Source organism: Meles meles, chromosome 16, assembly GCF_922984935.1.
Source record: "Meles meles chromosome 16, mMelMel3.1 paternal haplotype, whole genome shotgun sequence".
NCBI lineage: Eukaryota > Metazoa > Chordata > Mammalia > Carnivora > Mustelidae > Meles > Meles meles.
Window position 1 is genome coordinate 57,769,476 of NC_060081.1, and position 141,940 is coordinate 57,911,415.

General features: G+C 47.3%; 4 protein-coding genes and 1 pseudogene across 8 annotated transcripts; 4 read left to right on the forward strand and 1 right to left on the reverse strand.

The window, feature by feature from the left end:
- The first annotated feature begins 22,295 nt into the window (after positions 1-22,295).
- BPIFB1 (BPI fold containing family B member 1) lies at positions 22,296-40,378 on the forward strand. The gene is made up of 15 exons (XM_045981832.1): positions 22,296-22,410; positions 23,502-23,643; positions 24,286-24,393; positions 25,108-25,257; positions 26,271-26,352; positions 30,164-30,227; positions 31,962-32,047; positions 33,059-33,238; positions 34,081-34,134; positions 34,617-34,775; positions 35,213-35,280; positions 35,806-35,851; positions 36,910-36,973; positions 37,897-37,973; positions 40,256-40,378. Exons 1-15 carry the CDS (start codon positions 22,296-22,298, stop codon positions 40,286-40,288), a joined length of 1,428 nt encoding a protein of 475 aa, XP_045837788.1. The 3' UTR covers positions 40,289-40,378.
- Positions 40,379-44,694: 4,316 nt separating this feature from the next.
- Positions 44,695-62,491, forward strand: LOC123926998. Its single transcript, XM_045981413.1, has 15 exons — positions 44,695-44,803; positions 45,895-46,111; positions 47,230-47,334; positions 48,505-48,636; positions 49,403-49,487; positions 49,585-49,648; positions 50,085-50,170; positions 51,028-51,210; positions 53,439-53,492; positions 54,445-54,600; positions 55,350-55,417; positions 55,643-55,688; positions 57,507-57,570; positions 60,096-60,175; positions 62,385-62,491. The coding sequence occupies exons 1-15, from the start codon at positions 44,695-44,697 to the stop codon at positions 62,415-62,417; spliced, it is 1,482 nt and encodes a 493-aa protein (XP_045837369.1). The 3' UTR covers positions 62,418-62,491.
- Positions 62,492-63,274: 783 nt separating this feature from the next.
- On the forward strand, positions 63,275-88,049 carry LOC123926628 (vomeromodulin-like). Its single transcript, XM_045980572.1, has 13 exons — positions 63,275-63,488; positions 70,993-71,087; positions 73,764-74,043; positions 77,063-77,570; positions 77,888-77,989; positions 79,697-79,852; positions 82,006-82,021; positions 82,452-82,598; positions 83,435-83,557; positions 83,884-83,951; positions 84,197-84,227; positions 85,829-85,889; positions 87,988-88,049. The coding sequence occupies exons 1-13, from the start codon at positions 63,275-63,277 to the stop codon at positions 88,047-88,049; spliced, it is 1,863 nt and encodes a 620-aa protein (XP_045836528.1).
- Positions 80,819-80,904, forward strand: LOC123927313 (annotated as a pseudogene).
- A 10,787-nt stretch (positions 88,050-98,836) lies between the features above and the next one.
- Positions 98,837-135,259, reverse strand: CDK5RAP1 (CDK5 regulatory subunit associated protein 1). 5 transcript variants are annotated; one of them, XM_045980077.1, is made up of 14 exons: positions 135,156-135,259; positions 132,331-132,645; positions 129,169-129,272; positions 128,632-128,666; positions 127,595-127,695; positions 125,267-125,477; positions 124,349-124,469; positions 120,641-120,871; positions 118,030-118,127; positions 116,456-116,511; positions 114,045-114,175; positions 111,435-111,584; positions 104,260-104,400; positions 98,837-99,115 (listed from the first exon to the last, which is right to left on the reverse strand). In XM_045980077.1, the coding sequence occupies exons 2-14, from the start codon at positions 132,620-132,622 to the stop codon at positions 99,035-99,037; spliced, it is 1,752 nt and encodes a 583-aa protein (XP_045836033.1). In that variant the 5' UTR covers positions 132,623-132,645; positions 135,156-135,259; the 3' UTR covers positions 98,837-99,034. The 5 variants fall into 5 exon arrangements, with proteins under 5 accessions (XP_045836033.1, XP_045836034.1, XP_045836035.1 ...); XM_045980078.1 differs by having other exon boundaries at positions 135,097-135,251; XM_045980079.1 differs by lacking the exon at positions 135,156-135,259 and adding an exon at positions 132,818-132,838.
- Positions 135,260-141,940: the final 6,681 nt, after the last annotated feature.

Here is a 141,940-nt window from a genome sequence, read left to right on the forward strand (position 1 = left end):
ATGACTGGGTTTGAACAGAGTCTAGGCATGAGTTACTCTCAAGTCCTTTCTTGGGACTTAGGCCAGGCATTAGGTCAATACTGAGCATCCCCCTTGGCTGAGGTTCAAGAGTCAAGCTGAATAGGGACAGGGCACACAGGCCTCATACCATCAGCCCGGGTCCTGCTGCCCTCTGACCGTGGCACCAAACTGCCTTCCTGTCGGGACACACATCTGCTGCCCGTCTCTGAAAACTATTTTCTCACTGCTCCCTGGACTTCTTCCTATAGCCTACAGAGGGGTCTTTCCCCTCTGCCAACAACTTCAATTCCTAACTAACTAACTTAAATACAAAATAGTCTGACAAGCAGCCAGGTCAATCAGAACACATTCATGGTTTTAACTAGTGACAACATTTTCACGTTTTAAAAACTTTTTAGAAGGATGTCAGTGATAACGGCACATGAAAGACCTCTGAAAATTCTCTCCTACAGGAAAGCAATGAGAAAACTACCCCCCCAAAAACTGTTAAAAACAGTTTTTCCAGAACTCTCGAAATTCACTAAAGGCTTGCAACAATCTGGGGTGTGCTTATTCAGTAAAAACTGCTGAATCTGGGTAAGGACCGTGAGCTTTGTGGTGTTTTAGTTTACCCTAGTCCCATCTCCCACTCTCCACAGAAGACCTGAAAACCCAAAGCCCACAGTCTTGGTGAAAATCAGTAGCCTGGAAGCCTCTGGAGACAGGCAGAAGAGTACTGGAACAACTTCAGAGCCTCATTCCCAGAATACTGTCATGATTTGATCTGCCTTGTTAGTTTCCTGTAAGATCTTACTCTCCAGGGTGTCCTGACTTTGGACTCAGAGTTCACCCAGCAGAAACAGCCTCTTCCCCAAGGACGTTTGTCAAAATGATAGATCTTAAGACTGGTAGTTTCTAACTCTCCAGCCAGTCTACACTCAGGCTTCAGCAATTTGTCATAACTACACTGTAGGTGTTCCTACCCAGTAGCCCCTGCTTCGGGTACACTGATCTTGGCTATAATTCTATGTGTTCACCTATCTCTCCAGACCTGTGAATGGCAGTTTGCCCTATGACCTCAGTTCTTTGACAGGCCTAAGAGAGTTGCTGATTGTCTATGTTGAGCTCTTTTCTTGTTATGAGGATGGGAGTGACAACCTCCAAGCTCTTTACATGTTGGCACTGAGATGGGAAGTCTGGGGTTTTTATAGTTTTCACCAGTTATATTTGTTTCCCTGGAGGATGGGCCCCCAGGGCTCCTCAAACCGCCATCTGGAAAGTGAGACTTGTTTGGAAGTTGTCAACCACTATTCCTTCAAATTTATTTCCCGCACGATTCTCCTCTCATTCTGAGACTCTCATGGCATGGATGTAGATCTCTCATTATAGACCCACTGGTCCCTGTTCATTTCTTTCAGCTGTTCTTCTTCCCCTTACTCAGACTGGATCCATCTCCAATGTGTTGTTGCACCAGACACTTTTAATGTTATTATATGAGACTCTGGATCTTGCTTAAATCCTACAGAGAATGTGGGGTGGTGGGGGGGTTGGCTTAGCGTGCAAATGACCCAGTTAGATTCAGGCTAAACCAGTTAGGTTCAAGTTCGAAAGTGGCTTCTGCAGGCTGTGTTTTAAAACGGGGATTTCTGCTACTGTCTTTACTCTTAGAGGCCCCAGTTCCTACTTTTTGGATCAGAAAGAGAGGACTTCTCTTGGAGCTTTTTGTATTCACACCTGTGCATAGTTCCACGCTTCACACTGCCTTTGAGTCCAGGATGAAAGATATGGGAGGGATAAAAACCCAGGAGACTCACCTGTGGATCACTCATTCTTTCAATGATGACTTCCTTCCTCAGTCCACCTGCCACCATCCATTGTTCAGACTCCTCAGAGAGCCCCCCGCCCTCATTCACTGTGCCCAGGCTCATTCCACAGGAATGACATTCCACAGTTTCATTCCACAGGAAAAACAAAGTAGAGGAAGCTTCCTCCATCCGCCTCAACTCTCCAATCTGCCAAACACGATGGCTTATGGCAGATGATGGTGGGCTATCAGTAACTTGACCAAGTGCCCTCCTGGTCACAGCAGCTTTACTAGAACAGTGGAATGCAGCCTCTGGTGTTCGGTATGCAGTTATTTATCTGGAAAATGTGTTCTTCTCAGTCCTCATCAGATAACCACTTAGGAGGCGACTTGCGCTCACTTGGGATGGACGATGGAATACAATCAGTCTTGCCCCTGCTCTCTGTCACAAAATATAGTCTGAAGAGGTCCCCTCATGTTCATGTTCTAGCTACTATTTCTGTGTCGGTTACCCCCAAGATTAAGTGGCTTAGATAGCAATACTCATTTCATGATGTTCCGTGGTTTCTGTGGGTCAGAAACTCAGAAAGGTTCAAGGTGAAGCTCTGGTTCATATTCTCTGCGATTGCAGCTTTACTTGTAGTCACTTCTTTAACCCTCCAAACAGCCCTTTGAGGGAGGTATAGTCATGACTGGCTTCCACTGGCAGAGGCACAGAGAAGCTGAATAAAATCCCTGAAGTCACCAGCCAGGACAGATGGGACTGGGGCAGGAGCAAGGCAGCCAGACCCACAGAAGGGAGGTCAGAGGAGCCACTACTCATTCCCCATCTACCTCCTCCTCCCACACCCCACTCTGCTCCCCTGCACTATCCCACAGCCCCCATAGGCATTGCAAGGAGAGGCAGGAAGAGCAACAGCGGACTCGTGTTGAGCCCCAACTCTGTGCCAGGCTCTGCTCTGAGCATTTGTTGTAGATTAATTTCATTACTCCAATAGCCCTGGAGGACTGTGTTGTTATTGCCAAACTTCACAGATGCAAAGCCTGAGACACAGAGAGATGGAGTCACCTGCCCAAGGACACACAGCTGGTAAGCATGGAGCCAGGATTCAAACTCAGGCTGTCTAGCTCTTAGGCTCTGTCTTGTCTCTAGATAAATTCACCTACAGCCCTTGGGGAGAAGAAGTAGTCCCCCCAGCTAAAGAAGCATCAAAGAATTTGCAGGGAGACAATTTAAAGTGGGACATTAAATAAAGGTAATGGTGGCTCGTAAGTGGCAGAAGTTGTAGAGGTGAAATGTGAGTGACTGGAATCTAGGGAGCTTTCGGAACTGTCCTCCAGCACCTGACTAGCCTGGCTGCGGGATCCCCTGAAGTCCCCAGGATCCTAGCCTTGCGCCAGCGCTCAAACACGTCCTGTGACCACTAGGAGGCGCTGCTGCAAGGCAACCCAGTGGTCACCCTGAAGCTATAACATTTACTTAGCATCTTGCTAAACCATTTCGATGCAACATCTTATTTAACCCTCACCGAGATAAAACCTCTAAGGCTCAAGATCATAGAGCTAATGGCCAGTGGATCCAAGATTTGAATCCCAGAAGTCAAACTCTGGGGCCCAGGTCCTTTGCCAGGGGTTGCAAATTCACGAGAGTGCAGCCAAATCTGGTACTTTGTTTTACTTCAGATTACTTCAAATGCTGATTTTGCTCCAACTGAGTGCGACTGTGAATGCATTCACCATTTCCCCCAACCCTGTCACACCAAACCTTCCTATGCTATTGAATGTGTGGTCCCTAAAGTAGGGTTGCCAGATTTACCAATAAAAATGCACTAGATGGGGCGCCTGGGTGGCTCAGTGGGTTAAAGCCTCTGCCTTCGGCTCAGGTCATGATCCCGGGGTCCTGGGTTCGAGCTCCGCATTGGGCTCTCTGCCCAGCAGGTAGCCTGCTTCCCCCTTTCTCTCTGCCTGCCTTTCTGCCTACATGATCTGTGTCTGTCAAATAAATAAATAAAATATTTTTTTAAAAATGCACTAGACACCCAGTTAAGTTTGGATAAACAAAGAATTATTTTTATAAGCAAATCCCAAACATTGCGAGAAATGTATTTAAACCAAAAAACTATTCATCTAAAATTCAAATTTAAATAAACTTGTATTTTTTCTGGCCAAAATAATTAAAATGACTTCCTGTATTTTTTCTGGCAACCCTACCTTACAGGCATATGTCCTACAAATACCCTCCAGGCATGTACAGCTTCTGCCCCATACTTCACTCCCCCACAGCGGGGAACTGACCAGGCACCTACTTTGTGCTAGCTTCACGCAGGGTCTAGAGCAACAAAAGGGCTCTGCAGCAGCTCCAGGCTGGGTCCCAGCAGCTCTACTGCCGGAGCCTTGTGATCGACAGACCTCATGGTCCTAAAAGTATCTGCGATAGGTGAAGATACCACGTGAGGTTTCCGGCCAACCCCGGTAAGGGAATCACAGAGAAGACCGCTAGAATTCGGGGTCCAGGCCAAGCCATCTTTAGCAGCGATCTGTATACTATTAGAAAAACAACTCCTGACATGTTCCTGAGCCCTGGTAGAGAAGGGGCACCTGACCACAGGGCATGATGTGACCGTGGGACCAGGACTTACCATGCCCTGGGCACATTATCCACCAAGTCACAGAGTCAGGCAGGACCAACAGCCATCCGTCATCAGACAGACGTGGTACGTCTAGTTTGGGCTTACGAAGACCCCCCCGGGCCTAAGTGAGCTACATGACTCGGACCCCTCCCGTCACCTGTGTCGGCTCCTCGTGTTGCACCAACACCTCTCCCTCAGTTCACAGCTCTGGCCGTAAGGCATTCCCCATGACCCATGGGCGGAGGAGAGAAAAGCCGGAGCTCACAATAGCCCCACTCAGGTGTGACCCTGGAAGAGCGACGAGAAGGACATCCTCAGAGGGCTAAGCTGCAGGCTACGCACGTTGTCATCCACTTTGAGAAAAGAGAAAAGTGACCCAATAATTATAGTCTCAGCTGAAGCAAATGACTTAATAGCTTAGTCAGGGACCTGGAAGAATAAGATTTCAAGACTGGGGACAGCGAGGTGGATCTAGTTAACTGTCACTGAACATACTGGCCTGTTAACAACAAGAACCAACCCTGAGCCCGGGTATGGGAGCGTCCATTCAGGGGACCAGCCAGCCACTTGGGCCAGTGGAAGCATGGAAGATCAGGGCAATTTTGAATGGACGGCAGAGGAGGGGGACTATGAGTGTCCGTCAAGGCCTCAGAGAGGCAGTGGCAACATCAGGTCCTCTGGTTTGTATTGTGAGTTTCCCTGAGTGATGGTTACCTCAGTCTGCTAGGGCAACCATAACAAAATAGGACAGACTTGGTGGCCTAAACCACAAAATTCATTTCTTCAGGGTTCTGGAGACCAGAAGTCCAAGATCAAGGTGCAGGCAGGACTGGTTCCCCCGATGCCTCTCCCCTTGGCTCAGAGACACCCACCTTCTAACAGCTGCTTCACATGGACGTCCTCTGTGCACTTGTGCCCTGATACCTCTCTGTGTGTCCTAACCACATCTGTCACTAAGGACACCAGTCAGATGGGGTCAGGGCCACACGATGGTCGCATTCTAACTTAATCACCTCTCTAAAGATACGGTCTCCAAATACCGTCACAGTCTGAGATCCTCGGGGGTAAGAGTTTCAACAAATGAATTTAGGAGGAACACAATGCAGCCCATAAGAGTGACCATCCAAAATCCTGGAGCCCCGTGCCTGGGTGGGAAAGCACTTAGAATGACAGTGCAAAACACAATATGATTTGATTCTTCTATGATTATCGTAAAAGGAGGCATTCTTTCTGGAAGGATAGACAAGGAAGCGTTTACAGTGATTAAAGCTCCAGGCAGTAGCCTGGGTTGAGGGTAAGGAGAGTATATATCTGTGTTCTACTCAATATCCTTCTGTGCTGGTGGAATATTACTCTGTTCATGCACGACTTTTCCCTCAACGTTTAGTTACTGTAAAAATATTCAAACGTTTGACATTTGAAATAATTGCATAAGCACCTACATATCTACCACCTACTTTCAATAATTAACAGTTCGCTATGCTTGTCCTACCACCTGTCAGTCTGTCCATCCTTCCATCCATCCAAGCATCTTTTTCTTGATGCATTTTTCAAAGCAAATTGCAGATAGCAGTTCACTTTATCTTTCAGCACTACATTTCATTAACTAGAGTTCAACAGTTGCTTATGTTTTTTAACTTAAGATAAAAGTTATATAGCATGAAATGCACAAATCTTTAAGCGTATCTATGTATCTTTTTCATGTCTGTTTCTTTAAATTTTTTTTTTTTAAAGAGTGCGGGTACTGGCATCCATTGAGCCACTCTCAGTCAACCCTTGTGGAGTCCCCACAGTCTGCCCCGCAGTGTGGCAGCGTGCTGGGGGGACATAGTGGATGTGACAAAGTTGTGCTTCCCAGGAGCTCACAGTCCAGGGCTGGGGACAGACAATCGGTGCATAAGTGAGTAAGTAAAAAGGATCACTGAAGACTGCGAGGGGATGAACGGAGAGAGCTGGCGCTGTGCATGCAGAGAGAAGGAAGAAAATGCAAGAAGGCCCAGAGGAGGGGCCACGTGAGCCAAGGCTGAGTGGTAAGAAGATGCCCAGACCCGTCTGAGCTCTGACACCTCCTGGCCCCGCTGTTTCCTGGGGCAAGCCTGCGGGCCTCCCTAGGCCTGGGTTTTCTCGCCTGCGTCACAGGGATGGTCCTCTCCCTCCCTCATGGGGCTGCGGTGAGGATGAAATGAAGGAGCTGCTGTTCCCCCCGGGGCCCAGAGAGCATGCGCTGTCAGCAGCTCTGCCCCCAGCCGCCGCTGCCTCTATGCTTGTCAAGTGCACCCTGAGCCCCTCAGGCATGCAGCCTCTGTGCTGGATGCTGGAAACACAGGAAGGAGTCAGAAGGGTGTCCTCTCTCAGAGGGGTTCCTAGTCTAGAACGTGAGGTCATTACAGAACACGGTGATCAGAGGGGCAGGAAAAACAGCTGGAAAGGACCTTTACGGCACAAGGGAGGAAATGACTTCCTGTGAGTGAGATGTCCAGGAAGGTCACCTGTGGCGAGTCTAAAAAGACTACTGGGAAGTCATCAGATGAGCAAGGGCAGGAGCACATTCTAGGCTGAAGAGCCAGCCATGTAGCAGAGATAAAGGAACAGACCTGCCGCGTGCAGGAAAAGCACGCGCTCAGGCGAACACAGGAGGGAAACGAAAGGGGAGGCTGGACAGAGAGGGGCTGGACCTCGGAGGACTCAGAGCCAAGGCTGAGTGAGGGCCTTTCTCCCAAGAGCCGCACCCAGCCAGCGACACGCTTTAGGAAAAGATGGCATCGACACGCTCCCCAGAAAGACTAAAAGTAAAAGGACCAACAACACCATGTGTTAGTGTCAGAGCGGAGCAACCAGAACTCTCACATACTGCAGACAGAAATGTAAAATGATACCGATGTTACAGGGAGGGAAGATGGGTCTGGCCATGGCTACCTTGCAGACAGAAAATTTGAGGAGGCCCGGCCAAACCGGGGAGGTCAGCAAGGAGGCTGCTGCAACTGCCCCAGGCAAAAAGTGAGGGGGCCAGACGTGAGGCCAGGCCATGCAGGGGAGAGCAGGGAGACCAGAGACACCACGGGTATGGGGACCCAGGAGGCAAGAGGGGGAGGCGAAGAATGAGTGGAAATAGGCCAGAAGCCAGGCCCTCTGTGCAAGGAAACTCTGGAGTGGCCTCTCCCAGGAGCAAAAAATGCTGCAAACGTTGCTCAAATGTACTGAGAAGCAGGGTGGGAAGCAGGTGCGGGGTGGGGGAGTGCACCCTGAACATCCCTTTCCCGTTCAGTGATGCCCCCACCTTCAGGTGAGTCTGCTGGTTCACCTTTCCCCTCCCCTGGAGACTGGGTGACTAAGTGAGTAAATGTTAGCACAGGAACTTTATCCACGTGGGTGACTTCAAGCGAGGTGCCCGATGGGTCCCCCCGCTCCCTTCCTGGGCCCCAGGAAGTAGAGATAAGCAAAAAGCAAAATAAGTAAAGGAGATTAAGAGGGACAAACTTACAGTTATAAAATAAATAAGTCATGGCGATAAAAGATACAGCAAAAGGAATGTCGTCAATAATCTTGTATGGTGAGAGATAATAACTACCCTTGCGGTGAGCATTGTGTAATGTAAAATGGTGAATCACTATGTTGTACACCTGAAAGTGACATGCTATGTTAACTCTATTTTCATTTTCAAAATGTGAAAAAAATGTCCCATAGAAACTGTATTCACAATAATCCTGAGCTGGGAACAGCTGAACAGGAGGGGGAAGGAAGAAACAGGTGGCTCACTCATACAGCCCTGTGCATCCGTAAACAGGAATGGCCCGCCAATGGCTACAACGGGCGGGTACATAGCAGAAACATTAGGCTGAGCGAGACACAGTAGAGGACAGGCTGTATGTTCCATTTACATAAAGACCAAGAACAGACAAAAGTAAGCTAAGGTAGTTAAAAAAAAAAAAAATCAGAACCCACCCCCATGGGGGCTAAGGAGGAATTGGGTACAGGGCATAAGGGAATCTTTTGGGGTGATGATGAAATTCTATATCAAGATAGGAGTTTGCATTATATGAGTATACGTATTTGTCAAATCTCAGTAAATGGACACTTAAGATCTGTGCTTTTCTTTATATGTTGAAATGTTTTCCACTGCAGCCCACAGACTGGGAAGTCCCCAGGATCTCTTTAATGGTTCCAGAGAGTTCTCTGGCTAAAGGTTGGTGCCACATCTGTTGAGCAATGTGGACCATCTTATCAAAAGGAATATTCCTACTGTGGACCCCTGCATGGCTCAGTTGGTTATGCATCCAACTCTTGATTTCAGCTCAGGTCATGATCTCAGGGTTGTGAGACTGAGCCCCACGTCAGGCTCTGCACTGGGCATGGAGCCTGATTAAGATTCTCTCTCTCCCTCTCCTTCTGATGCTCCCTCTCTGCTCACACCCTCTCTCTTTCTTTAAAAAAAAAAAAAAAGGGGGGGGTGCCTGGGTGGCTCAGTTGGTTGGGTGGATGCCTTCGGCTTGGATTGCGGTCCTGGAGTCCCGGGATTGAGTCCCGCATCAGGCTCCCTGCTTGACGGGGAGTCTGCTTCTCCCTCTGACCCTCTCCCTTCTCATGTTCTCTCTCTCTCTCTCAAATAAATAATAAAATCTTTTAAAAAAAAGAAAGTAAGTAATGTCTCTACCGTATTTAATGTTTTTCTGCTTCTTTCTGTGTGTGCAAGGTTCCTTGTGGGGTGTGATAATCGGGGCAGAGACAGAAGGTGCCCCTAAGTCTGGGCCTGTCTGTTCTGACTAGTCACCTCCACTGTAATCCTCAGACCCTTCTAGCCCCAGTTCCTTCAGTGATGTGATCATCAACCTTTCTGGAGACAGACCCAAGGAGCCAATCTTGGGGTCAGGGCAGTGTGACACCCACTTCCCCACCAGCACATCACTTTGATTTTATTGGGTTGAACTTGGGCATCCTAGGAGAAGCAGCAGGTGTTGGATAAACCAGCACCCTCCAGGTGCCAGAAGTCCAAAGAAAGGTGGACCTTGGCCTTCCTCCTAACTGAAAGCCCACGTACAAACAAACGGTGGACTCCAGGTAATGATATATGTGCTGAATTACTGGGAAGGGGGCTGACAGCAGCAACTTATGAAATGCATCAAACAAATAAGATGGATGGGCAGGATTTACATGGTGTTATCTGTAAAACTAAATTTGCTTGGGCACCTGGGTGGCTCAGTCGGTTAAGCATCAGCCTTCAGCTCAGATCATGATCCCAGCATCCTGGGATTGAGCCCCACATCTGCTCAGTGGGGAGCCTGCTTCTGCTTCTCCCTCTGCCACTCCCCCTGCGTGTGCTCTCTCTCTATCAAATAAATAAATAAAATATTTAAAAAGAAAGAAAAGAAAACTTTCATAAGAAAATGTTACGGGAAGGGAGGATGAGTCTAGCTATGGCTACCTTGCAGACAGAAAATTTGAGGGGGCCAGGCCAAACCCAGGGAGGCCAGCGAGGAGGCTGCTGCAACTGCCCCAGGCAAAAAGTGAGGGGGCTAGACGTGAGGCCAGGCCATGCAGGGGAGAGCAGGGAGACCAGAGACACCACGGGTATGGGGACCCAGGAGACAAGAGGGGGAGGTGAAGAATGAGTGGAAATAGGCCAGAAGCCAGGCCCTCTGTGCAAGGAAACTCTGGAGTGGCCTCTCCCAGGAGCAAAAAATGCTGCAAACGTTGCTCAAATGTACTGAGAAGCAGGGTGGGAAGCAGGTGCGGGGTGGGGGAGTGCACCCTGAACATCCCTTTCCCGTTCAGTGATGCCCCCACCTTCAGGTGAGTCTGCTGGTTCACCTTTCCCCTCCCCTGGAGATTGGGTGACTAAGTGAGTAAATGTTAGCACAGGAACTTTATCCACGTGGGTAACTTTAAGTGAGGTGCCTGATGGGTCCCCCTGCTCCCCTCCTGGGCCCCAGGAAGTAGAGATAAGGAAAGAGCAAGGCATTGTCAGTTCAAAGAGATTCTAAGTCCAGAAAATGTGCAAAGATGTTCAAGAACTCACTTCATTTGGCTTTTAGAGCCTCTACTGATACCACTGGACACAACTGCCACATGGTAAGACATTAGTAATCTGGATCGCCCATACTTAGAAAGCACTCCAAAGCACTTCTTGCTATGTGATTGATAGCTTGGTGCGGGTCTTCCAGAAGCTGGGTTGCCTCCCACAGTCAACGGGAATGAGAAAGTCATTCACCTTCCTATTCTTTCTCAGTCCTTCCAATAAGAAGGGCTCAGCAGAATGCTAGAATACCTTCAGCAGCTCTCCACTGGACACGCTCTCCAAGCGCCCTGAGCAGGGAGCATGGGGAGCCAGAGTCCAACAACGTGATCCTGTTTGTTGTCACTGTGACTTTAGAAAAAAATACGTCACCTCTCGGAAGGCGACTCATCCAAACCTTATCCGAAAAATGAGGATAAAACAGTGCCCAGTTGCAGGCACCGGTGTGGGGTTAAATTATTACATTGGTTAATAACGTAAGCAAAGAGTGCGTAAGTGCTCAATAAGCTTAAGTACAGCCAGGAATCTCCTCTGTAGCCGCTACCGCAGCGCTGTTACCTCCGATTTATGGGAAGCAGAGTTGCTTTTGCACTTCGGGTACTGTTAAACAATTTCCTGTCAGAAATAGAAAAATCAAACGTGATTCCCACTCACCCAAACGCGTGTTGAGTGGACAGGAATCGTAGGCCTTGGCAGATACTGCAAAATGTGAAGGCAGATGCGGCAGGCAGGTGAAGACGGCACAGGAACGAACGATAGGCACGTGGGAGATGGCGGTGGGAAGACGGAGCGCAACTTCGGAGTCCGATGGACCAGATCCTGGCCTCTTGTCCCGGTAGCTGTGTGACCTTGAGCAAGTCACCCCACCTGCGGGCACCTCCATTTCCTTATCTGTCCAATGAGGGGAGCAGTAGTGATCGGGCTGGCTGCAGGCTCAGGCTGGCAGGGAGTGCGCGCTCAGAAATGGGAAGGCCATGCCTATTCTATACCTCTGTCACCCCTCCTTCCATATGTAATTAGCCCCCCAGCCGGGTTCCAAAGTCAAACACGTGAAAGGTGGAGGCTAAACTGGGGGAGAGTTGCCTGGGGCGCAAGTGCGCATGCGCGTCCGTGCGCATGCACGTATGCATGCGCATACGTGCATGTCCGTGCGCGTGCATGCACGCGGTGTTGGGGGAAGGCGTCGAGTTCCCAGGTTGCTAAAGCCGTTCAAACCCTCAGGGTACTCTGATGATTGAGTCCCAGCATTCCATTCCTCCCATTCTCAATTTTTTTTTTCTCTGCCCTCATGACTGAGACAAGTGAGCGCTGTGTTTTTTACATCTCCTTGTCCGTTCCTAGCTCACGCTCTCTCTCCCCAGGAGAATGCGAGCCCTGGGAAGGCAGGGGGCCATCTGTTTGCTCCCTGCTATGCCCAAAGCACCCAGAATTGTGCCCACACACAGTTGATGTGTAATACGATTAGCTGCCCGCCAACTGACTTGCTGGCTGACTGCATCTGTCTGTCCCGCCAGTCCTGCGCTAGTAAAGAGAACCCACAGAGTCAGGAAGAAATATTGAGGACAGACCCCTAACCTGCACCCCCTGCGCCAGGCAAGTCTCCAGCTGCAGGTGTAGGTGCCTCCCTGGATCTGCCCTGGGGCTGCCAGTGAGGCCTTCCCTACCCTCCTGACCTGGCCACCCCTGAGACTCTGTCTCAGAAGATGACCACTTGGGGGAAGACAAGGCTGAACCTCTGAGCCCCCAAAGTAAGGCTCCCTTTTTGCAGACTCAGCGGCTCCCAGAGGTCTGATCCAGGGGCCCCCGTCTCCTAGGTGAACTCCCATTTTCCAGCCCATACACACACAGCCAGATCCGGTTTCTAAGGACAGATGGAAATGCCAAAGGATAGTTCTCATAACATCCCCCAAGTTGTAAACACCACTTGGTTTTTCCTTTTTCCAGGTATAGCTACACAGTGTCCATAATATCGACTACAATAATCATAATAGAAAGCTTCATGTTAAGAGCACCCTCACACGACCTTGCTTCGGCTTGAAGTAAGCGCTGGTCAAGCTGTCCCAGCTCAGCTTCCCAGCAGCACTGCCATCTGGGGCTGGGGACGGAGGGGGGCGGTCTGGGGCGGAGGGGTGTTAGTTAACAGGGTGCTGGAACACAACTGGGGCTGGGGGGGAGGTGCGGGGTGGGGGTGTTAGTTAACGGGGTGCTGGAACAGGGCCTGGAAAGGGAGTGAGTCCTAGTAGGGGGGGGTTCCCTTCAGTGTCCACAGCTGCTCGGTAATGAGGACAGGGCTTCTCTGGCCACACATTGGGCCAAGACCGCGCGCGCGCATGTATGTGTGTGTGTGTGTGTGTGTGTGTGTGTAGCAGAGTATCACCTCTCAAAGCACCAACACCTGCGCTCTCCACAGGACTCCCCAGCGCCCTCCTGGGCCTCTGAGGTGGCACAAAAGAGATGGACAGAGACAGAGGGAAAAGGACAGAAAAAAGAGACAAAGACATGCAGAAACCAACTTGTGTGTATGTGAGAGAGAGGGAGGCCCCAGGACGGCTGGACCAGGGCGTTCAGACAAACAGGGTCCCAGAGGCCTGGTTTCAGGGCACAGACCAGACTGGGCCCCTGCCCTGACGGGGGCCCCACTGCAGTGTGCGGCATACTTGGGCTTGCCAAGGAGCTCCCAGGACCCCAGCCCCACTTCACCTCCAACCTGTGGTCGGGTTTGTGGTGAGAATGGCCCCAGTCCACTTCCCTGACACCAAATCTGTTCCATCGCTTAGATGAGCCCCCATCACTCTCCAAAACCCATCTCCTTCTTTTCCTCTCCTCCCAAAAAGCTCCCCTCTCCTAGCCTTCATTCTCAGCCTCTTACTCTTATCCCCGAAGACCAGATCGAATGTCACCCCTTCCATGAAAGCTTTTCTGATCTACCCTCCTCCCCAGTCGATCAGCACGCACCCTCTGCGCTGTTGGCAACCGTCCCACTCTAGGTGGGTGTGGACCCCCATCGCAGCACTGATCACCTACCTGCTTTAGCATTTGACACTCTTTGCCTATGTTCCACTCTCTGGCCCTGATGACAAACTCTGGGCCACCCTCCATCACGGCCCTTGCCACGGCGGGCCTGGGCCCACCTCACTTAAGGCACTATCTCCATGGGCTTCCCCTTCTTAGAGCACTTACCACCATCTAGCTGACCTCCACCCTATCCCATGCTGCCAGAGTGGGGAAAGAGCCTGGCCCTCTGCCTGCATTGACCTCTCTGTCCCTCTAGGACACACACACACCCCTTGACTGTGAGCCCTACAAGGGCAGGACATATTTGGTCTTTGTCTCCCCAGAAGAGCTAGCTGTCTGGCTTAGCCAGGGCTTGTTTGCACTAACTCTAACCTATTCCTGCCCCACAAAGAGGGATTATGCTCGGGAGGCTGCCGTGGCGGTTCCGGGATGGCATGACTGGGCTTTTGTTGCAAAGGTGCCCTCTCTGCCCATTTGCCGGCCAGTCCGCAGCCCGCTTCCCTGGAAGCCTGCACGGCTGGGGCTGTGGGTGGCCCTGGGAAAGGAGTCCAGCTTCTTCCACAACCTTGTTCTCCACCCAACCTTTATTTACTCATTTTCAATCCATTTCATGGACTATTTGCTGATCAAAAAATCCATTCGGTGTAAAATCTTTTTAAATTCTGAAAACACAAAGAAGATGGTAAAAGTCAACTAGGGTGACACTTCCAAGAACTAAGCATCGTTCCGCTTCTGGTGAGTTTCCTTCCAGTATTTTTTCTAGACGGAAAATATTTTTTTATTTTTTTAAAGATTTTATTTATTTATTTATTTGACAGAGAGAGACACAGAGAGAGAGGGAACACAAGCAGGGGGGAGTGGAAAGGAAGAAGTAAGCTTCTCGCCAAGCAGGGAGCCTGATGCGGGGCTTGATCCCAGGGATCTAAGACGCTTAACGACTGAGCCACCCAGGCGCCCCTAAAATTTTTTTTTTTCTTAAACACAGAAGAAACTTTCCTTTTTTTCATTTGCTTAGAGCCTCTGATTTCGTTTCTCTACACTGTTTTGTGACAACTGCCTACTGGCCCACGGTTTGTTTGATGAGTCCCCTGTCGCTAGACTTTGAAACTTGGTTCCACCTCAGGGCTGTTGCACAGAATGCTGTCCTAGGCAGCCTCATGGTTCATTTTGCCCACGCCACTGGACAGTTCCCTTAGACAGAGCCTACACGGGCCCTGGGTCAGTAGGCCTGAGCCTTCATGAGAACAAATATGCCCTCGGGGATGGGCCATTCCTTACTGCTTATTTCCTGAAGCCCCTCCGCTATAAGCAAAGGTCATCAGAGCCAGCCTGGCCCACAGCATCGAGAAGCTCAACATCCTTACCTAACAGGAGGGGAGACAGTGGCCTCTCCACATTGTCCAGGTGGCTTCTCCCCACTCTGTTAGCTCTTTGACGTTTTGCAAGGGAATGCAAAATGTTTGACAAGAAGGCAGGTGGGAGGCAGCAACCGTACGGGCATCCGTACCGTTCATGGTGGTTGTTGTTGCCCCACCGTCACACTCTTCTGCCGAGTCCAGACCCTTGAGGACTCCGACGGCCATTCCCAAGCAACAGAATTGGCATAAGAGGTGAAATCTTTCTGACATGCTGGTGGCATCTTTGAGGCGAACAAATAGCCGTTGTTGTTTTTTTTAATTTACTTATTTATTTATTTGACAGAGATCACAAGTAGGGAGAGAGACAGGGGGAAAGCAGGCTTCCCGCTGAGCAGAGAGCCCGATGCGGGGCTCAATTCCAAGACCCTGAGATCATGACCTGAGCCAAAGGCAGAGGCTTTAACCCACTGAGCCTCCCAGGTGCCCCCAAAGAGCCGTTTTAAATCAAGGACCTGAGCCCTCCTAAGGGAATTCTTCAAGGAGGCTTCCTTCTTGTCGTCCAAGAGAGTAACAGTGTGGAAGTCCTCTGGATTTTCACCTGTCCAGCCCAGCCATGTCCTCAGAGACCCACAGGACCATGGACCCCCCAGAAAAGGATGCCCCTATCCCAGCTGCAGGTGATGGGGTGTGCTGGGACAAAGGGGCAGGTCATAGGCTCCACCATCAGAACTGGGTCCAAATCCTGACTCCACATTTTATGACTGTGGGACCTGGGGCACATCACTTCCCTTCTCCAAGAACCCAGTGCATCTGGAAAATGGGAGTGATAACATCCCTATTTTCTCCTCCCTGGGCCTCAGTTTGGTAACCTATAGAATGGATGTGGTCTCTCCTACTTTGACACTTTGCTGTGTCTGTGTATTCGGCTTTGATTTAACTCTTTGATTTCACACTCTCTCCCACCCCTAAGACTTCTATGGACTGGCTTAGTACAGGCAGGGGAGGAGAGGCTCGTGCTCATTCATTCTCTCTCTCTCTCTCTCTCTCTCTCTCACACACATACACACACACACACACACGCGCGCACACACACACACACACACCTTTTCCCTCTCTCTTTGGCTGCATCCAGGGATGGAGCACAAGCAGAAAGGAGAGGAAAAGGGGGCAGATTTCCCTTGGCTGATAATATTGCTAGATAGCTCTGGGGAACCAAAAAATATTTAGTGGTTTTGTGGGCACCTTCTTGGAGGTTCTTCAAACTTTCCTGCTAGGCCTCTCAAGCCGCAACCCCAGACAAGGGCAGAGGTCCTCCGATGGCTGACCACCCCCAGGCCTGGCTCTCTGGAACCCTTTCCTCACCTGTCCAGGAGACGGTGTTGCAAAGGACTTAAACCAGCCCCAGACCAGATCGCTGTCCTGTAAGTCCTTGGAAAAACATACACACAAGCTTTGACCCTGTCCAGAGCTATAATTTTCCTCAGAAGCCACTCTGCCCACTATAACTTTAGCTCATCAGTCTCTTCCTCCCAGACAAAAGATAGAATCGAGTCCATTGTATGCTCCAACTCCAGCAGATGTACCCCTGAAGCCCCTAGAGGGTCTCTAGAAAGGGCCCTCCCGCCAGGACCACAGTAGGGGCAGACACCCCTGCTCCCATCACCGGGAGAGTGAGAGGAAGGACCACAGCTGTAGCTGTCTCCTAAGAAAGATCTTCATGGGGGCACCTGAGTGGCTCAGTCACTTGGTTGTCCGACCTCACTCTTGATCTCAGCTCAGGTTTTGACCTCAGGGTCATGAGTTCAAGCCCCGCATGGGGCTCTGCACTGGGTGTGGAGCCTACTTAAAAAAAAATCTTCACAGACCTTCCTTTTTTGCCCATGATCCTTTGTCACCTCAGTCTGGGTCAGAAGCCTCCACATAGCAGTCCCGAAGCTGGTGCAACCAGTTCTCGGCTACCTGCTTGCACTGTGGTCTCGCCCCTCTTCTTGGTATATAGCATGATCTGTGGAACCGTGGTACCTCAAACAACACTTAAGTTTTCAGATTTCAGTGCTAATGAGGACACCCATCCATGGCAGTGACAGAGAAGAGCAAGAAGAGCTCTCTTTTAGCCAGGGTGGCCAGGAAAGACCTTTCCAAGGAAGGGACACCGAACCTGAGACTTGGTGAATGAGAAGGAGCTGGGCTGGGAGAAGAGCTGTCTCCTGGGAGAAGGCTCAGCATGTGCAAAGGCCCTGAAGTAGGAGTGAGAGGGGAGAGGAGCAAAGTGATAAGCGATGAGGGCTGAGAGGGGGGCAGCCGCCAACGATGCAGGACCTTGTAAAGTTTGCATTTTCATTCAAGAGCCACAGAGGCCTTTGGAGTGTTTTAATAAGCAGAGCTGTGACAAAGCCTGAGCCATGTTTCTAAAGTTAATTTGTACTGTTGGGTGGAAAAGTGGATTTTGGTAGGCAGGACTCAGAGTGGAAAGAGGGAGACCAGAGAGGAGACTGGAATGAATGAATGAAAGCACGGAAGAATTGACATATGCATGGATGGGTGGGTGGATAGAGCAGACATCTCAAGGCAGAAGAGGAGCCAGACCCCCAAGAGAGTAAATCGTTGGTGCTTTGGGGGCCCCCAGGAGGCCACAAAGATATCAGGACAGAGTCGACCAGCTTTACCCAAGACCCTACCTTCTAAATTCGGCCTTAAAGATCAGTGATGTTAATATTCCAATAATAATGCTAGCATTTACCATTTACTGAATTCTCTGATGTCCCAAGTATTTCACATTATCTCATGTGACCCACAAAATAGTCCCGTTTTATACCTGAGGAAACAGAGGCTCACAGAGAAACAGCGGTTTCCCACCGCCGCATAGTTGATGAGCCCAAGAACAAGGATCGAACTACATCTGTCAGACTCCAGAGGCTTCCTGCTGCCGAGGCATGGCAAGATGGACGCTTCAGGGGAGGGAACAGGGCATTCCAGAAATAGGACACAGCCCAAGCAAGGCCGTGGGTGCTGGAAAGACATAAGGGTGGGACAAAAAGTTCCTCAGCAGTCTGATAGGGACACCGAGTGACACCGAGGACGGGCCTCTGCTGGCTCTGGACTCCGAGGCGTGCTGGACCAACAGAGAGCAGTTGTGCGTGTTGACCCCAGCAAGTCTATCAGGGGCAAGAGGCAGGAAGCAGGAGCTGATGCAGGCCCAGACACTGGCACCGGGCTCAGGTCTCCCACAGAGGGACATTGTCCATGGGCAGCAGGCATAACCAGCCGGGGAGCCCAGGAGGGCACATTCGCTTTTCTGGAGAGGTGCCTCTCCGGAGACGTGCCCAAGGGACTGGGCAGATCCCCACCAGGCAGCCTCCCTGCCTCCCAGAGCATCTCATCTTTAGGGGTTTGGTACATTTTGCACACATGGCAGGATGGCAAATACTCTTGCCTTTTTCCTCTTGACAAGTCCAGGAAGGGAAGACTGGCCAGGGCCAAGCCACACACCAGAGGGCCTCAGGGCACTCACAGTCCCTCTCCTGTCCCACTGCACATGGAGACAGGATTCAGCAATGGCCCTCTCAGCTCTAAGCCACAAATCCAGCTTCTAGACTGGAGCAGAGCAGCAAGAATGACTCCCCAGACCAGGTCCAAAGGCCGTGTTTGCCCCCCACCCTCCCGACACTGACCTGGAGTCACTGGGGGAAAGGACAGTGGGTGGTAAAGAGCTTGCAGTCCAGACTAGACAGATTGGGCCCAAGTCCCAGCTCCAGCAGCCCTGGCTGCAGGAGCTAGAGCAAGTCGGTCACCTCTCTAAGCTTCACATGCCCTTGGGGACCTGGGGCTGCTGACACCGCCTCTGAGTGACTTGCACAGGTTAAATGAGGCAAGGCTTGCACCAGGCAGGGGGGGTGGGGGTTCTGGGGGGCTGCTCATTTGTTCCCTTGGTTCATAGTCATGCCTCATTACTCATTCGTTCCATGAATACTCACTGAGATTCCTGAAGGCAGAGGCAAAGCAAGGTGGGTACTGATTGTTGCAGAACGAGCGGCTAAAAGCACTTGCTAAGTGCTATGTGAGCACGCGCCCCAGTTCATGCTCTCAGCAGCCTGTGAGGGAGCAGCTACGGTTATCCCCATTTTACAGATGAGGACACTGAGGCCCAGAGAGGTGAAGTACTTTGCCCAGGGTCACACAGCAAAGGGACCCAAATAAGATTCAAAACTATTGTCTGGAGGGAATTAATTAATGGAGATGTGTATCCTTGGATGCATTCAGGAATAAGTGATGGGCAAAGCTATTACTTCCTTCCCCCAGATCAACTACATGGACTCAACTATGGTCATTACCTCTCTACAAAGGCCCACGCTATTACAAGCAGTAATAACAACAGTAACAACCACTCCCATTTATTGAGCACATCCTCTGTGCCAGGACCCATGCTCTAAGCACGCCCACCGTGTTCCTCTTAACATGCTGGTAGGTAGGTGCTTCTACTATTCCCACTAAACGGATGAAAAGCTGAGGCTTGGAAAGGTAGGGAATGGGCCCCAAGTCACACAGCATGGAAATGGTGGAGCTAGGACTTGGACCCACACCATCCCCAGGACCTTGAGCATCTGCCAGGCCATAGACAGCCCCGGACAGGCTTTAAAGTCTGAGTTCTGGTTTGAATCCCGGTTCTGCCGTTTGCTGATCCTGCAGGGTGGGTTCCTCCATGGTAAAGTTGGGATAATCATCCTGACCCTGGTGGGGATGAGGCTCCACTGACATGGCCAACATGAAGCCTGGAGTGGCCATTGCCACGTTGTAGGTGCTTAATATATTGTCACCGCTACCATCCCCATCAGCGCCCCCCTGGGAGTAGCTGTCCAGAAGGCAAGGAGCCCGTTCCACAGGCCACGCTGTGCCCTGTGCCCCACCCACACCTCCAGCCCGCCCAGACCCTCCTTTCTCCAAACCCCAGGAAGCTGCCTCCAGGCAGGGATGTGGTTCACCAGAAGCCACAAATATTTACCTTGGAGACCTCAGCCCAGCTAAGGTCTCGGCCCAAAGGCAAAGAGTAACTTCCCAGAGTGGGGAGCACAGGATATAAGGATAGACATCCAGACCCACTGTCCAGGTGAGGAGAGGAACAGACTGAGGACTCCGGTGTTGTCTCAGGTAAAAGTGGAAGGAAAGGGCCTGAAACCCTAGGGCACCAGGAAGGTTCTAAGCTGGAGACACCTGTTGCAGTCAGGTCAAGAGCAGGACTGAGGCTTGGTCCTGAGGTAAGGTCCCTAAGTCCACTAGGACCCTCTGAGGTCAGGGCCAGAGGGAGAGAGGCCCTCAGCCCCCTCGCCCAGAAGACGAAAGAATAGCAATGAAGGAATTGGACTGGCTGAGTCTTTCCCTGACCTGATCCCAGTGACATAAACCCACCGGGCACAAACCAATTGCTCTTTGCCCAGCCCAAGCTGGAGTAATTCTAGGGACAAGGAGGAGTATCAGACTAACCTGGCCTCAAGTTATTCCCAGTATGGGCCAGTGTGGTACATGCTGTGCTCAAGGGAAGACCAGGGACACTGTGGCAAAGGGCAGTCAAGGAAGGCTTCTGGGAAGAGGTGGCATGTCAGTTGAGAAGCCAAGCAGAGGCTGGCTGGACAAAGGAAGAGAGAAAGGCATCCCATTGTAAAGGGAACAGCGTAAGCAAAGGCCAGGAGGTTAGATATGATGTAGTGATTGTGGATTGTGTGTATGGTGCTTGGATCTGGGGAGGAAACACTTTTCCACAGGTGGGATGCTACCACAGTGCTGGCTCCCTGAGCACCTCTGATCAGAGGACAGAGTGGTATGAAAAGATAATGAAGGGCAAACAGGGTGAGGGGCTTCTTGGGCAGAAGAGCAGGGCTCAGGGCATTAGCTCTGTCTTCTGGCTTTGACTGCAAGGGGGTTCCTTCTGACCCCAGTATTAGTGATACTGTCATGATCATAATAACAGCTAACACTCATTGAGCTCTCCTGGCTCATTTAATCCTTCCAACAGCCCTGTAATTTAAGTACTATAATTATCCCTTATTTTACAGATGAGAAAACTGAGGTTCAGAGAGGGTAAGTCATTTGCCCAGATCACACAGCAAGTGGTAGAGGTAGGCCTCCAGCCAGGATCTGTCTGACCCTGAGGCCTGTGATACTCCTCTTCCACCCTCAGCCTGCATGGCCCAGACCTGCTCAGTGCAGGCTCAGATTCCCCATTCTCCCAGGGCTCCCAGAGGCCATCCATTCATTCAGCAAACGTGTATTTATTAAACAACCCACTGCATGCCAGGCACAATGGCAGGTGCCTGGGACACAATAGGGAGCAGCTAGACCCAACATTCCCCCCTGGAGCTCACAGCCCAGTCAGGAAGACAAAGGTTGAATTATGATAGCAAGTGTCTCGGAGAGCTCATGTCACTCCTGCTGAGAGACACATGTCATCCAGATTCCATGTTTGTCTTTGGCAACAAGAAATCCACAAGGTGAGCCAAGCGAGGGCTCAGATCTCAGGATCTTCCCTCCTTCTAAGCAGGACAGTCTATAGGAGGCAGAATTTTCCCTGGAGCTCAGAGGCTGAGCCAGGGTGTAAGCTGGAGAGCTCAAGACCCGTTTACAGGAGCTGATGCTCTGCCCTGTGGCGGGGATAGAGTACAGCCAAGGAGCCAGAATCCCCCAAGGTCCTCTCCCAGGAAGGCACGCAGGCCTCTCCCTCCCTCTGGCTTCCTCTCCTGAGCTCCAAAAAGCCACCTATCCCCTTTTCAGGCCCCTTAGGATCAGACAAACAGCTTTTCTGTCCTTTGGCATCCTACCTGAATACCCATTTCCCCCTGCCTCCAAACATCCTGTCCTGGGCAGATGGCAGCCCCAAAGGCAACATTTCTCCAAGTGCAGTCTGGGGTCTCTGGTTGCAGGAGAGGGGAACCTTGGCAGAAGGGAAGTGTGGGCATAGTTCTAAAGGATGAATAAGAGTCCAGCAGGCAGATAAGGAAGGAGAAAAGCGCCACGGGAAGCAGGAAGAGTTAGGACAAAGGTGCAGACAACAGGACAGAATGGGGTATGTTCTGGGAACTTCAAGCAATTTGGAATGATCAGAACTTTATAGAGCAAGAGGGAAATAAGCAGGAGGTGAAATTGACTGAGTTTGGACTATGACTATGGAGGGTTTTAAGTGCCTGACTCTATGAAGCAAGGCACTGCTTCATTATGTTCATTTGCCAGATGAGAAAACTGAGGCCTAGAGAGGCTGAGCTGAGGGTCCAAGGCCATACAACTAGCACCTAGCAGCAGACTCAATGGTCAGGCTCCAGAGCCGACACTCTTAACCACTTCACTAAACAACGTCTTCTGGACTTTGTACCCCAAGTCACCAGGTATGGTGGGCCTACCCTTGACCTCTCTGCCCAGCTAACAGATTCTTTCACCTGTGCTCACCCCAGGTTCCATCCCCTGTCACCTGCTGCTCACCGATCCCCACAAAGATGGCTGGTCCATTCACTGTCACCCTCCTCTGTGGTTTGCTGGCAGCTACGTTGGCTGGGGCCACCCTCAACCCCCCTGCAGTTCTTAGCCTCGGCCGAGAAATCATCAAAGAAAGTAAGTCTTGGGGTGCCTCCCTCTCCCTCTCGCCTGACCCCCCCCCCAAAAAAAGGCAAGTCTTGGTCATCCAGGCCGTACCACCATAAGGCAAGAGGGCAGGTGGAACAGCCCTCCAAAGGAGGGAGGGAGTTTCCCATCATTGGGAGTGTGCAAGGCACAGCTGGGATCCCGGCTCTAGGGTGAGACTCAAGTGAATGAATTGTAAAGGCTGGGAGTGTCTGTGATCTCAAGAGTCCATGAGTCTAAGATCCTCCCTTCAATTCCATGATTCCACTGGGCTCCATCTTTCTTTGTGTCCCTCCAGAGCCTCTGCTGACAGGGTTTAACATTTTGTCCACCGACAAAGGAGGAATATTTACAAGTCCCACCTCCATTATCACGGAGCAGACAAAAGGAGCAACACACAGGGACTCTGGGGCACAGCAGGAGACACACCCCGCCCCCCACCCTGTCATTCTGCCAGAGGGTTGAGGGAGCTGGGGTATTTATACACCAATTCCCATCCATCATGGGCTGAGGGTTGCTTCCGGGGCCACTTCCAGAGTCGCCTGCTCTTCACACAAGGCAAATGGGCTCTGCCTGCCAGGGGAAAAGTCCAGCAGGGACCAGAACCTGAGGCTCCCGGCCTCTCCTCTCTCAGCTTAGCACCTGAGACTCTATGGACAGCAGGCCCATGAGATGGGGTGCCAAAGAGTTGTTAGCAAGTATGTTTTGGCAACCAAACAACCCCAACAAAGCCTTGGGGGTTCCCTGCCTTCTGGCTCCGGAGAGTTTGCTGCTGGCTGGTGGGAGAGAGGCAGGCCCCTAGCGTATCCCGACCAACACTCCCACAGAGGCTGGCAATGCTCAGAGGGGTGAATGGCCCCGCCTATGCCCCCAACTTAGTCCTTATGTGCAAATGACCTATCTAGACCATCATCCTCAAAGCCACATATCACAGTAGAGGGTAGAGATGGAGCCATCCGTTCCCTGGCCTTATGTCCGGGTCCAGGCAGCCCTGGGTGATGCCCCCTCCCGGCCTAAAGCCACGGCCAAGCCATCCGTCGCACCCCTCCTGCTGGACCCTGACATCTGGGATCTGCCTCCAGGGCTGACACAGGAGCTGAACGACCATGATGCCATAGCCATCCTCCAGCAGCTGCCCCTGCTCAGCGCCATACGGGAGAAGCCAGCCGGGGGCATCCCCATACTGGGCAATGTGGTGAACTCTATCCTCAAGCACATCATCTGGTAAGTGGAACAGGACCACGCTGGGCGCTAGATCCCTCCCCCACCCCCCAACCCACTCCCACCCAGGACACACTTGGCATGATCCCTTGGCCAGTCGAGTTAACAAGAACCATAAGAGAGTGACACAGGCACCCTAGCGGGGTGACCCCAGAGGAAGGTGGCCTGGGGTAGGACAGTGAAAGGCAAAAGTGACACTTCTCGGTGGAAGTGGCAGGTGAGCCAGTGACTCCATGCTCACCAGGAGACAAGAAGTAAATGGCAATCCAGGGAGTGGGACCAGCCTGACAAAGGCACAGGGTGTGTGACAGTCACTCAGAATGGCTGACGCTCACATCCCACGGTATGGAACGGAGAGGTCAGTGGGGCTGGTCACAGAGGGTCTTCCAAGTTAGCCCAAGGCTCTGAGATTCATCTCTTAAGTGGCAGGGATCCATGGAAGCATCTTTAGCAGTGGTGGGGGGGTGGGGTTGGGGGCCAGACCATGCTGGGGAAGAGTCAGTGGATGGGGCTTAGGTCCAGTTGCTGGCTGGACACCCCTGGCTGGGCATCAGGGGAGACAGGAAAGAGTTAGGGGGGCCAGTTTTCAGATGATATTCAGTTGAGCATGAGGCATGAATCTCATCTGTCCCATGTCCCATCCAGGCTGAAAGTCACCTCAGCCAACATCCTGCAGCTGCAGGTAGAACCCTCAGATGAGGGTCAGGGGCTGACGGTCAAGATCCCCCTGGACATGGTGGCTGGACTCAACACGTGAGTGTCCCCTCAGTCAGATACGGCAGGCCCAACAGATTCATTCATGCATTGCCCCTTTCCTCCATGCAGGTATCTGGGGAAAGAATCCCAGGCAGAGGGAAGAGCAAGTGCAAAGGTCCTGAGGCAAGAGATGCTTGCTTTGTCCAAAGAATGGCAAAGAGGATAGTGAGGGGTGTGTGTGTGTGTGTGTGTGTGTGTGTGTGTGTGTGTGTGTGTGTTAGAGAGAGAGAGGATCCTCTAGGACCCAGGGAGGGTCCCTGGAGGGCACCAGACTGCAGTTGGTGCAAGAGGGTGGTGGAGCAGAGGGAGAAAGAGCATCTTAAGCAGGCTCCATGCCCAAATTTGAAACCAATTCTAAGATCATGACCCAAGCCAAAATCAAGAGTCAGACACTTAACTGATGGAGCCCCCCCCAGATCCCCCCAGATGCCCCCAGAGTTCCATTTTGTACATGTTAAATTTGAGGCACCTGTAAGACATCTGGGTAAAAAGTTGAGCATAACAGGGCGTAAGTTGCCCTGTTGACATGGGCAGAGGATTTAAACCAGGACAGGAATCCAAAACCTGAAGCTGGTGGGGTGAAACCTGGGGGAGATGAGGAGAAACCATCAGAGGATCTTGAGCTGGGAGGTGAGAGAACCAGAAGACTGAGCTAGACAGCAGGCTTGCTCTGACCTGGGACTGAGACAGTGCGGGCATCTCCACTCCCAGACCCCTAGTCAAGACCATCGTGGAGATACACATGGAAACGGAGGCACAAGCCATCATCCACGTGAACACCAGTGAGAGGGGCGATGCCCACCTGGTCATCGATGACTGCTCCAATAGCCAGGGGAGCCTGCGCATCAGCCTGCTGCAGAAGTGAGTGTGGCCGCCTCCTGCTGGGTTCCCACCACACCTGGGAGGGAAGCCGGGGGTGAGGGAGAACACTGAGGCCCAGAGAAAGAAAGGGACTGATCTCTCCTGACTCCTGAGCTGAGGATCCTTTCAGGGACTCTGATGACAAAGAAAGTTCATGACATCAAGTGCAGAAACAAGGTTGGTGGGATTTCAGGCATTCTGCCTGGAAGTGGGGCAAACATTTCAAGGTGGAAAGGAGTCCCTCAACCAACCTTGGGCGGGCCTGATTGGAGCCATGGGTAAAGATATGCTTTGGAGTCAAGCAAATCCATCACCTTCATTTACTGTCCGTGTGCTGCTAACCAGTGCGTCCCTTTGACTCAGCTTCAAGGCCCCAGTGAGACTATGAGATCAGGCTACAGCTGTAAACACTCAGCACACTGGGCATGGTCCTTCCCTCCACTCCTCCTTATCAGGAGAATGGGGAGACATGCCAATGCCATCATCCCAGTCTCCAACACACACTCTAAAGACAACCCCCAGCTTCTACTCCCTGACAACTCTCAGCCACCATCTATAATTGGCTGGGGGTCTGGAACAGGCTGTGTGACCTTGAGTAAGTGCCTTCCTCCCCTGGACTTTCTGTCTTCCCTTCTGTAAAATAGCATCATCTCAAGCTCTCTGATATGAGGAATTTGAGAGGCAGGGTGGCAGTTTGTGGGGGTTAGGGAGGGAAAAAATGAAACAAGATGGAACCAGGGAGGGAAACAAGTCATAAGAGACTCTTAATCCCAGGAAACAAACTGAGGGTTGCTGGGGGAGGGTGGGGGTGTAAGGGATTAGCGTGGCTGGGTTATGGACTTTGGGGAGGGTATGGGCTGCGGTGAGTGTTGTGAATTGTGTAAGACTGATGATTCACAGACCTGTACCCCTGGGGCAAATAATACATTATATGTTAATTAAAACAAAACAGAACAAAACAAAACAGCATCCTCTCTGACATGTCCTAATCTCTCTCCCCTTCTCTTCGGAAGGCTCTCCTTCCTGGTCAACCCCTTAGCGGACACCGTCATGGGCCTCCTGGTGCCAGCCCTGCCCGAACTGGTAAAAACTCAGGTGAGTGGACTCAGAGCCTCTCTGGCCTGAAAAGATTGCTCCCCCTGTGGGGGTGGGGTGGAACTGTAAGCTGGTGCTCAGGGACCTGTGTCTCCTTGAGTGGGAAACTTGTGGGTCTGACCACTCTTTCAGTGGATCATTGAGGTAAAAGTAATAGAACTGCCAAAAGTCACCCAAGAGACCTTGAACAATGATGTGCTGATAAATTATTAACAACTGACTCTGGGGAGGGTGAGTGGAAGGAACCCTAATTTGTAGCACTTGCTGATTTCTTTGGTGTAAACATGTGCTCCAAGGATAATTTCAAGCTACCTGTGGGATGTCACTGAGCAGAGTTGGTAAGAAACACACAGCAGCACACCACTGTATGGTATTTTCACCACATAAATGCAAATGACGTAAATAACCTCAAGAGCAATAGAGAATGGTAAAATACAACAAAATAATTAGGACAAATGAGTTTTGAGTTCTCATTAGCTTTGCATTTAGTATAACTTATTTAGTTGTAAATTTGTATAATTTAATTTTTTTTTTTTAAGATTTTATTTATTTATTTGACAGAGAGGAGATCACAAGTAGGCAGAGAGGCAGGCAGAAAGAGAGAGGAGGAAGCAGGCTCCCCGCGGAGCAGAGAGCCCGATGCGGGGCTCGATCCCAGGACCCTGAAATCATGACCTGAGCCGAAGGCAGCGGCTTAATCCACTGAGCCACCCAGGCGCCCCTAATTTAATTTTTTTAAAGATTTTTTATTTATTTATTTGACAGACAGAGATCACAAGCGGGGAGAGAGGCAGGCAGAGAGAGAGGAGGAAGCAGGCTCCCTGCTAGCAGAGAGCCCAATGCAGGGCTCAATCCCAGGACTCTGGGATCATGACCAGAGCCGAAGGCAGAGGCTTTAATCCAATGAGCCACCCAGGCGCTCCTGTATAATTTAATTTTTAATAATGTCTGGGTTTAGCCCATAGCTCAGAAATTCCTGAAAATTTAACACTTGGCCCTCACAAAGTGGTACGAGCTGGCTCATCAGCCTGTGGTCTTCAAGCATCTATCACCCCCAGGCCTGTTGGATTTATTTTTCTGAGTCAATAAATGCAAGTTCATTTTCTATGTCCCTTATATGTCACAGGTGAACTAAAACTGTAATTTTGACCATTGATTTCCACTGTAAATTCCAAGATAGTTTCACCACAGTGGGCCTCCTGGGGTTTGAAACACCTTGTCAGATAACTAATTTTTTTAAATAATAAAACATTTTTTAATCGAAAAGATGATATAATAACTCAAATGACTTTGGGGGGAAAGTGTCCATGACCCTTCCACCTTAACTTGGCAGCCATTTTCTCTTTGTAGATATACACCGTCCATCTCGACACAAGGCATTCTTCTTTTTTTTTTTTAAGAATTATTTATTTATTTATTTATTTGAAAGAGATAGATCACAAGTAGGCAGAGAGGCAGGCAGAGGGGGAAGCAGGCTCCCCACCGATCCCAATGTGGGGTTCGATCCCAGAACCCTAGGACCATGACCTGAGCTGAAGGCAGAAGCCTAACACACTGAGCCACCCAGGCACCCCAGGCATTCATATTTTTATTCCTTAAGTTATACCTATGTTCTATGCCACTGTATCATATTCATAATTATTATAACAGCCACAACATATTTAATACTTTACTGAACCATTTTAGAGACTGCTAAAAGGAATCTGAAAGTGAAGAATTCTGTAAGATTTGTCTTTTCTGACATGAAATATTTTTTCAGAAATCTTTTTCTATTTAAAGGTGGGAGGTTTTTTTCTCTTTATTTATTTTAGTGAGAGACAGGGAGAAAATGAGAGCACAGTCGGAAGGGGCAGAGGGACAGAGAGAGAGAAACTCAAGCAGATTCCACACTGGACACAGAGCCCGAATCAGAGCTTGATCTCCCAACCCCAAGATCACTACTTGAGTCGAAACCAAGAGTTCATCACTTAACAAGCTGTGCCACCCAGGTGCTCCTAAAGGTGGGAGTTTCTTAAAGTAGGCACAGCTGGAAATTTTTTCCAAGCTTCCAGCAAAATCATATTTTAATTGGCATCATACTTTACTAGCTAAAAAAATGTATTTTCCACTAGAAAATAGAGCATAAAAATGCTGTTTGGATAATATCTGTTTTTAAGAGTGAAAGTATATGAGCATAGTGAATGATATAAGAAAACTGGCATTCCATTAATCACCATGGTTTCCCACCATGAGTCAGTGGATTTGATACAATGGTCACATGAATATTTTACATGAAATGGACAGAAAAGGCACACCATGTTTAAATGTGCTGGGAACCCACCTAGAAAATGCCAAAGACCTTTTCAGTGGAAATATCTGTGTCCCAACCCTAGCTGCACATCAGAACCACCTGAGAAAGCTTTTAAAAATCCTGATGGAATTTCCTATGTAATGGCGCTAGGCAGGGCCATACTATCCCAGAGAATTCTAGCTGGTTTCCTGGAGGGTTCTAATGTTCTGGTGTACTCAGGGTTGAGAGCCCTTGGTGGAAGTGAAGGAAAGGTAACTGTGAGAGATGGTGTCAAGGTTGCCAGCGGCACGTTCCCATGAGAGACATGCTGGCCCTTGGCAGTGAATGGTGGGGGTCTCCGAGCCCAAGTCCTCCATCCTCCCTGGGTTCTGCATTGGCAGAGCAGCTAGAAGCAGGGAATGGGTTTTTCATAGAAAAAGTTAACTGTGCATAGAAAACTCTCACAGTGCACTGCCCTGGAAAATGGGCTGCCTAGAGCAGAGAACAAGACTCTGGGTTTGTTTTTTAAGATTTATTCATCGATTTGAGAGGGAGAGAGAGAGCATGAGCAGGAGAGGGTAAGGGGGAGAGAGAGAGAATCCCAATCAGAACCGACACTGAGTGCTGAGCGCGACATGGGGCTCGATCTCACAACCCTGAGATCATGACAAGAGTCGGATGCTTAACTGACTCCGCCACCCAGGAGCCAGGAGCCGGAGAACAAGACTCTTGAGTCCCACAAGCAACTGAGTCAAAGGTTTAACCTCCGCCTTAACCAAAACAGGTGAGGCCAGGATTCCATGAGGCCAGGGTTTCTTACCTTTCACATTATCGACATTCGGGTCATAGAATTCCTTGCTGTGGGAGCTGTCCTGCACACTGTGGGATGTCTACTGGCATCCCGGGCCTCTAGCCCCAGATGCATAACACCTCCCCCCGCCAGCTGTGACTCTAGAAACTTCCAGATATCCCCTATGCAAATAAATCAGCCCCCGACTGAGAACTGCTAGCAGTTTTAGTGGAAGAAGAGCTCAATAGACAAAGGGAGGTTGGAGCTAGAAACCCACAAGAGGCACAGAGGTTGTTCAGGAGTCTGGCTGGGTCTAGAGTCTGTTCTAGAGTCCCCCCGTTCTAGAGTCTGACGTGCAGAAGGAGCTTGGTAATGACTAGCTGGCCGAGTAAGTGAATGAAGAAATACATTCTCCATTTCCCTCTTATGGAAAACATGGGCTTTCGTGAACAGGACAAGGAGTCCGATGGGGAGGGCAGCTGGCTGGAAGGGTGCACCCTGGGCATAGGGTAAGGGAAAAACTACTGCAAAAAAAAAAAAAAAAAAAAAACCCAGGCAACACCGGGGGCCAGGGGACTCTGAACGGCAGGGATGGCTGGCGGAGAGACACAACACCAAGTCCTCAATCCCACAGACAGAAGCCTGGCTGGCCATGGGCACATGGGCTCAGGCTGGGTGGGCCAGGCACGGGTCGCTGTGGGGCCGTGTTCTGGCCCCTCCATCATGGAGCCTCTGCATTTGTGCTGTTGCAGCTGTGCCCCGTGATCAAGGCAGCCTTTGAGGACATGCAAGCGGACCTCCTGCAGCTGGTGAGGGGTAGGTGCCCTGCTCCCTCCCACCTCTTTCCTTTACTGCTGAGCCAGCCTCCACGCCCTGGCTCTGCCCAGGAGAGGCCTCGCAGGTCAAGCCTGAGCAGCAACTTGGCCCAGCAGCAAGTGCAATGAGCATCTGTGAATCCCTCCCAAAGATGAGCAGACGGGAATTCACCACACCTGTGATTTCACAAGTACCTACTGTGTGCAAGGGACTCTGTGAGTCAGATTTCCCAGTTCAAATCCCAGCTCTGCCCTGATTTGCTGTCACTTTAGGAAGTCCACTCCACCTCCTTATCCTTAGTTTCCTCCTCTGTAAAATGGGGTTTCTACATCCCTACATCACAAGATTGTGATGTGAGGATTAAGAGTTTACAGGGAGGCTGCCGGCACATACCAGGTGCTCTGCCCACCCAGGGAAGTGCTTACAAACAGGAGCTGAATGAATGGACAAACAAAAGTGTGATGAGACAGCAGTTACTACAGGCTATTAGAGAAGAGAAAACAAGGGAAGAGGCAAGACATGTGCTCAGGAAGGAGAACATATCTCCCTCCCTGAGAGTAGCTGGGATGGGAGGACTCAGGCTTCTTCCCGACCTCACAATTATGTGGTGCTCAGAGGTCTCAGAGTGGGAATTAGCAGGAAGAAGAAAATGCTACCATCCACTGTTTCGGGATCTGAAGAAGCTCACTCAGAGGGTGACCAGGGTGGAGGGGAAGAAGAGAAAGGAATCAATATGCAGTGAGCACCCAAAGAGCTCCTACTGGGCTGGGTTCCAGATAACTCCAGGAAGTAGCCATCATCACCCCACTTCACAGATAAGAAAACTGAGGCTCAGAGAGATCAAGTCGTTTGTCCAGGTTCACAGAGGAAATTAGTGATAGGAGAAGGCTTGACCCCACTTCTGCAAATTCCAAGTCTGGTGTCATTTAGATGTGAGCCAACTTAAATAGGAACCAGTCCTGTTCAACCTATGAGGTAATTACTATTGTATCTACCCCCATTTTAAGATGAGAAAATTGAGGTTCAAAGGTAGGATTGAGTAGCCAAGGCTACTGGGGATGGAACAGAAGTCTGTCTGGCTCCTCTGCTCCTCAGGGGCAGGGCAGATCTCCCCAGGGGAACAGGTGGTCCAAGGATCCACTCCCTGACTATCCCTGATCCTCTCCCCCCATGCCGCTGCCCTCCTCATGCTCCGCCCACCAGCCGGGCAGGTGAGACACCACTGCCACCTGGCGGCCACGCAGGGACTCCTCAGGCGAACACAAACTATCCAGTGCACAGATAGGCGTACACCAGGGATTCGGTCCTGGTGAGGGGTGCAAATCCCAGTCCCCTGGAGCAGGTAGAGAGTTATAAACAATAGTTCAGTCCTGTTCCAAACCAGGACCTTGGCATCAGACCGACTGGGTTCAAATCTATTCACAATATGACCTTGAGCAAGTCATTTTCCTTTTCTGAGCCTGTTCCCCATCTGTAAAATGGGGGTAATAATAGGACCCACCTCCTAAAGTTATTGTGAAGACTGAGTTTAAAGTGTAAGTATAAAGGTTTAGCACAGAACGTGGCACTTGATGGATGCGCAGTAAATGTCGTTCTCATTGTCAACATCGTCATTCCTTCTCCTCCTTACCAACCCCTAGGCAATAATGCAGCTCCCGCCAAAAGCAGCCCCCAAAGCGCCCCATCCAATACTGCCCTCCTCCCTCACAGAATGTTCCTCTTGTCTCCAAACAGCGCCTGTTTCCCTCGGCTCTGACCGCCTGCAGTTCGACTTTCTGTCTCCTGCCATCAAGGGTAATGTCATCCAGTTCGAGCTCGGGGTGAGTGTCACCGGATCTCGAAAGTAAAGTGGAGACATCACTGCCCTTCTTTGACTGCCAAGGACAGATATCGTGGGTCTGTTTCAGAGGAGAAAACACCACACACAGTTGGGACACACAGGCTGATTTGGGAATTCAGGCGGCCCAACCTGTCCCATGTAATCCATCCTGACAGAGGAAACCAGGAGGTGGAATCCAAGGGCAACACTCAGAGCATCGGCCCCAATGATCTGACCTCCACCTCTGGTTTCCCCAGTCAGAGCCCAGCGTATGCACGGGGGCTCTTGGCCTTCCTCTCAGGCGAGCCCCTGCCAAACCCCAAATCTCTGATGACCTTGAAACAAGAGCCCAGGACCAAGACACAGCCCTAGAAATCACACAGATCTGAGTGTCTCTCCCAGCTTCACAACTCCCTGGCTGTGGGACTTTGGGCAAGTTCTGTCACTTCTCTGAGGCTCAGTTTCCTCATCTATAAAATGGAGACAGAACTAGTCACCAAGAGGAAGATGACGTGAGGCTGCACAGGGCCTGGCAGGCAGGAGGAGCCGGAACTACCAGTGCTCTGTGAAATGTGGGGCCACACACTCACACTGGGGCTGGAGTCCCTGAGGGACCAGGCGAACCTGGACAGCGTCAGCCCAGCATTGTTTCCACGGATCCTTTGGGAAACGGTAGCAATCAAACGTTTTCATCAATTTTGTTGCAGTTTTGAATTTTCCCTTCATCCAAAGGGTTCATGAGGTATCTGAGAAGTCAAAACCTAAGTGCCATAGAAGACCTCTAGGTTTTGAAAAATCAAAGATTAACTGAGGGGTGCTGGTGGAGTCGATGTTGCCGGCCACGTGAGATCACTTATCACCTCAGGAAGGGCACTGAATCCCAAGATAAGCTTCCTGTCAGCAAAGGCACAAAGGGAAACAGGCTGAATGGTGTCATTTTCTTCTAGGTCGTTCCTGGGTAAGTTTTTGGAGTTCAAGTTCCTAGCCAGCTGTCTGTTTTGTGTCTTCTTAGGCAAAGTTGTTGGACTCCAATGGAGACGTGACCAAGCAGTTCAACAAGTCTGCAGTTTCCCTAACGGTGCCCTACCTGGACAGCACCCCCTTCAGCCTCACCGTGAGGCAGGATGTGGTGAACGCTGCTGTAGCTGCCTTGCTCCCTCCAGAGGAACTCGTAGTCCTGTTAGACTATGTGGTCAGTCTCGGCAAAGAAGGGCTCCCTCTGCTGCATCGTGGGAATGTCCTGAATCAAGGGGGCTCAAGGACGGCCCTAAGCCTCTGAGCAGTAATCCCCTGTCAGGCTCAGCTTAAATCCCTCCAGTAATAGAGAACTCACTCCCTGGTCTATCAGACTCTGCCTCTGACATAGAGCTCTAAAGCTGCAAATTCCCTCGTAACATCCAGCACCAGGCCTAGTTCTGCCCTCTGGAATCTGATACACCTGCTTCTTCTACCAAGTAGCAATCCCACTGAGCCAAAGGGCATCTTAGGTAGTGAGTAGTCCAAGGATAGCAGTCATGCCCCCACTCTCCACCGTGGGACCCATGGCAGACATCACTAATCGATCAGGATCCTTCTTACTATTGAGCCTAGATGCCAACATGGTCTCGGAATCCTTATCAACCCAGCACAGCAGACAACCACCACCAGTCAGCTGGAGTATGCCACCTCCTCCACAATGACCAATGGGGAAACTGAGGCCCAGAGGGGAAGGGGTTGGCCCAAAGTTGGTATGATGAGAAAAGGGGAATGGTCACCAGCAACCACATTCATGACTATAGTAAGAATTGGGTCACGTCTCCATGTCCTTAGGGAGCAGGGAGCTGCCCAAGACCCACTACTACCAACAATCCACAATAGAAGTCCAGGCCAGTGAGGACCCCATACCCCACAGCTGTTGACACAGAGGCTGGTTTCCACCAGTGACATTCATGGTGTCACCTCCCTGGCTCCTAGGGATCCAGGCAGTGGGGCTGCTGGAGGTGTGTCTCCCCTCTCCCCTCCAGCTGACCTGCTCTGCCTTCCCCTCATCCTCAGCTTCCTGAGCTGGCCCGCCGGTTGAAGTCCACCATCCAGGTGATCAGTGAACAGGTTGGTCCCCTTGCCGTCTGCAGGCTGATGGGTGCTTGCTGTGGTCTGTCCACTGACCTCTGGGGAGTAAAGTACATGTAGGACTGCTCCGCATCCTTCCAGCTATCCTCACCAAGATTTCAGTCTAGCAGGGCAGTGTGACCTGGATCACGTACTCAGATATTTCTGTTACAAGTGTGGTGACCAAGGATAGATTCTAGGGGTTATGAGGGCATTACTGGGGCACCTAATATAACCCAGGAAATGAGAGAGAGCTTCCCTGAGGAGAAGGGTATTCTAGATGGAGGGAGATGCAAAAAAAAAGGCCGTGAGATGGGGCCAGCAGCAATCCACTCCAGGATCGGAGAGAAGGACGGTGGCTGGACCAGGAGAGGAAGGAGGGAGGCCAGGAAGGGGACGGGGCCAGGCCACAGGGGCCACATGGGCCTGTGGGCCATTGTCAGGCCCTTGGGAGGCCTCATGCGGATCTGATGTCCTTCCAGGCTGCGAATCAGCTGGGGCCCACACAGATGGTGAAGATCCTAACTCAGGAGACCCCGGAGCTCCTTCTGGAGGGGGGCAGTGCCAAGGTGGCCCAGCTGGTCGTGCTGGAAGTCTTCGCCACCAATGAAGCCCGCCGCCCCTTCTTCACGCTGGGCATCGTGAGTTCAACTCTCTGCGGCACGAGCAGCGACCTGGGAGACCCTCCTGTTCGCTGCTCCTGTTCACCTCTCTTGCTTTGCTAACCATTTCCACCACTCTTGTCACCCAGCTCTGGTCCTGTGACTTCATTAGTTAAGCTCTTTGGGCAGTCCCTTAACTCACATGCACAGAAGGAATTGTATTAGCTCATAGACCTGAGAAGTGCAGACGGTCTGGCTTCAAAAACAGCTGCATCCAGGTGCTCGTCTTCACTCTCCTCTTCCCATCTGGCAACTTTGTTTTCCTATGTCCTGTGGTCATCCTCAGAGAGATTATCCCCTCGTGGATGTTCCCCACGCTGGTAATATCCTATCAGGTTGGCAACATCAGCAGGAAAAGCCTTTCTCCCCTTCCGCTTGACACAACCCCTGAAAGGAACGGGCTTCTCTCCCTGCAGGAAGCCAGCTCAGAAGCCCAGTTTTATACCAAAGGTGACAGACTTACGCTCAGCTTTAATGAAATCAGGTAAACGTGTAAATCATTCTCCCAGCCTGTGACCACTGGGTTGCTTTAAACACGCAGTGTTTTGAACCTCTGGGGTATGAGCATGGAGTAAAGGTATTCTGGAATGTGCAGAAAGGTGGCCTAGACTGGACTGTCCCGTTTTGGGGACCAAATGTCAAAGAGAGGCAAGGAAAGAAGAGTGGCTTTGCAGCAGCCATGGGACAGACTGACCCTGGCCATGGGAACGGCATGCCCACCACCATCCCCTCTGCCCATCCTGGATGACCCCAAGACACTGGCCCCGATGCTGACCCCATGAGCCCAGCCTGGAAGCACAGTGCTCCAGCTGCCTTTTGCTCCTCTGCCCACCTTCTCCCCACATCCCACAGACCTCCTGCTACCCAAAAGGGAGTTCAGGGGTTGCCAACTGGACCCCATTGGCACAAATAAAGCCCTACACAGTAGGTGCTCCGTAATATTTGTTGAATGAGTGAATGAATGAATGAATGAATGAGAGGCCATTCTCAAGGGCATCTTCTGTTGCAGCTCTGATCGGATCCACCTGATGAACTCAGGCATTGGACTGTTCAACGTGAGTATTAATAGATTGTCCCTGGGGCACGGAGGACAACCCAGGATGGTCCATTTGAAAAAAGAGACATTGACCAAGAATTGCTTGGAACAAGGTCACCCCTAGTGGGCTGGCCAGCCTCCACATTAACAGCCACAAAGCCCAACCTCCTTGCTTTGGTGTTTGCGGAGCACCTACTATATGCTGGACACAGCTGAGAACACAGGCATACTCACAGATACACAGATACACATTCATTTTCCTGCTGTAATACTGTGATCCCTAATTAGAAAACAAATGCCTTCTTGCCATCTCATTTTGCTCACACAGACTCATCTCAGTAACCCTGGACAGCCCCTTCCCTCTGGTCCTCCATTGCCCAAGCTGACTCAGAGCAGATCAGAGATCTCAGACTGGCTGCATCCTGTCTTCTGTCTTTGTTTTGTTTTTTGGTCCACAGGTATTTTATTTTTTATTTTATTTTTGGCTAACTTTTTTGTTTTGTTTTGTTTTTAAAGATTTTATTTATTTATTTGACAGAGAGAGATCACAAGTAGGCAGAGAGGCAGGCAGAGAAAGAGAGAGGAGGAAGCAGGCTCCCTGCTGAGCAGAGAGCCCGACATGGGGCTCGATCCCAGGACCCTGGGATCTTGACCCGGGCTGAAGGCAGAGGCTTTAACCCACTGAGCCACCCAGGCACCCCATTTTTGGCTAACTTTTAAGTGGAGAGGTTCCCACATGAAAATTAGAACTTTGACTTCACTGGAGAAGTCAAAACTCAGGAAACAGGGCAAAATTCCCTCAAGGCAGATTCAGCTAGAACACAGCAGTGGAGCCCCTGAGGGTAGGGGGTGTATCCCTCTCATGCTCCCCGACCCCCCACCAACACACCCACACACTAGGACGCAGGGCCCAGCTGGACTGGTTCTGCCCCCAGCCTGGCTGGTCCCGGGAACCCTCACAGCTCTGACTGGCAGGAGCCTGGGATTCCAGCATCTCCCCTGGCTGCCCTGGCCATGGGACGGGGCTTGGGGGACTTGGGATCCTCAGCCAGGTAACAATGCCCCTCTCTTTCACAGCCTGAACTTCTGAGAAACAGCACCACTGAGATCCTCGTCTCTGTCCTCCTGCCAAACGAAAACGGTGCGTCACTTTGCTATCCATCCCCCAACCCTCAGGATTTTGAGGGTGGGTGCTTCACTCCTTCTGCCTGCATCTCACTTTCCATCCATCCTCAGAGCCTGCTTCCAATTCTGCCTCCTCCAGGAAGCCTTCTTGGTTGCCCAACTCGAAATGACCTCTTCCATCCCCAACTTTCCAGTCCAGTTCCTTTATGAGTACCAGGAGGCAATGCCTCTGCCTCAAAGGGCTGATGGCCAGAGAGAGACAGGGGTGTAAACAGCTAAAGCATACTCGAGGTGCCTCAGGGAGCCCTGGGTTCAAGTGCTGATTCCCCTTCTTGCTGGCCACCTGGCCTTGAATAAGTTACCTTATCATCCTAACTCAATTTCTCCATCTGTAAAATGGGAAAATAAAAGCACCTTCCTCCGGCACATAACAGAGAGGATGTTTATAAGGGGCCGAAGGAGGAGCCTGGCCCAGTTGGGTCTCAACATCTCTTAACCGTTGGTGGTGTTTGCACTGTTGTTTGTGTTATTGGTGGAGGAAGCCGAGAGAAATGGTCAAATTCCTCTAACTAAGCCCCGGGTTGTGGGGGTGGGGAGAATTATTAACCTCTGCCAACTACATTTTTTCACTTCTTTATTTTATTAGAGTAGGAAACCTCAATGTATCGACACCTCTGTTGAATGACAGGAGCCCCTGATGGTTCTTTAGCCGAAGTGTGACAAAGCACGTGAAAGGAGCCCTTGGAAGGCGCCAGCAGCTGGTGCTGGAAGCACAGGGCAGGGAGATGAGGCTGGCTGGGTGCTGGGGCCAGAGGGCAGCTGAGCAGAGGCAGGAGGGACAGTGTGCCAGGCCCTGAGTTCCGCCCCCCACCCCCCACCCCCGTGGCTGCTCAATCCTACCCCAAGCCCAGCGGCCTCTGACCACATTTATTATTTCAGGCAAATTAAGATCCGGGATCCCGATATCGATAGTGAAAGCCTGGGGATTCGAGGAAGCCTCATCCTCTCTTACCAAGGTGAGTGGGATTAAATGTCCTGCCCCCAGGGAGGGCACAGTTGCTGGGGGAGCCCTGGGCTGGGAGGCAGGGCCTGCACTCCAGTGCTGACCCAGCCAGTCACTCATGGGGGGGTCCTGGACCGGCCCCTTCTTTTCTCGGGGCCTCACTTCCTCATCTGTAAGCGTGAGAATGTGAGCGTCCTAGTCTGGGGAGCATTCCCCTCCAGCCCTCTCTCCACTCTACCTGTTACTCATTCATGCACCGGTTCCTTCATGCAGTAAGTTTTGCCCCATGGTAAGTGCTCCAGAGGCACTCGCTGAGCATCGACCCTCCTTGACAGCTGCTAGGGAGGGGGGCCATAGCAGCATCACTCCCAGCCCCCAAATATTAGCGTTAATAATATTCAATAGCGCATCATTGTTTCATGCCACTGGACAGCATCTTGTTTAGTCTTCACACCCATCAATGGGGCGGATGCTGCTGTAATCCCCATTTTACAGATAGGGAAACTGAGACTCAAAAATGGCAAATCCATTTCCGAAGACACACACACAGTAGGTGGCAAAGTTGGGATCTGCACTCCGCACCAGCCCTTATAACACCTGCTTTGGGCCCCAGCTTCTGCAGGAGCCGATGACAGCAAAGTGGGCCTGGCTCGGTCAGCCAGCCAGCAGGCATTTCCCAAGCGGCTACTGTGTACCAGGCACCAACCACAACACTGAACAAAACCGCTACCTTCCGGGAGTTTCTATTCCGCTCTAGGTGGGGGAGACATTGAAAGCAGAATTATTTAGAATTAAGAAAACCCACAAGTGATTGCCTACCTACGCTGCCATGGCCAAGGTGTCCAATCCAAGGCTAGAAGGCGCTTTGGCCAAAACTTTAACTCGTTTTAGTCCTATGTCAAATCTTTAGTCCTGGAGGGAGGAGTCAAGATGGCAGAGAAGTAGCAGGCTGAGACTACATCAGGTAGCAGGAGATCAGCTCGATAGCTTATCTAAATCTTTAGTCCTTAGTCAAAGCTGTGAATTGGTATTCCTGACTTCCTGAGCTTTTTTGTTCTGGAGAAATTCAGAGAGGAAAGGAAGTCTGGAAAATGCCTCCCCATGCCACAAGGTCAAGGGTAGGAGGCTTTGTTAACTAGTGTCAAAGGCAAGTTGATGTATGACTTACTATCAGTGGCCCACCCTCAAAATCTATGTCTACCCTTCAGCTGGCTGTGATGGAGGATAGTGAGAGCAGGGCTGTGGACAGCACAGAGAGAGGCTGGAAGTCAAGACTCAGGAACTGGAGGACCAGTGCAGTCCCAGCTCTGCCTCTCTCTAGCCATGACCTTGGGCAGGTCCTCTGTCCTGAGCCCAGCTTCCTCCTCCATAAAACCCAGCAGATGTGCAAATACATCAGTCATACTTGAATGCACTACAATACAATGACCCAGTTATAATATAAGGAGTTTATCTAAAATACATATTATACTTGATTCATGTTGGGTGAGCAAGTTTCCATAGAACTGGATGGCTAGAGCTTGGTTCCATTCACATATCTCTTATGAAGGGGCATTTGGCTACTTTTTTTTTTTTTTTTTTGTCAGCTTGCATTGCATAATCCATCATTTGCACTTTGGGTTGGAAAGGTAGCATATCATTCTTTGGATCCGTTTCCAAGTTTCCTGTTTTGCTCTATTCATTTATTTTGAGTGAGCAGCCCATTGATTTCCTTTTTATAGCTTTGTAATATATGTTTTAAAAGCTAGCTGAAGGAATGAATAAACGGACAGATATGAGATAAATCAAGTAGAGTTTAGAAAGAGCTAATGGTAGAATCTAGGTGCTTAGTAGACAAGTGGTCCCGGGGAAATTCTTTCCAATCTGCTCTCTGTTTAAAAATTATAATAATAAAATATTGGGGGAAATCTAATAGGTTAAGTTCCTTGCATCACACTTAGGTTCAAAAAGAAAAAAAAAAAAGGCAGAGTGTTGTTGTTAAAAAGTTAGCTGGCTGGGACCCAGTGAATACAGCTGAATGCAGATCAAAATCTGCATTTTATGAGACTTCTTGGGGAGTTCTGGTGATCACCTGGGCTTGGGGACAACAGTCCTACACAGTCCCATCTTCTGCATGCAGATACTTTGTCTGTACCCAGATCCCTGCACCGTGTCACTGTTCACACACAGATTCTACTCCTCTGACCCTTCAAAGAATTCTGTGTACATTCAAGGTCATGATCCCCAGTGCCATTGGCCACCCCGTGGAGGGCCACCAGCATAAACACTGAATTGACTTTTTTCCTCCAACTCCAGGATTCCCTTGTGATCACTCCAGCCTCCTCTTAGACCACCAGACCGCTCTCCTCTCTCCCATGAAGACTTGGATGGTGGCCATCCAGGGTAGGCTGGGTCCCAGAGGGAGTACGGAAGCCAGCTCTGTAGACTCTCTCTTTCTTCTGCAAGAAATAAATGCCTATTTGTGACTCCTAGAGTCTGGAGTATATCTTTGTCCTCCCTCAGGAGTCATTTTGCCTCTAGCAGGCTTGGAACTAGACATCCAAGCCACATCTGGGTCATGTTTAGGCACCTCTGAGCCAATCTGGGCCATGCCCAAGCTATATCTGGGCCATGCCCAAGCTATGTCTGGGCCATATAGGGACTATATATGGAAATGTCCAGGGTCATGGTTGCCTCCCTGGACCCCAGGAATAAGAAAGCCCTCCTACCTTCTGTGTCAGCCTCAACAGCACCTAGGGTGGGATAACCTCTTTGGTGGGGGACACATTTTGTTGATCTAGATGGTGTACAGTCTTGAGGGTTCTCAGAACACGGTGACTCTGGAGGCAAATGAACTAGGCTTTGAGTCCTGGCTTGGCCCCTCAGGGGTAGTTTGACCCTGGGATGTGGCTCCCCCTCTGTGAGTCTCCATTTCCTTCTCTATAAAATGGGGAGAGTCATAGTCTTCATCTTGGAGTAGGTCGGGGGATGAGGATGAAGTGAGAGAGCAGGGTTCCTGGCACATGGGAGGTACCCGGACGGTGTCATCTCTGGGTAATGTCATTGTCCCTGTTGTTACCTGGCCTTCAGGGTGTCGGGCCTTATCACTAAAGGCCTTTCCCACTTGGACAGTGTTTGATGGCCATTGCCACCTGGCCTCCCTGATGCCAGCAGGTTCAGGACGAACAACAGGGCCCCTGTTCTCCAGACTCTGGGCCTGACCTGGTATACAGAGCCCTTTAATTACACAAGGGACCACAGGAAGGGACAGGTGGGTGTTTCAGGAAAAATCACTGCAGGGCATAAACAGATGTAAGAACAGGTGACAGCCTGGGAATGCAGCCAGGAAGGAGTTTCTCCTATCTACAGGAGAGACAGGCCGAGAGGGACATAGAAGGGTCAGGATAAGCCCTTACACAAGGTGCTTGCATAGGGTTGACAAACACTTTCAGGGCCAGGCCCCATGTGGCAGCTTCCTCAAGCATCTCCGACTCCCAGACACACTTTGCCATCCACATCCCCACACATCACATTCCATTACTTTCCTTAGTCATGACTGAGTCTGGATTAGAACCCTCTCTCACCACAAAGATGAGAAAGCCAGTCTCCCCCTTGGTGGCAGCTCCCTTCTGGCTCCCTAGGGTTGTGTGAGGATCTGAAGGGAAGGGGTACTTCCAGGAGCCTGGACGATGGGGCAGGGCCTCTAGTTTGGTTCCACCTAGTCCTAGGGATGGGATCTCTGTCCAGTGGCTCCAATGCCTGGCCAGATTGGGGCACTTCTCCAAAACAGCCCTGGCTCCCAGGTTCCAGGCACCCATGATCTCTTCCTGGAGGAGAGGTGTCCTGGAGGTTGGTGGAAAATAACCTGTTTCCTCACCCACTAGGTTAGGGGGCAACTCCACACTGGCTCCCACAGTGCCCCACAGGATGGAGCCCACCTTGGGGTCTGGCTCCTTCCCCGCCTCTTTCCCCCTCTCCTGGCCTCTCCTGGGATCACTTCTCAGATCCGCCACCTGCAGGCCTTAGTTAATGCAGGGGTCCGCACCGACCCTGCCAGCTGCGCCCACTCACAATGGGGACACCAGGACACCCATGTAAGAGGACCTTTGCACACCAAATTTCCCTTCCACTGGGTAGCCAGTCCCTTCTCTGGGACCTGATTTCAAATCCTACTTTTGCCACTGCGGACAGGCTGTGTGACCTTGAGCAAATCACTTAACCCCTCGAAGACCCAGTGTTCTCCTCTCTAAGACAGAAATTAAAATAAGTAGTTTTTTTTTTTAACCCTTCCTCTGGATCAGGCCCTGTGCTGACATCTCCATGAGTTACCTCCCTGAATCTTCACAAATACCGGCAAACACATCGGTGGATTTGTTATCACCACTTTACAGACATGAAAAGTGAGGCTTGGATGAAAAAGCAACTTGCCCGCGGTTCCACAGTTACTGAGTGACTGTGGGGATTCGAACCCAGGCCTGTCTGGCTGCAGAGGCACAGCACAGAACCATGTATGGAAAGGGCTGGCTCTACCACTTGCCTGTTCCCCACCACACACACCCCCAACACACCCCCTTACTCGCTTAGGTTCTGAGACTGACACATCCTGTATTGGGAGCCTCCTTGGCTCTCTCCCAAGAGCTGAAGGCCCTGCCCCAAGCTCCATGGCTCTGATGTCATTCCTAAGGGAAAGGACCCACCCCCAAACCCACAGAGCCCCCACCCTCCTTCCCCTGGAGGTCTGTTGGCCCTGGGCCCAGGGCCTGCCCCTCAGGCCTCAGTGATGAGCCCTATTGGTTTTGGCCAGCAGCCCCTTGCCACCTGATGCCAAGAGGACCCCTTCCTCCACTGAAGAGCTCCTCTGAGCACAAACCCTGGCCCCACCCCGCCGGGCTTCAGAGCTCAGGTTATAAAAGTTGTGCCTTTCTGGAAGGCTGGAGACAGAGACCAGGGAGACTCCGGGCAATCCTGTGATTGGAGAGGTAAGGACAAGGAGGGCACTTCTCAAATGTTTCCTGAGCACCTACAAGAATGTGGATGGGTGCACAGGTTCTTAGTAGTTCGAATCCAAGCGCTGCTACCTATGTGACCTTGGGCGATTCGTCTTTCCTCTCTGAGCCTCAGGTCTGTCATCTGTAAATTGGACTCACGATCCGTGATCCCAGACCATTGCGGTGGGGACTCAGTGATGTGATGAAGCTTTACAACGTTCTTGGCACAGTGCCTGCTCCCTCGAAAGCACTCAAGTGGAAATTGGGGCTGGTTGGGATGACTTAAGGCAAGAGGGGAGAGCTGGAACACGGTGTGATGTAAGAAGGGCAGGAAGGAGGGAGACACCCGACGTGGGTGAATTGACTGAGAAAAGTACCAAAATAGGGACCAACTAAACTCTGGTGGGACGAATCATGGGTGAATGTCAGTTCACCCTGGAAGCAAAATATGAGTGTTTAATGCCATGAGTACCAACTTTCCCAACCAAAACTTGCATATGAAAGCGAACAATTACATTTTTTATTACCCAGCATAATCACTGTTCTGAGCTCCTATGACACCAAGCAACAAAAAACTGGATGCTACAGGTGCAAGGCATTGCCAGGATTTTCTCAGGTACTTCAGAGTACACTCGGCCTTTGGGGGCCTCCTGTCCTTGCTCAGTGGCAGCGTTTACCCTCTGAGTGGCTGCCTCATAGGCACAGCATGGGGGTCAGGGGGGCTCCCGGGTGGGCCCTGCTGATGCTGGAGCGGTCTGCATCCCAGCTGGTCTCTGCCTCGAAGTCCCAGAGGCTGCATCTGCTGGGGCACAGCCTTGCCCACCCGGAGGGCCCCCTGCCTGTGGGCTTAGGGTCTGAACGATGTCCTTTGGCCACCTGGTCAGGGCTGAAGTTCAGCTGGTGAGAACCTGTACAAACATCCTTGTTGAAATATTGAAATATTTCCCTACAAGCTGGTAAAGAGCCGTGACTTCAAGCCCCCTCCCCAGTGCCCACCCCAACCAGTCTAACACCTGCCCCAGGACCCTCATCCTCTGTCCTCCGTCAAGATCAACGTCCGCAGTCCAAAGGGAGTGCTGTATCTGCTGCCATCTCACAGGGTCGCCCAGCCGCAGTAACAGCTGTGAGCACCCAGCTTGCTAAGCGCTCTGCACCTAATGTTGAATGCATTCCTCACCGCCACCATGTTCATCCCATTTTAAGGGCATTGCATGGCACCCTCAATGCAATTTTTTTTGATTTTTTATTTATTTGACAGAGAGAGATCATAGGTAGGCAGAGAGGCAGACAGAGAGAGAGGAGGAAGCAGGCACCCCGCTGAGCAGAGAGCCTGATGTGGGGCTCGATCCCAGGACCCTGAGATCATGACCTGAGCCGAAGGCAGAGGATTTAACCCACTGAGCCACCCAGGTGCCCCTGTTCACCCCATTTTACAGATGAGAACACTGAGGCACAGAGAGGTCGAGTAAGCTGCTCAGGGTCACACAGTCAGGCAGTAACAGAGTCTGGATTTGAAAGCAGTCCACACGATGCGGAAGGGCATTCCAGGAAGAAGGAACCGAAAGCACTAGGGTGAGGTGGTGAGAAGTGCAGGTAGGGCTCAAGGACTAGCAGATCTGGAGCCAGGGGGAACGGCAAGGAGAGGAAAGCTGGAGAGAGGTTCTAGGCGAGGCAGAACTAGGAGACCCTAGACAATGGGTCCCTAGTGGGCATATGGAGGTGGCCACTGGGGTTCCCAGCTCTATTCCACAGGTCATGACTGAGAGGATGCTGCTCTTCTGGGGGTCACTGTTATGCTGGGGGCTGCTGCCCCAGGCTCAAGGGAAGGCCCAACATCTGCTCTACCTGCGAATCAGCAAGAATCAGCTGGAAACAGGTAAAATTTAAGGGGTGGGCTTTAGAAGGCAAGATCTCAGGGAAGGGAAGGGGTGGAAGATGGTGCCATCATCCTCCCCAAGGCTTCTCCTCTTCTGGCCTCCCCATCACCAGCAGCAGAATTTGCCTTCCTTCACCTAGACCTGACCTCATCTTTACCCTGCTCTAATACTTGCTGTGGCTCCCCAGTACCCTCAAGAGATGCTCCAAATTCCTCACTTGGCATTCAAGGCCCTGTATCCCCGACCTCTTCCACTGCCACCTGGAGTGGAAGAGGCCGGGGATCCAGGGCTTTGAATGACTTCCCAGTCTCCTTCCCTTCCTGTGATGTTTCTTCCGTCTACAAGTCTCTTTCCCTACTTCCCAACATGGCGAATTCTGACTCATCCTTTAAGGCAAAGCTCTCAAAGTCCCTCCCAGTTTTCCCAGGCAGGACTCTCCTTCCTCTAAGCTCCCACAGCCCTTTGGTGAAGCCTCATCTATGGCATTGGCTTGATGTGTTGTAGTTATCCTATCTGTCTGTCTCTCTCCCTTTTGACCATGAGCTCCTTTGACCAATGCCTACCCACCTCCTACCCCATTCACTGCAGCCTAACCCCACTGATCTTTCAGTTTAATAAATTCACCAGACTCATTACCACCTCAGGGCCTTTGTACATGCTGTTCCCCCTGCCTCATTTGCTCTCCTCCCAGATCTTGCAATAATGGATTCCTCCTCTTGACTCAGGTCGCTCAAATGCCTCCTCCTCAGAGAGGCTTTCCCTGACCACCCTATCAAAAGTAGACCTTCACCCCAGTCATCTTCCAACTCAACTCCATTTCATTTTCTTTGTAGCACTTACTTCCAAAAATTGCCTTGTTCGCTTATCGGGATGCTGGGTGGTTGTCTGTCTCTCCCACCAGAATGTACACTCCCCACGGGCATACTGCACACTTTTCCCATTCCCTGAGCCCAAAAGAGAGTGTGCACTTAATAAATACTTTGCTGCTAAATGACTATCCAAATTGCTGACTGAGCGGGTGCCAGTGGGCGTTTGTTGAATGACTGAATGAACGGTGAGCCCCACCTTGAGGAGAGGCTCGTGTCCTCAGACATTTCAGACCTATTCTCGGAAAACCACATCCTGGACCGCATGGCCAGGATTCCCGTGACAGGGCCCACCAGTGAAGGTGTCACCATCCTGGACCACCTGCCCTTCGTAAAAGAAAGCCTCTCTAAGAAGAGCAGTGGGCTTGATCTGTCCCTGCTGGGGGACCTGCTCTCAGGGAAGAGCCTCCCGCTGCTGACGAAGCTGCTCCAGGCTGGCGGGTGAGTCTGCAGAGGCTGACTCTGGCCTTTCTTCCCTCTTCAGGCTCGGCCCTTTCCCTAAGCCACAATGTTCTCACATGTCAAATGGATCCCTGGGCGGGTGGGAGGCCCGGTGGGGGTCCTGGGAGGTTCCCTGCAGCCTGGAAGGCACTCGGCAAGTGCATCTTTCTTGTTCTAAATCTCTCCAAGCCACTTCAAATCATCCAAGGAACGAAGCAGAGTCTGGATCGAGGGTCTCAGGCTGGCGCCCCTCCAGACCTCCACACTCAGCCTCCACCTGGGTATTGAAAACTTGCGTGGTGCTTTTTAAATATTTTCATTTTAAAAAATTAAAAACATTTTAACGAATTGCCAATATGTAAAAATCAAAAGGGTTTGAATCAAAATCTAGGTTTTCTGATTGTAGAGTTTGTCAGGACTGCCGTAACAAAGTACCACGCAACAGGAATTCCTGTGGCTCACCCAACAGGGATTCATGGTGTCACAGTTCTGGAGGCCAGAAGTCCAAGATCAAGGTGTGGGCACGGCTGCCTCCACGCCTCTCTCCTGGTTTGGGGCGCTTTGCTGCCCATTCTCGTGGACAGCAGATGAGTCACCAGCTTGTATCTCATGTTCAGAAAGTACTCTGGGTTCCTCCCAGCTCGGGGAGATGCTGGGAACCAACGTCACTGAGGGGAGTAGAAGGCTCATGTCCTCCCCCAGAATGCTCAGCCAGGCAGATGGTCCATTAGCAGATGGCGGTGGGATCACCAGTCATCTTGTTTTCTCTGACTTTTGCCCGCCTGCTTCCCTTTTGCAGAATGCATATACTTGAATTCAGGCAGGCTCAAGGGCTCACGGCGCATAGACAGCCCCTCTACAGTATTCTCCCCATTTTGTAGAGGGTGATACTGAGGTCCGAAGAAGGGAAGGAACTCAGCCAGCTCTTGAAGGCTTGGGCGCTGGAACTACGGTCCCATTGTTCTTCATCTGGGCTGGGGCTCAGAGATGGGGTTGTCCCAAAGCTGTTCCTACTCCTCCTGGGGTCTGCCCTTATTCCAGCCAACCCAGACACACGTGATACAGAACTACAGCGGCCTTACCAGGCCATACCAACACCCCCTGAACCCTTCTTGCAGGCTCGTCATAGAAGACGTCAAAGGACCTGAGGTTACCCTGAGCATCCTGAGCGACAGCCTGCTGCAGGTCACGCTGCGAAACAAACTGTACCTCTCGCTCCAGGAGTGAGTACACGGGGTACTTGGTCCCCCCCTTCCTCGGTGCCTGGCAGTCCCATCCTCGTGGCTATGACTCAAGAGGCAGCTGTGCCGGGCCAGCAAAGGCCTCCTGCCTCTGTCATGAGCAGGGTCATAATAATCTTTGCCATTGGGGCGTGTTTCAAAGTCATTTTTACTGATGGAGAAACCAGGGCGCAGAGTGGGAGAGGAACCTAGCCAGGACCGCACGGTGAGGCATCAGTGCCCTCGGACCCCCAGGTCAGGGAGCATGTGTCCCGCCTGAGGACCAGGCGGGTGCAGAAGCGGGATGATCTGAAGTGGGCGGCTGCGAGCTCACCTCAGAGCTCTGCACACCGGGCCTCCACTCCCGCTCACCAGCCAGGCAACTTGAACAAGGGCCTCTGTTCCCTGGGCCTCAGTTTCCTCATCTACAAAATGGGTATGATCCTCTACCCTTGGCTGTGGTGAGCGTTCACTGCCGACCCAAGAGCTCAGACCACAGCAGACAACAGAGGGAGTTCTACGGATGGGGTTGGCACGTGAAACAAATCTTCGTTAAATGCCCTTTGGGAATATGTCCACCCCTGGTTTTCTTGTAAAAATGTGGCCTTCTTGGTCTAGCTTCCCTTTTTAATAGATAAGGGAGCACAGAGAAATATTTCTCTCTTATCATCGCCCTTGTAGTGATGGGCAGTAAAAACACAGCTTGGCCGTTGGCCTGGTGGGACTGGAGCACCATGAGCATCTGTGACTCAGCTCAAGGTCACCATCAGCCCCAGGTAATGGCCCCACTATGAGGACGCGGGCTGGTGTTGGCAGATCGCTCAGGTTTTTCCCAGGCATGAGATCCATATCTTTAAAACTGTTTATTTTTTTTTTATTTTACTTATTTATTTAACAGAGAGAGAGGTGACAAGTAGGCAGAGAGGCAGGCAGAGAGAGAGGGAGAAACAGGCTCCCCACTGAGCAGAGAGCCCGATGCGGGGCTCGATCCCAGGACCCGGAGATCACGACCCGAGCCGAAGGCAGCGGCTCAAACCACTGAGCCACCCTCTTTAACGACTCTCCTAGTTTATCATTTGAGCCCCGCAGGCAGCTGCAGGTCACTAGCCTGTGACTTCCGGCCTCCGCCTTAGGCTGAGGCTTGGAGCCTACCTGGACACACTGCCCCTACAGGGTACTACGGCTCAGAGTCATCAAGAACATTCGCATTGGGGCACGGCTGGAACAGATGGGGAACAAGACCAAGGTGATATTCGAGGAGTGCCACACCCCACCAGGATACCTAAGCATCAAGGTCCTGGAGCAGTGAGTACCTGCCCACACCTGTGCTCCCACCAGGCTGGAGCAGGTGCCAGGACTTCCAGCACTGCTCCCGCTGCCCAGCCCTTCACTGGGACTCATCGCCGGGGCTGCCTCTCCCCAGCCTCATTTTCTGAGTGACCAAGGGCATCAGGGACAGGGTCATCTCTGAGGCTGCAAGCGGCAAACACCATCCATCAGCATTTCCTCTCTCCACATTGAATGTCATGGCTGAGAGTGGGCATCCATCCTGCTCAAGTCTCAGCTTGCCTGCTTCCTAACTCAGGGGCCCTGTACAAGCTATTTGACTTCTAGAGCCTGTTTCCTCACCAGTAAAATGTCTACCAAATCCAGCCTATCAAACCCAGCCAGCATGGGGTGACTGTGGGAAAAAGACGAGCTAATCCACATGCTGAGACAACCTTAGCACAAAAACCACCTCCTCCAGGAAGCCTTCCATCACTCTCCCTCCTTGAAAATCCCAGAGACCTTTATCAGAGAGGAAATAAAGAGATGGAGGCAGAGAGGGACTATCAGAAAGAAATAAAGAGGAAGAGGATGTCTTGGAGAGGGAGCAAGAAGGCATGAAGGAGACAAAACAGAAAAGGAAAGGGTAGGGGTGGGGGAGGAGAAGAGAGACACAGGAAGGAAGCAGCTACTCTAGAGTTTCCATATTACACAAGCCCAGCAGCCCTGCCCTGGACTCCTGCATCTGGCCTCAGTTTCCCCTTCCATGGTGTCTCAGACCCCATCTGCCCTCCCCCACCACTAGGATGAACCCCCTCCTCGCAAACACAGCTCTGGAGTTGGTGACAAGAGTCCTGGATGAGGCATTGCCCTTCCTCCTGCAGAAGATAGTACGTTGTTTGTCCTCCTCTGCCTCCTGGGAGAGGGGTGTGACCCTGAGGGAGAGCACTTCGACCTGACAAGGACCCCGTCATGCCCTCCCTGCAGGTGTGCCCCTTGGCCACGACCCTACTCAACTCACTGCTGGAAGGCCTGCTGCATGTCACTCTGCGTACGTAGCTCCTGGCTAAGGAAGCGGTTTATTTTCCATTCTCCTACTGTGTGCCAAGAATGATGCTCTAGGCTCTGAGAATATGACAGGAAACAAACAAAGCCTACCCACAGGGAGCCTCTTTTCTAGTGGGGGCGAGAAAGGGCACTATGCCTTCTGACCGCGGCAAGTCATTTTCCCTTGAAGCCTCAGTCTCCCAATCTGTCAAATGGGACTAATGCTAGACCTGCAGAGCCGACTGCACTGCTGCAACAATACCTAGAACCAGGCACAAAGCTATTGCTCGATAAATGTTCGGAGTCCCAAGAAGCATAGACCTAGCCCACAAGCAACTTCAAGCTAAGCAGAGACGGAGAATAGATTTCTGCCTGCTTCGCTGCCTCCCCACACCCGTCCCCCCTTCCCCAGGGGAAGCTGAGTCCTCGTTTCGTTGCAGCCCCAGCCATCTCAGGGCCAGAAGACTTCCAGTATTACGTCACCACCACGGAGTTCACAGACGAGGCCATCCTGATGAATGTCCGGGTAGGCCAGTCCCGCTGGCCAGGGCAGACCCCTCCGGGGACATCCACTGACCTGGGGGATGACAGCCAAAAAAGGAAAGTGACGTGGGGCTTCTCTGGGTAAGAGGCAGAAAGAGGAGAAGGAGGAGGAGGAGGAGGAGCAGGTAAAAGGAGGTAGTAGGCAAAAGAGGAGGAGAGAGAGAAGGAGAGAGAAGGAAGGGGAGAGTGGTGGGTGCCTGCCCTCGGGAGCCAGTGCTGAGCCCAGAGAGTCCCACCTCAACCCTGGAGAGCAGGAGAGGCCACAGGGCTGGGTGTCCTGCGAGCAGGGATCAGGCTCCAACAAGAGGGCAGTTGGGACAGCTCAGGGGTATGGGATCATGTATAACGCCCAGCTGGCAGGGACCCCTCAGATGGGGAAACCAAGGCCCAGGGAAGGGATGAGGCTGGCTGCCCAACTCCTGTTCACTGCTCCTTCCTCCTCCCCATGGAATGAATGGTCGGAGGTGGGTCAGGCAGCCAGGAAGGGTAGGAGCGGATAGGAAGGAGGCACTGTTAACAAAAGCACAGAGAAGGGAATGGGTCAGATAAGGAAGAAGCGAGGAGCAGGGGCTTGTGAGTTCAAAACCCAGCTCCACCTCTTACCCTGTGTAGGACCTTGAGTAAGTCACTTTACCCCCTCTGGGCTTCTGTTTCCTCATCTGTCAAATGGGGACAGTTACAGTTCCCAGCTCACAGCATCCTTGTAAGGTTGAAATGAGATTGTGCACGTGTGTTCAGCACTGCCTAGCACATAGTGAGCCCTTGATATTGGTTACAGCTGTAACCAGTTGTTGATCAGAGAAGCTGTTCCCACTGAGTTTCTCCTTTGTGTTTCTGAAGCTTGTGACACCCTGCGGCCCCAGCCAGAGACCCCGAAGACCTGCCGGCCTAACCCCCCAACCTCTTCCAAAATTAGCCCAAGGCAGCATGGCAGACCTGGCTTTTGGGCTAGAAACCTACAATGACATCCTGTCCTGCCTCTACACCAGCAACGAGATCCAAGTGGACCCCCAGGACTCCAAAGTGAGTGCTCAAGAAAGAGCAATAACATAATTTTATTGCTTTACTTTTCCCATGAAGAAACCAAGGCCCAGCTGGCAGAAGTGCCTTTCTGGGTGGACCCAGATAAGTCACTTCTCTCTGGACCTCCCGGGAGAACTCCTATTCAGCCTTCAGAACCAGGCATAGAAGTCCCCCCCTCTAGGAAGACTTCCTTGAACATCCAGGTGCATTGTTTTTCTCTTCGTAACACTTATCCATTCATTCATGCCACAAATATTTATTGAAAGCCAATATGTGCCAGGCCCTGTGTACCTAGGGTCCCTGCCCTTACAGATCTCAAAGTCAAGGGGGAGAAAAGAACCTGAACAAGGAAACAGCCAGATAAGTAAAATAATTTATCTTATTTATAATAAGAACAATGGATCAGCAAGTGACTAGTGGGGACGACAGGCTGCCGTGGGTGCTGTAGTCAGTGAAGACATCTCTGAGGAGGTGGCCTGAGTGGGGATAACGAGGCACAAAAATCTGCAAGAAGAGCAAGTGCCCAGGGTTGATGAGGGGATCACATGAGGGAGAAATCCACGAATGTCACTGCCTCAAAACCCGTAGGAGCTCCTCACCACACCTAGTCTCTTCCCTGAAGTTAGTACCCTGCTGACCTCTCCAGCTCTGTCCCCTTACCCACTACACTCCAGACACACAGGCTGAGCTGTTACCCACCTCAGGGCCTTTGTACATGCTAGTTGCTCTGCCCAGAACATTCTTCCTGCCACTGTTGGTCTCAATGCAAATGTCATCTCCTCAGAGAGCCCTTAAGATAAGCCTTCCTCCTTTTCCCCTCCACTTCCTCTCTTTCTCTTTATCCTTCTCCCTTCGAGACACTGATCACACTGTGTATGTGTATGGATAGAGTTATATATACAGAGTCACGTGTATACACAGACACACGTGTACGTATATTGGGGTTTATTATTTAACTTTGTGTGTTCACTGTAGCCCCCGTTTTAAGGACAGGGACTGTGGATGGTAGAGTATGTCTACAGCACCCAGTGGGTGCCCCATAAACACTGAAATATGACATCCCAAGATCCATATCTAGAAGGGATCTAATTTTTTTTGTAAAGATTCTATTTATTTATTTGATAGAGAGACAGAGAGCACAGTAAGCAGAGCAGCAGGCAGAGGGAGAGAGAAAAGCAGGCTCTTCTGCTGAGCAGGGAGCCCGATGCGGGGCTCAATCCCAGGACCCCAAGATCATGACCTGAGCCAAAGGCAGAGGCTTAACCCACTGAGCCACCGAGGTGCCCCAGTATCTAATGTTTTTGCTCCGTTTTTTTTAACATAAGGAAACAAAGGCCCAGATAGGGAAAGTGACTTGCCCAAGGTGACCGAGCAGGTGAGATCAGGAGTGGAGTCAGGTCTCCCCCTGCCTTTCCCTCCTTCCCACACAGATAGGGCAGCTCTGGAACAGTTGTAAGTGAGCACGGTAATTCCAGGTCTGCAGAAATTCTTACACCAGTGGGCAAGGGTATTTGTGCAATGGTGCTCTTTTAGGTTTCACTTCCTACCAGGTGAAGAATAAAGTGAACCTAGGTCTCCATTAATAACAAATTGGTAGAATGAGTCTGGTTATGGTCATATAAGGCAGAACACTACGCAGCTGCTAAAGAATGGGGTTGTTCTATATATACTGACCTTGAGAGAAAAAAATAAGGTGCAGGACTACGTGGTTTGGAAGATCTCATCTGCGCATGCGTCTATGTGTGTAGAAAACAGTCAGGAGGGGCGCCTGGGTGGCTCAGTGGGTTAAAGCCTCTGCCTTCGGCTCAGGTCATGATCTCAGGGTCCTGGGATCGAGCCCCACATCGGACTCTCTGCTCAGTGGGGAGCCTGCTTCCCTTCCTCTCTCTCTGCCTGCCTCTCGGCCTATTTGTGATCTCTTTCCCTGCCAAATAAATAAAGTCTTAAAAAAAATTTTTTTTCAGCTTCGCTGCCTATGTGGCAATCTTCACAGTGAAATATTGGGGGGGGGAAGATCCCTGAAACAATAAAATGTTAATATTTCCAGATACATCATGGCGAGAAACCAGGTGATTGGCTCCTCCCATGCTCACAGTGACTGACATGCAGGTCATACATTCATTTGGAAGCAATTATACCTCACTGAACCCCACAGACACCCCTACCCCCAAAGCCACTCAGAACAGATTTACAGGATTCTAAATGCCACATTTTTGCCCTTTTTCCAGGCTGCCAAGCTCATTCAACTGTTGTCCCCAGGAGAGCGGGAGCCTGGGCCCCAGGTAGGTGTGTTGCCAGCTCCCTTCCCCTTCCAGGAGATCCCTGCCAGGCTCTCAGGGAAGAGTCTGGGATTGGGGCAGGGTTGGGCCCCCAAGCAAGCTCCATTTGGCCAGTGGTCCCTACTGTGGACTCCGAAATTCTCAGGCGCCATAAGGGTTAGAGGTGTTGACTCAAGTAGGCACTTAGCTCATCGGCCTGGCCAGGTGACCTGGCCAGGTGGCTGGCACCATGACTCCACTAGGGCATACCTACTGAGGCAGACAGGTGCGCATGTGAGCAACGGTGAGCCAGGTCCCTTCAACTACAGCCACCTAAGCTCCAGACACCCCGTATTTTATCCCATCTTTGTATGTCAGCAAACAGGCACAGCAAGGTGACCTCAGTTGCCCAAGCTCATACTGCTGAGTAAGCGGCAGAACCAGGATTTGAAGCCAGTCCTGGACTCCACAGTCCATGCTCAGTGTCCTCTCTCCAAAGGCTGTTAGAATATGGCATCAGATGAACAAACCACAATCCCAACAGATGACCCTAGCATCGCGAACTGCCGGGCTCCGTGCTAAGCACTCTCCACGACTGAATTCATCTAATCTCCACAACAACCTTATAGAAGAGGCACGATTGTCCTTATTTTACAAGTATGAAAACAGAGAGTTGAAGAAACTTGTCTCAGGCCACACAGCCGACAAGTGGTGGAGCTGGGGGTCTGGCCCCAACAATCTATGTTCTTACCTGCTACACGTGCCCAAGCAAAGGAGGATGCCATCTCACCTCAAGGGAGCGCAGGGAGGTTGAAGTAAACTCCCCAAGGTCATGCAGCAAGTTGCAGCAGAGCTAGAATACAAATTCCGAGCCCCCGGCTCCAAAGACGATCCTGTTCCCGTTCCTCCAAGCTGGGAATTAGGGAACTCCATCCTCTCTCCCTGGCTGCCCCTTTTCTGCTTTAACTTCATTCAGACTTCTAAGCAGTCCAGAGCAAGTGTGAGAGTGACCCTCAGCGCCCCCGACCCTCCCACTGTCCACACTGATGGCCACGCCGCCGCCACCGTCGCCCAGCCAGGCTCGCTGGTGCTGCTGGGGCCCGGCAACACCTCCTCTGTCTCCGTTTCCTGGGTGAGTAAGCCTTGAAATTCTTTGTTCCTCGGGGGATCTGGTTCCACATGGGGGCCCCTCGAGGGTCGGCTGACTGAGGAGCAGCTGCTCTCACGCCAGGTCTCCTGCTCGTATTCCGTCGGTCCACACCCAAACACCTGTGCCTGTCACCAGCACATTAACGTGCTTGAGTCCCCGTGCCCCTGAGTGCAGCTCTCTGTGGTCAAGAGACTGGTCATCTCTGGGGTGGCTGGCTTAGTGGGAAGAGCGTGTGACTCTTGATCTCGGGGTTGTGAGTTCAAACCCCTTGTTGGGTGTAGAGATTACTTAAATAAATAAATAAAAACCTAAAAAAAAAGAAGAAAAGAAAAGAAATCGGTCATCTCTAACCAGCAATGGAAAGTCCTATTTCTGGTCTATGAGGTGACCATGGGAATCACGGAGGCCCATAAACAACCCCCTCAAAACCAAGGCCCCCTCCAGCTTCCAGCAACAGGGATTCTACAGCTAAGTGCTTCATTGCAAAAGATTTTCTTTCTACTGGGCTGAGCCTCATACCCAGCCCCAGCCGGCCCTGTCTTCTGGGAGCGCCCAGCATGGCCAGTGCCCTCTCCCACGGCCACAGCCACCAGCAGGCAGGGTGGCGGGGAGAGCACCACGTGAGAGGGGCCAGCCCTCTCACAAGCATTCATGGGGGTCGGGGGGAAGGGAATCCCTCTAGCTGGAACATAAACTCCTCTCCCGTACTCACCTGATTTCAACACCCATAGAATCTCCTTTCGAAAGCCGTGTTTTCTTCGAGAAATCAGGAGTTAAAACTCCAGTTCACTCCAAACAGGTAATGTTGTTTGGTTTTGGATGTTCAGAAGAAATAAGAAGCGCTCTCGGTAGGGGAGGCGGGGGTTGTGGTCAGGGGTGCATCCCCGTGCCCGCTGTCAGCACACAGCAGTGTACACAAGGTCGGTGGGGAGAGGAGGGAGGAGGTTCTGTGACCGAGCCTCACTGAGCACGGCACCTCCAAGCAGCTGCCATGACCTGAAGGGTGATGTCTTTTCTCTGCTAGCACCACAGTAACCCTGGGCCCTTACCCTGCCGGCTTTGCAAAGCAGGTGAGTCTCCCCTTACCTCTGGCCTTTCCACGGTCCTGAAGGCCCCACCAGCAGGCCCGGAAAAAGGCCCTGAGTCCCCGATGTAGGCAGTTGAAAGCCTCACTCACTTTCTATCATTGATCTCATCTTGCCCTGGTGTCCCCACAGTCCGTGGGGTCAGGGGAGCCCCCAGAACTTAAACTTGTCCACTTCGCTCTTTCATACACTTAACAAATAACTACGGAGCATCTACTATGCGCCCAGCCTTATCTCAGGTACTGGGGATGTGTAGGTGAACAAAGCAAAGGACCCTTGTGGCACTGAGTCCACTCCAGCAGAGTGAGGTCAGATCATGAACAAGCCCCGTCAGGCGAACTATACATTGTATGGAAGCAGGTGCTGACGCCCTGAAAAAGTAGAAAGGATGGGGGATCGGGACGGCGGGTGCAGGTAATACTAGAAAGGAACGGCCTCACTGAGAAGGTAAGTGTTCGAGCAAAGACTGGGGGAGGGGACAGTGGGGGCATCGGGAAGAGGGAACCCAAGGCCCGAAGGCAAGGGTGTGCCCGATGGTTCAGGGGAACAGGAGGGGGCGAGGGTGGTTGGATCCAAGGGATTGAGGGGAGGTCAGAGGGTGAGCAGGGCCCTACTAGTGGGGTTCTGGTTCTTCTTGAGTGTGATAAAAGTTGATGGAGAGTTCCGAGCATAGAAGGAGCAGACTGGAAAGAGGCAGGGAGGCCATCGAGCAGGCTGGTGGGACAACACAGAGGCCTGATGAGGTTTGGACAAGATGGTGGCAGGTGGCATTGGGGGGAGTGGCCACACTTGTTCTTGAGTCCACAGGTGGAACACAGGATCTCTTCTCTCAGGGTTGGTTCTTGATCCTACACTGAAAGCTTTTCACTGCCTCTGCCTGTCTGAGGGAGGCCCCCTAAAGTAACTCCCCCTTTTCCCCACCCTGGGAACCTTCCTCCACCCTCCACTTCCACAGGACCGTGAACTCACATTCTAGCCCTTAATGGGGCAAGGCTGCAAGATGGGAAAAACAACAAAATGAAAGGGCTGAACAAGAACATGTACTGGGAAACACTTGAAAATTATCAGCCCTGCTATATAAAATTATCAGCCCTGCTCTATCAGACCTTGCTCTGGCCTTACTTGCTTAGGATCCCAGGCCTGAAAGGTCCTAAAGATTATCTTCCCAGATCAGGGATCCCTTCTGTGACATCATCAGAGGGCAGTCATCCATACCAGGGCTGCTGGGTATGGTTGCACAGGTCGTGCACTGTACAAGACACCCACACCATAGATAGTACAGGTACAAATGTGTTTATAAGTCTCCCAAATGTCTTAAAGAAAGGGAGTCTTTTCCCAATCTGTCCAAATGAGTTGGGGCAGCCCTGATCAATCTCTTGAACTTCTTAAACATCCCAGGTAACAGGAAACTTGCTATCTCAATGAGAAAATTACAGCCCCATTATCAGACAGGTCTCAGCATTAGAGAGCTCCTCCTTGGACTGACCCAGAGTTGGTCCATGTGAAGCTCTGGTCCTGTGGTTTCCTCCGGCCCAACCTATTTGCTTTCCCCTGGGGTATCCAACAGAGTTATGAAGATGGTCCCTGTGATCCGGTTGAGGGTAACTCTTTTTCAGGCCCTTTAACTTTCCCCAGGCCTTTCACTATTTGGTCATCTGGTTCCAATGCCCTTTTAAAAAGTAGTCCTGGGGACTACTTCTGATCTCCTGTGGGCACCTGTACAGTGGAGATGCCTGATTCCCATAGTCAGAATCTGACAACCCAGCCGAAGTGACCTTCCTGTTCCTTTCTCATCTGTTATAGGAAAAACGTGTGGAGGCCCTTCTCTTAGAGCTTCTGAACAGGTTATTCTTGCCCCGTCATAACGGTGAGCCCCTGTGTTTCTCCTCGTGCCCATAGACCAGAAGTTAGGAGCATCAACTGTGTCCAAAGCTCTGCAGGGACAGCTGGCTTCCGCCTGGTCCCCCAGAGTCGGTTAAGAATGGCCCCCGGGCAAGGCTGATGGAGGCGGGGGAGAGATGGAAATTTGGGGTGTGGCAGATGGGAGGGTGGGAAGAGCCCCTGGGTGCCCTCCTGTTCTTTGTCCAAGCAGCTGGTGTGGGCAGGAGCTCCGAATTGGGGTGAGTGGACAGGAAGGTCTTCTTAGGGGAGCAGGGCTGGCATCATGGCAAGTGAGAACAGGAGGGGTCCTTTGAGATGGTGGAGCCCACTGCCCAGAGCTCCAGGCTTGCAGGGTCCAGGGAGATACCACTCACAAAGGACGCCACCCAGGCAGGGCTGATGGCAAACGGGCCCTGCCTTAGGTGGTGGCTGACATGAAGCTCAGTCACAAGCTGCCAGCAGGGGGGATCTTTTGTATTTTTGAGAGATGCTGTAAACCTGGATTTTTTTGAGACATGACACCTATGTTTAGATATCAGCAACAAAATCAAGCTTTTCCAAAACAGCACTCAGTCCGGGCTCTCTCAGGAACAGACCTTGAGATAACAGAGTGCAGGCCGACTTTGGGGGAGGTGACCCCAGGAAGTGGGAGGAGCGTGGGAAGTAGGTTCTAGGGGATTGTGGAGCCCAGTCCGGCTCCTCTGCAGCACAGACCCCACTGCCCTCCCTCCCCCAACACTGCCTGGGGAACAACCGCCCACCTACTCACATGATTCTTTGGTCAGGCCCTCTGTCCTTTAAGGAATGGTAAGCTGCCTGAGGGCAAGGACCCCGTATTTGCTTTCCATTGTGTCCCCCACACCCTGTCCAGTGCCTCCCATCCAGGACACACTCAGGAAGCACATGCAGGAAGTCTGGCAGAGCTGAGCCCAGCATCTGGCTCTCTGCTTCCCTTACAGGGCATCCCTCTGTGCTCCACCTTGAAGGCTCCTGTTAGGATGGCAGAATGAGGCTAGAGGAGCAGGCAGGAGCTCAAATGCTGGTCAGGGTGAAGGGTTTGGCATCATTCCGTGGCCCACGTGGCCAGGGAATGTTCTGGGCATAAAGTAAGTAAATCTGTGTTCAAGAAGAGGGACAAGTTGGAAGTGGGGAAGAGTGGTAATGGAAGGTCTAGCAAGGCAGCCAGTGAGTTCAGGTGGGCAAGGATGCCACATGACCTGGTCAGTGCCTTCCACAGGCAGCTCATTCAGTAAGTGTATCTTAGATCCCAGACCACAGAGAGCTATGGCGAGGGATGAGAGATGGCCCAGGAGCTAGGTCTGGTTCAAGAAGCCTAGATAGTCTTGCAGGGTCTGAACACCTAAGCCAGGGGGTGCCATTCACACTGGGGTCCTGTCCATAGTTCCCCAAAAGGGAAAAAGGAGCAGGGCCAAAGCCACTGGGGAAATACAGGAGGACTGCCTGTAAGAAGCAGCCAAAGAGTAAGAAAACTGGGAGGGGAGAGATTCACAGAAGCCTGTGCTGCTGTCAATATCATCTGGTCTCAACACGGAGAGAGGATTGCAGTGAGGAGGGTTCCAGAGGCTGGGAGCTGGGAGGCTGGCGACAGGGCCTCTGCAGATCAGACGCCAGATGGGAGACCAGAGGCACATGTCCCTCTTCCTCTGTCCTGCCCCTCACCTAACTGGGCCAGAATGCACAGGGGTATGAGACCCTCCCTTGAGCCCGGAATGATGGTAGGAGCCAGGGCGAGATACGCACTGGTCAGCGCCAAGGTTGGGGCAGGAGCAGCCCACGCCAGGCCCTCGAAGTCAAATCTCAGAAACTCAGTTTGCCCAAAACCAGCTGGCCAAATGATTAATTCCTTGAAATTCAATTTACTAAATGACCAATTCTCCAAGTTTACCATTTACCAACTTAACAAAAACTTACTCCAAGGACTACCTTTCATGTATTTGGTAAATGAGTATATTCATGAATATTTTCTTGGATACATTTAATGGATATTTTCTTATTATATAACCAAATTCCCAGTGTTTTAAGGTTGATTTTTCATTTTGTACTGACTTGTGTCTAAACTTTTTTTCTGAGATGTTTTCTGTCTCTGCTAACATTCTAAAATTTCTAGGAGCATAAACATTTTCCTCCATTAAATGAGGAGAATGAAATTCACTAATAGATTCCCAAGATGCCTTCGACAAACTGAACATTCCTTAAAATGATGCCAAGAAGAGTATCTTCATAAGAATGTGTTCATGGTTACTGATATATTCAAGAAGAAATTCCCTCAAGATAGGTTTTTAATAAATGGGTGGTGTAGCTGTTTAGAGACCTGGTTTTCTGGAGTGGGGTTGCCTGATAGGGGACAGTGTGCCCTGGGGAAGGGGAGGAGAAAGGGACCATGCCAAGTCCTTTCCCTGTTCTGGACAGTGCAGCAGACAGGGGTCGGCTGGCGTGGCCCCCCCTGTGCTCACCAGGGCACTGAGCTCCCCCGCCCCACACCTTTCACAGAGCTGCTCAGAGAACAAAACCTCCCGCTGCCCAACGTCAAGGGCCTCTCCTTTGACCAGGCCCAAGTGGAGCCCTCCAAGGTAAATGCCAAGAAAAAGAGTGTCCTGAGACTCGCCGGGGAGGTCGGAGCTAGAAGGGTCTTGGGGTCCTGGGTGGCTTGTCCCCATCCTGCGAGGGCAGAAGCTGAGGCTCGGGCCAAGAAGGGCCTCACATCTATGTGGCAAGTCCTTTACCTCCCTCATCTCACCATCTCATAGGCATCCTGGATGTGAAGCCCCATTTACAGCTGAGTAAACTGAGGCTCCACAGGGCTCCACGAATCCCTCAGGGAGCCAGGCCCCAGGCTCATGGACAGCTTCAGTGCCGCACACAGGTGGTCTTCACAATGAGCTGCATGAAGTCGATATTATTATTTCGCCCAGTTTACAAGAGAGGGAACTAAGGCTCAGAGAGGCAGAGACACTTGCCCAGGGCAACAGAGCCAGGATTCTAACTGGGGTTTATCCAACTTCAAAGCCTTTACCCTTAGCCAGGACCACCCACTTCCCTAGAACTCAGGTGTCCTGACCCCCAGGACAGGGCTGTTGCATCTGGCCCCTGCTTTCTGTGAACCGCCAGAGGGTGGGAACCCGGCCGGCACTAGGCTGGCTAATTGCCCGGGAGGAAGATGAGGCCGAAGAGCAGAGGGCCACGGAAACCAGCAGAGGAACCTCAGAGTTGCTGCCAAGGGAGAGTGCCAGCTCTGAATCTGCCCTTGCCCAACTCCTTGGCTTTTATCCCACTCCTCTGTGTGGTGAATCTAAGAGGCAGATGAGGTTGGTGGGAAGGGGCAGAGCTCAGAGATGCCCTTCACTTCCCCGTTTCCCACCTTCCCCAGATTCCCACTCTTAAACAGCAGTGCTGAAAGGGCTCTGGGGGCAGGGCAGAGAGAGAATCAGACAGAACCCCCCCCCCCCCCCCCCCCCCCCGTCTGGGTGACATCGGGCAACCCACCGCCCCTCCCCCGGCCTGTTGTCCCTGTCTATAAAATCAAGATACAAAGACATAAGGTGGAGGAGAGGGTTCCCCCTCAGAAGCACAAGGAACTGCTAGGACTGCTGATTTTACCCCGCCCGACTCTGAGCCACCGTCCCAGACACAAGGTCTGAGTTTTAGGACCCTCTGCTCGTTCCCCAGTTCTGGACCCAGGACACCTGGTTCCCAGTCCTAACATTCGGGAGACACTAGAAATCTAGCTTCAGGAACCAGAAGTTAGGGCGCAGGAGTCGGGAGGAGGCAGCAGCGGTTTGTCTCATAAAATCCCAGCTCCTGGCCTGTGCTACTCCCCCTGCCATCCTCAGACCCCTCCCTCAGATCCCTCCTCTGGACCCCACCCTGACCTTGACCCTGACCCTGGCAGGGAGGTGTCATCCCGGGATGACCCTAGGTTGGGACTGGAAGAGCTACTACAGGTAATATAGGGGCTGGAGCTACTCCAGGAATGATGCCACAGCTCCTGGCAAGGTGGGCAAAAAAAAGCCAAAAAGGGCAAAGTCAGGACACAGTTCCAGCAGCTCTCTCATAACCTGACCTATAGAGGCAATAGCTCATAGGCTCACCCACTGATTCACTTCTAGGCTGCCTCGCACTGTTGTGGCAGTTACATATTACAGAACTCTAAGATGCACCACTCATACTGTGGTACACAAACCATATCACCTGGAGTTGGGCAGTGCACTATCTGCACAACCTTACATGGCTGCCCTGATCACTCCCTCATTCATTCACTGTCACTAATTTATTCTATTAATACTTATCACTGATTGCTCTGTGCCTGGCCATGTGCTGAGTGATGCTGAGAGTTAGATCCAGTCTCTGAAACCCTCAGGAGCTCCCCCTTTGGTGGAAAAACAGGTAGAGGAGCAGATGGATTCCAACAGCATAGTCTGGGCATTGTGTGTGGGAGCAGGTGGAAGGCTCTAGCTGGATGAGAGACCTACCTCAGGGTGACCCTAGCAGGACAAACCCCAATGCATCAGAAACATTAGAGGACTCTTGCTAGATAGGTTTTTAGGAAGAACTCCAGGGATTGATCTGTTCCTTCTTTCACAAACATTCCCAAGACCCTTCTTCCCCTCCCATCTATCCCCTTGTCCAGTCTGTCCCTGACTCTGCTGTCTTGCCAACAGGGGAAGTTGTACCCTTAGGACATTTACAACCCCTCTCAAGATGTCTTGAGCCACCTCAGGGAGAGCTGGTTTTATGGGCAGCAGGGACAGATAGAGCATGTCTACCTGCTTCTATCCCCAGGGTTATGTGCTACTGACTGTTCCAGAGGAATAGCCGGCTCTCACTGAAGGCCTGTCCCTCCCCTCAGCCACACGTGTTCTGGATCCTTGCGAGGCCGAGAATGGCTACAGTCACAGTGGAAAATCTCAGTTGCAATAAAGATGATTTTTGCTTGCGAAGGAGTCTGGTTCTGAGTGTGCTAAGGGATTCTGGGAGGTGGTGAGGCTACCCTGAAGTGTTCCTGTGTTCCCTTAGCCCCTGAGAGAGATATTCTGAATTCTGTCTTCAGTCTCTGAGGGAAGGGAGGCTCCTCAGAAAACAGAGAAAGAACCTGACCTTCAAGAGCCCAGGCCCTGAGAAGATGGGACAAAGAAAGGACACAGGGAATATGCATATACAGGAAAGTTTCCTGCTCGAGAAGGAGGAAGAGGAAGGAAGCAGTTTTGAGGTCCCTAAGAAAGGGGGGCTTCGGGAGCCCAGAGATATGTGGGAGGCCCCCAGCGCAGAGGAAAGGGGTTAAGGGAAGCAGCCAGACCCCTAAGGGTAGAGCCAGGTCTACATGGAGGATTATGATGCGGTCACACCCAGAGGTGTGACAGGCAGGACAGCAACTGTCTTGTGCCCAAGAGCAATGCCACCGAGGGAGAGAGCGAGGAGCCCCCCTCCCCACCCACATCTAGCCCCATGTGACCCCGGCAGGGCAGGGCAGTGAGCAGAGAAAACCCAGCTCCCAGAGGGCTACAGAGTCAGAAACATCAATAGCTCCATGGCTTCCAAGGGCAGCAAAGTGGGTAGATGCCCCCTCCCACACCTGGGCATCTGCCACAGTCCACAGTGAGTTAGGCCTGGCCCCAGAAAAAGGCAGATGAAAGGAAACTTTGGTTTGTGATAAAATCCCCATCATGGGCAGAATGGAGGCTCATAATAGTCTCTGTTTCAGGAGTGAACAGGGGGTCAGCAGCCCGGTAACCCCAGCTCACCTCTGGAAACTGGTGGGCCCATGGGGAGGCCCTCCCAGGGGCCGGTTCTTCACCCACCGCCTGCACCAGGCGGTGCCCCGCGTGGATCTGGTGCAGGGTCCCCCTGGCCTGCAGTCAGAGGCTGCAGCCCGGAGCAAACACTGCTGTGAGTTCTCTGCTTGATCCCCCGACCTGTTCTACAAATATGAACCACGAGCCCGGCCATGAAGGAAATTAAGTCCCCTACAAGCAGCCCGCAGAGAAGTCCCAGGGCGAGAGGACAGGGCCACCCCGCACTTCGGCCTTGCCGTCTCCCAGCCCTTGGTGCGTCTGCGATACACTAAGATGGGGTGGAGAGTGGGAGACACTTTCCCAGAGGAGAGCTGAATCCTAAACCTGGAATTTTCCCACGAGTGGACTAGTGGTGAGCACACTGCCTGGTGCACGGTAGCTGCATAGGAAGCACGAAACAATGGAATGAAAACAACCTCAGGACCTTGAAGACAGCGGGGATAGCCCTGGCCTGCTCCTCAGCAGGAGTGAGCTCTCCAGCCATGAGAGGGCCTGCCTATCAAGGAAACCCCTCCATTCCCCTCCTGTGACATTGACAAGTGCATCTCACTTTACAGTCCAGGCACGGACACCAGCACGGACAGTGCACGCACGGCACTGACGTGCCCATCAGATTCTACGGTAACACTGAGTGGAACGTGAGGGGCTGTGCAATGATCCCCATTTGCCCAGGCAGGGTTGCCCACACCCCTTCTGGTGCCGGAAGTCAGGACACCGGCTCCAAAGACCACCGTCCTCCTCCCTCCACACCAGATGGCCTCTCCCTGCCCCCACCTCCATCCCAGGCCTCTTCGCTCAGCTGGCGAGCAAAGAGCCCAAAACACCTTTCCCATTCACCTGCTCCGGTGGCCTAAAGTCTTCCGCAGTGGCATCACTCTTGAAGGTCTTTTTAGGGAAATATACTTTTTGAGAAGTAGTCCTCCCATTTTTTCTAAAGCGAATGGTTCATTTCCTCAAACAAAAGATTACAAAGAAAACGGATACATAAGAGATGGCAAGAGAGCGGCTCGGACTAGAACGAGACCAGGAACTAGAGGACCGCCCCTCTAGTGCCACCTTCGAACCCCCAAAGCAGACCCACCTGAGGAAGCTCTAAGCTCCATGAGGTTAGGGCACTGGGTCACCCAGGAGGGAAGCCCAGCGCATGCACCATCAAGAACCAAGGAGCAGTACGCACGGGGCAGATGTGTTTTGACAGCTAGGATAGTAACCTAGAGAATGGGGCGGGGCGCACCTGCTGGCTCTGACGGCTGAGCATACTACTCCACTCTAGATCTCAGAGTGGGGGTTCAAGCCCCATGTTGGGTCTAGAGACCACTTAAAAAAAGGAATGGGGGGAAATTCACCAGAAGAAAGAAAGGGGCCTAGAGGAAGGACACAGAAGACTCTCCCTCTTCCCCACCCGCAAGAAGGCACCACTACCCCCCAGCTGAAGGCTCTGCCTCCCCCTCGCCTGGTCCAACACCCAGTCCAGTCCCATCGTCCTGCTTTGTAAATGACTCTCACGTTCACCTGCAATACCACATGGACAAGGCATCCTTCGTCTCTCACCTGGATTATAACATCGTAGCCGGAAAAGACTTCAAAACATAACCCAAATCATGTCACTCCCTGGTTAAAACCCTCCAGTGGCCTCCCCCACAACACAGAAGAAAATTCACCGTCTTCACCACAGCCCCCAGCTTCTGCCTCTCCTGGTCTCCAGTTGTCTCCCCACCACCCCCTTCCCTTCCCTTGGTGGACACATTGGCCTTGACTTGCTCCCCACCAGGTTGCTCCCTACTGCAGGCTTGTTGTGCAAGCCATTCCCTCTCTCTCTTCCCGCCTCCCTGCATGGGTAGTTTCTTTTCATCCTTTAGATCAACTTAGAAATCGCCTCATGTGAAAGGCCCTCCACTACTTCCATTTCAACCTTCATTTCTTTCAGAACACTTAGCACAACTTATTATTTTATTGGATGGTCTGTTACTTGTTCTGTGTCTGTCTCTCTGACTACAAATTATGAGGGAAGAGACCATGGCTCATTGGCACATTTCTGGGCTTGGTATACAGTGGGTGTTTAATAAATATCTGAGGAATACATGGATGGATGGTTGGATGGATGGATGGATGGATGGATGGATGGATGGATGGAAGGAAGGATGGATGCATGGTAGATGGATGAACTCATCACCACTAATCCAGGCCCTGCTCCCATCTGAGGACACACTACTGTCAGAAATCAGAGGGGAGGCAGGGCCAAGGACTTCAGATTTTTCATTTGCATAAAGATATGTTTCAAGGAGAAAAAAAATCCTTATCTCTTTTAGGTGATACTTTAAAGCAAACAAAACCAGGGCGCCTGGGTGGCTCAGTGGGTTAATGCCTCTGCCTTCGGCTCAGGTCATGGTCCCAGGGTCCTGGGATAGAGCCCCGCATCGGGCTCTCTGCTCAGCAGAGAGCCTGCTTCCCCCTCTCTCTCTCTCTCTCTACCTCCCTCTCTGACTACTCGTGGTCTCTGTCTGTCAAGTGAATGAATAGAATCTTAAAAAAAAAAAAAAGGAAAAGAAAATTTGGGAACAGGCTACATGTCCAACAACAGAGGGGTTTTTTTTAGTGAAAAATTCTTAGTAAGAAATATTGCATAGCCATTAGAGTCATGCTTTTATTTATTTTTTTAGGATTCATTTATTTGAGATAGAGAGAAAGAGCAAGAGTGAGTGCAGTGGGGAGACTCAGGGGAGAGGTAAAGTGAGTCTCAAGCAGACCCTGTGCAGAGCACAGAGCCCAACATGGGGCTCGATCTCACAACCCTGAGATCAGGACCTGAGCAGAAACCAAGAGTCAGACACTTAACTGACTGCACTAGCCAGGCGCCCCTCACGTCAAGCTTTCAAAGAGCATTTGGTGTCGAAAGAAAATGCTCATAGAAAACCAGGATCCAAAATCACCTAGAATAAGATCCCAGATTTGAATATATATAAATGAAATTAATTCAAAAGGTTGGTTGTGATTGTCAGATGGCTTGAGTTGGTAGGATTGCACGTGAATTTTATTTTCTTCTTAATATCTTTTCCAAACATTTTATGGTGAACATAACTGATTTTTATCATAACAGGAAAAAAATGTTCAATTTATTCAATAAATAGGATATCAAACACCTACTCTGTACCACGTAAGCGAGACAGAGCAAGAACGGCTTCTGCCTCATGAAGCTTATGCGGGAGATGACATTCAACAGCTCAGCCAACAGACACGTGACTACAAATTCCAATGACGGCTAAGAAGGAAAACTGTAGAGGTACTGAGAGAAATAACAATGCAAAGGCAGCCCCATTTCAACAAGGTGCCAGAGAAGCCTTCTCAGATGCGATACATAAGCTGAGACCTGCCGGATGAATAAGTTAGGCAAAATGTGAAGGAAAGGGATCAAGGCGATGGGACCAGAATGGGGTAAGGTCCTGACACAGGAACAAGGTAGGTATATCCAAGAAACCGAAAGAAAGCCAGTGTGGCTAAAGAGATTAGCGAAAAGTGTTAGAGAATGAGATTAGAGGGGCAGACAGAGTCACCAGAAAAAGCCTCACAGGCCAGGGCCAAAAAGCCAAAAATATTGTGTGCAATGGTGAATTATTGATGAGTAATTAGTGAGCGAGCAAGAGAGAGAGGGAGAGAGAGAGAGTTATGTGGCCCAAATTATGGCTCATATATATTTTTCTTAAGATTTTATTTATTTAGGGGCGCCCGGGTGGCTCAGCTGGTTAAGCAGCTGCCTTCGGCTCGGGTCATGATTCCAGGGTCCTGGGATCGAGCCCGGCATCGGGCTCCCTGCTCAGCAGACAGCCTGCTTCTCTCTCTCTCTCTCCCCCTCTCCCTACCACTCTGCTTACTTGTGCTCTCTCTCTAGCTCTCTATCAAATAAATAAATAAAATATTTTTTAAAAAAGATTTTATTTATTTAGAGAGACAAGGAGCAGGGGGGAGGGGCAGAGGGAGAGAGAGAATCCCAAGCAGACTCTGTGCTGAGCACAAAGCCTGACATGGGGCTCAATCCCATGACCTCGAGATCATGACCATTGCTGAAATCAAGAGTCAGATGCTGAACCAACTGAACCACCCAGGCTCTTCTGCATTATGTCATATATTTTTGAGAGAGAAAATACTGAACCAGAGCTTCAAAGCAACAGACCCATAGAGCTTTGGGAGAAAATCCAACGTCTTTATTTAATCACGAGAAGTCAGAGGATTTGTCTGGAGCCATCCAAACTGACAACCCCAGGGGGCCCATATCTCTGCCCAATGCCATTCTGAAAAAGAGTCAAGACAGGAGAAAGGACAGCTAAAGATGGAGGGAACTCCCTGCCCACTTTAAACACTCAGAGCCACTGTCTGATTCCCATAACCATCACGTAACAGAAGGCAAGGAAACATTAGTCAATCTGACAGACAGAGAAACTGAGAAGTTGGCCCATTCATTTGTTCATTCACTCATTTATTCAACATTTGCTACATGTTAAGTAGAGATAGGAATAGACAAGAGAAATAAGACATGCCCCAGCCATCGAGAATCTCATGGACTAGTGGAACAAGAAGACAAATGGCATGTTCACAGGCTTTAGTTTCAGGCACATCTTGGGCTTGAATCCCCATCCTGCCTCTTCTGTGGAGAAGTCACCTAAAACTCATCTGAGCCACGGTTTCTTCATCTCTAAATGGGGATGTGGGTGATGATGAGGATGCCACTGTTGATGATGATAGTAACAACAGATTGGCGTCAGGGTGGAAAGCGTTTTCTGAGTGCTCATTAGTAGGGGTTTGGTGGTTGTGGCCACAGCCTTAGGACTCAAGTCGATTGTGCATGACCCTTCTCTCCTTCTCAGGCAAAGCTAGTTCCGCATAATGTAAAACCCAAGCTGGCTGAAACCACAGGCAAATGCCACCACAGTGACCCCTGCAGCTATATATGGAACCAACTTATTGCACTTTCAGAACAGGATGACCATTAGCAGCAATGGGTAGCCAGTGATGGCAAAGTCGTAGCAGGTGCTCAGAGGGAGAGCAGCAGAGACAAGTTGCCTGCCAGCTACTCGCCCCTCTGGGAGTAATGAAAAGCTCCTCTCGGCACAGTCACACTCACCTCTGGCCTACAAAGTCAAGACCACAGGCTTAACAATGGACATTGACATCTGTGGGGCAACTGGGTAGGAAAAAAAACAGAGCCAATACACAGACACTTGCAAACGCATCCTGGAAGTAAACACTTAGCCTTTTAAAACCTCTCATGCATTTGTGAGAAGGTATATTCACCAGTACAGTTGCAGCTGAATGTACCAAGAAAACTCTATCCTTCTACTAACAGTGAAAACTCAAGAGTGACATTAAAATATCTCTATACCTGCCTTCATTTTTTTTTTAAGATTTTATTTACTTGTCAGAGAAAGAGAGCACAAGCAGGGGGAGTGACAGACAGAGGGAGAAGCAGGTTTCCCTGCTGAGCAAGGAGCTCAGTGTGGGACTTGATCCCAGGAACCTAGGATCATGACCTGAGCCAATGGCAGACGCTTAACTGACTGAGCCACCCAGGCAGTAAAGAATCCATTTTTTTTGGTAAAGAAACAATTTTTAAAATCCATAGTTTTTATTACAAATAAGGTTTGAGTAGTTTCCAAATCTAGGGAACATCTAGGGAAATGGTATAAAATCTGAGAAAGGTGGGTGAAAAACACAACACAATAGTAAACAATGATGATGGTGATGATGATAGTAAATTATAGAATACTCACATATGCTAACCGTGGTGCTAATCTTCTTACATATGTCATCTCGCTTAACCCTTGTGACAATCCCATATAAGGACAGTATTATCCCTACTTTACGGATGAAGAAACTAAGACACAGAAACGTTGGATCACGCCCAAGAGCACACACCAGCAGGCAAGTGAACTAAGATTCACACCCAGGTCTGTCTGGCCACAAAGCTTATATGCAGAAAGTTCGCCTCCTCCTAAAACCTATATTCTTTGCCTTTGAGAACTCACAAAGTCCACTGAAAATCTCATGAGAGATCCTAAGAAATGAAAATTGACCCAAATTTTACAAGCAACATAAGAGTGTGCAAGGACACAAGTTCCCTGAAGGAGGCCCCTGTGAGTTTCTGCTACTGGCCAAGATCTGAGATTGATTACACCAGAGAAGGAAACTGAGGCAGGAATGCTGGACATGACCGCTGAGTTCCAGGGCTAGAAAGACATAGACAGGCATATAAATGTGTACGCAATATGTGTGTATGTCACTAAAGAAACACCTACGAAAGGTCAAAATCCTGATGGCTGTCAGTAGGACATGCACGGCTCAGCCAGACCTATTGAGACATCTTCTCACAGAGGCCATTAAGAATTGGTACCTGCCTTATCATCAGCACCTGTGATCTCAGCCAAGCCTTGGCCAGCCCTGAAAGGGTCCTCTCTTTCAAGAGTCAGCAGGTGAAATCACTTAGGGCTTGGGAACAAGCAGGTCCTTTTACCCAGTGTGATAAGCCACCCTGAGTGAAACAGCTTCCCATAAATCCTGGATTAGCAGAATTCAATGGCTGCCCCACCTCCTAAATCTAAAGGAGAGAAAGACAAAGAACTGGGAGGTCTCAAGGGCCACTAGAGGCTACATCCGGGATGTGCCCTTTCCCAACATCTGAAGTTGGATTCATTCTCTGGGTCCAGAGAACCACTTGGAGGTACCAAAGTCAAAGGCCACATCCACCAACAGCTGTCACAAATTATGCCTAAAAGATGACTCCATTTCCTTCAGATGTCCAAGAAAAATAACACCAAGACAGTTGGGTTTTGTCTTCTACTTATCATCATCTATAAAACTCTAGGTTCTGCCCTTTAAGAAAAGGTCAAAAGTCATTCATTTTATGCATCCGACATTTCAGCAAAACCTAAAATGGGACATTTGGCAAATGGAGCTATCGTTGAGGTTCACAGCATGAGAACCCCCATGGGGCTGAAGAGAGCCCTGCAGCAAAAATGTGGAGCCTGCTTGAGGGCAGGGATCCGGGCTAACTCCCCAGCCTCCGGTGGGCAGGAGCAGGCATTAACCAACCCCTTAGTCAACATCATCTCTCTCTCTCTCCCAGACTATTGCACTGATCGTACAGGATGTACAAAATCACAAAATTTCGAGTGGCAGGAACCTAACAGGTGACTAGACCCTTCTCTAAAATGGAGGAGGAGCCAGAGGCCCAGAGAACAGGCTCTAGAGTTTTAGGGGTCATTAAATGAGGTAACAGAGGAGAAAAAAACCTAGAATACAAATGAGCACCACACCAGGCTACAGACTCTGTTCAAGTTTTATCCCAAGTGCAATTAGGGAAAGGAAAGAGGGCTGAGCAAATTCTAGACCTCCTATGCTTAAAATTCCCCAGGCACGCACACATACTCTCAGCGGTTGCAGACACTATGTATGTTCCCATCCTGCATCCAGAGCTTCCTTCTTATCTCATACATCTGATATAAAAAAGTCACTTGACAGGAAGGCTGTCTCTAAACACTCTGTCCCTCACATCTCCACCCTAGCACTGGTCACTGCTGAGTGCTGACATGGCCCCGACACCGGAACAGGCTCCCGCTGGACTGGCACCTGGCACCCTTACACGGCCTTCCGCTCTGCCGTGCACCCAGCACCCCCCCGGCTGGAAGATAACAGACCTGTGAAGGTTTAACATAAGGAAAGGACAGATACCTGGCCTGTTCCGAGCACCCTGAACATCCCTGAGAAAGACACCAGCAAATGTCGCAGCCATTAGCAGGTGCTGATCTTGGCAGTTAGCCTGTATCACGCCACCCTTATCAGCACATTTGGATCATGCCCCTTCATGTCTGACAACTTCTGCGAGAGACACGGGACTATAAAATGAGATGCAGCTTTGCTTCTGACAGTTCATAGGCAAGAGAAGGAGGAGAGACAGCTTCTAGAAACGTCCACCTATCAACAGAGACCCATCGACACTGGCTAAGGTAAGAACTTGCTAAATCAAAATTCACGAAGTAAAGGTCAAAACTCTGAGGCTGGAACAAGAATAGGGCAGCTCAGCAGAGGATCGATACCTAGGGTTTTGTGTTGATCATCTCCTTAGCAAAGCCCCTTTCCTACTGAAATGCACAGCACTCTGCCTAGCATGGCAGATGTTAACAATTGTCTGGTAGGCAACTGCTTTTAAAAATGGGGGATCTTTTGGGGCACCTGGGTGGCTCAGTTGGTAGAGCATGTGACTCTTGATCTCAGGATCGTGAGTTCGAGCCCCCCACTGGGTGTAGAGATTACTTAAATAAGCTTTTTTAAAAATAAAATAAAACCTTTTTTTAAGAAAATGGGGGGATCTTTCCTGGGATTCTTGAATGATTCCATTCAAAGCAATGTCTTTACAATCGTGCCACAAGTTCAGTCACAGGCAGAGAATTTTATTATTTCTCCATCACAGGACACCTACATGTTGCCTTAGACACCAAATTCCAATTTCTCACAGATGAAGGTAAAATGAGAAAAATAATGACAACGTAATGAGCTTTCTCCTAAAGTCTAACAAATTCAATGTGAAAGATGTCACTGACTTCCCATTATGTCCTTCCCAACATTTGGGCAATAGCGGTTCTTCTCGGTCTTGGTAAATGGCAGGCAGTTTGATTTGGGCAATGCCTATGCATGGCAAGGGCACAGGTCAATGAGCCTGAGCTTATTTTTTTTTAAGATTTTATTCACTCATTTATTTGAGAGAGAGAAAGAGAGCACCAGCAGGGGGGAAGGTCAGAGGGAGAGGGAGAAGCAGGCTCCCCACTGAAGACCGTGGTATCATGACCTGAGCAGAAGGCAGACACTTAACTGACTGAGCCACCCAGGGATCCTGCTGAGCCTGACCTTATTAAACCTGACAAGGTAAGAAAATGCAAGCAGACAGGAACTCCAGAGTCTACTGGCTTCACCGAGGGAAAATACCCTAAGACACAAATCTCCCTATTACCTTAACGTGAGAGAAAGTCTTGAGAGAATCGCTGTAAGGGAGGAATCTGCTGGTCAGAGAAAGGAAGCTACCCTTGAGTCACACACCTGAGCTCAGAGTCAAACAGAAATTTCCTGCTGCATAGACCCAGCTCTCTGTCTTCTTGCTGAGGCTAAGTCTCCTCAGCTGGAAATGGAGTAGTAAGTATTATCTAGTTCCTGGATTTGCAGTGAGGATTACATAAGATATTGGGGACCAAGGGCTTAGCACACTGATCAGTACCTACACTGACCAGTACTCCATAAGTAGATAGGTATGGACACATCCCAATAAAGAGAGGGAAAGTCAAGTCTTACAAGTTTACACATCCACAACAGCTATGGCTGCTCATCCCTGGCCAAAGCAAAAAGAAGCCACATGCTCTGTGGTTAACAGGCCCATCCAGTTCCCTGAAATAGAAGAAGCGACAGAAAGTGGGTAAATGGGCTAACTCCATCATCAATCCACACCCAGAGGAGCCTCCTTTGCGCCAGCCAACACAAGAGTGAGGATGGTCCGATGCCACCAATGGCCATGCCTGTGCTCTCCGAGAACACGGGAACAGGCATTAAAAAGATGAGAGAAGGCCTGACATGGTCATGCTGACATAAAGGTAGCTCTAAACCTCTGCAACCTGAGATGAAATGCCAGGACAGCCCAATGACCAAAGGGGTAGATGGTGCCAAGCCTGGAACTGATTGATTGGGTGATTTAGTCCTGATTGAGCAAAACTACCTGCTGGAGGCTGGCCAGTGGGCTCAGGTGAGAACATTGCCTGCTCTGTACCACAAGGTTCACCACTGGTAAAATGAGGATATACCCTCCTTCACAGGGTTGTGTAGATAGTTTAGACCAACTGACGTCCATTTACTCTCTGCAAAGGGGCGGACACATAGAAAGCTCATACCAACAAGGGCAGTGCTATTTACTAGTTGACCAGAAGCTGGGAGAGACTTTGACCACCACTGGAGTGACACCTTTTGTGGCTGGACCATTCAAAATTCTTGAATTCCCCAGCTGATACGTCAGAAGGCTCCAAGAATATTTGAGAAAGGAACACTGGCAGGAGGATGTGGACCCTAGAGGTAAAGCTGTTGGCAAGGTTTGGCCTGTGCTCAAAGTTGCCACCAGCTGTAGACATCTTTATGCCAAGCTGAAAAAGTAGAAAAAACAAGACTTTGACTGCCATGTGATGGAGCATTTTCCAATGAATACAATATACAGACAGAATATCAATAATGTGAGTGGCACCTTTCTGCAAGAGCTGGGACCTTTGCATATGTGTATCCAATACAAAAGAACTGGCACCCCTATGGTCTCCTGGAATGTGATGTCTGACAAAGCTCTCTTTTGCAGGTATCAGTTGCCAAGATGCTGACCCTCTGGGCCCTGGTCATCACGTTGACCGTCCAGGCAGGAGCGCTTGACCTGCAGACTCCATCTTTACTGCTGGGAAATCTTCCTGTCAATCAAGTAGCCACTGAGGCTTTCGGAAAAGCCCCTCTCGATCTAACTGGAAGACTGCTCAGTAGTCCCCAGAGAGCTTCTCCATTTAGAAAACGTCAAGCTAGGACCCCAGGAGGCAGTTGTCTACCTGTGGCCAAGTACTTACTGTCCCAAAGCAACCTCGAAGAATGTAAGTAAAAATTGTTTCACCTGCATATCTTTGATTTTCCACCCCCTCACACAAACTTCTCATTTCTAAGCCCAAAGCTAATTATACCTTCAATAAGGAGAATGCATCAGTATCGCCTTGGGAGTTTGTTAACAAAGGGGGAAGTGGGCTCCACTTTCAGACACTGTGGTGTAACAGTACTGCAGTGGGTCTGAAAACCTGGTTTTCTAATACGCTCCAAGTTGATTCTGAAGTGCTTGTCTGTAGTCCACACATGGGGAAGGACTGGTCGAAGCAACCCTGGAGAAGGGAACTCTTGGATCCAGCCAAATGTCTGGTTACCTGCCTTTTATGGGACCTTTATCACCTGGACACTGCCAGGAGCTCCCACAGCTGCTCAGGGCTGCGCTCTACAGCTCATCCCCAGCACCCCCAGGTGCTTAGAATATCAACCTGGTTGACAAGGAGGCAGGAAATGGGAAATCCAGGTCCACTACCAAACCCGCTGACCAGATTTGCTCTCTCCAAGCTCCCTTCTCACACCCTTGCTAAGTCTCAGCTTCCCCCTCAAAGATGTGGCATTCTGTCCTCCAGCAGTCTCCTAGGATCAGAGAGCAGAGGAGCTCAGGAATTCCAAGGCTTGAGTGACTCTTTTTGGAGACCAAGAAAGGAGTAGGACTCATCAGCAAATGACGGCCAGGAGGAGTGCCCACAAAGCAACTGTGATGGCCTTTTGCAGCTCTGGCCTCTGCAGCCAGCCTTCCAGGATGACAGGACAGGGTGACGTAGGGGAATTAGTGCCTGCCTAATGATCACAGTGCCCAGCCCCAAAGCTCTCACATCCACTGCTATGCCTCTTCAGAAACATTTCCTCCTCTCTGCCTACCCTCATCCTGCCTTATGACAAAATCCTTGAAATATATAGAAAAGTTTCAACAGTGGTAAAAATAACAGTTGTGGGGGCACCTGGGTGGCTCAGTCGGTTAAGCGTCCAACTCTTAATTTCAGCTCAGGTCATGATCTCAGAGTTGTGAGATAGAGCCCTATGTCAGCTCCCTGCTCAGTGCAGAGTCTGCTTCAGATTCTCCTCCCTCTCCATCTGCCCCTCCCCCTCCTCATGCCCTCTCTCTCTCTCAAATAATATATATCTTATTATATATAATATATATCAAATAAATCAATCTTAAAAAAATAAAAATTAAAAAATAATAGTTGTGTACCCAACAAACAGTGATTGGTGGTGCTGGTTGTTAATATCATTGTCAGACATCAAAAACCATAAACAATATATACAACAAATACTCTTGTAGACACAACTGAGAATAAGGAATAAAACCCAGCCATAGGGCTGAAGGCCCCAGGGCTCCTGCAGGGCTGCAGGGTGGCCTCCCTCCCTCCCCTTCTCCTCCCACCCCTGGAGGAGACCTCTGGCCTGATTGTTTTTCCCTTGCCATTTCTCTATATGTTGTGGTATGTGGCTATTTCTTCTTAATATTAAAAACTGCACTACACGTTATAAACTTTCCCAAAAGGTAACCTGCTTGCAGTGTCTCAATCTTGTTTCTGAGGTCATTCATTCATGTTTGTTTGTTTTAAGATTTTATTTATTTATTTGACAGATAGATATCACAAGTAGGCAGAGAGGCAGGCAGAGAGAGAGAAAGGGAAGTAGGCTCTCTGCTGAGCAGAGATCCCGATGCGGGGCTCAATCCCAGAATCCTGGGATCATGACTGAGCCGAAGGCAGAGGCTTTAACCCACTGAGCCACCCAGGCGCCCCTCATTCAGCCATGTTTAATAAGAAAGACTTTCCATTCACTTTCACCATGGTATTCTACTAGATGAATATTCGATAATGTGCATCTATTCAATTTCCATTTTGTGTAATTCTCCGCTACTCCAAACAACACTGACCTGAACACCCTTGTGCGGGTCTTGTGTTCATGGGAAATTCTCTGCACATCCACATCACCCTCCACAGGCAAGGGCTCTGCAGAGGGTGGAGCCCCATGCATGGGACGCAGCAGCAAGGCTCCCAAAAGCCAAGGCTCATCAGCTCAACAGGGCTGGTACCCGTGAACTTCTTCCTGCTACTCTGTTGTCCTTCGGTCCAATTAACTTCTTTGCTGAGTTAGTTAAGGTTGACCACCACCCAGATGCAACAGCTCCCTTTCTGAGTTTCTTCCTCAGGCCACTGAGAACAGTATGAGAGGGTAGGACCCCATGATTTCCCGGCTCTCCAAGCTGGCTCTTGACCCTCTCTCCTTCCCCACCATCTTCTGGGAGTCCATGTCCCCCTGCCCTGCTTACCTCCAGCGTGGACACAAAGACATGGTGAGCACCTCCTCCACCCTAATGATAACAATGCTGCAGAAGGATCAGCGCTGATGCACGTGTCCTCTTAGTACGGGCAGCTTGTCAAAGGTGGCAAGACCTCCCAATGACCCACGAGGGGGAAATGAGGCCTGGAGAAGAGACTGGCACAGAACCGCACAGATGGAGACAGAAGAGTCCAGATCTATCGGCACCACCACCTCTGCACCAGCCACCTCAACCCTCCTCTGCACTTAAAATCGGCTTAATTCCTTAGTCCTGTCCCCAACCACCCATGCTGCAGGCTCTATCATGCATTCCTGCACAGGTGCAGAGACTGGGGCTCAGGAAAGAGAAGACGCTGCCTTGGGCCATTTGGACTTCTAGGAACAGAGTCTAGACCTTATAAACTCAGGGCTACTGGGCTCAAAAGCTAAACTAAGTCCTTCCATGCCATGCCCAGCTTGCTTTAGAGTAACATACTCAACACCAGGTTGGCCTCAGGTAGGTGCTAATAAATGTTAACTCTTGACAGAAGACAGGTTATCTCTGCAACGGCAGGCTGTCCTATGGGGGGCAGGGGCAGGGATGGATATATCCAGAAGGCATGACATATAGGACCTATGGGCCTCACAATTCAGAGGTGCTGGTTTTCCAGCTGGGAAGTTTCCTCTGGCTGAATCAGTTGCACAGCCAACAGCAGGATCATGTCTCTTGACCCGTTTCAGATATGAACACCATCCTGCCCCCAAAGATCCAGAAGAAGCTGATGTGTGAGAAGGTACTTCTGTCAGGCACAATTGGAAAAGTGCTATCCATGGTGTCTAACTCCGACATACTGTCTATATTAGACGTCACTTCAGCCCTCAAGTTACCTGGAGGTGATGCTCTTGGTGGTATCCTGGGCAAAGGAAGTGGTGGCATCCTGGGCAAAGGAAGTGGTGGCCTGACCTCACAGCTCCCACTGCCATCACTCTCAAAAGTCACTGACACCCTCAATATCCCAGGGGATCTGGGCAGCCTACTACCCATTGGTGCAGAGAAGAATCCTGCAAAAGGACTCGTCGACACCCTTGGTGTTGCAAATCTTCCCCTGCCCCTGAATGATGTGGGTGAACAAGCCAGCAAGCTCACAGAATCCACCCAGGATATGCTGAACAACGCACTGCCGGCAGGCATTGGAGATGCAGTCACAGGTCTGCTGGGAACTATTAACATAGAAGATCTCTTGATAGGGTAAGTGATTCCTTAATCCTAAGGTCTGGCACAAGAAGAAAGCTGCTGTTTGGGGACACTGAAGTTCAACCTCCAGCAACTTCATGGAAAGGGACAACCACATTTTCATGAAGCAATATTCTAGTTCTATGTGCCCTTTCATTGGGAAATATGTTCCTGATTTCTGGAGCTTAAAGAGCAGCGTGGGGAAGAGGGCTAGGGAGTCCCAGAGATGGATGGGTTGGTGAGTTGTTAACTGGCTGCTTCGAAGGTATTACTCCTGTTGCCCAGGCTGATTTCTGGAGCCAGGACTGACCCATGATATTGTCACTTTGCAGATTAAATGTTCAAGCCGTGTCTGTGGAAAACATGACATCAACCATGACAGGTGGTGGGATCCTTGTCCAAGCCACAACTACTGCCATCATAGGTGGAAAAGGGTGAGTATGTTTTCAGATCAGTCAACTGGGACAGCACAGACTAGAGACTTAAGATCCAGGGTCTACGGGTCAGGCAGAGACAACATAGAATAAGGTAGGATGCTTGAGGATGGGATAAACTGGACACCAGGCACAGCTGTCTCTCTCCTCTGCCCCAAAGGACCAAAGCAGGAGAATGATCCCATGGAGCCCCATCCTCAAATAGTGTAAGCACAGCCAGAAATCCACATTTCCATGTGAAATCTGCACAATTTTATACATGGGCAATGAAGAGAGAAACCTCAGAGAATGACATGTACACTGGTATTATGACTCCAAATAATCTGGAATCTCCAAGGAGAATCCGCGCACTCCACGAACACCACGGTCTGAGGCAGTAATGGGGGACGGAGAGGACTCATCCACCTAGTGGGTACTTAATACACAGCTCCCTACCAGATGTCGTGCTGAGCACAGAATGGCTAATGGCAGTCCCTAGCCTTGGCGAGCATCAGCATGTGGGGAGAAACAGGTTAACAGCGCAAGCCTAAGGCACACAAGAAGACATGAGAGGGAAAGACAATCCACACTGGGGAGAAGGCTTCTGGGACTAACACACACAGCACTAAAACCTGAGTAAGCTCCAGCCAGGCACTCAGCTGAGGCACTCTGAACTCCCTGAACCCTTCTGACCACGTCATCAGAAAAGCAGTCCTGTTTCTGGACTAGGGAACCAGTAAAAAATCAGTTACAGACCTTGCTCAAAGTCACGCAGCTGACAGAGTTTGAACCTAGGCATTGTGTCTCCAGAACCCACATTTGTAACTAGTACAGTTAGCAGTATCAGGGAGAACCATTTGTCTTCTCCAGAACGTCCGGCGTTAATGAGACCTGGCTCTGGTAAATGGTGGGTTTTTCTTACGCTGTCACCTATGCAACAGACAGCTGGGGATGCTGGGCACAGACGTGTAGCCTGTAATGGGCATCTTGTTACAAGCAAGCCTGGGGCCACCAACAAAAGAAGACTTCTTGAAGGCTGGTGAGGAGAGTGACTTTATCGGTGTTTACTCAATGCCTCCTGTCACCTTCACGAGGTGGGGATCCTGGTGATCGGGCCCATGTGATGGGAGGACTACCGACTGATGATCAGTAGACGTCTTTATTTCTTACGATCACTTCTTTTATACCTTCCACAAGATCCGAATACAAAAAGGATATAGATTTTTGTGCAAGGCCCGGGCTACATGTGAGATGTGATTTACATGCAGGCAATCAAGTGAGACAAGTGAAAAACAATGATTATCTCTTAGCTTTAAATGACAGGATCTCTTAGCTTTAAATGACAGGAGCAAGTTAAGGATTCTCCACACTTACCAGATCTATCTTAAAGGAGGACATGAAAACACTCCAGAGATCCTCTCATGTTTATTCTGGGCATTGACCCAGGAAGACTATTGCCCTCCATCTCCTGGAGTTTTCTCACAGGATTCAACAGGACCCCAGTCACTTTGGTGATGATCTGAGTTGTGTTCCAACAACCCCCCATGAGCCAAGCTCTGAATAGAGGAGGAAGGCCAACCTTGAGGCATCCTCACTGGAAAGCACCAAACTTTCCCTCTCTCAATTAATCTAGACAAACACACGAGCTGACTCCCCAAATGCCTATTGGTTGACCTGAGAGACATCCTGGAGCCAGGTCTGGTTTCACCTGCATGTTGCTCTCCACAGCCTAGCAGGACCTGTAGTCAGCATACTGGGATATCAAGTACATGGGGAAGTAACCCTGAAAATTGGTCTTTCCACGAACAACACCCAGTGTGTCAACCTCCAAGTCCAGGAGAAGGACATCAAGGTCAACAAAGTGTCTCTTCAGATAATGGAAACGTACGTAAGACCATTTTTCTCATTTTCTAGATCAGCGTGTGCCAGAATGTCCCCACTAACGCCACCCTTGGAGATGAATTTGGCCAATCCAATGGTTTGAACGATCTGTAAACGGAGGCTCCGAGAGGGTTCTCTTTTTGGGAACAGCCCACTGTTTGAAAACTGTCTTCTCTCACTCTGCCTGTACTATGCTAGGCATACTCTTTGTGTTTTGTTCTTTTTGCATAAGCAATACATCTACTTAGATCAAAATTCAAAAGATACGAAAAGCCATGTGAAAAGTCTTCCTCCCACCCAGATGCCAACCGGCTAACTGTCCTTCCTGGAAAGAACCAATGAATCTAGTCTCTTCTGCTGGCTTTCAGCAAATTACATATGTGCAGTAGCGTGCACACACTGAAAGGTCCAGATATTTCTGGACTCTGGGCTGTTTCACTTAAAAAAAGAGCTTGGAATCTGTTGCATCCATATATAAATAGCTTCTTCATTTTTTACAGCCTAGCATTCCCTTATGAAGAGGCATGCGATTTAACAGTCCTTTATCAAAGACGCATTGTATTTTTCATTTATTAACTTTTGTATCCGACTCTTACTAGTAAGGTCCCAGACAAGTCTGTTCACTATCAATGGGTATCTGAAGGATAAATCCCTTTGCATGGGGTTGCTGGGTCAGATGTCAGGCATTGGCAGTCTTCCCAGATATTGCTGCATCTTCCTTAGTGACGGTAGACAAAAGGACTCAGGTGCTTGTACAAATTAGGAAGCAGGACATCATGCAGCGGTTTCATCGGTAGATGGGTTTTTTCCCAATGTCTGGGCAAAATCTAGAAATGCAAGAATCACATGGTTCTCCACATCTTTCCCAGGCTCACAGATACTTTGTCAGAGACCCCTGTGCCTGTGCCTCTGCCTTTGGACAACATCATTTCTCAATTGTTGACAGTCACTATGGAAGAAAATGTAAGTAGCTTTGCGCAGTGGCAGTATCGTAGCCAATGAGGTTTATCCGAGGCGCGATTATTGCTAATTGGAAGAAAATGTAAGTCCTAAGAAAGAGAGCACCACCTCAGAGGGCTAGGTCACTGGGAGAAAGACAGGGAGGAGCCCTTTCCTTGGATGTAGCCTGATGCTGGGAGACACTCAACAAGGAGATAATCAGTCAGCCCTTCTGGCCCCAAAGACCCAGCAGCAGGACAGGATAATGCCTCTGGCTGGGAGAGGGAGAGGATGAGTTCTGTCAAAGAGAAGTCCAAGAAATAGGACTGGAAGAAGGGAAGGAGGATGGGGAGAAGGGGGAGAGGAGCTGGGCTGAGGAGGAGAACAGGCCTGCTGCACTTCCTTGGCAAGGCTAACTGGTGGTGATTTCACAGTTTCAAGAATCGGAATCGTGTGACATTGAGTTCAGTGATTTCAACGAATGCAAGAACTGTGAGTACAAATTCCAGACCTCCCTGAGGCTCATAGGTCAACGGAGGGCTCCTCTGGGATCCCATCAGATGACAGAGCAGAGAGTATGGGGCTGTGAGCTCAATACCACGTACCTCCAAGCATTCAAACCTCAGCACCCTCATGGCAGAAAATGTGGCAACCTACAGGCTTCTCTGAATCACTGTGACTCATTCTCTAGGATAGAGCAGGGCAAAGAGACCCTTAGAAGTCTCTTTGTTAACCCTACCACCCACGTGGTTTGCAAAGTGCACATGTATGTAGAGTTGGAGCAAGGAGCATTCCCAGTCCTCACTCCAGGGAAGCTGAGAAGCAAAAATTCCCTCCAATGTCCCCAAATATATCTGGGAGACAGGAATGAGAGGACATAGTGGGACAGTGGCTGCCAAGACTGTCAAAGCAGGAAACTGGTAACATTTCCCAAGTCCCAGAGTAGATGAAACTGGGGGCTGGGCAACAAGCCTTTTCCTCTCACTTGAGGTTTTGGCACAACAAGAATAGGGCCAAGTCCTTGTGTTGTCTTCCTCCCTGAAGCCTCCTCCCATTTCCTCCCAGAAATCTGGAAAAGCCAGTAGGGTACCAGCTTTCTGCCTGGGAGCAAGAAAGCAAGAGGTGTCCACACTGATCCCCCACCTGGAGGGCAGGGCCACCAAGAGCTCAGGGGTGGCAGGGGTCTCTTTATATACTCTCTTTCCTCTCACCTGCAGCTACTGGCTTGTTCAAGTACGAAGTTAAAAGCTCCAGGATTTCCACACGAGGTCTTTCTATCTCCTACTGTGTAAGTGTTCTTTATGCTTACAATAGAGACATCCCTGAACTCACGAAATGTATGCTACTTAAAGAACCCTTAAATAGAGGAATTCACCTGAAAAGTGAGGTTCTGTGGCTTCTCTTAGACAATCAAAAGCCTAGTGGGCCCAAGTTGGACTACATCAGAGCAGTGCTTCCTCCTTTATAAGAGGTTCCTAGTCTCCAGTCTCCACAAACCCCACAAGTTCCCACAGGCCCCTAACACGGAGGCTGGGTAGGTCTACTGCTGTCATCATTCTCATCCACTGCAGTGCTCACAGGGGGCCATACCACTCCTCGAAATCTCAGCCGGAATTGTTAGTCACACATGATGACATGGATTTTTCTGCCTTTCTTTCTCTAGGCTAAAGCCCTCTTTAGCAGTGGTATAGTCCCTGTGCTCGGAGGTCCCCTGCCACCAGATCCTAAAAATGCCAACGTTTCCCTAACTCTGTCTTCTAAGTTTCTCAAAGTAATTGTCACTCAAAGTGCCAAGCAGAGCTCTGTCAAGGTAAGCACCATCTACATGGCCCCTGGCACCATTCTCCTCTTTGTGTAAGCCTAGTCTGTCAAACCCTGAGAGAAGGTAAAAAGGAAGTGGGTTCCAGAACATTCCTCCAGAGATAAATATGAGGAAATGCTGTGGGAAGCAGACTTTCCCTTAATGACCATGTAAATGGATATTTGTTAACACTGACAAACAGCAGAGAGCAGGGACATGGAGAAACAAAGGTTTTCTGAGTGCCTGCTTTATGCCAAGGACAAAGCCAGGTGCATTCTTTACATAATGAATGTCCGTGCATTCTCACAATAGTACTAGGAGGTCAGGGTTCTTATCCCCATTACTCAGAGAACCAAAGCGAGAGAAGTCATTGGCCCACAGCCACAGTATGAACTGGAGTGGGTTTATCCACATGGGAGGTAGTCATTTGCTTCTGGCCCCGAAAGTGAGAAGAGAAGCAGTAATAACAAGGATATAATAATCACTGAGTACTTTCTATGGGTGGGGCTCAGTTTCAGCAATGTACGTTGTTTCCTTAACAGTGTCCCAAAATGATCAAGTACAGAGCGGTCTGTCACAAGAGCACAGAAAGAAATGGTTTTTTAAGTTGCTTGAGGGGTAACAGAATAGCAAAATTTTACATGTTAAATGCCCTCCTGTCCTTCTGAGAAAGGAAATGACTTATAGGAAAATATCTGGAATTAGACCCACTAGATGAGCAACTCGTACTAGAGGGCCAATAAATATTAAATAAAAGAACTGAGTGATGCACGAGTATCTCACTAGGCAACATTCTGCAGTCCTTCTTCCTCTCCATATTTTAAATGATGACTTCTTTGCAACAGATGAATAACCTGGCTGCAAGCATCACCAAAATAGTCTACTCCTTCCAGTCAGGAAACCAAATCCAAGCCACCTACTGGGTCGCTGTGGAAAAGGATGGTGAGAGTTTTGCTACTGGGAAAACGGTAAGTACTGAGTAACAAATCAGGATTGAGCTGAGAGGAGGAACTAACAGGACCAAAGGTTACATGGAAAGAAGAATGGTCTGGATAGTAAGGGGAGCTAGTATCAAATCCCTACAGGCCCAATGCCTGGGTGTCCCTAAGACAAGGGAGGCTGGTGGGCTAAGCCACGAGGGCAGAAGAGATAAATAGGTTGTCTCCTAAGACCAGGTAGTCACCACTCTGGTCCTTCCCTATGATCTTGCTGGTCATATCACAATGGGATACGTTTGCTGATTGGCCAGGTCAAGATACTATTTTTAACTCATGTTTGTTTTATATGAATGCAGACCTTGATCCTCTCCCATGACTGCAAGATTCTGAAAGACAAACTGATAGCAGACATCAAGATTAAGAGGTACTGTCTGTAACTACAAAATCCTGTCATTTGTCAGTATAGAAACAAATTATCAAGAACACAATTGAAATCACATGCATAATTATAGGAAAATCAAAATGGAGCTTTACTCACCTTAAAATTGGTTTCTCCTCTGTATCTGACATTTTATAAGTGGCTTTGAGAAGTGACTTAATACGTAAACTCTAGAATTGGTTAATATTTTTTATGTGAAAATAATTTTTCCTTGTACTGTTTCCTGACAGCTCTGAACACTCGGTGACACCCCCTGAGGCTGTAAGTGGATTCAATTTTCAAAATATCTGTATGTGAGAAATTACTTTAGGGCCAGATGCTCAGTGACACAGGGACTCTGGAAGGAAAAGGTCACACAGACTAGATCACACATGCAATGTGGAATAGCACTATAGGTTCCAAACCCAAGCCCTCTCTGGAGAGTTCTTAAAACTAATTCCCAAAGCCCATTATTGGAGTCCCACATTCAGTCAGTGACCCAAGGAAGTCCTAAATTCACGCTTTTTTAGTGTCCTGAGTAATTCTGATATACAAGGAAGTTCTAAGGTCCATTGGAAGGATGAAAAGGTAATCTAGATTCTAATCTTGCATGGGCTCATGGGGGCTGCTCAAAAATGTACCCAGCCTCCCACGGCCTCACCCTTCCCATCAGTGGTTCTCAACCCATGTTCTACGGAATGAGCACATGGATCACCAGATGAGAGCCTGGGAAGTGGAGAAATGGGGAACGTGAGGATAGGGCCCAGCAAGTGGGCTCCAGGAAATTCACAGGAGGTTCACCAACCACACCCCTCTTTAAGATACTTGATCTTACACATGTTCATGCCATTATTCAACAAATGTTTAGTGTGCACCACTATGTGCCCATGCCTAGGATACAAATGAGACAATGATGAGATCCCTGCCTCCAAGAGTGACTCTCGAGTTTAAGTGGGAAGACAGAGACAGCTTAAAATCATAAATAAACCAGGTAAATCATGAAGAGTCTAGTAGCCATACACTGTAGAGGCATATACATTGGGCAACCAGAAGTGAACAACCTTATGACTATGGGTGACTACAGGGGCTGTAGTTCTTCTATATCAGCCCTGAGATAAAGAGGAGTCAGTTGAGAGACAGACTCTGGGAGTGTCGCAAGCCCAATGATCCTTCATCTCATCTTTACTGCTGGGCAGCTTTGTAGACATGCCAGGCTCTGCGCAGGGGAAATTCTGTGGAAGGCATGGTCCCTAACCTTGTATAACTATCCACCTGACAGGAGACACAAATATTTATGCAGAAAGTTGTCGATTTAGCATACAGATGACAGAGTAGAGAGACCACCAACTAGGAGGCAGACAGTGAGTTCCCTGAGAAGATGATGTCTGAACTTAGCCTTGAAGGAGGAGTGGTTTACTACTTTGGTACCCAAAGTGGGTACCAGGCAGAGGAAACAGGATGCATCAAAGGCAGGCATCCCAGCATCATGGGCCTTTTGAAGAGGGGAAAGTTAAGTAGCATGCCAGCAGAGAGAAGCAGACCTTGGAGACCCTAAAAGGGGATACAGAGGAGGCAGTCTTAGCAACAACCAGGCCTTCCCAATACTGAATTCAGCATCTGTCTTGAGAATATGCTGCACCGCTGTGACTACAGCACTGTCTGGAACATAGTAAGACCCCAATAAACATTTGTTCAAAGAGCCACCTAAGGCATCAAAACCTACTGAAAGGCTTTGCAAAACCCCTAAGCAGAAGAGGTCCAAGGGACTGACCGAGTTCCACCTCTCCACCTAGCCTTGTTCAGTAACAGACTTCTACTGAACCCACATGTCAGAGGCACCCAAGAGACACTGAAAAAATGCTCTTCCCATCTATCTCTTCCAGGAGGATGAGGCGCAAGATGTAATGCCCGTGGTTCTGAAGAAATTTTTGTCTGCCCTTACCGGTATGTGGAATTAGTAATGCAAACACTTAGAAGAGTCTTAAGAAAGGGACAAGCCTGTGAAACCATATGACAGAATGTTCTATGGCACTGAGCACAGTATCTTTCAATCACCATCCAGACTGAAAATCACTTCTTGTTTTCAGATAGAGACTTCAGAATCTTGAGATGCCAAAACATGAAAATTAAATCTAAATGCCTCTTCTACAGGTCCTAATGAAATCTTGCCCACTAGGGGGTCTTCAAGACCAACATCATCATACCACTTAGAGGAAACATGGACCTGGATCACCTAGTCACAGAGATGCTGGAGTTTGAGACACTTGAGACTGAGATCATGAACTTCACAACCATCCAGAGATGATGGTACAGAATACCACCTGTACATATTTGTGATGAACTCTAGAGGGGTTCAAAATATTGCAAATAACACCAAAATAGTAGGGTCTTTTAGTCTTCTTAAGATAGTGAAGGCAGACATGCCTACATGTCTCTTAATACTGATTCTCTGTACATAGAATACCCACCAGGTTTCCACTTATTTCTAGGGTCATTTCTGATCCTTGCAAACTTACCCATACGCACACATAAGACTAAGAGAGTCTATGTCTAGAACCTGTCCATTGAATGAGCATGGGAACAAGTTCTCCTAGAGCTGTACACTGACCAGAGATCCTGCCGGTTGATTGTGGCTAAAATAACCCAACAAGATCACTGGTTTGTTTTTTTTTTTTTTCAACTCATATCATAAAATTCTTCTTTATTTTAGAAATGACAAATATATGGAATGTGCCACCAGGAATAACCTCAAATCCTCTAACCAAAGCCAAGGTTGAAGTACTTAAATCGGTAAGAGAGAAATATAAATATTTCCCTTTTGCACTAAGGCCTACTCTGTACTTCAACCTTCACAGGAATACAAATGGGGCCAGTGGGCCTCAGCCTCAGTCTGTTCCAGGCTGCATTATCAGCTCCAACCAAACTCCCTACTCTTTCCTAGGTAGATTCATTGCCTACTGTCCCTTTAGTCACAGGTCCTAAAACTGAGACACTCTTGGTTATATGCAGGCAAATAATCTATCCATCCCCATGAGGACTCTCATACTTTTCTGACTATGCCTCAGTCCCTTCTTTGGAAAGACTCCTACCACATATCCCTGACTCATCCACACTATTACCTTCTGTATGCTAGAGCCTTTCACTCTTTGCCACCCTGACTCTCATTTCCCTCCTTCTTCCCATCTATCTAACCTTAAAACCAGAGAAAATTTCAAAGAGAACCTGCTTCCTAAGAAACAGGTAAAAGAATGGGATTTTTATTTAAATTTGTCACCAGGAAAACAGTAAACGATGAGGGTGGAACAAGAGAAGATATCTGAGAGAGCAAATAAGTTTAGAATCTCCATCACCCTTAGATGTTCCATTCTTGATAAACATGCTTATCAAGTATGTAACCCAACTGGGAAAATAACTTCTTTCATTTTGGCTCAAATCTCAGAAGTTGTATATTCATGTTTTTACTTAACCCCCAAATTTCCCTGATTTGTGGCCAAATCAACTACTAGAGTATAGAGCAGAGTAAATCATTATTTACCTCAGTGTTGGTTTTCTGCCTCCTGCTCTTATCTGTACCTGTACTCCATGGCTCTGAGTGGCCTTGGACATATCAGTTAGCCTCCCGAAGTCAGCCTTGAGTCAAGGGATCGGATTAGATGAACATCAACTGTGTTCCAGCTACAAATGATAGCCCAACCAGAACTGGCTTCTGCAACAACAATAAAGTTATAGGCAATGAACATCCAGGGTTGAGACTAGCTTCAGCAGTGGCCTGATTCAGGGCCTAAATGATGATACCAGAATCCATCTCTTGGCTGTACATGGAGGTCTGTACCTACCGAGAGCTTCACTCTCCACATCTTTCTGGAATAGTTCAAACAACAATCACCCAGAAATAACCTCTGGGACTCCCATTAACCTGACCTGTTCCTTCCTTGAAGCAAGCACTGTGGGTGGGGGGATAGAGTGCACTGGCTAGCTCAGTCCATGCCTATAGTCAGCTTATGTATTTGAGTATAATTTGTTGTCTTTCATTTCCTCACAGAACGATCTTCAGGCAGCAAAATAAACCCAGCATACCTGATGCCAGAGAATTTTCCAGAATGAAAGCATTCTAAAACTTCTCTAAGAAATATTGAGCCAAGGACATCCTTATCATTAAAAAGCCAAGTAGAATAGTGTTCTGAACATGCCAACTACTCGTTGGAATCTCACCAACATTATCTTGAATTAACAAGTGCAACAAAAGCAAGAATCCAGCAATTTTTGGCATTCTGTAATCACTTCTTTAATAATTAACCTGTTTTCATGCAAAAAAAAAAAGGACTCCTTTGTCTTCGATTCATAGAAACAGGAATTTCATCTTGTGTTTATGACTAACAAAAGCACTATTTACTAGGGACATAAAAATTAATAGTATGAATGATGAGGCAACAAACCCAGGGTTAATTTATCTTGTGCACTACGGGACAATCCTGACAATGATTAAGACTTTTCAGGGCACCTGTGTGGCTGAGCTGTTAAGCTTCTACCTTCAGTGTACGTCATGATCCCAGGGTCCTGGTTTGAGCCCACATCAGACTCCCCACTCAGCAAGGAGTCTGTTTCTCCCTTACTCCCTCTGCCTGCCGCTCCCCCTATTTGTGCGCTCTGTCAAACAAATAAATAAAATCTTAAAAAAAAAAAAAAAAAGACTTTTCTACCCCTCTTTCCTTTCCTCTCTTTCCTTTCCTCTCCAATTCCAAGTGCTTTCTTTTTTTTTTTTTTTTTTTAAGATTTTATTTACTTATTTGACAGACAGAGATCGCAAGAAGGCAGACAGGCAGGCAGAGAGAGAAGCAGAGGGAAGCAGGCTCCCGGCTGAGCAGAGAGCCTGATGCGGGGCTTGATCTCAGGACCCTGAGATCGTGACCTGAGCTGAAGGCAGAGGCTTAATCCACTGAGCCACCCAGGTGCCCTCCAAGTGCTTTCTTTTTTGCCCCTTAGCCCAACATGAAAATCACACAGGGGATAGACTCCAACCTTCTCCTAAACAATGAGGGGCAGAGTCCAAATGCTAAAAGCTGGTTGGAAAAGAGCACAGGAGAGCCTGGCAATTCCATGAATAGGGTATCAAATGATCTGGGTTCCAGGTTAGGAATTACAGGCCATGCCAAGTGGCTGGAGGAGGAAAGCTAAGCCAAGCAGTCAGGAGACCAATATATACAAAGAGCCCCAGAAAAGTATGCAAGAGGGATACCGAGAAACACAACTATGATCTCTACATCAGGCAAAGACTCTATGCCTTGTGCCCAATGTCTGTTCTGGAACGAAAGAATTCAGATTGTGGACACGAAGACCAGGTAGGGGAAGAAGAGCCAGATACTGGGCTTGCCTCACAGCAAGGGGCAGCACCCTATAAAACAAAGGCCAAATCACACTATTACCTTCAGCCTCTTGTCCAAACTTAGGTCTTAATTTCTCCCCAGGCCATACCTCCCATAGTCAACCCCAGCTCAGTAAATGGCAATACAATTCACTCAGGTTCCCTAGGCAGACCTAGAATCATTCTTGATTCCTCTCCTTCACCAACAGACCAAGTCCCTTTGATTCTGCCTCAAGTGCTTTCTTGAACACCTCGCCCATCTGTTTGCTTCTCTCTCACCATGCCAGTCCAAGTCATCATCATCACTTACCAGGGCAACTGGTCCCCCTGCTTCTGCCCTTCCCCCCTACCATCTAGTCTCTACCTGGCAGCCAGAGTGCTCTCAATAAAACACATGCTCCTACTTAAAAACCTTTCCATCACTGTGCGCATATGGAGAAATTGGAACCCTCACGCATTGCTAGCGGGAAGGTAAAAATGGTCCAGTCTCTGTGGAAAACAGATTGGCTGTCCCTCAGAAAGTTGAAACACAAAATTTACACATGACCCAGTAATTCCACTCCTAGGTATATGCCCACAAGAACTGAAAACAGGCATTCAAACAAACGCTGTACATGAATATTCGTAGCAGCAATGTTCACAACAGCCAAAACATCTGAACAACCCAACATTTAAGATGTTCAAATGTTCACCTATAAATGGATGGATAAACGCATGTGGTATGTACACACATACATGCACACACGCAGATGCATGCGCACATGAAGGACTACTCTTCAGCCATAAAAAGGAAGGAGGTATTGATACATGCTACGATGCGGATCAACCTTGAAAAGATTATGCTCAGTGAACAAAGCCAAGCGCAAAACATCACATATTGTAGGACTCAGTATACATGAAATATTTAAAATAGGTAAATCCATAGAAACAGAATGCAAAATGGTAATTACCAGGAAGGCAGGGAGTAGCTAAGGAGCCTAACTGCTTAATGGGTATGGAGTTTTCTTCTGGAATGACAGAAATATTTCAGAACTAGATAGAGGTGGTGGTTGCACAAAATTGTGAATATACTAAATGCCTTGCCTCCATTTGAAACAGAGACTTCTAAATAAACAGAGACTTCTAAACAGGGACTAAACAAAAGAGACTTCCAGGGAAGATGGCAGAGCAGGACCCTGCCCTCACCTCATCCCACAGATACAACTAGATAACACCCATCAGTGTAAATAACCCAGAAAATTACCTGAAGACTGGCAGAAAAGATCTCCACAGGTAAATGTAGAGAAGAGGCCACACTGAGGAGGGCAAGAAGGAAAGAGAAATGGTGGGGAGCTAAATGGAACCACAGAGCTGTCCATGGGAGGGAGTGATGCTGCAGGTATTGGGTGCTGCAAGGGGAGAAAAACAGACTCTCACACCAGGCGTCCCAGGCACAGGGACCCCACAGGAAGACTGGGAAGACAAATCCCTGTTACATTTGGCTTTGAAAAGCAGAAGGGCTGAATTTCATGAGTTCTTACCATCAGAGGAGCTTAACAACTGGAACTTTAAAAATCAGCAGGCTCAGCTCTAGGAGAGCTGAGAGGGCAATAAAAAATAAAAAATTAAAGCAAAAACCTTTCAGGGCACCTGGGTGATTCAGTCGGTTGAGTGTCCAACTCTTGGTTTCAGCTCACGTCATGATCTCAGGTCGTGATCTCAGGGTTGTGGGATCAAGCCCCACGTCAGCTCCCCGCTCAGGACAGAGTCTGCCCTCACCCTCTTCCTTTGTTCCTCTCCTGCTCACTCGCTCACTCCCTCTAAAATAAATAAAATCTTAAAAAAGAAAAAACAAAACCTTCCAACCCACAGTAACAACAAACCAAGCAGATGTTGGTTTCTAATATCATTCTCTACAAAAGTAATCAGCACCCCTTGGAGAAATGGCTAATTCTAGGACTAGAGAAAATATATAAAAGATGACCCTGAAGCAGCTTATTAATTGCTGAAAGTAAGAAAGTACTCAAGGAAACCACAATGATGGAAGTATGTCAAAATTAAAGAACCAACTGAAAGGGCTGCAAAGCTGAAAACAATAGGACCAACAGAATAAACAGAGTGGTACTGGATTATAACCCAAGTATAAAATAAATAGCCAGCAATCTATACTGATATAAACAAATTATTCAGCAGATAAATGAGGGGAGAACAGTCACAGCCCCTGTGCCTGATTCACATAGCTACTTCACCTTCATGGACTTGGAGCATAACTTCCCACTGGGTAAGTCTCAGCAGCACAGTAACTTTTCTCACAGGAGCACAGTATGGAAAGGGGACGAAAGCAACTTTACAATCAAGAAACCGGACAAACACTACCTCAAGCCAGGTGATCAAGGGTGACATGAATAGTAATAAATCGTATTACATATGTACCCTTATGATGTGATGAGAATGATACTTTATTTCTGTAGTCTTCCTCCCCTAAACACGTAACTACAGTCTGATCATGAGAAAAACAAGTGACAAAATCCAATTGAGGGGCACTCTACAAAATATCTGAGCAGTTCTCCTCAAAACTGTCAAGGTCGGGAAACCTGGGTGGCTCAGTTGGTTAAGTGTCTGCCTTCTGCTGCCTTCCGCTCAGGTCATGATCCCAGGCTCCTGGGATCGAGCCCTGTGTGGGGCTCCTTGGTCAGAGGGTAGCCTGCTTATCCCTCTACTTGCTCTGCCAGCAGTTCCCCCTGCTTGTGCTCTCTCTGACAAATAAAATCTTGAAAAAATAAAAAACTGTCAAGGTCATCAAAAACAAGGAAAATCTGAGAAATGGGCACAATCAAGAGGAGAAATTCACTTTTAGAACCAAAGACATGGGGTGCCTGGGTGGCTCAGTGGATTGGGCCTCTGCCTTCAGCCCAGGTCATGATCTCAGGCTCCTGGGATCAAGCCCCACATCGGGCTCTCTACTCAGCAGGGAGCCTGCTTCCCCCTCTCTCTGCCTACTTGTGATCTCTGTCAAATAAATAAATAAAATCTTAAAAAAAAAAAAAAAAAAAGAACCAAAGACATAAATAAGCTGAAAGTGAAGTAATGGAGAAGATATTTCATTCAAATGGTAACCAAAAGACAATTAAGGAAACTAAACTAGTATTACACAAAATAAACTTTATTTTTTAAAAAATATTTTTTTTATTCATTTGTGAGAGAGAATGGGGGCGAGGGATGGGCAGAGGCAGAGGGAGAAGCAGACCCCTTGCTGAGTGCAGAGCCCAACACAGGGCTCGATCCCAAGATCCCAATATCATGACCTGGGCTGAAGGCAGCCGCTTAACTGACTGAGGAACCCAGACGCCCCCACAAGATAAATTTAAAACAACAACTGTTAAAAAGGACAGTACAAAAAAGCAATTTATCGACATGATATAACAATTATAAATGTATGTGCAATAAGACCAGACGTTATGTAGCAAACTGACAGAACTGAATGCAGAAATAGGTAATTCAATAGTAACAGAGAGCACAACATCCTACTTTCAACAGTGGAAAGAATAATTACACAAAAGATAAACAAGAAAGTAGAACATTTGAAAAACACTATAAACCAACTAGACATAGCAAACATACAGAATCTACCACCACCAACAAAATGCATATTCTTCTCAAGTACATACAGAACATTCTCTAGGAGAGACAGTATTTCAGATGACAAACAATTCCCAATAATCACGTACTTTAAAATGGTGAAATTACTGGGATTTGAATTACATTTCAATAAAAAGGGAAAAAGGGAGAATTCAGCCAAGTGGCTATAGTAGTAATAGATAATGTAGATTTTTTTTTTTTTTAAGATTTTATTTATTTGACAGAGATCACAAGTAGGCAGAGAAGCAGGCAGAGAGAGAGAGGAGGAAGCAGGCTCCCCGCTGAGCAGAGATCCTGATGTGGGGCTCGATCCCAGGACCCTGAGATCATGACCTGAGCCGAAGGCAGAGGCTTTAACCCACTGAGCCACCCAGGCACCCCGATAATGTAGATTTTAAAGCAAAAAATATTACCAGGGAAAGGTGCGTGGCTGGCTCAGTCAGTGGAGCATGCAGCTCTTGACCTTGGGGTGATGAGTTCAAGCCCCACACTGGGTGTAGAGATTACTTAAAAATAAAATCTTAGGGGTGCCTAAATTAAATTATTAGTTAAATGTCTGCCTTTGGCTCAGGTCATGATCCCAGGGTCCTGGGATCGAGCCCCACATCAGGCTCCCTGCTCAGAGGTAGGCCTTCTCAGTTTGAAAGATACTTTACTGTCCCTCCTCCACCTTCTGAAAGTGCTGGCCTTCATAAAAAGGAACTAAATTAGGAGAAAGTGGTAGTAGGGAAACTGACCAATTATAGACATCTGTTGTATTGTTTTAATTATTTATCGTTGTATGTTTTACTTCTTCATACTTCGAATTTCAAATTTTAAAATTTTAAAACGGCTTTTGAATAAAGAACTGAGGTGAAGAGCCATAACAAATATTTTCCTCAGCAGATGGACATTGAGAGCAGAAACCAATCTTCCCAGGCCAAACCAGCATCTGAGGAAGAGTTCCCAAAGGCTGCCATGCAGGCCAATGGAAAGGTCCAAAGGAAATCATGATCAGACACACAATAAAGGTTTCAGCATACCCTAATATACGCAGTCTGTTTTAGAAGCAAAATCTTTCCATGATCGTTGCCATCTGCTGAATACTTACTATTTCATAGTGCTGCACTCTTCACAAGCTATAATCTCACTAAACTTCATGTGAGATAAGCATTTTATTATCCTTATGTCACATGAGAAAACCAAGGCACATAAGAATAAAATAATTACTGAAGTTATTCTGATTCCAAATAATCTATGTTACCATCTCTTAGATTTTTTTTCATGATACCCACAAAATGACATAATGTTGGTGGTGAATGGTCCAAGAATGACTTCTCAGAGCCTACTAGTAGGTAATGACATTTCAAAAACTAAAAGTGCTAACTGAATCAGTAATCAAAAAACTCCCAACAAACAAAAGCGCAGGACCAGACGGCTTCACAGGTGAATCCTACCAAATATTTAAAGAAGAGTTAAGGGGTGTCTAGGTGACTCAACCAGTTAAGTGACTGCCTTCAGCTCAGATCATGACCCTGGAATGCCGGGATAGAGGCCCACATCACCAGGGAGTCTGCTTCTCCCTCTCCCTCCGCCCCTCCCCCTGTTCCTTCTCTCACTTGCTCACTTTCTCTCTCTCTAATAAATAAAAATAAAGAAGAGTTAATACCTATTCTCAAACTATTCCAAAAAAACAGAAAAGGAAGGAAAACTTCCAAATTCATTCCATGAGGCCAGCATTAGTACGCTGATACCAAAAACAGATAAAGGTACCATTAAAAAAGAGAGCTGCAGACCAATATTCTTAATGAACACAGATGTGAAAATTCTCAACAAAATACTAGCAAACTGAATTCAATAATACATTAAAAAAATCATTCACCATGGGGCGCCTGGGTGGCTCAGTGGATTAAGCTGCTGCCTTCAGCTCAGGTCATGATCTCAGGGTCCTGGGATTGAGCCCTGCATCGGGCTCTCTGCTCAGCAGGGAGCCTGCTTCCTCCTCTCTCTCTGCCTGCCTCTCTGCCTACTTGTGATCTCTCTGTCAAATGAATAAATAAAATCTTTAAAAAAAAAAATCATTCACCACGATCAAGTGAGATTTATTTATATTTATATTGCCAGGATGGTTCCATATTTACAAATCAATCAACATGATACATCCCATCAATAAAAGAAAGGATAAGAATCATACGATCATTTCAACAGATGCAGAAGAAGCATGTGACAAAGTACAACACCCATTCATGTTAAAAACCCTCAACAAAGTAGGTTTAGAGGGAACATACCTCAACATAATAAAGGGAACATACCTCAACATAATAAAGGCCACATATGAAAAACCCTGAGCAAGTATCACCCTCAATAGGGAAAAACTTAAGAGCTTTTCCCCTCAGGTCAGGATGTCCACTCTTACCACATTTATTCAACACAGTACTGGAAGTCCTAGCCACAGCAATCAGGCAACAAAAAGAAATAAAAGGCATTGAAATTGATAAGAAGTAAACTTTCACTATTTTTTTTAATCCAAAATGGTTTTTTTCCCTTAAATAGAGATAACCAGTAAACAATTTTCAGAACTTGGAAGTTTAAAAATGTGCATATAAGCAGCAATGTCTACAATAGCCAGACTATGGAAAGAACCTAGATGTCCATCAACAGATGAATGGATAAAGAAGATGTGGTATATATACACAATGGAATACTATGCAGCCATCAAAAGAAATGAAATCTTGCCATTTGCGACGACGTGGATGGAACTAGAGCGTATCATGCTTAGTGAAATAAGTCAATCGGAGAAAGACAACTATCATATGATCTCCCTGATATGAGGACATGGAGAAGCAACATGGAGGGGTAGGGGGATAGGAGAAGAATAAATGAAACAAGATGGGATTGGGAGGGAGACAAACCATAAATGACTCTTAATCTCACAAAACAAACTGGGGGTTGCTGGGGGGAGGTGGGATTGGGAGAGGGGGAGCGGGCTATGGACATTGGGGAGGGGAGGCGAACCATAAGAGACTATGGACTCTGAAAAACAACCTGAGGGTTTTGAAGGGTCAGGGGTGGGAGGTTGGGGGAATAGGTGGTGGGTAATGGGGAGGGCACGTTTTGCATGGAGCACTGGGTGTTGTGCAAAAAGAATGAATACTGTTACGCTGAAAAAATAAATAAAATGGAAAAAAAAATGTGCATATAAAAATGGGCATTATATACTTTTTATTGAATGTAGATTGCAGTCTGCTGAGAAAAATGGGGTGTGGGAGCTGAAGAGAAAGGAAGTTGTCTTTTTTTTTTTTTTTAAGGCTTGCTTGTGAAAGGAATAGTTGTAAAAACAAAATTGCTTGAAGCAGGGTCAGCTTTGTGCTTCAGTTTGACTGCTTCTCTGTAAACTTTCACTATTTGCAGAAGACATGGTACTCTATACAGAAAACCCTAAAGACTCCATCAAAAAACTGGTAGAACTGATAAACAGATTCAGTAAAAAGTCGCAAGACACAAAAATCAATATACAGAAATCTGTTGCATTTCTATATACCAATAATGAAGCAGCAGAAAGAGAAATTAAGGAACCAATCCCATTTACAAATGCACCAAAAATAGTAAGATACCTAGGAATAAACGTAACCAGAGGTAAAAGACCTATACTCTGAAATCTATAAAATGCTGATGGAAGAAACTGAAGGTGACACAAAGAAATGGAAAGACATTCCATGCTCATGGATTAGAAGAACAAATATTGTTAAAATGTCCACACTAGGGGCGCCTGGGTGGCTCAGTGGGTTAAAGCCTCTCCCTTCTGCTCAGGTCATGATCTCAGGGTCCTGGGATCCAGCCCCGCGTCACGCTCTCTGCTCCGCCGAGAGCCTGCTTCCTCCTCTCCCTGCCTGCCTCTCTGCCTACTTGTGATCTCTGTCGGTCGAATAAATAAAATCTTAAAAAAAAAAAAAAAGTCCACACTACCCAAAGCATCTACAGATTTAATGCAATCCCCATCAAAATACCAACATTTTTGGGGCACCTGGGTGGCTCAGTGGGTTAAGCCTCTGCCTTTGGCCCAGGTCATGATCTCAGGGTCCTGATCCCAGGGCCCTGAGATCAAGTCCCACATTCGGCTCTCTGCTCAGCAGGAGGCCTGATTCCCCCTCTCTCTCTGCTTGCCTCTCTGCCTACTTATGATCTCTCTCTGTGTCAAATAAATAAATAAAAACTTAAATAAAAAAAAAAACAACATTTTTCACAGAGCTAGAACAAAGAATCGTAAAATTTGTATGGAACCACAAAAGACCCTAAAGAGCCAGAGCAACCTTGAAAAAGAGAAACAAAGCCAGAGGTATCACAATTCTGGAGGTTAAGTTATTAAAGGCGTAGTAATCAAAACAGTATGGTGCTGGCAAAAAACAGACACACAGATCAACAGAACAAAATAGAAAACCCAGAAATGAACCCACAATTATATGGTCAATTAATCTTTGACAAAGCAGGAAAGAATATCCAATAGGAAAAAGACAGTCTCTTCAAAAAATGGCGTTGGGAAAACTGGACAGCAACATGCAAAAGAATGATACTGGACCACTTTCTTACACCATACACAAAATAAGTTTACACTGGATTAAAGACCTAAAATGTGAGGTCTGAAACCATGAAAAGCCTAGGAAAAAACCACAGGCAGTAACTTCCTTGACATCAGCTGTTGCAGCTTCTTTCTAAATATGTCTCCTGAGGCAAGGGAAAGAAAGGCAAAACTAAACATTAGGACTACATCAAAATAAAAAGCTTCTACACAACGAGGGAAACAATCAAAAAACTAAAAGGCAGTCTATGGAGAAGATGTTTGGAAATGACACATCTGATAAAGTGTTAGTATCCAAAATATGTAAAGAACTTATAAAACTCAACTTTCATGGGACACCTGGTTGCTCAGTCGGTTAAGTGCTTTTGGCTCAGTTCATGATCCCAGGGTCCTGGGATCGAGCCCCACTTCAGGCTCCCTGCTCAGCTCCCTTCTCCCTCTCCTTTTGCCTATCACTCCTCCTGCTTGTGCTCTGTCAAATAAAGAAATAAAAGCTTTTTTAAAAATGAAAACAAGGGGCATCTTGGTGGCTCAGTGGGTTAAAGCCTCTGCCTTCAGCTCAGGTCATGATCCCAGGATCCTGGGATCAAGCCCAGCATCGTGCTCTCTGCTCAGCAGGGAGCCTGCTTCCCTTCCTCTCTCTCTGACTGCCTCTCTGCCTACTTGTGATCTCTGTCTGTCAAGTAAATAAACAAAATCTTTAAAAAAAAAAAAAAACAAAAAAAAACTACAGAAAACTTCTGGTTACCAGCAGGGAGGAGTCAGAGGGACGGCTAAAACAGGTGATGGGGATTAAGGAGTGTACTTGTGAAGAGCACTGGGTGATGTATGGAAGTACTGATTAACTGAGTCACTATATTGTACACCTTAAACTAATATATTAGTCATATACAACTGTAATTAACAGTTAACTAACTTGAATTAAAATAAAAACATAAAATAAAAACCAAAAAAAAAAAAAACAAAAAACCCCACCCCTAAAATAAAATCAGGAAAAAAATCCTCTAAGTGCTGTCAGACCTAAGGGCAATGAATGACCTGACAGGCTAAAAAAAGAGGCCCATGAGGGAAATCCTCAGGTAAAATGTGAGAATAAAGTAAGGAGACAGGCAGCTAAGTCAAAATCAATAAACCAAAATATGAGAAAGTGTGGGACAGGTTTTCCCAAGCAAATGGTTCTCTCCACCTTCCCCTCCTTTAGTCTTTAACTCATAGGGTCCAGAGCTGAAAATCAAACAAGTTAGCAGTGTACACAGCAAAAATTGGGTTGGAAAACACTTAACACAGACTGTAGGGGAAAGCCCAGAAACACCAACCAAGGCAAAAATGAAGTAAAAGTAAAGACAAAGGGACCACTTTACTTTCCGTAAATTTAATGTCTGTAAAAGCTGTTCACATAGCAGCAAAGAGACATACTTCCCATCTGACATACAGTTGCTTCACCACTTGCAGTTTGTCACCAGAGCCTTGTTATCGCTTTCATGAGTGACCAGTCATATCTCCTTCCCTGTCAGCAAGGACAGCCCATGTCAACCCTAAGGCCATCCGCTCAGGTCAGCAATATGCTGAGGAGTCCTTCAGGGTGGTCCTGCAGAGAACATGTCCTTTAAGCGTCTGAGAGCTGGTGGACGTGATCTGAAAGAAAACCAGTCAGAAGAAAGTAAGGTAACCAGGACTGCACTGAATGTGGAGCCTCCAGAAGAGAGGCCACCAAAAGGAGTCTAATGGAAGTGGTGACAAGCCAGCAGAGACTGCATGGTTCCCATGTGCCCCCAGTCCTAGAAAGAAAAGACATCTGATACAACGGTAATACATATAATTTAAGAAGTCTAAAATAGTTCAGTCCCAAACTACCACTTCCCCCTCTTCTCTTGAGAGACGGTTCTTCTGCAGCACCAGCCGTAACTTTCTGGTGTGAGCTGCCCATCACTGACCCTGCCTGCCCTCCTAACCCCAGCAGTAAGCTGTGATCTAGGCATACCAGTCAAATCCTTCCTTAGGATATTTATGGCCAAAATTTGGTGAGAAAAGCTCTCTTTTCTCTCTAATTGAGAGCTGAAAGCATGTGACCCCCAAAGGAGCTTTCAGGAGAAGACAGGCAAAAATATGTAAACAAAGATGACTTCAGGCACTGAAAATGGTTATGAAGATAAAATGGGCCGTTAAGATAAAGGGAACCTGCTTTAGCTTCCCTAAAGAGAAGGCATCTCGTGGAGGTGACATTTCAGAGACAAAATGAAGGCTAAAAAGGTGGCAGTCACATAAAAATCAAGAGCCTCCCAAGCAACACAACATGTGCAAAGTCCCTGACACTAGCACTAGGTTTGAGGGGCCAAAAGGAGGCCACCAAGGCTGGAGAAGAGGGTGCAGAAGAGTGAGGGGACATGAAGTTGGAAAGGCGGCTGGGACACATCATGTAAGGCCTAAGACATCGTGCATTTCATGCTGGCTCCAATGAGAATCCACTGGAGGGCTGAAGCAGAGGAGTCAGTGACCTGATTTAGAAAGACCACTACTGTGGCGCAGACAGACTAGAGGAGCGCAAGAATGGAAGTGGAAAATATGAAGCCTTTGGAATTCTCACATCCTGCTGGTGGGAGGGCAATATGGTACAACTGCTTTGTCTAGTTCTGTTACTTACACTTCATGCGACAACAATTCTAAGCCATTTACCCAACAGAAAAGAACACGTATGTGCACTAAAACACATGTACAAGAATAGTCTTAGCAATCCCATCACAACAGCTCCAAAATGGAAACAACCAAAATGGCCATCAATAGTATAAGCCATAAACAAACTGCAGTATATTCATATAACATGGATAAATACAAACAGATGAACTACTCAACGTAAGACTTAGGAAAAGAAGACAAACAACAAAAATAGATGTCATATGATTCAATTTTATAACCAAAACAGGCAAAACCAGCAATGGCATTAGAGATTAGGATGTAGGAGTAGCTAGGCAGCTTAGTTGGTTGAGCGTCTGACTCTTGATTTTGGCTCAGGTCATGATCTCAGGGTTGTGGGATGGAGCCCCACACTGGGCTCCATGCGGAACACTGAGCCTGCTTGGCATTCTCTCTCTCCCTGTCCCTCCCACACTTCTCTAGCACGCTCTCAAAAAAAAAAAAAAAAAAAAAGAAGAGGAAGAAGAAGAAGAAATTAGGACGTAGGGAAGAAGAGTAACTAGTAGGAACATGAAGAAATATTCTATTTCTTGATCCAGGTGGTAGTTATAGGGGTAGGGTCACTTTGTGATAATTTGTCAAGTAGTGTAATATGGACAATTTTCTACCTTTATGATATGCTTCAATAAAATAATTCATCTTAAAATACAACAGAAAGGGTGCCTGGATGGCTCAGTGGGTTAAAGCCTCTGCCTTCTGCTCAGGTCATGATCCCAGAGTCCTGGGATCGAGCCCCACATCGGGCTCTCTGCTCAGCAGGGAGCCTGCTTCCTCCTCTATCTCTCTGCCTGCCTCTCTGCCTGCTTGTGATCTCTGTCAAATAAATAAATAAAATATTTAAAAATAAAATAAAATACAACAGAAAATCATGAGAAGACTGCTAAAATCTCCCAGCCAAGAAATGATGGTAGTTTGGAGATAGAAAGAGGCAGCTTCAAGATACATTCCATAAGTGAGCTAAAACAGACAGACTGCTGCCAGAGCACAGAAAAGTGAGTATCTACAATGAGTCCTATATTTTTGGCTTGAGCAACCAAGTGTGCCACTTAATACAGATAGGGAACGTTTGAAAAGAAGAAAGCTACAATGTAGAATTCATTCTATTTTGGCCATATTAAGTTTAAGATGCAAGAAAGGATATAAATGCAAATCTCTTGAAAGGATGAAAAGGGATGGAAAAGAAAACATAAGGGAGAGTGCAAAAGAACATGAAGATGTTTCCTGTACAGTCCCATGTGTGAGTGAACAGTAGGGGTTTGAGTGAGCTAGTGGAAATAATGATGAGACAATGAGGTTTCATCTGATTGTATCACTTTTCTCCAAGAAACAGGAGACAAAGACATCAGCTGAGACTAGGATTTCAATAGGTGAGTAAAGATTTAAGGAGAAAGAGTAGGAAAGTCAATTTACTAAGGAAATAGAGTAGGATCAGATTTCAGGGCCACGCTGAGTGCTCGTGTTGAGTTTTATGGTCATGAATTTGAACTGAACGCAGCTGGGTTCATGTGGCAGAAACTGTTACTTGTCTCCCAATACTTCTCCTCTTCTTCCTAACAGAACTCCCAATTATTAGCTGGACATCTGATCATTCAGAATGAAGACCACACTTCCCAGCTTCTTAGCAGCCTGGTATAATGTGTTATAAACTGTGTGTAGAACAATTATAAACTGCCCTAAAAGGAAGAGAACATGCCCTTTCCCTCTCTTCCTCCTTCCTGCCAGTTAGAATATGGATCTGGTGGCTGAAGCAACCCCCAGGATAATGGAATAACCTTAAGGATTGGAGACTACACACAGCAGAGCAAAAGATAGGAGCCCAGACCTCTGATGACCATGAAACCATCACAATCACCAATTCTGGACCTTCCATATCTAGATTTTTATGTAAAAGAGAGCCACCATATTTAAGCCTCTGTATTTTGAGTTATTAATCATCATTTGACCTAATCTGTGTAATACAGATTACCTGCATGCTTTTCCCTACTGATGTTCAGCTGCTAGGGTGCAGATGCAAAAGAAAATAACCACTTTCGGGGCGCCTGGGTGGCTCAGTGGATTGGGCCGCTGCCTTCGGCTCAGGTCATGATCTCAGGGTCCTGGGATCAAGCCCCGCATCGGGCTCTCTGCTCCGCAGGGAGCCTGCTTCCTCCTCTCTCTCTGCCTGCCTCTCTGCCTACTTGTGATCTCTCTCTCTGTCAAATAAATAAATAAAATCTTTAAAAAAAAAAAAAAAGAAAAGAACCACTTTCACCAGGGTTGGGGTTTAGCCAAATAAGCCCCAGATAAAAAAGAGAGACAAGAAAGTGAAATGTGGGGCACCTGGCTGGCTTAGTCGGTAGAGCATGCCAACTGATCTTGACATTATAGGTTCAAGCCCCGTGTTAGTGTAGAGACTACTTTAAAAATAAATAAATAAATAAACCTTAAAAAAAATTGAGATATATGAGAAAGTGGTTCTAGCGCAGCCTAGAAACTCCATGTAAAGAGAAATGGGAACAGCAGGGAGGAAAAACAGAGAAGAGTCAACAGAACCCCAGTTTCAGGGCACCTGGGTGGTTCAGTGGGTTAAGCCCCTGCCTTCAGTTCAGGTCATGATCTCAGGGTCCTGAGATCGAGTCCTGCATCGGGCTCTCTCAGCAGGGAGCCTGTTTTCCCTCTCTCTCTGCCTGCTTCTGATCTCTCCCTCTCTGTCAAATAAATAAAATCTTTAAAAAAAAAAAAAAGAACCCCAGCTCCACAGCACCGTCTTCATTTAGATCCTTCCACTAAATCTTACCTGTGGGTTTTATGTCACTTGGGGAAAAAAAAGGAGTAGCAAGTAATAGAGCATAAACTTTCTACCTTTCTTGACAGATGGAATTTTTCCATTACATAAAAGAATATCAAACTAACAATACAAGCCAGTACACCAACCTCATCTCCCTTTTCCAGTAACCCTTAGCTACAGTGAAAAGGAGGAGGGGTGGGAAAGCAAATAAAAACCAAAAAAGCAAACATTCAAAAGACAGAGAAATAAGCAAACAAGAGTGTCCTCCAAAAAAGAACAAATGGAGAAGTCTATGAGGGATTATTTCCAAATCAATCACATTGCTGTCTAGTAGCTATTATTCCACTTAGTAAATTCTTAAAGTAAGACAAAGCCCAGTTGAAACAAAGCCAGAAGGAAATAGGATCACGTAAAGTCCCCAACCAGCAATTATGTTTTAAGTTTTAATTATGTGTTTTAAGCTTTTGTCAGATGGACAGAACAGAACATCTCGCGGTGGTAAAATTTCCAGGCCAATCCAAAGAAGCTACATGCCTTCTTCAGCTGCAAGCCACGGACCATGGCTCCCATGACAAAAAAGATGTGACAGTAAGAGGAAGGACAGCAAGTAAAGGGTGAGGTATGGGGGAACAGGGCAAAGGATATAATACTAATCAGCATCAGCAGAAAAAAGAATCACCCTCTCTCCATCTCTGTCTTCTGCATATTCTTCATAGCTTCGTGTGGGAGAAGAAGCTTTGTTCCTGCCTACCTCATCAGAATGTCTCCTGTCAGTCTCTGGTTCTGGGGTAAAATGGACATGAGGACCAGAAGGAAAGGAGGATGGCAGTTACAGACAGTAGTAGATGGCAGTAATGTGGTAAGAAAAAGAGATAGGAAGAAAGTACATGGGGGGTGGGGGGGAGGAAGGGGAAATCCCACACCCATTCATCTGGATCTCCTAGTCCAGAAGTGAGGGATACCTAGGGCATCGGAGACCTCAAAGGGCATGCTCATCACTGACAGACAGACAATGAACTCACTCGGAATCACTTCCACTTCCTAGTCTCTCTGCTGCAGGGAACTGTATGCTACTGTGTACTCTAATCTCACTAAATTCCTAAAAAGAACCCTTCTAAGACAGAAGAAAGGCAAAGAAAAACAAGAAGGCATTACTTAGAAGCAGTTCAAAATTCAGTCCAAGGTGCCCTTTCATTGTTCAGGCTGAGAAGAGATATTTATTTTACTAAAGAATTTCTCCTGGAAGAAATTTCATTCTACCAAATTATCCAACCCAACATCCATTTCATAATGCAAGATAAAGCCCCAAAGGAAACCTTACCTTCACCAGCACATAGTCCCCAGGCTGAGCTCTGACCCTGACCTCAGAGTTATTAACGTCCTCCAGCTCTACATCAGGGAAGATCACTTTAAGGTTTCCATCATTCCGGCCACACAGATCAGAAGCAGAGCGTTTACTGTGCTGTGAAAAGAACAGAGAGTTATGAATCTGTCAGTTATCAGTTCCGGGAGGGCAGAAATTATGCCTTCTCTGTCTCAGATCCCTAAGGGTCTCACTTACAGAGCTCTCCTTCACCAAGGAATCACTGAAGACTGCATCTTTACTGCTGCTTCACCAACAAGGACAATGTGTGGCACACTACAGAAACTCAATAAAGTTTTGCTGACTATACGTTAATAAATGACTCAATCAGTCTTTGCTTACAGAATTACCTTCCTCAGGAATGGACTTCCAACAGTCCTAAAAGCAAGGACACATGGGTGATGCAGTTGGCAAACTGACTTTCACTATATCCAGTCTCACAGTAATCACTCAGGAATGTTCTGGGGTTGTCTTGCCTGGGTTACTTGTAACCCTAATGAACAGGCAGACATGAAATCAGAGTCCCCATCACAATGTACAGAAGATGGGGTCAGAAGAATTATAAAGCCAGTAGAATGGTATTACCTTCTAGAATATACAAGTTTTTCTCTTTCAGCCATTATAAAGTGACAAGAAGCAAATTTACCCCCTGGCCTTAACCAGGAAACTGGACAAAATATATGAAATCATTATTTTCAGATACTGAACTACAGACCATACAAGACTGTGAACCCAAAAGAAGGGAACAAATGAGATGAGCCCTCCAATGACCCCTACATTCTGCCAGAAGGCATGCGTCATATAGAAGCATGCAAAGCAGGAAGATCTTGAGGCAGAGCACGGTGGTTCTCTCTGGATTTGGGAAAAAGAGATCAGAGTTCAGGGAGCCTGCAGTAGCTAGAAACTGCAGAGCAAGTTCTAAAGAAGAGGGAGGAAAGCAGAAAAAGAGCTATAGAAATATGCACAGGGATCCTTTAAGTCCTTGATGAATACTGACACCTGCTTATATAGTGAAACTCCATTGAATCAGTCAGAGAAAGTAACCTGGAAACTGTCAGCAGATGGGCTCCCAGAGCTCATGCAAGGGTGAGAATCATCAGACCTACCACTAGACAGTCCTCACTGATTCCATGGGACATGCAGTAGTGTCTCCAGAAAAGCCACACCTTAGTAATGAGGCTAAACTATCCTTGGGATAAAAAAGCTTTTCCTTTTTTTTTTAACTTTTCTAACAAACTTTAAACATGAATCTTGAAAGGATTAAACTCAACCACAAATAATATAACTGCCTATCAGAACAAAGCCCAACACAAAATCCGAACCTCAAAAATGAACATCACAATGTCAAATATCCCATCAAAAATCACTAGATATATCCAAAAACAGAAAAATGTGACCCAGAATCAATACAAAAGTCAATCAACAAAAACAGACCAAGAAATAATAGCAATAATGGAATTATCACAAAAATAATAAACCAATTTTTGTAATCAAATTCAAAGGAAACTAAGTTTCAAAGGAAAACAAGAATACAGAAGGGAAGGTATTAAAAACCAAATGTAATTCATACAGATGCTAATATAATATAGGAAATTAAAAATTCAAGATAATAGCAGATTAAACACTGCTAAAGGAAAAAATAGTGAACATGAAAACAGAGCAAAAGAAATTATCCATAATGAAGCACAGAGATACAAAAGGCAGAAAAAAGTGAACAGTTTCAATGACCTATAGAACAACATCAAGTGGTTGGATATGTAAGTAATTGGAGTCACAGAAGGACAAAAGAAACAGAACAAGTGGTGACAGGAAGCAGGAGTACAGGAAAAATATCTGAAAAGCGACAGATGAAATTCTCCAAATTTGATGAAAATTATAAACCCACAAACTAAGAAGCCTTAACACATCACAAGGAAAACACAAGGAATACACACAAAGAAAGCCATGCCAAGACATATCAAATTTCTAAAAACAGTGATAAAGCAAATTATCTTTAAAAAGCAGCCAGAGGGAAAAGGTATTTTAGTTCTTAAACTAACACTACTTTAGGGAAACAACAGTCAGGTAAGATTTAAAAAGATTCCCTACTCTCTCCTTACAAAACACTCGCTAACAAAAGGAAAAAGAATAACTTTTCAGTCAGCAAACCTAGCTGACATCACCTTAATGAAATGTTCAAAATTATTATCACTAGTAATGAAACCATCACAACTGTATGCCACCCCAAAGAATACAATAGAAAGGACACAATATCATTTCCCTAATACGCCTGCCTAAAAATATATAACCTGAATCTTACCACGAGGAAACTCTTCAAACTCAAATTAAGGAACATTCTACAAAATAATAGGCCTGGGGTGCCTGGGTGGCTCAATTGGTTGAGCCACCGCCTTCCACTCAGGTCATGATCCTGGAGTCCTGGAATAGAGTCCTATATCAGGCTTCCCCATCTCTGCAGGAAGCCTTCTTCTCCCTCTCCCTCTGCCACTCCCCCTGCTTGTGCTCTCTGTCAAATTAATAAATAAAATCTTAAAAAATAAGTAAATAAATAACACACCTATAATCACGAAGTGTCGAGATAATGAAAGTCAAAGAAAGGCTGAGGAATTATTCTAGACTGAAGGAGACCAGACAGATAAGACATCTTTTTGCTGTAAAGGACAGTTCTGAAAAAATGGAGAAACTTAAATGGGGTTGGAGGATTGGATTGCAGAAATGTAACAAGGTTAATTTCCTGATTTTGATAGTTGTACTGTAGTTATATAGGAGAATGTTGCTGGTTTTATGAGACATATACTACAGTATTTGAGGGGGTTGAGGGCATCAGGTCAGCAAATAATTCTCTAATGAGTCAAAAAAAATTTGGTACTGTATTACAACTTTTCTGTAAGTTTATGATCGTTTTACAATAAATTTTTTAAAAGACAAGTGTTCGGGTTCCGTGATTTGAACAAATCAACCATAAAAATATAAAAATATTTGCGACAAACAGAAATAAGAACATTGACTAAATATTTGACAATATTAATAAACAACTGTCAATTATTTCAGATATGACAATAGCATTATGTTGGTTTCTTTAAGATTTTATTTACTTGTCAGAGAGAGTGAGCAAGAGCGAGAGGGAGTGAGCAGGAGGCAGAGGGAGAAGCAGGCTCCCCACTGAGCAGAAAGCCCCATGCAGGACTCAATCCTAGGATCCTGGGATCATGACCTGAGCTAAAGGCAGACAACTTCAGTTTAATCAACTGAGTCACTCAGGTGTCCCGGTCGGGTCTTTTTCTTAAAAGAGTCCTTATCTTGCACGGGGTGGCATAGTCAGTTAAGTGTCCACTTCTCCGTTTCAGCTCAGGTCCTGATCTCAGGGTTTGAGATCAAGCCCTAGATCAGGCCTGCACTGAGCTCAGAGTCCGCTTAAGTCTCTTCTCCCCATCCCCGTACCCTCTCTCCTCTCTCTAAAATAAATAAATAAAGCTCTTTAAAAAAGAGTCCTTATCTCTTAAAGATATATATACTGAAAGGTTAACTGACAAAATATTATGATATGTGAGTATAATATGCATAGGGGTGCCTGAGTGGCTCAGTGGGTTAAAGCCTCTGCCTTCAGGTCATGTCATGATCCCAGGGTCCTGGGATCGAGTCCCACATCAGGCTCTCTGCTCAGCAGGGAGCCTGCTTCCCCCCTCTCTGTCTGCCTCTCTGCCTACTTGTGATCTCTCTCTCTCTGTCAAATAAATAAATAAAATCTTTTAAAAAAAATTTTTTTAAAGTATAATATGTATAATATGACATATAAGCTACTTGCTTCAAAACAATCTAATGGGGGCAGTAAAGATGGAAACAAGATTAGCCAAGATTAACACTGTACTGACAGCTGTTGAGGTTTGTTAATGGGTACACAGGCATGCATTATACCGCTCTCTCTTTATCTGTGTATCTTTTTATTCCCCATAATTTAAAAAGGTGGGGAGGAAATGTTGTATAGAGGCTCTGGAATGAGATAGACCTGACTCAAATTCTGGCTCTGCCACACTATCTGTATGGCCTTCAGGAAGTTATTCTACTTCTCTGAATCTCTGTTTCATCTCATAAAAGGGCTAATAATAGCACTACCTCCAAAAACTGTGGTGGGACTCAATGTGCCAAGGACCATAAAGTGCACAGTTCCTGGCAGAGAGTAAGTGCTTAGTATACATGAGTTACAATCATCTTCTCTGCCACTATGGATATAGACCTGAAGGGTTTTTTTAAAGATTTTATTTATTTATTTACTTATTCACATTATCAGAGAGAATGAGAGAGAGCGCACAAGCAGGCAGAGTGGCAGGCAGAGGCAGAGAGAGAAGCAGGCTCCTGGCTGAGCAAGGAGCCCGATATGGGACTTGATTCCAGGACCCTGGATCATGACATGAGCCAAAGGCAGCAGCTTAAGCAACTGATCCACCCAGGCATCCCAATAGCAACCTGAAGTTTTATTTTTTATTTTTTAAGAGTTTATTTATTTGACAGACGGAGAAGTCAACTTTTGTCAAAGTCTACTTTGACAAGTAGGCAGAGAGGCAGACAGAGAGAGAGGAGGAAGCAGGCTCCCTGCTGAGCAGAGAGCCCGGTACGGGGTTCAATCCCAGGACTCTAGGATCATGACCTGAGCCGAAGGCAGAGGCTTTAACCCACTGAGCCACCCAGGCGCCTCACAACCTGAAGTTTTAAACTGGCCAGGACTAAAGGAAAGAAAGTCCCCTCTAAAAGACTCCTAATTGCTAGCCCTGAAAAATCCATTTATTCTCTAGCCCCAAGTGAGTACTGGCTTATGTTATATACTAAGAAATAATCTTATTTCAGTTTATTTAATTACCATAGGTTCTCTGTAAGCCTGATGAAGTTAGGGACAAAGATTAGTAAACTCTGAGTACTTATTCATTCATTCAAAAGAGAAGTACACAGGGTACCTGGGTGGCTCAGTTGGTTAAGCAACTGCCTTCAGCTCAGGTCATGATCCCAAGGTCCCAGGATCGAGCCCCACATTGGGCTGCCTGCCCCTTGGGAAGCCTGTTTCTCTCTCCCTCTGCCTGCCACTCCCCCTGCTTGTGCTCTCTCTGTCAAATAAATAAATAAAATCTTCAAAAGAAAAAGAAAAAATAGAGAGAGAAGTACACTTTTCTGTGCCTGACTCTGTGAGGAGAGCGGAATACAGTAAGACCTAATTCTTACTGGATGAAATGTAAATTGCTAATAGACATGTACATGTACAGATCTCCAGAATCACAGATGATACTCTAAATTACAAAGCATTTAGTGAGACAAACACCCTTTGGGATATCATGTTAACTGAGCTCACCATCCATCAGCCAACTGCAAGTCTAGACCATAGGAAGATCGCCTAACCCAGATGAGCTGATCAAGTACGCTTCCTGGAAACTGGAGCTGGTGCTGAGAGACACAATTTTGGTCTGTGAATAGCTAGAACTATAATATGTAAACACAGGAACTATAGGGCTGCTGTGCTCTGTAACAAAAATGAAGAAGCAGGAAAAGCTGGTCTAAGAAGACAAGAAAGTACGAGCCTAAAGGACTTCCTAGGCTAAGCACAGTCCCCCCTACCCTTGGGCTCCACAAGATACCTCTGAAGTATAAAAAAGAATTCCTTCTGGCTTAGGCTGAATGGCTTGAAGAAATTCTCACTGTTACTCACCAAAGAGCCCTAGCAAACATAAACACCAGACAATTAGTAGCTCTGATGCTACCATATCGTAGAACATGGAACGGACTCTCCTTTCTCAATCCAGGACTTGGGAAGAGTCACATAAAGGGCGCCGTCTCTCTCTTTCGCCTCCTCTCCAATGGCTACAGCATATAGCTTCACGTTCCCAAACTCACCCCCTATTCCAATCTGTTTATCACTCTCGTAGCTAGGTTCCCAGGCATGACCGGAGAAGCCTATAGGACCCTCAAACTTCCCAAAATGCAGTACATTTCTAAGAAAATGTATATATTTTTTAAAGATTTTATTTATTTGAGAAAGAGAGAAAGAGAAAACACAAGTAGGGGGGAAAGGCAGAAACAGAGGGAGAAGCAGGCTCATTATAGAGCAGGAAGCCTGATGCAGGACTACCCTGGTATCATGACCTGAGCCAAAGGCAGACACTTAACCAACAGAGCCAACCAGTCGTCCCCAAAATGTGATTTTAAAAAGACTGAAGGAGCACATAGCTGGCTCAGTTGGTAGAACATCCAACTCTCAATGTTGGGTTTATGGATGAGCCCCAAATTGCTTGTAGAGATTATTTAAAAAAAAATAAACCTTCAAAAAATTAAAATATAATAAAAATAGAAAAGGACTGAAGACAGACAATAAAACTGATTCTAAAAACATACATATGATACTGCTTCCAGAAAGATGGAGCAGACATACTTCTTCCTAATCCTTCTGCTGCTAAGTACAAAAATATCTTTCAAGAATGAAGGAGAAATCCCAACATTCTAAGATGAAGGAAGAGAATCTATTGCCAGAGTGTCTAAATGAAGTTCTCTAAAGGGAGAGGAAAAGATAAAAGAAGGAAGCTTGGAACATTAGGAAAAAAAAAACATAATGACATGATTACCTATGCAGAAAATCTCAAGGAAAATGCAAAAAAAAACCTCCTAGAACTATTGATTTCAGCAAGGTCACAGAGTATAAGATAAACACACAAAATTGAGTTATAGCTGTATACTAAAATGAGCACATGAAACACCTGAAATTAAAACATTCAATAGCAACTATAACAGCTTAGAAAAAAAGATACTATGGTATAAATCTAACAAAATACATATAGGATTCGTAACACAAGAACTCTGATAAATCAAAGAAGATCTAAATAAAAGGGAGACACAGGGGCACCTGGGTGGTTCAGTGGGTTAAGCGTCTGCCCTTCAGCTCAGGTCATGATCTCAGGGTCCTGGGATTGAGTCCGACATCGGGCTCTCTGCTCAGCGGGGAGCCTGCTTCCCTCTCTCTCTCTGCCTGCCTTTCCGCCTACTTGTGATCTCTCTCTGTGTGTCAAATAAATAAATAAAATCTTAAAAAAAAAAGTGGGGGGAGACATATTGTGTTCCAAAAAACAAACGAAAAATATATATACATATGACCTTACCCCCTCCACCAGGACTAGCTGGGTACAACCCACAGAGGCCATGTTGGCTTTTGTTGCTTCTTCTCGAAAGACAGTAATAAGTTCCTCCAAACGCCTTAATTTTACCTCTTCTGGGACATCATCTTTCAGCCTGTGATATGCCCGGGTCTTCTACAAAAAAAAAAAAAGAGAGAGAAAGAGAGAGGTCACCAAGGACTCATAGAATTCCCTTTTTTCCCCATTCTTCTTCTTTTTTTTTTTTAAGGATTTGTTTATCTTAGGGGCACCTCGGAGGCTCAGTCAGTTAGGTGTCTGCCTCCAGCTTGAGTCATGATCCCACGGTCCTGGGATCGAGCCCCACATCCGGCTCCCTGCTCAGCGGAGAGCCTGCTCCTCCCTCTCCCTCTGCTGCTCCCCCTGCTTGTGCTCTCGCTCTCTGTGAAATAAAATCTTTAAAAAAAAAAAAAAAAAAAAAGGGGGGGCGCCTGGGTGGCTCAGTGGATTAAGCCGCTGCCTTCGGCTCAGGTCATGATCTCAGGGTTCTGGGATCGAGCCCCGCGTCGGGCTCTCTGCTCTGCAGGGAGCCTGCTTCCTCCTCTCTCTCTGCCTGCCTCTCTGCCTACTTGTGACCTCTCTCTCTGTCAAATAAATAAATAAAATCTTTAAAAAAAAAAAAAAAAAAGACGTATTTATTTTAGAGAGGGGAGAGAGAAAATATGCGTGCATGCACAAGTTGGGAAAGAGGAGGAGGGAGACAGGGATAGAGAATCCTCAGACTCCCCTCTGAGCAGGAAGCCTGACAAGGGGCTTGATCATAAGATCCTGAGATCATAACCTGACCCAAAATCAAGTCAGATGCTTAACTGCCTGAGCCTCCCAGGTGCCCTCACCCCAAAGAATCCATTCTTAAGGGACAGAGAGGGATCAAGTTCATTCCACCTCCAAGTTACAGTCATATATACAAGACCCAAGCCATGCCAGAAGGGTTCTCTAGCTCTAGGAGCATTCTGAAAGAGAAAGGTAACTATGCAGTCAAGTCACATTTTTACAAGGGTGAAATTCTAAACTTAGTACATGAAAATCAGACTCAAAATTGTATTTAATTTTGTAAGAGAGAGAGAGAGAGAGAACAAGAATGGGGGAGCAGAGGAAGAAGCAGACGCCCTGTGGAGCAGGGAGCCCCATACAGGACTCAATCCCAGGACCCCAGGATCATGACCTGAGCTGTAGGCGATGTCCAACCAACTGAGCCATCCAAGCACCCAACACATTTTTTTTTAAGTTTTCTGTATACAGGTTTGTAATACAGTTGAAGAACCACCAAGCTAGATATAAGTATGGAATTATAGGAAAACCTATGTATCAATGCGTGGTCATTCCACTTGTCCTTTGAGAGAAGTACAAAGATGAATGGGTTTACTCTATTTTGTCTTATTAACAAAAACTTGCATCTATTGTGCATTTACCATTACCAAACACTATTCTCACTTCAAAGGTGGAGAAACCAATGACCTTTCTCAAGATCACACAGTTATTAAGTAAGACTGGCAGAATCTGAATGCTTGCTCTCATCCACTAGACTACTTAGGTCTCTATAACCTTAACCCTAACCTAGAAATTAGATCCCAAAGTGAATACTCATATTCAATCCCCATGGCGCTTCCACCACACACTGCACACCCATTCCCAAATCTAACATTAGAAAAGAATTTCTCTTGCATATTTGTGATGTCCATGGAAAAGCAGCAGCAGATTTGGAACCCAAATCTACTCTGAAGCTTCATCCCTGAGGTAATTCTGTAACAGACATAAATACATACAATAGCCCACTTACACTGCCTACAGAACAGTAGGCAGTAAGCTTTAAAAGACATGAATTAGCTTTGCTGATGGCAGCTGAGTGATGGTGGTGGCTAAGGTCATGGGATCCTTCATTCATCAATCAGCTTTCCTGAGCCTCCTGGCCACCGAGCCTCTTCAGCCTCCAGCCCAAACACAAAGAAAGCCCCCACTAAGTTGACTAGAGAGAGGAGATATGACCTGTGCAAATTCATCCCTACCATCAAGAAAATGGCAAAAGATCAGAATTACCCCTCCTCTGCAGGAAATACACATTACTCTCCCCTTCCTTCCTCATCTCCTTCCGCTTTATATTCCTGGGAATCCATGTACAGAGCTCTCTAGTGGCTATAAGTGGCTTCACATGGCCTAAAAAATGAAAACTAAAATAGCTGAGGATGGCTAGGAGGACAACAAGGTGCATCTGTGAAACAATGCACATCTGTAGGCCAAAAAAGTCCTGCAGGATTTTAGCTTTCCTATAAGAATAGCATCCCTACCTGCACATTCAAATTCTAAATGATCTAAACATAATTTAAAATATTTTAATGAAAATAATGTCACAAACAATCCATTTTCATCTCAAACCGCTGAACTGTATAAAACAGTAGACAGATTGATTAAATCAAAAATAAAGAAATGAGTTGGAGTGGTAAGATCCTCGTGGCTTCTCAAGAACTGCCTTGCTGCCACTTTCTGTTCTCCCCAGTTGTCTATAATCAACCAGAAACCAGTCAGGAATTCTGTTGTCATCACAGACGTAGTTTCTCCTCCAACCCAAGAAGGGCTTACCTGTCTCATACTGTAAGCAAAAAGGAAGCCCATGTTGTACTGAACTTCCCGAAGCAAAGACACCGTCTGGAGGTGATCTTCCTCCGTCTCACCACAAAAGCCAGCAATGAAATCACTGCTGAGGCTCACCCCTGCAACACATGACAAAGGACAACATGTCACTGCTGCCTAACTTCAAGAGAGGCCTTTGGCACTTGTAGGCTACAAAGGGTGGGACAGCAATTGTAAACTTTTACTGGAGCTGCTCAGCTCATGTGCAAGTGAAACAAAATAGTCATTACAGAGCAAGATGCTTATCCAGAATGTTCTCATGCCAGTTCCCATCCTTTTAGGGCACCTGGCTGGCTCAGTTGGTTAAGTGTCTGACTCTTGGTTTCGGCTTGGTTCATGATCTAAGGATCATGAGGTCGAGCCCTGTGTGGGACTCTGTGCTCAGCAATGTCTGCTTCTCTCCTTTTCCCTTGATTCCTCCCCTTGCATGCAGCACTCTCTCCCTCTCTCTCAAATAAATAAATAATTCTTTATAAAATAAATAAATCTTGGGCGCCTGGGTGGCTCAGTGGGTTAAACCTCTGCCTTCAGCTCAGGTCATGATCCTAGGGTCCTGGGAAAGAGCCCCACATCAGGATCTCTGCTCAGCAGGGAGCCTGCCTCCCCCCTCTCTCTGCCTGCCTCTCTGCCTACTTGTGATCTCTATCAAATAAATAAATAAAATCTTTAAAAAATAAAATAAAATAAATGAATCTTATATAAAGTTTTTAAATAGGGGGACCTGGGTGGCTCAGTCATTAAGCATCTGCCTTCAGCTCGGGTCACGACCCCAGGGTCCTGGGATCAAGCCCAGCATCAGGCTCCCCCTCAGCGGGAAGGCTGCTTCTCCTTCTCCCACTCCCCACCTGTGTTCCCTCTCTCACTGTGTCTTTCTCTGTCAAATAAATAAATAAAAATCTTTAAAAAAAATAAGTAAAAATATTTAAATAAATTCTTTAAAAAACATACCTTTGAAACCAATTTCACACAATGTTTAAGACTATAGGAACAATAACTATTGGGTCATTAAATATTAAGTACTACGCTTTCCTATCTATTTAATTTAATCTATGTAATTATTCCCACAATCCAACGAGGTACTATCAACTCTATTTTACATATATATATTTACATATATACAAATATATGTATATATTTTTTTTTTAAGTAAACTCTATGCCACACATGGGGCCTGATCTCATAACCCTGAGATCAAGGGTCCTGTGCTCTACTAAGCCAGCTAAGTGCCCCTTACTAACTCTATTTTATAGATGAGGAAACTGCACCCCAGAAATCCTGCCCCTCCAAAATGAAACTATGCATAATTCAAGTTACAATAATAAGAAATTTGGAAACAAATGTAGAGATTATCAACCAAATCTAAATTAAAAAGACTACAAAGTTAGGTCCTGGGATCAAGCCCCACACTAGGCTCAGCAGGAAGCCTGCTTCCCCCTCTCCCACTCCCTCTGCTTGTGTTCCCTCTCTCACTATGTCTCTCTCTGTCAAATAAACAAAACCTTTTAAAAAATTAAAAAAGACAACAAAGTAATTTTTTTAATATTTTATTTATTTGACAGAGAGAAATCACAAGTAGGCAGAGAAGCAGGCAGAGAAAGAGGAGGAAGCAGGCTCCCTGCAGAGCAGAGAGCCCAACACAGGGCTCGATCCCAGGACCCTGGGATCATGACCCAAGCTGAAGGCAGAGGCTTTAACCCACTGAGCCACACAGGCGCCCCTACAAAGTAATTTTATTAGGAGAAAGGGAAAAGAGAAAAAAGGGTAAGAATTAAGATAATAGGAAAGGAATTACTTCTAAAAATGTGTACATTTTTAAAGATACCAATTGTCCCCAAATTAGAACTAATTTAGACCAAACTACCTTTGCCAGCTAACAAGATCAAGGTCTGCCCCATATGTTCAGAAACACGAAGAATACAGAAATCTCTTTCACCTTGAGGTCACAAACTAATCCATACTTTTGTGTACATCTAGCAAGACCAAGACATTAAAAAAACAGAGAGGAGTAAAATGAGAGAAAGAGAAAAATGAAGAGGAGCAAAAGCAACATGAAGGGTGCCATAAGGCAGTGTCACAACAAAAACGCTGTGGCCACTGGTAGAGTGATGTGCTCGACAGAATATTTCTTTTTTTCTTTTTTTTTTTTTTTAAAGATTTTATTTATTCATTTGACAGAGAGAGAGATCACAAGTAGGCAGAGAGGCAGGCAGAGAGAGAGGAGGAAGCAGGCTCCCTGCGGAGCAGAGAGCCCGATGCGGGGCTCGATCCCAGGACCCTGAGATCATGACCCGAGCCGAAGGCAGCAGCCCAATCCACTGAGCCACCCAGGCGCCCCTCGACAGAATATTTCTTAAACGTACCTGGGATCGATTCTCTGATATGATGAATTAACTCCATGTAAGCTTCTCTTGAATATCTGTAATAAAGAATAAGAAGAAAAGGCTTAGATGAACCAATCTTCTTTAAAGGAATGCTACAGAAAGATAACACTATGAATTACCACATATAACCACTTCTCAACCACATAGGACAGTACAAAAGTAGGTTAAGGTACACAAGAGTCCTTTTGATCCAAATCCTGTAGTATAACCTAATCTATAGCCCACAAATCTTTAATTCAAGACATACATCATTTTTTTTTAAAGATTTTATTTATTTATTCGTCAGAGAGAGTGAGCACAGGCAGACAGAGTGGCAGGCAGAGGCAGAAGGAGAAGCAGGCTCCCTGCTGAGCAAGGAGCCCGATATGGGACTCCATCCCAGGATGCTGGGATCATGACCTGAGCCGAAGGCAGCCGCTTAACCAACTGAGCCACCCAGGTGTCCCAAGACCTAAATTATTTTAAATAGTCTTTTAAAAAAATAAGTAGAGGGTACCTGAGTGGCACAATTGGTTAAGTGACAGACTCTTGGTTTCAGCTCAGGTCCTGATTTGTGTCATGAGATTAAGCCCTATGTCAGGCTCCATGCTCAAGGAGTCTGCTTGAGATTCTCTCTCCCTCTCCTTCTGCCCCTCCCACTCATGCTCTCTCTCTCAAATAAATAAATCTTTAAAAAACAAAAAAGTAAATAGTCTTTTTTATTTAGTGAGGACAGATTAAACACTTTAGAGGATCTCTAAAATAGTGGAAAACAAGACAAGTCACTAGTTCCATATGGGCTGCCATCTGTCACCTCACCCTTTCAGTCTTACCTCTGCAATACATATTAGTCCCAAAGTAAGTGAACAAAGATATGTTTAAATTCCAAGACTTGAAAAGCTTTAATGTTAAAAGCTACAGGATTCCAATTTCAAAAGGAATGTACCACACAGTTCATGCTTAATAAAAAACATGCTGGGGGGCCTGGATGGCTTAGTCGGTTGAGCATTTGACTGTTTTTGGCCCAGGTTGTGATCTCAGGGTCATGAAATCAAGCCCTGCATTGGGCTCTGCACTCAGTACGGAGTCTATTTAAGACTCTCTGTTCCCTCCACGTGTGCCCTCTCTATATAAAATAAATATAAATCTTAAAAAGAAATACTAAGGGGCGCCTGGGTGGCTCAGTGGGTTAAAGCCTCTGCCTTCAGCTCAGGTCATGATCCCAGGGTCCTGGGATCGAACCCCACATCAGGCTCTCTGCTCCACAGGGAGCCGGCTTCCTCCTCTCTCTCTGCCTGCCTCCTTGCCTAGTTGTGATTTCTCTCTGTCAAATAAATAAAATATTAAAAAAAAAAAAAAAGAAATACTAAACAAATGACATGAGTGATTCAGTCCTTAGTCTATAATTCTAGAGTAAACAGAAGCAAGTTATCATGTCCATGAGTTTATTAATAGAACAGATATTTATTGAGCAGTTACTATGTGCCACACACTATACTAGGTTCTTAGACACGGTGTGGTCCTTAAGAAAACATGGAAAGGTGCAGGATGCCCCATCCCCAAGTAAGTCTGACCCCCTCCGCATAGCCTCCAATACACGGCTGCTTCCACTCTGGGCTGGTAGGTGAATCTGTTTACAGATGTTGTCTCTCTCATGAATCAGCTGTAGAACCTGATCAGATAGAACACAGTAAAGGCCATCAAAGTCTCACCAAAGTATCCTGCAGAAAAGAATACCACTCCCACTGTTTCTCTACTAAGGTTAATTTTCAAGTAATTAATAGGCCAATTAAACCAAACACATGAATTACCCAAATCCTTTACTTTTACTCAAGCCATGTTATCTGTCCCAGACATTTCACCTGATGGCATTTCTGCTTTCAAAAAGTGAAGCAAGCAAGCAGAGGTCAAATTCAAGCCATGGGGTGACAGAGACAAGAAAGGAAAAATGGTATTTGTTTCATCTAACTTCCAAACTAATTAACCACTTTAAAAGACACCATCAAGGGATGCTTGGGTGGCTCAGTTGTTAAGCATCTGCCTTCGGCTTGGGTCACGATCCTAAGATCCTGGGACTGAGCCCCACATCTAGCTCCCTGCTCAGTAGGGATCCTGTCTCTCCCTCTCCCTTTAACCTTCCTCTGCTAGAGCTCTCGCTCTTTCTCAAATAAATAAAATCTTTAAAAAAAATTAAAATTAAGATAAAAAAACAAAAGACCATCAAGAAACTGGAAGTAGGGGCACCTGGGTAGCTCACATGGTTGAGCGGCTGCCTTTGGCTCTGGTCATGATCCCACAGACCCAGGATCGAGCCCCACAAAGACTCCGATCCCCACAAAGACAAGGGCTCTTTGCTCGGCTCCTGGCTCTGCCTGCCTGCCACTCCCCCTGCTTGTGCTCTCTATCTCTTTCTCTGTGTCAAATAAATAAATAAAAATCTTTAAAAAAAGAAAAAGAAAGAAAGAAAAGAAAAAAAAAAAAAAAAGAAACTGGAACTAGGTGTGGCACCTGGCTGGCCCAGTAGATGGAGCATGCAACTCTTGATCTCAGGGTTGTGTTCGAGCCCCACATTGGGTGTGGAGATTACTTAAAAAGAAAATCCTTAAGGGGCACCTGGGTCAGGGGCGCCTGGGTGGTTCAGTGGGTTAAAGTCTCTGCCTTCGGCTTGGGTCATGATTCCAGGGTCCTGGGATTGAGCCCCAAATTGGGCTCTCTGCTCACCAGAGAGCCTGCTTCCTCCTCTCTCTCTGCCTGCCTCTCTGCCTACTTGTGATCTCTGTCAAATAAATAAATAAATCTTTAAAAAGGAGGGGGGACACCTGGGTGGCTCAGTCAGTTAAGCATCCAACTCTTGATTTCAGCTCAGGTCATGATCTCAGGGTCCTGGAGTCGAGACCTGTGTCAGGTTCTGCACTCTTCAAGGAGTCTGCTTAAGCGTCTCTCTCTCCCTCTCCCTCCATCCCTCCCTCACTTGCACACTCTAAAATAAATAAAGCTTTTTTTCTCCTAAGATTTTATTTATTTGACAGAGAGAGATCACAAGTAGGCAGAGAGGCAGACAGAGCGGGAGGGGGAAGCAGGCCCCCTACTGAGCAGGAAGACCAATGCAGGGCTCGATCCCAGGACCCTGAGATCATGATCTGAGCCAAAGGCAGAGGCTTAAGCCACTGAGCCACCCAGGTGCCCCTAAAATACATAAATCTTTAAAGAAACTAGAACTAAGAAAAAATATTTGAAAAAATACATTGACAAGGTATTTATATCAAGAATACATGAAGAACACTTACAGCTCAATAAAAAGACAATCCAGAGGCGAAAAGGTTGGGGCGGGGCCAAAAGAGATTTCACGAAAACAAAACAAAAAAAAAAACACTAAAAAAAAAAAAAAAAAAGTTCCACATGTGGGCTATACACTCCATGCACTGCTAAGGCACTTTGATAAGTGCCTTACATTATACCTTTAATTTTTTTATACATTATACCTATTTCCCAAAAACCCAAAGCAGGAGGTTATTATTAATCCCATTTTACAGACGAAGATGACAATCTGACCCTGATGAACTTGAAGACAAATCTTTTTAAATATATCAATCCCATATCTGTCCACCTTGGTGGACTTTAAATCTTTGGTGAAATTAAAGGGCAATACAGCAACTAACAAGATGCCCTTAGCAAGACTCAAGGACTGCTGCCTCCCACTGGGTCCAGCCTTTGGTATACTTAAGGATGCCACCCAGGGTCACCTGGGTGGCTCAGTGGGTTAAGCCTCTGCTTTTGGCTCAGGTCATGATCTCAGGGTCAGGGGATGGAGCCCTGCATCAGGCTCTCTGCTCAGCAGGAAGCCTACTCCACCCACCCACCCCCGCCTGCCTCTCTGCCTAACTTGTGATCTCTGTCAAATAAATTAATAAAAGTCTTAAAAAATTTAAAAGGGGCACCTGGGTGGCTCAGTGGGTTAAAGCCTCTGCCTTCAGCTCAGGTCATGATCCCAGGGTCCTGGGATTGAGCCCCACATCAGGCTCTCTGCTTAGCGGGGAGCCTGCTTCCCCTCTCTCTCTCTGCCTGCCTCTCTGCCTACTTGTGATCTCTGTCAAATAAATAGATAAAATCTTTAAAAAAAAAAAAAATTTTTTTAAAAAAAAGGATACTGATAACAGCTTGGCACAGTTTTCTGTCGATACTCACCTCATCAGGAAAGTCTTTGGGGTGGGGAGAGGTAAAACGGATCCTCATTTCAGGATCTACTCTGGAGACCTGATCCAGAAGGTGAGCAAAACGAAGGCCCCCTTGCTTGGGTTTATAGTTGGTAGAAAAGCCACGGCTGAGGTTAGTAGACACAGCACTGTTGAATTGGACCTCTGAACTGTCCCGAAAACTATTAACATTCTGACCAAGAAGTGTCACTTCTTTCAGCCCCTAAAAAAGGAAAATAAATACATTGGAAGCAAATTAAAACTGTTTTCGTAGTTTCACTCAAATTAGCTGACCCTACTAAGAGCCATCCATAAATGTATTCTATTCTGTCTTTAACCCAATAACTTCATATTTGGGCATCTTATCTGAAGAACTCACCTTCAGAAGTTCTAAAATCTTAAATAAAAATTAGCTTCAAAGCATTTTTTAGAGTAGCAAAAACCTGGACACAAACTCAATGTTCAATAATAATGATTAATTTGTAACACAATAAATCAAATTCTGACAGCATTCTGCCAGTTGAATATTATATAATCACTGCCTATGAAATATTCTTCCCAAAATATTTAGCCTAATTTGAATCAAGCTTTTACACCTAACTTCCAATGTGTACCAGAATTCAGAGGAATATTTTAAATGACAACATGAAGAAGCAATCAGACAAATCCAGCAATATCTGATCTCTTCAAAAACTTAATGTATCATTTAAAGCAAAAAACAAAAAACTGAAAGGGTTGTTTTAAATTAAGAGGGACTGAAGAGGGGCGCCTGGGTGGCTTAGGCGTTAAGCCTCTGCCTTTGGCTCAGGTCACAATCTCAGGGTCCTAGGATCGAGCCCCGCCATCAGGCTCCCTGCTCAGTGGGAAGCCTGCTTCTCCCCTCCCATTCACCCTACTTGTATTCCCTCTCTCGCTGTCTGTCAAATAAATAAATAAAAATCTTTAAAAAAAAAAAAAAAAGAGGGATTGAAGAAATATAAAAACCAAATAAAACAAATATTGATTGGATCTTGGTTTAAAAAATTGGTATTTTTGGACAGAGGTGCCTGGTTGTTAGTTCAGACAGTAAAGCACCTGCCTTTGAATCAGGTCATGATCCTGGAGTCCCAGGATTGAGCCCCATGTCTGTCTCTATGCTCAGCAGAGAGTCTGCTTCTCCCCCTCCCTCTGCTCTTCCCCATTTGTGTTCTCTCTCTCAAATAAATAAATAAAATCTTAATGGAAAAAAAAAAAAGATATTTTGGACAATTAAGAAATTTTGAGGAGCCCCTAGCTGACTCAGCCGGGTAGAGCTTGGGACTTTTGGGTTGTGAGTTCAAGACCCATGTTGAGTGTAAAGATTACTTAAAACTAAATAAACTTAAAACGGTGGCTCAGTGGTTTGGGCCGCTGCCTTTGGCTCGGGTCATGATCTCAGGGTCCTGGGATCGAGTCCCGCGTCGGGCTCTCTGCTCTGAAGGGAGCCTGTTTCCCTCTCACTCTCTCTGCCTGCCTCTCTGCCTACTTGTGATCTCTCTCTGTCAAATAAATAAATAAAATCTTTAAAAAAAAAAAGAAATTTGGGAGCACCTGGTAGCTCAGTTGGTTAAGCGTCTGTGTTCGACTTGGGTCATAAGTCCCAAACTGGGCTCCCTGCTCAGGGGGCGTCTGCTTCTCCCTCTGCCTACCGCTCCCCTTGCTTGTGCTCCCTCTCTAATAAATAAAATATTTTTAAAAAAATAAAAAATAGTAATATACAGAATGTCTCTATCCTGACAACTAGTTCTGGTACTATGGGGGAGTTGGAAGAGGAGAGGAGATGACTTGAGACCAGGAAGCACGTGGAAAGGAGGGATATGGAGAATACCTCACAGTACCTATGAGCAGCCGGGGAGGAAAGCAGGGGACTGAGAACTGGGGAATGGGAGATGAGAAGAGAGCACTGCTAGAGTGTAAGAACAGAGACAAACTGCTACTGAAAACTGGAGCAGGGGCTGGCTCCCACAGTTCTTGAGCAAGCAAGGAAGGAAAGAGGGAAACTCCAGTGGAAGAAAAGCTCCATATTCCCACCTACATCCTCCTCTTCAGCGCCAGAAGATCCAGGCCTAGAGTTAGCGGCGACCAGCTCCCAATAGGAAGAAAAGAGCAATTATCTCCCCTCTGGCCTCTGATGGGATTCACTAACCTCATCTATTCTCTGTCCCTCAAGTGGCAAGCTGCTCTGTGATAAAATGAGGAAAATATTTGGGAAGTTTCCCTAGAATGGACAAGTAAATCATTCTCTGAAAATTTACTATATGCCAGGTAGTTTAAAAACATTGAGGGGCAGGGCACCTGGAAGTCTCAATCAGTTGAGGGGCCAACTCCTGATTCTGGCTCAGGTCATGATCACAGGGTCTTGAGATCGAGCCCTCTGGTGGGGGGGGGGGTCCATGCTCAGTGGGGAGTCTGCTTGAGATTCTCTCCCCTCCCCTCTCCCTCTACTCCTTTCCTTTCTCTCAAATAAACAAAAAAAATTTTTTTGGGGGGCGCCTGGGTGGCTCAGTGGATTAAGCCGCTGCCTTCGGCTCAGGTCATGATCTCAGGGTCCTGGGATCGAGCCCCGCGTCGGACTCTCTGCTCCGCGGGGAGCCTGCTTCCTCCTCTCTCTCTGCCTGTCTCTCTGCCTACTTGTGATCTCTCTCTCTGTCAAATAAATAAATAAAATCTTTAAAAAAAAAAAAAATTTTTTTTTTTAAGATTTTATTCATTTAATTGACAGAGAGATCACAAGTAGGCAGCGAGGCAGGCGGGGGGGTGGTGGGGGAGATGCAGGCTACCCGCTGAGCAGAGAGCCCGATGCGGGGCTCAATCCCAGGACCCTGAGACCATGACCCGAGACGAAGGAAGAGGCTCAACCCACTGAGCCACCCAGGCGCCCCTCAAATAAACAAATCTTTAAAAAAAAAAAATTACGGCACCTTGGTGGCTCAGTCGAGTATTGATTCTTGGTCTCAGCTCAGGTCATAATCTCAGGGTTATGAGATTGAGCCCACATCAGGCTCCACACTTAGCGCCAAGCTTGCTTATGATTCTCTTTCTCCCTCTCCCTCTGCTCCTCCCCTTCCTCATGCATTCTTTCTCTAAAAATAAATAAATCTTAAAAAAAAAATTAAACTACATGGGCACCTGGCTGACTCAGTTGATAGAACATGTGACTCTTGATCTCAGGGTTGTGAGTTCAAGCCCCAGGCTGGGTGTGGAGATTTCTTACAAAAGAGAGAAAGGGAGAGAGGAAGGAAGGAAGGAAAGGAAAGGAAAGGAAGGAAGGAAAGAAAAGAAAAAAAAAAAAACATTTAAATGACAACAATCTTCCCAAAAACCCAGCAAGAAAGTTACTATTTTATCTTCTTTTCATAGACTGGGAAACTGTGTTTCAAAGATAATAGTTGAGTGACCAATGCACCAAACCAGAGAATGATACAGCCTGAATTCTTAATCATCTGATTCTAAACTCATGCTCTCTCCATTCCACTGTGCTACCTCCTAAACAAACTTCACAGGGATCTGCCTATAATTTATAAGGAGCAAATCAAAGACATTCACCCAGGTGTTTCTTTCTGGCTGGGTATGGGTTCTAAACCTACACGGCTCAGAGATAGAACAGGCAGCAAAACGAGAAAGGTTGTCCTCATCCCCCTAAAAACATGTTTACAAGACAAAAGCCTAGAGAACTTTTCACCTGCTCTGAAAGTTTCCTCACTTCCTCTAGAATGGAAGCAACAGGCCGACTCCTCTCCCGGCCACGTGTGAAAGGAACAATGCAGTAGCTGCACATGTTGTCACAGCCTCGCATGATAGACCTGGGGAGAAAAGCACCAAAACTTCATAACAGGAATAAGAGGAATAGGATGCCTTGTTCCCACGCAAGGAGCAAGTCATAGCTCCCTTGGCATTATCCTTTGACTCTGAATCCTCTGGGCACCGTACTCACACTGGACCAATCTGAGACATTTTTTAAGGCAAACATTTTTTATCTTTAAAAACTAGTATTTAGGGGCTCCTGGGTGGCTCAGTCGTTAAGTGTCTGCCTTTGTCTCAGGTCATGATCCCAGAGTCCTAGGATCCCCTACCCTTACCATTATTTTAAAAGTGAGAAAGGAGGGGCGTCTGGGTGGTTCAGTGGGTTAAGCCTCTGCCTCAGGCTCAGGTCATGGTCTCAGGGTCCTGGGATCGAGCCCTATATGGGGCTCTCTGCTCAATGGGGAGCCTGCTTCCCCCCTCTCTCTGCTGCCTCTCTGCCTACTTGTGATCTCTCTGTCAAATAAATAAATAACATCTTTTAAAAAATAAATAAAATAAATAATAAATAAAAGTGAGAAAAGAGGAGTGCCTGAATGGCACAGTCTTTTGGGCATCCAGTTCTTGGTTTTGGCTCAGGTCATGATTTCAGGGTTGTGAGATCGAGCCCCTTGTTGGGCTCTGCGCAGAGTCTGCTTGGGACTCTCTCCCTTTGTCCCTCCTCACTTCCAGCCCCCACCTACCGCCAGCTCATGCACCTGAGCTCTCACTCTCTCTCTACAACCCCTCTCAAAAAGAAAGAAAGAAAGAAAAGTGAGAAAGGAGAAGTTCACTCCTTGTCTCTTGCACAGTATCTCACACGAAGGCAGAAGTAGCACTGGGGCTTGTCTGGACTGGCATGACATCGGCATAGGTCTCATCCAGAGAGAGCAGCACGTTGGCAGCTTGTTGGCCTGAATCGGCAACAGCCAGCAGACGAGGAAGGTCCCGATAGGCATCTGGACCGGCCAAAATATCCACCATTTTCTCCCTGTTGAGAATCTCCTCCTTCAATCTCTCAGCCATGCACCCTGGGAAGGAAAAGAAAATGAGCACCTGTTCCCAAATTCATCTGGTCCCATGTCTACTTCTCTGTACACATTACCTCCAGCTAGGATCAGAGCTAAGGGCACAGAAACCTCTCTGAGAGTTGAGCACCATCACTCCTCAAATTTGCCCAATACTTCCATAGCACTAGAATCTGCATCTTCCTATACAAGAAAACCACAGGAAGCAAGCAACTAAAGAAATTCAATTAAATGCCCAGAAAAAATTAAGCCATCACCCAAAGACATTTCTAGACATGAACCTTTTTTCAATTGAAATTTACTTCATACTCCAAACAAAAACTTTTTATTTAGGAACCTATTTAAAAAAAAAGAAAAAAAAAACTTACATAAAACTGTACTTATATCCTTTATCCCTTTTCTTACCCATAATACTTGCTAAGACCTCTAAGAAATGAACTAACCATCTATGCTGCTATCTTCTGTATCCTAAAAAACCACTGTTTATCAGTAAGGCTATAGAATTTCAAAACATAGGGGCACCTGGGTGGCTCAGTCAGTTAAGCATCTTGACTTTGGCTCAGGTCATGATCTCAGCATTCTAGCATCAAGCCCCACGCTCAGGAGGAAGTCTGCTTCTCCCTCTCCTCCTTGACCACTCATGCTCTCTCTCAAATAAATAAATAAAATCTTTAAAGAAAAAAAAAGGGTTCAAATGGTAAATTTTATGTTATATGTATTTTACCATAATAATAAAACAAAGTATAGGGGGGATTTCTGAAATTCCTAACAAAAATATAGCCAGGGGCTTCTATAATGAAGAAACTGATATGAAACATTCAGTTAATCCTTCCAACCTCCTACATCACTTAGTACATTAATCTGTGTAACGGGATATGCTCCAACCATGTTTGGACCCTTCATCAAGAGAAATTAATTTAATTATTCCAAAATGAACAGTCTGTTTTAAAATTAAGTACATTAACAAAATTCTGGGACCAAAAGGGCATAGAATATTCATTTTTGAAATATGCTTCCCAGCTATCTAGATCAGAGCTGTCCAACGAACTAAGATGATGGAAATGTTCTTTTTCTGTGCTGTCCAAACTGGTAGACACTAGTCAAGTATGGCTACTGAGCAGTCAATATGTAGTTAGTGAGAATGAAGAAGGGAATTTTTAATATTATTTCATTTTACTTAAATTTACTTTTTTTAAGATTTTATTTATTGAGAGAGAAACAGAGAGAGAGTGTGTGTGTGTGAGCAGGGTGAGGGGCAGAAGGAGGAGCAGACTCCCTGCTGAGCACAAAGCCCAATGTGGGGCTCAATCCCAGGACTTCGGGATCATGACCTGAGCCAAAGGCAGATGCTTAACCAACTAAGTCACCCAGGCACCCCTTAAATTTATTTTTTTAAGATTTGTTTTTTGGGGGTGTTTTGGGTTTGTGGTTTTTTTAAAAGATTTTATTTATTTATTTATTTGACAGACAGAGGTCACATGTAGGAAGCAGGCTCCTTGCTGAGCGGAGAGCCCCATGTGGGGCTCAATCCCAGGACCCTGACATCATGACCTGAGCCAAAGGCAGAGGCTTAACCCACTGACCCACTCAGGCGCCCCCCCCACGTTTTTTTTAAATAATCCCTACACCAAACATGAGACTGGAATTCACAATCCCAAGATCAAGAGATGCACACTCCACCGACTGAGACAGTCAGGGGCCCCTAATTTTATTTAAATTTAAATAACCACATGTAACTAGTGGCTACCATACTGGTCAGTGCAGATATAGAACTTCACCTGAGCATCCATCAGGAGTCAAGATGAAAGGTGCCTTTGCTGTAAATTCATGCTGTTCTTTCAGACTCCAAACTCTCTCCTATCCATAACTCTATGCTGCCATAAGCCACATTAGACTCTAGGAAGAACAGACCACTTTCTGAGTACCTATTACTTCAAGGCACTTTTATGTACCTATTACTTCAAAAGCTCTTTTATGAGCTTCATTTCATTTAATCCTATAGCCTCTGCCACCAAATACAAGAGTTACATGAGGCGTACAACAATTCTTCAAACACTGGGAATCCAGCCTCTAAGGGTTTCCCAAGTGTGAAAACACAAAATCTGCAAATTACCGGATACCTAGAATCCCAATCCTCAGAGGTACTCGAGAGCGGAGCCGTTTTGTCTTCAGGGCTTTAAGCTGATGTAAACGATTCCAGATGGTCTGCTCAGCCTTCTCCCTGCAAAGATCAAGAGGTAGAACTCAATCTGAAAATAAACTAGAGCACAAGCTAAAAGAGTACAATAATGGAAATAAAATAAAAACAAACTTCAACCCTTTAAGTGAATGTCTATCTTTTAGGTTAAGGGAAGATAGGCAGGGAGCCAACTGAGGAAGCACCACTTCCTTCCAGTTTATCTCCAAACCTGACAAGCCCAAACTCAGAAACAATGTACTTCACAAAGCCTCACAGAGTTTGTCCACCCTTTAACTGCCCTATCACTTTAACTACACTTTTCCCTGTAGTTAGCAACTTCTCTTTTATTGTTTGATTTTTTACATAGTGCTTTCTGCCAGATGTTAGAGCTATTTGTGTATCTGCCTTAGTCCCCATATCAAACCAAGCTCCTTAAAGCCAGGCTCCACGGAAAAAGGGTTCATTTCTGAATCTCCCAAAGCCATGAAGGTCAGTGTCTTATAGCAGAAACACTTATATTAACACTAAGGAAACATCAACACTAACATGCCTTGTACACAGAAACAAAGCAGGGAATAGTATGTTCACTTCTGATGGATGCCACCATCTCTGCACCAACTGCACCCAAACCTTTACGATGTGAATTACGTCATGAATATGTGCCATTACCTGTAAGAGAAACCTTAGGAAAAGTTGGGTGCCTCAGCAAACTCTCGGTTTCCTCATCCATAACACGAGTTTGATAATAACACCTATCTCATAGGGCTGTTGTGAGAATTAAATTAGTTAGTGCAAGTACAGTGCTCAGCACAGGGTCTGATACACAGTACGTGCTCAGCAAACATCAACCCGGCTCTATCATTGCTATCTCCACTGCTATAAAATCACAAGTCCACTGACTGCCCCAGGTCTGCCGGCTGGCACTGTTAACTCTGGCGTAAAATATATTCACTCTCTAGATAAAGAACAAATTCTCACCTGATAGAACATGTGACAAGGAGGATCACATCAGCCTGAGTGGAAAGCAACAGAAAAAAAGGGAAAATTATGATCTTTGAAATCTGCCTTGTAGAATCACTATCTATTTATCTTTTTCTTTATCACTATGGTAAAATATACATAGCATAAAATTCACCATTTTAACCATTTTTAAGTGTACAATTCAGTAGCATTAAGTATATTCACATTGTTGTGCAACCATCACCACTATCAAGCTCCAGAACCATTTCATGTTCCCCAACTAAAAATCCGTACCCATTAAACACTAACTCCCCATTCCCCCTCCACCTCCCAGCCCATTGTGAACTTAGTTCCTTGCCTAAAAGTGAGCACCACCATAAAAGTTTCAAAAATAACTGGAACAAAAATACACCTTAGTTCCATGCTATGTACTTTACTCAAGGAAACTCACTCTCATCAGGCCATACCTTATTTCTGAAGCTACATCTGAAAACTGGCACAAATGCAGAGTCTCACCCAGGCCCAGAAAACAATGAAAGCAGAAAATGCATGTACCTCTTGGAGGTTCCTGGTCCGCAAGTAGCCACTCTTCTGTAAGATAGACCAGGCTATCTCTGTGTCATTCACATTCATCTGGCAGCCATAGGTCTCCAGGTAGACTGCAATGAGAGGGGGATTCCACAATAGGTAAACTAAAAGGGACCACATGTCTCAAAAGTTCTCCTTCCCAAATGCCCCAGAAACATCTGAGGCAACTGGTCATTCACTAATCCCACTGCCTCAATTCTAAGACAACATTAAGTTCCAGGTCTATCCCCAAATTAATGACAGCCTTTCAGAACAAAAGAAATACTACATTACATACATACATAATTACGGGCCATATCATTTAAAATACAGGAGAAACAGGGGCGCCTGGGTGACTCAGTGGGTTAAAGCCTCTGCCTTCAGCTCGGGTCATGATTGCAGAGTCCTGGGATCGAGCCCCGCACTGGGCTCTCTGCTCAGCAGGGAACCTGCTTCCTCCTCTCTCTCTGCCTGCCTCTCTGCCTACTTGTGATGTCTGTCTGTCAAATAAATAAATTAAATCTTTTTAAAAATAATAAAATACAGGAGAAACATGCACCTGAGAGTCAAGGCAATGTGGTTATAAAAACAATTAGAAAAGGGAGGACTAGCTAACAGTGCTGAGTATCTGAGGGAAAAATTTAAATCCATACATTACACCCCTCCTTCTCACAATGAAGTTCTCCAACCTCTGAAGGGAGCAGCAATGGCCAGAGGGTACACAAAGCCAGAAAATAAAAATGAGGTAACTTCCTACAGTAACTTCAAACATATGAATTGAAAGCAAGCACTGAGGCGCCTAGCTGGCTCAGTTGGTAGAGATGCAACTCTTGATTTCCAGGTTTTAAGGTCAAGTCCCACGTTGTGTGCAGAAAATTACTTAAAAATAAAATCTTTAAGGGGCACCTGGGTGGCTCAGTGGGTTAAAGCCTCTGCCTTCAGCTCAGGTCATGATCCCAGGACTCTGGGATCAAGCCCCGCATTGGTTTCTCTGCTCAGCGGAGAGCCTGCTTCCTCCTCTCTCTCTGCCTGTCTCTCTGCCTACTTGTGATATCTATCTGTCAAATAAATAAATAAAATCTTAAAAAAAAAAAAAAGAACATCAACTTCATACTCTGGCAAGTCCTTTGAAACTATATTCCTACATCAATTCCTGCCCCCCAGCACCTTTTAATCAACAGACCCAAATAAAGTCCAAATGAAGTTAAAAGTTAATGACAAAAAAAATCATATGAAAACCAACATAGAGCAGCAGTAACTTACAGAAGAAAGAAACAAACAACAGTGTTTTTTTAAACCTTCCTTGGCTCACTTCCCTGGTCTTAAAAAAAAAAAAAAAAATTATGTCAGAACTGAGGGGAACAACAAATATACATAGTTACATATATGTAAAGGACTACAAAATATCTAGCAGGAGGGGCACCTCTGTGGCTCAGTGGGTTAAGCCTCTGCCTTCCGCTCAGGTCATGATCTCAGGGTCCTGGGATTGAGCCTCAAATCAAGCTCTCTGCTTGGCAGGGCGCCTGCTTCTGCCTCTCTCTCTCTGCCTGCCTCTCTGCCTACCTGTGATCTCTCTCTGTCAAATAAATAATAAAATCTTTAAAAATATATGTATCTAGCAGGAGTCACAAGATGTACATACTCCTTGATTTACTAATTTAATTCCTAGATATTTGTCCTGGAAAAAAATTTAATAGGACATAGGCATACATTTATATGTATATGTGTGTATGTATATATGAAGATACATATTAGAGCATTACTTATATAAAACTTTTTAAACAACTTATATAAAACTTTTGAAACAATGTCCAACTATAGGGGACAGGTACATCATAGTACAGCACAATGTAACATTTTATACCAATTTCTAAAAATTTAATTACAAAGGAGCAGCTGGGTGGCTCAGTTGGTTAAATGACCAAACTCTTGACTTTGACTCAGGTCATGTCGTCAGGGTCATAAGATGGAGCTCTGCATGGGGCTCCACAGTCAGTGGGGACTCTGCTTATGGCTTCTCTCCCTCTACCACTCCATGCTCACACACCCATGCATAAAACTTTCTAATAATAAATAAATAAATCTTAAAAAATAATAATAAAATAAAATAAAGGAGGGGGACCTGGGTAGCTCAGTTGGTTAAGTGTCCACCTTCCATTTGGAGTCATGGGATTTAGCCTGGGATTAAGCCCCACATCGGCTCAGGAAATCTGCTTCTCCCTCTCCCTTTGCCCTTTTCCCTCCCTCCAATTGTGTTCTCTGCTCTCTCTCTCAAATAAATAAATGAAATATTTTTTATTGAATTTCTACAGCACCAACTGTGAAAGCTTTCTTATGACTTAAGATGATCTAAATATTGGGGTACCTGGGTGGCTCAGTGGGTCAAGCCTCTGCCTTCGGCTGAGGGTCCTGGGATCGGGCCCTGTGTCGGGCTCTCTACACAGCAGGGAGCCTGCTTCCCCCTCTCGCTCTGCCTGCCTCTCTGCCTACTTGTGATCTCTGTTTGTGGAACAAATAAAAATATTAAAAAAAAAAAAAAAAGATGATCTAAAAATCAGAACAGAGAAATTACAGGGCTTCCAAAAGTAACCAAAGAGAAGACTCCCCAGGACTTCCACCCACCCTAGCTACATGGACCAAAAGTACGAGTTTTTTTTGTTTTTTCCTTTTTTTTTTTAAGATTTAATTTATTTATTTGAGAGAGTGTGCCAGCATGCACAAGCAGGGGAAGAGGGAGAGGGAGAAGCAGACTGCCCACTGAGCACAGAACCTAACACAGGGCTTGATCCTAGGACCCTGAGATCATGAACTGAGCCAAAGTCAGATACTTAACTGACTGAGCCACCCAGATACCCCAAAAAAATTTTTAAGGATTTTATTTTTAAGTAATCTCTACACTTGACATGGGGCTTAAACACACAACACTGAGGTCAAGAGTTGCACACTCCACCAACTGAGCCAGCCAAGCGTCCACAAGTTTCTTAATATTGTTACTGGATGAAGTCTGACAATTCCAGAACCTAGCAGCCTTCCCAGCCTATTAACCCTCCAAAGCCAGGTCTGCAATAAAAGAATAATTAAGAATCAGGCTGTGGGTACTAGAAAGGAGCAAAGCAGGAAGTCTGAAGAGAGAAGAAAAGTAAAACCAACCTTTTCTTTGCTTCCCTAAAAGTTCATCCGTTGTGAGATAGGGGGGAGGGTCCTCCATGTCTGGTTTCTCTTGAGGAGCTGATGCTCTTCTTAAAAAGTGCTGAAAAGTCGGACCACTGGCAAGCCTGGAGCTGAAATCCTTCCGAACTCCATCTTCCTGCTGCCTCTCTACACTGGGACGTGCAGTGCTGGGAACACTACTAAATGCCCTGCAGGTCCTGAGCAGCAGCCAGGACACGGAAGCCAAGGGCCCCCACCTCTGTGCCTGCAGGACACACTGCAAAGGATGCATGGCACCAAATCAAAGTCCAAAGTCTGCAAAAGAATAACAGGTACGACCAACATTTATTGAACACTTCATACAGGGCAATGCTATAAGCACATCCAGTGTATTAATACATTTAATACCCAAAAACCCAAGAAGATATTCTTAATACCATCCCTACTTTACAAGTTAGGGGGGAAAAAAAAAACTGGGGCAACTCACCTAAGATCAGACAAAGGAGTGCCAAAGGTAAGATACAAATCCAGGCAGTTTTCAAAACAAAGGGGTGTTAGAGATGAGATGAGCTGAGATGGTGTGGCAAAATAACAAAGAAGCGCCTTGTACCAGGAACAGTTTCAAGGGCATTAAATCTTCACAGCAATCCTCAGCAAGATAGACACAGGTGGTACTATTACCCCCATTCAGAAATGAGGAAATAGAGAGAAGCTGAGGAACTCACCTAAGCTCCCACCTAAGCAACAAAGCCAGGACTCAAATGAAGGTCTATATGACCACAAAGTCCATGCTCCTGGCCACCTAGCTATGTCGCCTCCCATTACTATGAAATCCACTTACTACCTGAGGGGATCTTTCTTTGAGTTCCTTCAAATGGGACGTATCTAACATGGGGCACCATATGTCTGATCAGTGACTCCTACCCTCCAAGAATCTCAAGTTACTGCCTTCAAATATTCTACCCAGGCCCCCTCACACATAGCTGGGGAGACGAAAATAGCACAACCTTTACAGAAGCCAATCTGCCACTTTCCATCAAAATGACACGCACAACCTTTGACCAAGCAGTTCCATTCCTAGATATTTATCCTACAGATAGAGTCTTACATGTATAAAATGACCCATGTGTAAGGATATTCAGTGCAGTAGTGTTTCTAACAGGAAAGGAATGGAAAAGACCTAATGTCATCAGAAGGGGACTATTTAAGTCCTGGTATATCCATGCAATGGGATAAAATGCAACTGTTAGAAAGTAAGGCTGTATCCGTACATGACAAAAACAGGGAAGCAAAATGCCCAATAGTGTCTGTAGTATGCTATACTTTAATCTGCAGGGGAAGGAGCACAGGAATATTAAAGTACATACTTGTCAGTGAGCACAGTATTTCTAGGGTGCACAAGAAACAGTCACTGCCTCCCAGGAAGGAACCCAGGTGACTCGAAGTCCAAGAGATGGAGACGCACTTCCCACCACACATCCTTAACGGACCTCACGATCTCCAGCCTGACTGCCTCACTCCTTCCAGTCACACCATTTTTGTACTGATCTTCACTAGCTTCTAGGCTTTTATACATGCTGTTCTCTCTGGCTAGTGTATCTTCTCTCTGACTTAGCCAACTCCCATGCTTTTAGGTCTCTGCTTCCTTCTAGAAGCCTATCCTGGCCACCATTCTCCAAGTCTAGGCTGGGGTCCTCCTATAGATTCCCAAAGCCTCCTAATCTCCATCTCCAAGACTTGGGTGTTAATTACTACTTACACTTCTGCCATTCCTTACAGGCTGGGAGGTCTCTAAAAGCAGGGAACAAATCTCATCCATTTGTACAACTTCAACATCTCCCATTCAGTAACTGGCTCATGGCAGGTGCTGTACATGTAAAATGAGCAGCGGCAGCCTGTTGCCTCTCTAACTCGGTCACCTGCTACCAGCACTTCAGGCAGGTGCAATGCTAACCTACATTCAAGCATCAGAGAACAGCAGACTTGTAAGTGTGAGCTTTAAAGTCACACTTCTCTGCTCCTTACTTGCTGTGTGACCTTGGAAAAGTCAAATTCCTATCTCTGAGCTGCCAATTCCACATCTGTAACATAAAGGTAGTACCTACATCCCAGAGACATCGTAAGAATTAAAGAAGATATTTAAAACCCAACTGGGCATAAGGTAAGCATTCAGTAACTGCACACTTGCAGCCCGCACCCCCTTTCATGGGCGATATAAAGCAATCCGGTTAAGAGCATGGACTCTGGAGTCATTCTGCCCCAGCTGCTGCCTAGTCAGGTAACCCTGGGCACCTGGGGAGCTTCTTAAACTCGGGGGAGCTTCCATTTCTCCATGAGTCAAATGGGGATAATAATACCTGTGTCTGCTGTGAGAATCAAATGTGATAATGCAAGTAAAATGGAAGCCACGGCGGGGGGGGGGGGGGGCTGTGTTCAAAAATTGGTAGTCAGCAATATCGACGAGACAGCAGCCTCATCTCAAAAGAAGTAAACCTAAACGATAAAACATCCCACTTTGCTGGGGTGGCTACAAGGCTTCAGGCGCGGTGCTTAGTGCTTCCCATGGATTTCCGTATCTAATCCTCACCAACATTGTAAACCAGGGCCTATCATCCCCCACTTCACGCGTGACGAGGCCAAGGCTCGGGGGCAATGGGGGTGACGTGCCCAAGGTCACAGGCGAGAAGGCAGCGGGGCGGGGGCGCGAACCCCGACAGTCTGACTCCGGGGCCCGCACCATTCTCCCCTCGAACACCGAGCATTTACGGGGCTCCGCCGCCCTCCGGTCCCAGGCATGGACCACCTCCGCGGGCCGCTCCGCTCACCTCCCGCAGCCCGAGCGCCCTTCATCCAGCAACGCAAACCCCACTCAGACAGCCGGGATGCCGCCCCAGCGTTCAGCGGCTGAGAGCACACACGAGCGACTTCCGTTCCGTCACGACTTCCGTCGGGGACGACCCGGCGGAAGTGCTTCTCCCAGTAGGGTCCGGGTGGGTACCCGTTCCCGGCTTTGCGAAACAGCTCCTGCCGCTGACCTGAGGGGTCGCCCCTGGCCGTCCTGTAGCGCCCGAGTGCTTGGAATGAAATGAGTGCGAATTAATGTGCTCTAAATGTAAAATACACACCGGATGTCGAAGAAAGAGTGCAGAATAACTCATCAATCTTGTTTATATTGATTACGTGTTGAAATAATATTTAGAATATACTGGGCCAAATGACTATGATTTAAATTAGTTTCATGTTTCTTTTTACCCTTTTAATGTGGCTATTTAAACTGCATAGGTGTCTCACGTCCTCTTTCTACTGGACAGCGCTGCGCTATAGGTTAAAGACTTCCATTCACTGTTCCAGCCTGGACCCCCCGGCTCCCCCAGGGTAGGCGTTACAGACCCATAGTTGAGTGGCATACAGGACACCTCCTCTTGGTTATCTAATGACTGACTCTTAACTTAATACAGAACGCTTCATTTCCATACTCACAGCTTCTCCCAAAACCTGTTCCTTCCCAGTCTAGACCATCTCAGTGAATGACCCAACCATCCACCCAGTTACACTAGGAGAAATGGAGGAGTCATTTTCCCCCCTCTCCCTCTACTTTCAATCTGTCAGCAAGTTCTGTCAGCTCTAACTCCAAAATGTCTCAAACTGATCCACTTTTCGTGCTACAACTCTAGCCCAGGCCACCATCATCTCATCTGAAACTACTGCAATAGGCAAGGAAGTGGTTTCCTTGTTTCTGCACCTTGTCCTTGTCTCCTACAGACTATTTCCCATAGGGAGCCTAAGAGAATTTGTTTGGACAGTGGGTTGGACATCCCACTTCTGCTTGGGTCATGATCTCAGGGTCCTGGGATTGAGCACCCGCCAGCACCCCCTCCCCGTGGGCTCCCTTCTCAGCAGGGAGCCTGCTTCTCCCTCTGCCCCTCCCCCCCTCAAATAAATAAATCAATAAAAATCTTTAAAAATGAAAAAAAAGAGACTTTGTGTTGTTACTGACTCGGACCACATCACTCTTCTGCTGAAAATTCTGGATGACTTATCATGGGCATTGCAATAAAATCCAGATTTCCCACTGTGTTCTGGGGCCTGCATGATCTGGCCCCTGTTTGTTTTTACTTCCCCAATTCACTTCTCCTAACATGTTCTCTCTAGCTGACTACACCCCAACTTTGTAACTTTATTTTGCTCCTTCAATAACTACTCCAAGCACATGTTTACATCAGAGTCTACTTACTATACTTTCTGGAATGCTTTTCCCCAAAATTGTTTCTTGGCTGGCTCCTTCTCATTCTTCACGTCTCAGCTTGGATACCAACTTTTCAGAGAGGCCCTCCCTGACCACCCCCATATAACCCACTCCCATCATTATCACATCATTTCCTTCACAGTACTTGACACTATCCAAAATGATGGAATCATTGTTTACTTGTTGTTGCCTGTTTCCCAGGATCTCAGCTCTCTGAGAGGAGGGACACATTCTGTCCTGTTCATCACAACATTCCCAGCATCCAGCACAGAGCCTAACTCATGGAAGGGCTTAATAAATAGTTATTGAATGAATAAATGATTGCATTATATTTTAGCTTGGGTTCTCTAGAAATAGATCCCAAGATAAGGATTTGAGTGCAAGTCAGTGGTCTCAAGAAACACTACTAGGGTGGGCGCCTGGGTGGCTCAGTGGGTTAGGCCGCTGCCTTCGGCTCAGGTCATGATCTCAGGGTCCTGGGATCGAGTCCCACATCGGGCTCTCTGCTTGGCAGGGAGACTGCTTCCCTCTCTCTCTCTCTGCCTGCCTCTCTGTCTACTTGTGGTCTCTCTCTGTCAAATAAATAAATAAATAATCTTTTAAAAAAAACAAAACAAAAAAAAAAGAAACACTACTAGGGTAATCAGGGAATGAAACAAGGTAGGGGTGATAGCCAATAAAGAATGTTACCATGAGGAGCACCTGAGTGGCTCAGTCCATCAAGCCTTCAGCTCAGGTCATGATCCCAGGGTCCTGGGATGTAGCCCCACATCAGGCTCCCTGCTCATCAAGGTGTCTGCTTCTCCTCCCTCTGCCTCTCCCCACTCATAAATAAAGAAATAATCTTTTTTTTTTAAAGGAGAGAATGTTACCATGGTGGGCATCTGGGCCTTAATTCCATTGGGCAGTTCTGGGAAACAGTGTAGTACACACACCTCAGAATTATTTCATCCAAGAGGAGAGGAAACTAGAGCAGTTCTATGTAAGCCATCATGGTGGAAAGACGTTCCTGTGTGTACTAGTTCCTCAGCACTTCTGCTCTGTCCATGCACGGAGGTCTGTGGTTTGGAAGAAAGCCCTGTGTCGGTAAGATAGAGACGCTGGCCCCAGCACTTTGAATCAGTAAGAATCTGAGGGTCCTGCTGCAATGACTCCTCTGACTCCTCATTAGAACTCTAAGGTTATTATTGGCCCACTTGAAGGCAGGAAAACTGAAAAGACAAAAGGTGGTCACATGCTGAAGCTGGCACAACCAGTGTGTGGCAGAACTGGGATCCACCCACAGGCCGGTTGGACCCCAAAGTGCTGTTCTTATCACTGACTAAGTGAAAGTCAGACTGGCTGGGTGCCCACTGAGGCTTCTGACACCATAAAAGCCGTGGCCAAGTTCATCAGCCCTGCTGATTCCCAGATTCTTTGCTTATAAAGCGGCTGCTATGGGGAGAACACACTGCACCGGGGGTAAGAGGATGGAGAGACAAGTAAGGAGAGCATTTAGGAGACTGTGGCAGTTGCCTAAAGATCATAGAGTCCGGGACCATTGTGCTTTCTTGGGACCATGAGGATGATGGAAACAAACCTGGATTTCAGGCGTTTGAGACACTAGAATTAAGTTCACCCTATCTCCTTCGATGACTGCTCGGTGCCAGTTCAGTCAAAAATACAAAGGCAGGGGCAGCTGGGTGGCTCAGTGGGTTAAAGCCACTGCCTTCGGCTCAAGTCATGATCCCACGTTCCTGGGATCGAGCCCCGCATCGGGCTCTCTGCTTGGTGGAGAGCCTGCTTCTCTTCCTCTCTCTCTCTGCCTATTTGTGATCTCTGTCTGTCAAATAAATAAATAAAATCCTTAAAAAAAATACAAAGGCACATACAGGCCAATAGCTGTACTATGGTTCCTAATTTTTACTGTGGGTTCTCCAGATAACCTAGAATGCGATCTGATCACTTGGGGTAATTATTAGTACCGTGAAAACACAATGTTTCAGAAATCGTGGAAAACACTTAAACTCTAGAGACAATTTCCTGGACCCTGGGATCTAAAGATTCCAGCTGGAGAAATATTCAGGTTTCCTGTGAAGTTTTTTACCGCAAAGGGAAGATGTCTTGTCCTAATGTGGCCATGGAGGGGGTAGCACCTGTGCCACACAGAGTCCCACTATGGTGGCAGCACCTACATCTGATATGAGTTATGTTGAGGGGGGCATGCCTTCCACACTGCCAAGGGCGACAATGCCCCTTCTCCCTCCCTGGCGACCATCAAGCATGGCCCCTGTCCTTCCACACATACCAACTCCCTGTTTTAGGTCCTGCTTATGGTAGCATCATGGCCCTTCCCTCTTTACTCTCAGTCTTCTTAAAGTCACAAGTGAGGAATTCTAGACCTGGAAGGAAGCCAGCATGAGAGTGTTCCAGTGTGAGAGCAGGGGAAAGTCAGGGTCTGAACCCAGGTCTCTAGGGCTCTTAGAATTGCCTCTTTCAAATCTGGCCCTTCCCCTAGGAACCCCACAGGGAGATGTCCCCTTGCCCCTTTGTGATCAGGGCAGGAGGCTGCAATTCCATGACCCACAGTACGAAGCTGGTAGCATGAGGAATGTTCTCTGTTATGCTGCACCACCTAACACACACACACACACACACACACACACACACCAGTTGTTCCAACATCCCCTACTATCCTGCCCCACACACATACCAGCCCACCTGGGAACCAGGGACCATTTCCCACCACCTTCCCCATAACATCTAACCACATTCTTTTAAGCCTCTACTTTTAGTTGCCATGTTGTAGAGTCAAACAGTGCTGTGTTTTGGACAATGAAGGTGATGAAAACAATCCCCCCCTCCAGATTCCAGGAGTTTAGAAGCCCCTTTGTTCCATCTCACCCCAGGATCTCTCACCTGGGAAGCCATTCTCCTTTCCACCTACCTCTTACTGGTTGGTGATAGTTTTGTTACTGAGCTCTTATTCCTCCCTTCCCCTTCCCCACTGACGGCTCAGCTACAGGACTTGTTTTGGCCAATAGAATGACAGAGGACATAACACAGACAGAGGATGTAACCATGCTTATGCAATTTGCTTGCCTTTGAACTCCAGTCACTTGCCAGGAGAAAAGAAAGTGCCTTGAGAGCTAGTGTCCCTTCATCATGGGCTCCAGAAAGATCACAGAGTGGACTTGAGCCAAACCCATAGCCTGGAGCAAAGTCACCCAGCCAAGCCCAGCTTATAAAGGTCAAGTTGCAGTCAACAGGCAGTCCTGGGAGCATGAAAATAAATGCTTATGGCTCTGGTCACTGAGGTTGGGTTGGATTTTTTTTCCCCCATAGCATTACAGCAGAAGGAGCTGATTTTTTTTTTTTAAAGATTTATTTATTTGACAGATAGAGACTACAAGTAGGCAGAGAGGCAGGCAGAGAGAGAGAGGGGAGGAAGCAGGCTCCCAGCTAAGCAGAGAGCCCGATGCGGGGCTCGATCCCAGGACCCTGGGATCATGACCTGAGCTGAAGGCAGAGGCTTTAACCCGCTGAGCCACCCAGGCGCCCCAGGAGCTGATTTTTAGTATACTCCTTCAGATGAACTTTAGCTCCCATGTCTCCTTCTGAGGGAAACCTCCCCTAAACCCCTAGAGTAGGTCAGGTTCTCGCTGGCCCCTCTATTTCCATGTCTGCTCAATCTGTACCACACATATGCTTGTGGGAGATCCTGCTAGATTTCTGTTCCCTGTGCATGGGAATCTGTCTGTCTTGCTCTCAGCAAATCAGCCTCTGGCCCCAAGAACTAGCACAGAGTAGGCACACACTAGATATTTCTCAGATAAACAATGAATTGACAGATGGATGGGCAGATGGGTAGATGCACAGGCAAGGCTGGAGTATCTCTGCTCACCTGAGTCTCCCCAGGCTTCCAGAACTATAGCTCAGGCTCTGGCTTGTTATGTGACTCCATTATGTGGTCATCAGTTCCCTCCTGTGGAGGCTTTGCTTAAAACTGCTCAGTCCAATACAACAGCCACCAGCCACATGTGGCTACTGAGCACTTGACACGCAACTGGTGTGAATGAGGAACTAAATTTTACTTAAGTTTAATTCATTTTTTAAATATTTTATTTATTTATTCAACACAGAGAGAGAGAGATCACAAGTAGGCAGAGAGGCAGGCAGAGAGAGAAGACGAAGCAGGTTCCCTGCTGCACAGAGAGCCGGATGAGGGGCTCGATCCCAGGACCCTGAGATCACGACCCAAGCTGAAGGCAGAGGCCCAACCCACTAAGCCACCCAGGCACCCCTTAAGTTTAATTCATTTTAGTTTAAAAACTGACACTCAGTTTAATTATTGGAAAATTTTAGTGCATTTGGACTAACCTGGGGATGTGAATCTACTTTTCTTTGACTATAAATTGTATGAAATATAAATATAAATCAAGAATTTCTAGTTGGGATGCCTGGGTGGCTCAGTGGGTTAAGCATCTCACTCTTGGTTTCAGCTCAGGTCATGATCTCAGGGTCACGAGATCCAGCCCCACTTAGGCCTCTGCGCTCAGCTTGGGGTCTACCTGAGATTCTTTCCCCGGCACCTCCCTCCCTCTCTGTTCCCCCCTCTGCCTATGCTCTCACTCTCTAAAAATAAATAAATAAAATCTTTAAAAAAAGAATTTCCAATGAAAATTTGGCACTTAGAGATGTGCTATAGATATAAAATACACGCCAGATTTCAAAGAATTAGTACTCAGAAAAAGTAAAACATCTCAATAGATTTTTATATATGTGAAGTGATATTTTTGACACATTGAGTTAAATAAAACACATTATTAAAGTTATTCTCAGGGCGCCTGGATGGCTCAGTCATTTAAGCATCTGCCTTGGGCTCAGGTTATGATCCTGGGGTCCTGGGATCAAGCCCTGCATCTGGCTCCCTGCTCAGTGGGGAGTCTGCTTCTCCCTCTTCCCCCACTTTTGCTCTCTCACTATCCCTCTCTCTGTGTCTCAAATATATAAAATATGTCTGCTCTCTCACTAGCCCTCTCTTTGTGTCTCAAATATATAAATAAAATAAGGGGAACCTGGGTGGCTCAACTGGTTAAGCATCTGCCTTCGGCTCAGGTCATGATCCCAGGCTCCTGGGACAGAGCCCCACATAGCAAAGGGCATCCTGCTCAGCAGGGGGCCTGCTTCTCCCTCGCCTACTTCTGCTCCCCCTGCTTGTGCTCTGTCAAATAAATAAATAAAATTTTTAAAGATAAAATAAAAACAAAAAATAATTTTCACCTTTTTATATTTTAAAATGTGGCTACTAGAAAATGTTTAGTTACACATGTGATTCACATTATATTTCTAATGGATAGTGCAGGGCTAGAATGTCTCCAAGGT

What these genes read in the sequence shown, in the direction of transcription:
- LOC123926998 (XM_045981413.1), top strand. Translation starts at nt 44,695, where the DNA reads ATGCTGCTCTTCTGGGGGTCACTGTTATGCTGGGGGCTGCTGCCCCAG. An exon ending in CCTGCTGCATGTCACTCTGC is followed by an intron (nt 49,649 to 50,084) that starts GTACGTAGCTCC and finishes GTTTCGTTGCAG; the next exon opens with CCCCAGCCATCTCAGGGCCA. An exon ending in AGCGGGAGCCTGGGCCCCAG is followed by an intron (nt 53,493 to 54,444) that starts GTAGGTGTGTTG and finishes AACTTCATTCAG; the next exon opens with ACTTCTAAGCAGTCCAGAGC.
- LOC123926628 (XM_045980572.1), top strand. Translation starts at nt 63,275, where the DNA reads ATGGAGGCTCATAATAGTCTCTGTTTCAGGAGTGAACAGGGGGTCAGC. An exon ending in CCAAAGCAACCTCGAAGAAT is followed by an intron (nt 74,044 to 77,062) that starts GTAAGTAAAAAT and finishes GACCCGTTTCAG; the next exon opens with ATATGAACACCATCCTGCCC. An exon ending in GCCATCATAGGTGGAAAAGG is followed by an intron (nt 77,990 to 79,696) that starts GTGAGTATGTTT and finishes TGCTCTCCACAG; the next exon opens with CCTAGCAGGACCTGTAGTCA.
- CDK5RAP1 (XM_045980077.1), bottom strand. Translation starts at nt 132,622, where the DNA reads ATGCATCCTTTGCAGTGTGTCCTGCAGGCACAGAGGTGGGGGCCCTTG. An exon ending in TTTAGGGAAGCAAAGAAAAG is followed by an intron (nt 129,273 to 132,330) that starts GTTGGTTTTACT and finishes CTCTCATTGCAG; the next exon opens with TCTACCTGGAGACCTATGGC. An exon ending in TATCAGAGAATCGATCCCAG is followed by an intron (nt 114,176 to 116,455) that starts GTACGTTTAAGA and finishes CATGTGTTGCAG; the next exon opens with GGGTGAGCCTCAGCAGTGAT.
- BPIFB1 (XM_045981832.1), top strand. Translation starts at nt 22,296, where the DNA reads ATGGCTGGTCCATTCACTGTCACCCTCCTCTGTGGTTTGCTGGCAGCT. An exon ending in ATGGTGGCTGGACTCAACAC is followed by an intron (nt 24,394 to 25,107) that starts GTGAGTGTCCCC and finishes CTCCACTCCCAG; the next exon opens with ACCCCTAGTCAAGACCATCG. An exon ending in TAGTCCTGTTAGACTATGTG is followed by an intron (nt 33,239 to 34,080) that starts GTCAGTCTCGGC and finishes CCTCATCCTCAG; the next exon opens with CTTCCTGAGCTGGCCCGCCG.